The sequence below is a fragment of the Bubalus kerabau genome, chromosome 3 (assembly GCF_029407905.1).
Source record: "Bubalus kerabau isolate K-KA32 ecotype Philippines breed swamp buffalo chromosome 3, PCC_UOA_SB_1v2, whole genome shotgun sequence".
NCBI lineage: Eukaryota > Metazoa > Chordata > Mammalia > Artiodactyla > Bovidae > Bubalus > Bubalus kerabau.
Window position 1 is genome coordinate 23,881,702 of NC_073626.1, and position 108,993 is coordinate 23,990,694.

Sequence of the window (108,993 nt, forward strand, 5' to 3'; positions counted from 1 at the left end):
CTCTACCCTTTTACTTCTCACCCATTTACACTTTTAATGTCAAATTTTACCTCTTTTGATATTGTGTATTTATTAAGAAATTATAGTAACTGTGTAGCTATTTTTAATGTTCTTGTCATTTAATGTTTATACTATAGTTAAGAGGCCAACACACTATCATATTACAGTGTGAGAGTTTTCTGAATTTGACTATTTATTCACTCTTTACCTGTATGGTCTATGTATTTGTATGGTTTCATATTACTAACTAGCATCTTTTCATTTCAGCTTGAAGAACTTCTAGCATTTCTCGTAAGGAAGGTCTAGCGGTGATAAACTCCCTCAGTTTTTGTTTGTCTGGTGAAGTCTTTCTTTTTTAAACGGTGTTTTGTAAACATTTGTGTGATTATATTGTTTATTTGTTGGGCTGCACTGGGTCTTTGCCGCTGTGCGTGGGCTTTCTCTAGTTGCAGCCAGCAGGAGCTACTCTTTGTTGACGTGTGCAGGCTTCTCGTTGCAGTGGCTTCTCTTGCTGTGGCACTCGGGCTCAGCATTGTGGCACACGGGCTTAGTTGCTCCACAGCATGAGGGATCTTCCTGGACCAGGGATTGAACCCATGTTCCCTGCATTGGCAGGTGGATTCTTCACCTCTGGACCACCAGAGAAATCCCATCTGGTAAAGTCTTTTTTTTTTTTTCCCCCTTTTTGTTGTAAGTTATGTTTTTACTTGTTTTTTAATATATATTTTTTTTATTGACAGATAATTGCTTTACAGAATTTTGTTGTTTTCTGTCAAACCATCTGGTAAAGTTTTTGTTGTTGTTTAGTTGCTAAGTCACGTCCAACTCTTTGCGGCCCCATGGACTGTAGCCTGCCAGGCTCTTCTGTCGTGGGATTTTCTGGGCAAGAATATTGGAATGGAGTACCATTTTCTTCTCCAGAGGATCTTTCTGACCCAGGGATCAAACCCACATCTCCTGCATTGCAGACAGATTCTTTACTGCTACACTACCAGGGAAGCCCAAAGTCTTTGTTTCTCCTTAATAAAGGACAACTTTGTCAGATAGAGAATTCTCAATACGTAATTGACATCTAATTCTTGACTATATCATCCAACTCTTTCCTGGCTACCGGGGTCCAGCCCTGGTTGGATCCAGGGATTCCCTCAGGAGGACGGCGTTGGCAATTAGAATAGCAAAGGCTGAGAGATATTAGAGGCTCATTATAACTGGTTTACGCGGAAAATCAATATAACCTGTGACACCAGGTTAGCTCTGACTACGGAGGCCGCAGGCGCCCTCTCGAATAGGGGAAGGTGCCCCACCTTGGGTGCTTTCTCAAGTGGGTCTTAGAAGCCCAGGCAAATAAGTAGTCCCAGAGGACCCCCACGCTCCAATTAAGTGTCCTGAAGGAAGAACAGAAAAGAAAAGGAGGAAAAGGAAATAAGAAAGAACGACACGACATGGGGAGACCAAGCTTTGAGCAAGGCCCGTAGCTTTATTTTCAAAGGGAGCTTATATACCTTAAGTTGTGCATAGAGGATAATAGGGGGTGTGAAATCATGCAAAGTCAGCAGTCTTTGATCCTTATCAAGACCAGGCTTTCTTTTCTGCAAACTTATCATCATATACAGATGGTTTAGGTGATTTACATCATCTTCTGGCCAGAAGGCCTGTTAACATTTTATGACTCTGATAAAGGTTTGTCAACCATAAGACTTATTTTCTCTAAGAGTAATTATTTTAAAGTTTGGCGCCATCCTCCAAAGGTGTTAGATAAAGTTGCATTCCTATAGGGCAGAGGTGCAGTGGGTTTACAACAAGGAAAGAATTTATTACCTTAAGGGTCTAAAGTTGTTAACACCAAGGCCACTACTTATTTTTTCTATATACCAACTATATTAATTAATACACTTCCAAGGATACAATACAGGGGATGTGGAAACTTGGCAGCAAGCTTTGGCTCAACAATGAAATCTTCTACTAGTTCTAACAATTTCTAATTCTCCAAGAGGCTCTATACTATTTGAATATCTTAAGCTTCCCGTGCCTCTCGCGGTTGGGAGACTGTAAACAATTGTATGCGTAGCTGTAGGAGTCCGGGTAAACCTGTCAGGCAAGTTAGAGAGCCGTCTGAAGGGTTTGGATTGAAACACTCTTATTATGCCCAGGAGGCTAATTAGCTAGAACTCTAAGTTGATTTCCTTCAGAGAAAAGTGGTCGGGGATAGCCCCCACCCCCACCCCGCCCCCGTTAATGTCAGAGGAGTTGGTGAAAGTCATAAAATAGTAAAACAGACAGATTCTGATTTGGGGGTAGATGCTCAGGCAGAACCAGGGGGGCCCCTCGAGCCCTGACTCACCTTTGCATATCAGGCCTCTCGGCAAGACCTTTGTCATGGGTGGGAACTCCCGTGCTGGCTGCCGGCACCTGGCCTATAGGATTTCTGCTAAGAAATCCATTGCTAGCCTAATAGGAGCAGCTTTGTAGTTTACAGTCTTCTTTTTTCTTGCTGATTTTAGGATTCTGTCCTTGTCTTATATTTTTGGCAGTTTTATTACAATGTGTCTTGGAGAAGATCGTTTCAGACTGAAGTAATAGGGTGATCTAATAGCTTTGTGAACTTGAATGCATAAATTTTTTCCCCCAGGTTTAGGAAAGTTTTAGCCATTGTTTCTTCAAATAGTTTTCCTGTCTCTGTCTCCCTCTCTTCTCCTTCTGGAACTCCGATGATTCAGATTTTATTTCTTTTGATGGTGCTCTGTTGTTGCACACACATTTGTGATTAGCATATTTTCTTGGAAAAATAACCCCTTTATCATTATGTAATAGCCCTATTTATCCCTTGTAACACAGCTTGTTCTGAAGTCTACTTTATCTAATATTAACATAGCTGCTGCTGCTGCTGCTGCTAAGTCACTTCAGTCGTGTCCGACTCTGTGTGACCCCATGGACTGCAGCCTACCAGGCTTCTCCGTCCATGGGATTCTCCAGGCAAGAACACTGGAGTGGGTTGCCATTTCCTTCTCCAATGCATGAAAGTGGAAAGTGAAAGTGAAGTCGCTCAGTCGTGTCTGACTCTAAGCGACTCCATGGACTGCCTACCAGGCTCCTCCATCCATGAGATTTTCCGGGCAGCAGTACTGGAGTGGGGTGCCATAGCTACTCCAGCTTTATTTTGATTAGAGTTTGCTAGATGGTACACTTTTTTCAATTCTTTTACTTTTAGAGATCTATATTATTATATTTAATATCTATCTAACAATAATATAGATATTTAGAGATCTATATTATTACATTTAACATTCTATTTGGAGATAGAACATAGTTTTGTCTTTCTTATAAACCAATTTGACAAATCTTTTAGTAGGTGTGTCTAGACTATTCACATTTAATGTAACTATTAACATTATTGAACTTGGGTCCACTATTTTATTATTTCTATTTGTACCCTATTTTTTTTTTTACTCTTCTATTTCATTTTTCTTGCCTTCTCTTATTTCTAATATTTTTAAATATTCCAAGTTAATTACCTGTTAGCTTTTGACTATATCTCTTCATAGTATTTTGGGGTGTTGGTCTCTGGGTTACAGTATACAGACCTTAGAATTTAAAAGCTGCTGCTGCTGCTAAGTCACTTCAGTTGTGTCCGACTCTGTGTGACCCCATAGACGGCAGCCCACGAGGCTCCCCCGTCCCTGAGATTCTCCAGGCAAGAACACTGGAGGGGGTTGCCATTTCCTTCTCCAATGCAGGAAAGTGAAAAGTGAGAGTGAAGTCGCTCAGTCGTGTCCGACTCTTAGCGACCCCATGGACTGCAGCCTACCAGGCTCCTCCGTCCATGGGATTTTCCAGGCAAGAGTACTGGAGTGGGGTGCCATTGCCTTCTCCAAGCAGAGTTAAAAGTTTGCAACTTCAAGTAAAATGTAGAAGCCTTACAACCATATAGATCACTTTCCCTGTAATTGTCTTATGTATTACATCTATATAATCTCTCTAACGATGTTATAATTTTTGCCTCCAACTGTCCTACATATCTTAAAGAACTTGTGAGGTGTAAAATAAGCTACTGTATTTAACCAAATGTTTACCATTTCTGTTGCCCTTTCTTCTGTTCTCTTGTTATTTTTGAAGTTCCAAATGTCCCTGTGGAAGTTCACATTAGCCTGAAGAACTTCCATTACCAGTTCTTTTAGGGCAGGTTTACTGGTGATAACATTTTCTCAGTTTTCTTTCATCTGAAAATATTTATATTTTGCTTTCATTTCTGAAGGGTATTTTACTGCTGTAGAACCTTGGATTGACAGGACTTTTCACAGCACTTTCCAGATGTTTCTCCCACTGTCTGTTGACCTTTATGGCTTCTAACAAGAAATATGCCAACATCTGAATCATCCTTCCCCTCATTGTGATGTTATTTTTTTCTGATTGCACTCAAGATTTTTTTCTTCATCTTTGCTTTACAGCAGTTTGGTGATGGTGTATTTGGGGTGATTTTTCTTTAAGTTATTCTCTTTGGCATTTGCTGAGCTTTTTGAATCTATAAATCTGTGTCTTTTGCCATACATACTTGAGAAGTTTTCAGCTAATTTTTTCTCTGTTTTTTCCTTTACCAATTTCTTTTCCTTCTCTAGTACACTAATGACTTGAATATTAGACCTTTTGATATTTCATAAGTTACTGAGTTTCTGCTTTTTAGAAAAAAATTCTATTATTAAGATTCAGTAATTTTTATTGCACCTTCTTCAAGTTCATTGACTTTTTTTTTTCCTGTCATCTGCATGCTGCTGTTAAGGCCATGCAGTGAAATTTTTATTTCAGATATTCTATTATTTAATTCAGTGACCAGATATGGGAGGTGATAATGAGGTGTGATTTTTCACACCTAGGTTTTAGTTTGGGTAATGGAGTAGTTATTGGTAGCTCTTACCAAGGAATAAGAACAATGAGGAAAATAAAGCAATGGAGATGTGAATTTAAGCTGCAAGTGGTGACACAGTAGGCTTCTCTACCTCCCTGCTGCTGCTGCTGCTGCTGCTGCTAAGTCACTTCAGTTGTGTCCGACTCTGTGTGACCCCATAGACGGCAGCCCGCCAGGCTCCCCCATCCCTGGGATTCTCCAGGCAAGAACACTGGAGTGGGTTGCCATTTCCTTCTCCAATGCATGAAAGTGAAAAGTGAAAGTGAAGTTGCTCAGTCGTGTCCGACTCTTCGTGACCCCATGGACTGCAGCCTACCAGGCTCCCCCATCCATGGGATTTTCCAGGCGAAAGTACTGGAGTGGGGTGCCATCGCCTTCTCCAAGTGATAAAGCTAATGTGGTTTAAATCAGTGATTTTCAAATTATTGATTGCAATAGCTTATATCATGGCATCAATTTTGTGGGTTATAACCAGCATTTTAAAAACAGACTGCAGTTTTAAAAGTCAGTAAATGATATTGAACAAAACTTGTGTTTTAGTATGTGTGTGCATATGCATGTGCATGTGTTAATTTATTAGACATGAATGCATTTCTAACTGTGATGTTTCCAAAAATGTTTGAAAACCATTAGTTTAAACATAATGATGTTTACAAGGCAGCATATGAATAAAAGACCTATGATTGAACCTAATGGTTTCTAATAATCTAACTCTCATGTTCTCAGATGAGTTTTAAAATATAGACCTAAAGTTTTTATAATTATTTTTTTTTTGGCCACACCGTGTGGGATGTGGGATCGTAGTTCCCCAATCAGGGAACGAATCCATGCCCTCTGCAGTAGGAGTGCAAATTCTTAACCACTGGACCTAAGCCCTAAATTTTTGTAATTCCTTTTCTTTACTACTGAATCATTTACAGCAAATATTTTCACTAAAGCTAATCTACTTAGAGTGAGGGAAATTCCTTAGACTTTATTGGGTATTTACTTTCCCAATACTATTATCTTCTAGAATACTCACCACTTAATTACACATATTAGTACCCTTTAAAATGTTTACAGAAAAGCTGACTACCTGAAACTAACACCAGGTTAGCTTTGCAGGCTGGAATCTGTTCTGAATAGTGTCTGGAAGGAACTTTGGATTTGGAAGGAAAAGGTTGGGAACAGTTTGAACATAAAAACTATTTTCTCATGAGTTCCATTTTAATGTTGAATAAATTCACACTTTCTGTTTTTCCTTCGTGTCCTCTTAGAAAGTCATTCTTCATTTTGAGAAGGAACGCTCTGCAGGGTTTCAGCGTTGCTGTCATGGCCGCTGCCTCTCCTCTGAGGAAACTGGAGGACGAGGTGCTGTGCTCTATCTGTCTTGACTACTTGAAAGACCCCGTTACCATCGACTGGGGTCACGTCTTCTTCTATCACTGCATCATTTGGTCTGTGAATCTGCTCAACAGCCATTATATTGTTCTCTCTGCAAGACAGCCTTTAAGAAAGAGAATATCTGCCATGTGTGGCAGATGGCCAGCATAGTGGAGAACATCTGGAGGATGAAAGTAGATGAGGAGAGACAACCCAGAGACCACTCGAGCAGAGAGTGGAGCAGCTGTGTGGGCAGCATTTGGAGAAGCTGCATTACTACTGCAAGGATGACCAGCAGATACTGTGTGTCATGTGTCGGGAGTCCCGGGAGCACAGGCACCATGCTGCTGTTCTGCTGGAGAAGGCTGCGCAGCCTTATCGGGTAAGAAGCTTTCTGGACCCCAGCTCTGTTCTTGGAACCAAAAATGTTCTATTGTACCTTCAGGTTAAGGTCCAAAATCTTTTTAATAAACACTTTATTGAGGTATAATTGACACATAAAAAGCTGTCCATATATTTGCTGTATGCAGCTTAAGCTTGGGGATAAGTGTGTCACTACCATCAAGGCCAGAGACATATTCATCACCTCCCAAAGTTTCCTCCCACCCAATTTATTATTATTATTGTCTTACTGTGTGTGTGAGAGAGACAACACTTAGCGTAAGATCTATCCTGTTAGCAAATTTTAGCTATACAACACAGTATTGTTATCTGTAAGCACTGTGATATAGAGTAGATCTTCAGAACTTACTTATCTTGCATAACTGAAACTTTTACCCTTTGACCATCACCTCCCCTTTACCCTCCCCTCCAGCTGCTGGCCACCACCATTCTACTCTGCTTCTATGAGTTTCAGATTCCTCATACAAGTGAGATGGTATGGTGTTTGTCTTTTGTGCCTGTCTTATATTTCACTTTACATAATGTCCTCCAGGTCCATCTGTGTCGTTGCAAATGGCAGGATTTTATTCTTTTTTTAAGGTTGAGTAAGATTCCATTGTATGTATATACCACACTGTCTTTATCCATTCATCCATTGGACATTAGGTTGTTTCCATAGCTTGGCTGTTGAGGATAATGCTGCAATAAACATGGGAGTGCAGATGTCTCTTTGAGATCCTGATCTCAATTTCTTTAGATAAATACCTAGAAATAGGATTTCTGGGTCATATGGGAGTTCTATTTTTAATTTTTTGAGAAGCAGCTATTGTGTTTTCCATGACTGTGCCAGTTTCCATTCTCATTAGTAGTGTACCAGGGTTTCCTTCTCTTCACATCTTCACCAATACTTATTATCTTTCATTTTTTAAAATAATAGCCATTCTAACAATTGTAAAGGGAAGGTTCCAGTTCTGTAGCATGGTAAGTTCTTGGCAACATGTATTCTTTTAATTTGAATAATAAACTGGTTTGTTTTTATATCTTTCATAATAGCAAGTCTGTCCCATTGCCTTGATGTTTTAGTTTCTGAAGCATGTGATCAAGCCTCAACCAGCAGTATGGAATACCAGCGCTCTTGATAGCCATCTTGATACTTAGCTTCAAAGTGTGTGCTTCATCTGTATTATAAAAATATTTTTGAGAATATTGCATCTTGTATGAATTTCCTTTCAGAATTTAATCTCAGGGAAAATATTATTTTTTTTGACGTACCAGTATTTTTCCTCCTGTCACTAAAGGATTACATGAATCACTATTTCCCTTTTGTCCTTGGTTAACAGGACTCTTAAAATCAATTTAGTCATTCACTCAGTGATGTGGAGTTAGTATATATATTTTCCTTCATTATTTTGTGTTGATTTTCTTTTTTATTTCTATGTTATCAATTAATTTTAATATAAATTATCTATATTTTTGGTGGAAAGAAACAGTGTAAATATAAAAACTACACTATAAGTCTTAGTAGTTGTAATGATAATAAATTTAATCTCACTTATTTTTCTCCCAGTTTTATTGAGATGTAATTGACATACAGTACAGTATAAGTTTAACATGCATTTTATCTCACTTCTGAGAAGCTACTCTAAGCTAATATAGCACTCACTTTGTTTCTTCTTCATTAACTAGGATGAAAACTATTCCAACCTAGTTATCTTATAATACTACATAAGATCAAAGACTATCTAATTTCACTCTGAAATCATTTTTGCAGGTGTCTTTTCTTATTGAGGGCATTTTCATCTTCATCTTGAGATTATTCATGTCCCCCCTCCCCCCCATAGGGTAAAATTCTAAACCATCTGAAGATTCTGAAGGGAGACAGGGACAGGATTCAGAATTTTCAGTCTACAGGAGAAGATGAGATCCAGGCCCTGGTGGTACGAGAAGTTTCGAGTGAATGTTCTTTGTACCTGTGTTGGGTGGGAGAGAGAAAGAGAACTGTGTGTGTGTTTGTGTGTGTGTGTGTATATATGTTGAGGGGAGGGGGGATAATGAGGAATGAGGAGAAAGTGGGTGTGATAGAAGGGATTCTAGTTCTGAACTTATCCTCAGACAAACATTCTGGTGTTTTCCAGCCTCTCAGGAAAAATCCTCTTTGTCTTTCTGCCTTTACTGTAGGCAAAGTTCCAGAGCCATAAGCAAGACATAGCATCAGTGTTTGAGCAGGGCCATCAGTTCCTGAGAGAAAAGGAGCAGTACCTGTTGGAGTGGCTGGAGGGAACGGAGCAACAGCTCACTGAAGGGAGGAACAGCCATGTCACCAAGGGCTCTGAGGAGGTCATCCGGCTGGAGACCCTGATTTCTGAGTTAGAGAAGAAGGCTCAGCAGCCAGCACTTGAACTTTTGCAGGTGAGGGACCAGTTAAATTGTACCTCTTGCTCCAGGCTGCAGTCTGGCCCCTCCATGAGCATGAGATTTGGACCAGGAGTCAGGAGAGACAAGGTTTTGTTCTCATTTGTTGAGTTCTTGACAGGTTAATTAGCAAACCAATAGGTTGTAAGTCCCAAATCACAGTGGGTGGGAGACTACAATATGCACAGATGTTACACTGAGACAGTAAGATCTGTCAGTCAATTCAGTTCAGTCTCTTAGTCATGTCCGACTCTTTGCAACCCCATGGACTGCAACACACCAGGCTTCCCTGTCCATCACCAACTCCTGGAGCTTGTTCAAACTCATATCCATTGAGTTGGTCATGCCATCCAATCATCTCCTCCTCTGTCGTCCCCTTCTCCTCCTGCCCTCATTCTTTCCCAGCTTCAGGGTCTTTTCCAATGAGTTGGTTCTTTGCATCAGGTGCCCAGAGTATTAGAGCTTCAGCTTCAGCATCAGTTCTTCCAATGAAAATTCAGGACTGATTTCCTTTAGGATTAACTGGTTTGATCTCCTTGCAGTCCAAGGGACTCTCAAGAGTCTTCTCTAACATCACAGTTCAAAGCATCAATTCTTCGATGCTCTGCTTTCTTTATGGTCCAACTCTCACATTGATACATGTACATTTATAATTATAAGAAATAATTAAAAAAAAAAAAAAGAAAGAATTGAGTGTTAAATCTTATGATCAGACTGGAAGCCACAGGAATTCTGGAAAAGGCTAGTCAGGGAGGGCTTCATGGATGAAGCAGCTCTTAACGGTAGCCTTGAGGAAAATGTAAAGATTTGTGTTAGCAGGAAAGAGGAGTTGAACATTCCATTTGTGGAGGTGCATTGGTTAAAATGAAACACATGAATGTGATGATAAACTTAATGAGTGTGATAATAAAAAGGTGGGTGTAGGTGCAGCATGCATGACAGTCCTGTCCGACTCTTTGCGACCCCATGGACTGTAGCCCACAGGCTCCTCTGTCCATAGGATTTTCCAGGCAGGAATACTGGAATGGGTTAGCCATTTCCTCCTCCAGGGGATCTTCCTGACCCAGGGATTGAACCTGAGTCTCCTGTGGCTCTTGCACTGACAGGAAGATTCTCTACCATTGAGCCACCTGGGAAGCCCGCAGGTGCTGAGGAAGAGCGTTTGGAAGATAGGAAGGTACACAGAGTGAAAGGGGCTACCTTTCTGGAGGAGTCAGCTTAAGTGAGAAAGAAGTTAAAGGGAAGGTGGGCTAGTTAAGATGGGGCCAACTGAGTAGAGGCCTTCAAAGGCATTCTGAGATTTCAGTCTTAACCTGATAGACAGTTAGAGTCTTAACAGATTAAGGAGTTTTCCTGGAGAGGATATCCTAGACTCAAATGGAGGAAAGGAAGGGGAAACGTGTGCCCCCATAAACCACAGTGGAGAATAACACAGGTCCAAGCCCACCAGAAAATTCTCTGTACAGTCCTATTCTGTACCCATTCCCAGCGAGCTCATCGTAAGGAACGGTGGCAGCTCCTGGGAACCTTATTTCCATGACAGTCTGTCTTTTCTTCCTTTCTAGGACCCAAGTGACATAACAAGCAGGTAAGTGCTGCTTGCTTTATATTTTTAACCACTTAGGTGTTCCTTTGTTTTTTCTTTCTGTCACCATAACTTATCGAAATTTGGCAAGGGCTGAAAGGGGTTATTTGGAAGAAGAGAGGTTCTTCTAGAAAGTTTAATATGAAAAGTATTCCATAGAACGTCCTAGAAAAATTATTGTCTTGGAACTTAGGATTGTAAGAGGATAGGGAGAATTGAAATGGGAGGAGATTGTAGCAGAGTATTTGAAACAGTTTAAAATACACATTTGTTTCTAAGACCTGGTGTGCTTTTGTTCTTTTTATTCCTGTTTGGTTCCCAGCCGCCTCTCCTGGATGCACTGCCTCACATTTTGTAGAGCACATTTCTTCATCAGATTGCCCTCCACGCTTGTTAGTGATGGTTTCCTGCTCCTTGCTGGATCATAAGGAGACACTTATATGCGTCACAGGGATATGGTTTCTTTGGCAGTGGTTCTCAGCCAGTGTGTTAGGCATTAAACACTGACAGTTTTCAAAAACCATACCCATAATGATATGCAGAAGCTTTGAACAGAGATAAAAGCCAAGTATTGTGAGAATACACAGTTCATCCCAGAGACACCAGGACTGTTGGCATAATCTGAGCATTTACCATGGACCAGTTACCAGGTGGGGAAAGGAAATACAGTGCCAGATTCTGGCTGGGGAAACCAGAGACTGTCAGAGATGAGTGATTATATAAGAAATGAGAGTGATACAGAATGTGTAAGACTTCTTGCCCTAGAGTATTTTGTGTGATATCAGTAGTTATTCTAGTTTTCTTTTTATTAGTGTTTTCATACTATTAAACTTTTTATTCTTTAACTCTCAACCTATCTGGGCTGTTATTTTTATGTATCTCTTATAAGCAACATAAAATTTTGTTTTCTTTTAAAAGAAATTCATCTGACACATTTTAATTGGAATATTTAGTATTTATAGCTCCTGGAAAACCACCACTTTCATTTATAATTTTAAAAGTATTTGGAGTGTTTGACAAATAATATCCTTACATTTTATTTTTTATATCTGAATATGTTTTGTTTATATCTACTTTTGCCTTCTCTATTTGCCTTTCTCTTTTTTCTATTTTATATTTTTGTGTGTATATATTTATGAGCCTTGTTTTTGTCATATGCTATAATTTCTAGTCCATAGTATTTTTTATTGTTTTCTAGATATTTTAAAATTTTAAATTTCATTTGCTATTTAATATAAGATTTGTTTTAAAAACAGGACATCTGTCAATGGTGCTGTGTTTTTCTTTTTCTAACAGCTTTATGTTTCATAGTTTTTTTACATTTTGTGATCAGACAAGTGTGTTGCCATTTCTACTATTTTGGACTTTATTGAGGCTTTCTGTATTGTGTGTTTTAAATTTTTGGACAGTTCTATGCACTTGAAAATAAGGTACATTCTTTGTGTTCTTGGAATAGGACTGATATATTTCCATGAGGTTTTCCTTAGTAATTTTGTTATTTAAGTATTTTGTTTTGATACTTAAGAAGGCCCGGATAGCTCAGTCAATAGGTAGAACATCAGACTTTTAATTTTTTTAAGTCCCTGTTTGGGTGTAGCTCTACACTTTTGGGCTTCCCTGGTGGCTCAGTGGTAAAAATAATCTCCTGCAGGTTGATCCCTGGATCGGGAAGATGCCCTGGAAAAGGGAATGGCAACCCACTCCAGTATTCGTGCCTGGAGAATCCCATGGACAGAGGAGCCTGGCAGGTTGCAGTCCATGGGGTCTCAATAGTCAGACATGACTTAGCAACTAAACCACCATAAATGACATGTTGGTGGATAGAGAATCCTTGGATCATGGCCCTTTCTTCAGATCTCTATATTCTTCTCTCTGACTCTGATGTCGAAACTGGCCACTTGGAAAAGCAGCTTTTACTATCTGCCTTTTTGGTCCATTATTGGTATTTGTTCGCATGTGTATACTCTGACGGTGGGAAACCATGCCTTTCTCTCAGGAGTAATTACTGTGACTTCATTATCTCCAGATACTCCCGGAAGATGTTCTGGATTGAAAAGCCTATCAGTCCTGCAATCAGAAAACAGATGGAAGAATTTTCAGATAAACTTCTTTGTTTAGAGAAAGGACTCAGAGGATTCCATGGTAAAGGAGGGAGTTCTGAGCCTAGAAAACCTTCTTTGTTTCTTTGTAATGTTTCTTTAAGTTTTGATTGTGGCTGCACCTTCTCAGAGTTCCTGCATGTCATTCACACCAGGCAAGGACACTGGGGAGGAAATCTAAGTCCAAACCATGGAGGCTTCCATGTGACAGTCTAAGACTGTTCCATAATGTAGAATAATAGTTAATAGGTCTCAGAGTTGGTAGAAATATATTTCATATCTACTGCTGTTGCTGCTACTTCTAAGTCTCTTCAGTCGTGTCTGACTCTGTGCGACCCCATTGACGGCAGCCCACCAGGCTCCCCTGTCCCTGGGATTCTCCATGCAAGAACACTGGAGTGGGTTGCCATTTCCTTCTCCAATGCGTGAAAGTGAAAAGTGAAAGTGAAGTTGCTCAGTCATGTCCGACTCTTAGCGAGCCCATGGACTGCAGCCCACCAGGCTTCTCTGTCCATGGGATTTCCCAGGCAAGAGCACTGGAGTGGGGTGCCATTGCCTTCTCCAATTTCATATCTAACAGTGAGGTAAAAGAAGATTGGGAGGCTATGGAAAACAGTATGGCATTTCCACAAAAATTTAAACACATAATTACCATATGATCTAGCATTCCCACTTCCCAAAGAATTCAAAGCAGGCCCTCAAAGAGATATTTGCACTCTCATGTTCATAGCAACATTATTCACAATGGACAGGAAGTAGAAGTAACCCAAATGTTCATCACTGGATGAATGCAGAAATGGAATGTGGCATATGCAGACAATTGAATACTATCCAGCCTAAAAAAGGAAGGAAACTGTGACACATACTCTAACATGGATGAACCTCGAGGACAAAATGCTAAGTGAAATGAGCCAGTCACAAAGAGACAAGTACTGTGTGATTCCATGTATATGAGGTCTCTAAATTAATCAAATCCATAGGAACAGAAAGTAGATTAGTGGTTGCCAGATTAGAGAGGAGGGGGAAATGAGGAGCTGCTGTTTAACAAGTATAGAGTTTAAATTTTAAAAAATGCAAAAGTTCTGGAAACTGGTTGCACAACAATTTAGATGGAAAAGGCAATGGCACCCCACTCCAGTACTCTTGCCTGGAAATTCCCATGGACGGAGGAGCCTGGTAGGCTCCAGTCCATGGGGTCGCTAAGAGTCGGGCACGACTGAGTGACTTCACTTTCACTTTTCACTTTCATGCATTGGAGAAGGAAATGGCAACCCACTCCAGTGTTCTTGCATGGAGAATCCCAGGGACAGAGGAGCCTGGTGGGCTGCTGTCTATGGGGTCGCACAGAGTTGGACACGACTGAAGCAACTTAGCAGCAGCAGCAACATTAATGAACTATACACTTAAAACTGGTAAAGACAGTAAACGGTATGTGTTTTAACCACAATTGAAAATAAAATTAAAGAATAGTGAGAGAATGACTATAAAGAGGTATCTTTGAGAGTGGAGAGAAATAGTGTGATTTAGGACTAGAAGTTTAGGGCTTAGCTTAAAAACAGGTAGTATGCCCAAAGGTGCTCTTTAATGAAGCACCAGGTGGGTTCAGCACATGTTGCCATGGATATTCACACGAACCTGTTTAGACTGGACAGCTGTGGGTGTCTCCTGAATTAATTCCTCTGTTTCACTTGAACTTTCATGATCCCCTGTTAACTGTTGAAGTTATATGAGATACCATAAAAGAGTTTGACTGAGAAGCTGTGGTGCCAGAGCTGCTTCCTGTCAAGAATTCCCAGGTGGGCCAGTGGGTAGGACTCAGTGCTTTCACTGCGGTCGGCCTAGGTTCAATCCCTGGTCTTCCCAAAAGCCGAGCAGTGTGGCTAAAGAAAAAAGAACAAGAAAGAATTGCTCACTGTCCTTTTGTTCTTTTACTCTAGGAAAGTTGATGAGGGATCTGGACTATAAGACAAGTGAGTATCTGGAGAGGATAGTGGCTGAAGTTTGCAAATTACCATTTTCCTGTGAAACTCTTATTACTTACGGGTCAGCCCGTTTGTTTTAAAGAGGAAGGTCTTCATGTGACTAATGTATCCAAATTCTTTATCCTGAGTTCAGAACCATAAACCTTTCCCCAGATTTGTTCAGCTGTAGTGATCCTAGTCCTTATCTTTTTTTGCTCTCCAGTCTCATCGCATTGCCTGAGGCCTTGAATTTTCTGTGTTCTTTACACTCTCTAAATATGGTTGCTAATAGTCTGAACATAAGGTCAAAAGCAGTCTTTGTCCCGGCCCCCTGAGGAGCCTCCCACCATTGTCATGAAGGCCCCAGAACCTATGGGACAAATCTCATTTGTATCTTTTGTGAGGCCACACCTTTGTCTCCTTGTCCCCACAGTGAGGATCATCCTTAATTCCCATTCAAGGGCTACCTTTCAGTGTCTCCAGGTGGGAAGAGTATGATGTTCATGGCTTGTGGATGAACAAATGCCAGTGTGGTCAGTGATTTGATCCAGAGCCCAGGGTGCTGGGCAGTAAGGGCTTCATGTGGGGCAAAGTGTACTGGGAAGTGAAAGTGGACAGGATCTGGTGGGAAGCAGAGGAGGAAGAAGACGCAAAGAGATACAGGGCTGGAAGCAGAGGCATGTTTGGCAGCAGGTATCTTGGTGGGTTTACAGGCATCACTGATGGGTATCTTTCTCCTGGATATAGAGAGGAGAATGAGGAGTTGGAAGAAGAATGGTCTCGGGAAAATGGAATATGGCCAAAATTCTGCCTGGTGGGGGAGGCAAGAGAGTCAGTGGTGAGAAGGGGATTTCTCAACTTCACCTCTGAGGAGGGGTCTGGACTCTGCAGCTGTCCTCAGCTGGGGTGTCTATATGCACCAGCCCGGGGCCCTTCCAGATCCTGTCCTACTGCCCCCGGCAGATTGGAGTTGCTCTGGATCATGATGGTGGGAAGGTAACCTTTACCAATGCCAGAACTCAAGAGTTCATCTATGAATTCTCATCTGCCTTTGCTGAGAGAATTTTCCCTTTCCTGTGGCTTAACTGCATGAGATCCAGACTTGCGCTGAGACCCTGAGAGAAGATCTCCTGGCACGGCCCCAGGTTTTGTCATTTACCCTTTGTTCCTTTTCATCAGTCCCAGCTCTGCCTCAGCTGGATGGTCCTGCTGGGTTTCTGATTGCACTCAGATGACTGGAGCTTTATGGCAATCATGAGTCTCTTGTCCTCGCAGCTTTCTCTCTGAAATGGGGATCGTAATAGTTGATCTTCTTTCTCTAAGGGGAATGGTTGGAATGTCTTTAATGTGTTTATTAAAATGTGTCTTAACTAATTTATCTCTTCTGTTGCCTTTGATTTGGTTCTTCACCGGCCACTGAGACAAATGTATGAAAACGAGTGGCTGTATTACAGAATCTCGGCTCCTGCTACAAACAGTAATTGATGACAACATCCATATTGATTTCTGAAGCACCTTTTCTGTCCCATAATTTCTCCGGCCATCCTTCTAAGCAGTTGTTGTTGTTCCATCGCTCAGTCATGTCCGACACTTTGCAACTCCATGGACTGCAGCACGCCATGCCTCCCTGTCTTTCACCATGGCCCAGAGTTTGCTCAAACTCATATCCATTGAGTCAATGATGCCATCCAACCATCTCATCCTCTGTCACCCCTTTCTCCTTCTGCCCTCAATCTTTCACAGCATCAGGGTCTTTTCCAAATCTTCTAAGCAGCTGAGGAAACAGTAAATATTTGGCAGTTCATATCTGTTTAACCTTTGATACACTATGAGATTTGAGATATCTGGCATAAGAATTCCTTTATTTATCTGCCATGTTCTGATAATTTTTGCAATGGGAGGGAGAGAGGGGAAGCCATGTAAGGTTCAGGTGTATATGAGTTTTTGGAAGTGACTTGGTTCTGAAGTCATGTCTAATGTCAGCTGTGTTTTGAGATGGTAGAAATAGATATGTAGCTTAATGTTAAATCAGTAATCTTACCTATAAGCAGCAGAAAACAAATTGGCTAATTTTAGAAAAAGGAAAATTTACTTTTAAAAAAGGGAAATTAATTAAATATCACTGGAGCATGTGGAGTGCAAAGAGGGAGGGATATGTGTGCCTGCCTGCAAGCAAATTCTGGAGGCATGTCCACGTGACTCCCAGAGAGGTGGGAGCTGCAGTGAGAGAGGGAGGAGGAGGAGTCAGCAGGGCTTGAGAGGATTGTTGAATTGTCAGGATATAAATAGAATACATCATGCATGAGTCCAAGCTATTGGAGAGTGGATATAATCTGGTGGGGAATAGAAGAGGAAGAAGTAACAACGCTTACTTACGGAGCCAGAGGTGTGTTTGACAGTAGCAATCTTGGTGGATTCATACTCAACTGATGGGTAAAGTTTTCCTGGATACAGAGGTGAGAATGAAGAGTTGAGGAAGGAGTGGGCTCAGGAACTTAGTGGATAGAACAGCCCTAGTTCTTCATGTAATTAACCCCTAAATCAAAATCTGCCATAAGCACACCAGAATAGGATGCCTGCCTGTGCCCAGCAACAAAAAAGCAAAGTGTGTTTTTTGGCTTCTGTAATAAGACATGGTCTCATCAAGACTCGTGTAGTTCAGCATTCTCAAGACATGGGAGCACATGCTAGTTGCCAATTTGAGAGAATAGCATTGAAACATGTATATTATCATATGTGAAATAGATCACCAGTCCAGGTTTGATACATGAGGCACGGTGCTCAGGGCTGGTGCACTGGGATGACCCTGAGAGATGGGATGGGGAGGGAGGTGGGAGGGAGGGTCTGGATGGGGAACACATGTACACCCATGGCTGATTCATGTCAATGTATGGCAAAAACCACCACAATATTGTAAAGTAATGAGCCTCCAATTAAAAGAAAAAAAAAACAAATTTTTTCTGATTGTAAACTGAATATAAATTCACTATAAAAATGAAGAGTTTTTTTTTTTAATCCCATAGTCCTTTTGTCAACAAAACATTTTCTCTATTAACATTTTGGTATATTTTTAACCTTTTCTGCTGTAAAAATTTGCATATTTCTTATTTTATAAAACTGAAATTGCTATATATGTAATCTCATAGTGTATACTTTTAACGTCATATCTGATCATCTGCCCACGTCATTAAATATTTCTGAAGATAAAAAAAAGAAAATGTTTCGTTGCAGGACTTCTCCGGTGGTACAGTGGATAAGAATCCCCTTGTATTCAGGTTCAACCCAGGGACATAGATTCAACCCTGGTTGGGGAAGATTCCAAGTACCTCAGAGCAACTGATCCCATGTGCTGCAACTGCTGAAGCCCCTGGGCCCAGAGCCTGTGCTCTGCAACAAGAGAAGCCATGGCAGTGAGAGGGCTGTGTGTGCTGCAACTAGAAAGGAGCCACCCCCCCGCCCCCGCCCCCGCCCCCGCCCCTGCTCTCTGCAAGTAGAGAAAGCCCATGCGCTGCAGCGAAGACCCAGTGCAATCAAAGATAAAAATTAATAATGAAAAAACAATGACAAAATCATTCTCACTGAGGAGAGACAGCTTTCCCAGACTACAGCTCAGACAGAAGCAAGCCTCTGATATGCAAACTAACCAATCCAGACCCCACCCCGCCCTCCCTCCCTACCCCCCCAATCCTCCCCACACCTCCTACCCCAGCTTCCCCCCTCTCCTCCCCCGTCCCTGGTTTAGCCTTTGTACCCTAAGAGGCAATATTCCTCTGCCTTAATAATCCCAGGGCCAGGTACCAGACAACCAAAGACCATTACTATAACCCAAAGCCTGCTGATACTTGTTCATACCAGCCAATCCTAATTTGTTTTCCCTGCCCTACACCTTGACTTTCCCAAGGAGACCTATTAAAGGTCTAACCTTTATTTTCCTTTCATCTTTGCCAAGCTGACAGATTTTAATTTTTCTTTCCATTTTCCCTTTCACATTCCCATTTTTCCCATTTATTAATAATGAATTTATTTGGTATTTACATTTCTTCTTTTCCAAATTGTTTTCTAATAGTCTTTATTTTCCAATCTTGTTGTAAGAATTTTAAAATATTGAATTTAAGGAAGAAAAATCAGCCTCCTGACCCCAGGGAACAGGTGTGATACTCACAGCTAGACCTCAGAGTTACTTGAAGCTGGCCTGGTGCTCAGCAGCTAGGCCATGTTGTTCTCTTTGGAATAAATCATTTTATAAAATAGAAACATCAAATAAGGATACACTGAAATCATAATAAAGTGAAACAAAACAAGACAAGACTATACATAATTTCATTTAAGCACAGAGAAACAGGGAACTGTGCAATTCAGAAAGTACTGAACATCTCCCTATCCTGGGGAACAGGACTGATGGTTGCAAATGCTCCGTTATCTTTGCTCTAGTCTGACCTCCTTATAGATGTGATTGATTGGGACACCCAATCATGTAATTGACCATGCTTCCTGGCAATACTCAGTTTGGAGTAAACCCCTCTTTTCTCCAACCAAAGCCCAAATCCCACAATAACACATTCTTTCTTATACCCTCACTCTAAGATGCTCTGTGGTTCCCCACAGTATACATTCTCCCTTGCTGTATCAAGTAGTTGAGAGAGTCATTTCCTAGGCAGGTTGATAGGGAGTCTAGGGGTCCCCAAGGAGAGAGGGGTCTGGAATTCTCAAGGAGGAAGAAAGAACAAACTTTTTTCTTTCTTCACATTCCTTAGGATTATATAACAATAATGTATCCTGCCTAAGGACAGTCTTTGGATTAAACCTTCTGTTATCTTAAACTGTAAATTATGGGAGTAGACCTGGTCTTTACAAGGATGTATCTTGCCTGAGGACAGTGTTATCTTAAAATGTAAATTATGGGAGTAGGTCTGATGAGGTCTTTACAACCTCCAGACATTCTTTGGGTTATATAACTTCATTGTTAACATTAGCAAGCGGGTACTCTTTCTGCCCCCTTCTGAGGCCTATGTCAGAAGCTTTCTCTATCTCCTTTATACTTTAAAAAACTTTATTACACAAAAGCTCTGAGTGACCAAGCCTCGTCACTGGCCCCGGATTGAATTCTTCTCCTCTCAGGGCCAAGAATCCCGATGTCTTCACGTGATTCAACAACAACCTTTCATAGTAAACACACTGTGTTCAACTAGGTGTGTTCCTGGTGGTCTTTGGGTGAAAAATATTGACACATGCTAATATTTTGTCTATCAGATTTTTTCAGTTCAGTTCAGTTCAGTTCAGTTGCTCAGTCGTGTTCGACTCTTTGTGACCACATGAATCACAGCACGCCAGGCCTCCTTGTCCATCACCAACTCCCAGAGTTCACTCAGACTCGCGTCCATCAAGTCAGTGATGCCATCCAGCCATCTCATCCTCTGGCGTCCCCTTCTCCTCCTGCCGCCAATCCCTCCCAGCATCAGAGTCTTTTCCAATGAGTCAACTCTTCACATGAGGTGGCCAAAGTACTGGAGTTTCAGCTTTAGCATCAGTCCTTCCAGTGAATACCCAGGACTGATCTCTTTTAGGATGGACTGGTTAGATCTCCTTGGAGTCCAAGGGACTCTCAAGAGTCTTCTCCAACAGCACAGTTCAAAAGCATCAATTCTTCGGCGCTCAGCTTTCTTCACAGTCCAACTCTCACATCCATACATGATCACTGGAAAAACCATAGCCTTGACTAGACGGACCTTTGTTGACAAAGAAATGTCTCTGCTTTTGAATATGCTATCTAGGTTGGTCATAACTTTCCTTCCAAGGAGTAAGCATCTTTTAATTTGGCTACAATGGCTGCAATCACCATCTGCAGTGATTTTGGAGCCCCAAAAATAAAGTCTGACACTGTTTTCACTGTTTCCCCATCTATTTCCCATGAAGTGATGGGAACAGATGCCATGATCTTAGTTTTCTGAATGTTGAGCTTTAAGCCAACTTTTTCACTCTCCTCTTTCATTTCATCAAGAGGCTTTTTAGCTCCTCTTCACTTTCTGCCATAAGGGTGGTATCATCTGCATATCTGAGGTTATTGATATTTCTCCCAGCAATCTTGATTCCAGCTTGTGCTTCCTCCAGCCCAGCGTTTCTCATGATGTACCCAAATTTTTTAGGTGTCTTTAAATTTGATTATGGACATGTGTTTGCATGCTTGTGAGTTTGTGGTTGCCATAGAAAAGTTTTATTTCTTCTTTGTGTTTTTTTCTTAAATCTTTGGGTCATGCTTAGAAAATTCTTCATTCGACAATTGGGAAAATTTTATGTATATTTTCATTTAGGTAGAGATGATGAGGAGAGTGGGGTCCAAGGGTAAAAGGAAACAAAAAACTGAAATTGGGGGCAAGTATCACTTTACACACACTATGGGGAGGAATAATAGGTAAAGAATTCAAAGGGGGTGGGAATTCTAAGGTTTTTATTTTCTGTTTTGTATTTTTATAATTATATAGGACCAACAGCGTATTTTATAATGGGGTATTCAATAAATACTTTCTTGTGGCTAAGTGAAGATATAAGTGCTTGCTTATGTTTACCAGATTAACAGAAATGACATCAAGAGTCTCAATGTAATATAGATAAGAAATAGCTCCAAAGATGAGTGTTTTTGAAAACTAATTACCTTGAGGTGATAAATTATGTTTAGGTTAATGATGTTAAAGAAAGTGAAAGTGGGTCTGTCTCTGCGACCCCATGGGCTGTAGCCCACCAGACTCCTCTGTCCATGGAATTTTCCAGCCAAGATTACTGGAGTGGGTGGATAGCCATTCCCTTCTCCTGGGGATCTAGAGCTCAAACCCGGGTCTCCTGCACTGGAGCCAGATTAAATTTTCTTGGGCCTGCCGTATTTTACAGTAATGTCTAAGACCCACATAACCAAATGTATGAAGATAATTTCAATGTACTTCAATCTATGAGTCATACAGTATCTTGGGAGAATGAAAACTAAACCACTTAGATATGCTCTGTCAAATAGTAGCTACTAGCCACATACAGCTATTTAAATTTAATTGAATAAAAATTCAACTGATCAGTGATGTTAGCCACATTTCAAGTGCTCAATAGCCACATAGAGCTGGCACCTACCACATGAAAAGTGCAGACCTAGAACTCTGAGTAGCACTATTATTGATGAGATTAGTGGGCCTCAAGTAAGGTATATTAGACCCATTCAAAACCAAATGGCCAATATTATTTCTCACACAGATTACATCAGATTTATTTCTGGGATATGGATAAATATTAAGCTGGTACCAACAAATCCAAAATGGGTCAGGAATGAATTTCTCTCTCATGCCTTCAGGCACAAACTATTCCCAGTTCCAAAGGGGAAACACCTGTCTCCCAACTCCCTTCCTAGGTGGAGACACTCTGGCATCAAATTTCTAAGGGTAAGTCCTCTTAGAAGAACCAAGAGGCAGAGTCTTAATAAGTAAATGTTGGGAAGCACAGAGTCCAATTCAGGAAGAGGGAGTCTAGAAGTGAAGAGACAAAGAGGTGGGTGCTAACTTGTAGTCTCCCTGCTTTACTCAGAACAGTAGTTCTCAAACTGTGGTCTGTGGAACCCTTGAAGTCTCTGAGACCCTACTATGGGAGACATGAAGTCAAAACTATTTTCATAATATTACCAAAAATTTATTTACCTTTTTCTTTTAAATATGTATTACTTACTTTGGCTGCAGTGGGTCTTCACTGAGGCATGAGGGATTTCTCTAGTTGCAGAGCATGGGCTATAGGCTCAGCAGTTACAACTTGAAGGCTTAGTTGTCCTTTGACACATGGGCTCTCAGTTCCCCCGCAGGGATCAAACCCTTGTCCTCTGCATTGGAGGGCCATTTCATAACCACTCTTCCACCAAGGAAGCCCCTACCTTTTTCACTGTGTTGACATTTGCACTGAGGTAAAAGTTAGCAGAAATGAGCCTATTTCAACAAACAGCAATAGCAGTTATGAATTCTTCACCAAATTTAGCTGCAGAATAAAAAACCAAGTTTCACTGAAAAATATCCAGGTTGTAGTATTAAAAATTATTGTTTTTATTGTCATCATTCTTGAGTCCACATTTTAGACTCTCTGATAGCATGAAATGGGAAGTACACATAAAATACTTCTGCTCCATTTTAAAGTACTATGTCCCAAGGAAAATAATTTTTCTGAGCTGACTTAGCTTCTTTTTTTATGGAATACTATTTTCACTTTAAGAATGAATAACAGGAAAACTACGATTTTTTAGATTTAGTTATTTGGCATAATGAACATGAGTTTCTCGCTTCCAGGAAATCAACTTACAGTATTTATTGCCAATGATAAAATGCAAGCTCTCGTGAGAAAATTAATCTTGACAGCTTCCCAGTACTGACAAACTTCTCTAGTGTAAGCTGTGGTGACATTAACAAATGTGATTGTTTGCTAATCTTAAACGTCAGCACTCTAAAATCTATACAACTTGGTAAAACAATGCATTGCTTTTTAAAAAATCATGCATTGATACAATATTCATTCATCGTACAAAACAGGCCTACGGACTCCTATGCAACAGATTTGGAAATATTCAGTTATAGTTTCAAGTTCCACATAGCAAAATATTATTTATGAAACCTAACACTTGTGTAGTGTTAGTGTTGTATCAAAGATGAGTAGCCATAATTATCTGAAAATGTTATTCAAAATACTTCCCTTACCTATACTTATGTGAGGCTGGATTTTTTTCATTTACTTTAATTTAAAAAAATTAAATACAGAAGCAGATATCCAAATACTTCAGTTTTCTAATGAGGCATACAAGAAAAGAATGTAAACTTTTGAAAGAATGTAAAATCTAGAAGGCTCACTTCTCACTATACTATTTCATCTTGAAAATAGAGATTTTTCATAAAAATATTTCTTTTAATGTAATGGGTTATTAATATTACAATTGAATCAATCGATTTCTGTTGTTTCAATTTCTAATATGGCCAATGTTCACAGATATAACACACATAAGTGATACTATCTTTGAGGTCCCAAGTCGTATAGTCATAACACTGATTCTGAAACCGAAAGTCTGTAAACTTGTGACTTACAAGGTCCTCCAGGTAGTAAGAGAGGGGTCAGGGCAAAGTCCCAGGTCCCCGGGTAAGGCTCTCAGGGTCTTAGGCCAGAAGGTGATGTCTGGGCGGAGGAGTCAAACCTCGTGGGAATCCCCACCTCCCTGGGATTTCACTTTCTCGCCGCTCAAACTGTGTCGGGTCTTTCTGCCTGGATACTCATGACGAGGTACCAGTTCTCGCTCCCATTGCGTATCCGGTTTCTAGAAGCCAATCAACGTCACCATCGTTCCTGGTTTTAGGGTCTCTTATCTCCCCTCTAATGGCACCCCACTCCAGTACTCTTGCCTGGAAAATGCCAAGGACGGAGGGCCTGGTGGGCTGTAGTCCATGGGGTCGCTAAGAGTCGGACACCACTGAGCGATTTCATTTTCACTATCTCCCCTCGCAAACTGTGTCGGGCCTTTCTGCCTGGATAGTCATGACGAGGTCCCAGTTTTCACTTCCATTGCGTATTTGGTTTCTAGAAGCCAATCAGTGTCCATTCCTGGCTTCAGGGTCTCTACCGACCAGCCCGGACTGATTTTCTCAGGCTCGGATGGTAGTAGGCGCTTTAGGAACTCAAGCACTCTGCTGCTGTTAGGGTCCCGGGGTCTGACCAAGATCTGGGAGAGGGAGATTCTGCAGGGGGAGGAGCAGGGGGCTGCTTGCTGCAGCGCAGGACCTCCAAGCAAGGCAAATTCGCCTCACAAGGCCCAGACTCCACACTTATTTGGGCTAAGAAGAGCCTGCAGCGATTTGTTCTTTTTTTTTTTTCGGGTTTTGGACCAGAACCAGCTGAATCTGCGCAGCTGGAGGCCTGACTCAGCTGTAGACTGTGGGGCCCTGGGAAGCCTCTCCTCTGGGACCCGTGACCCCAAACCTTGGTTCATCCTCGGGGAAAGAATTTAGATTTGGGTACAGGAGCTCACAACTTTTTAATTTGAAGGTTTGGAGGTGGAGGGATCAGGCCTGAGGGATCCAGACAGCAGGTCTCTCTCTGTTAGGTCCATGAAGGGGATGAAGAGACAGGAGGCTAGGGTCCTGGGCTCTTAGGCCTGGGAGGAGAAGAAGGCACCCTGAAGGCTTCATAGGGTGGAGAGGGTGATGCTTGGACAGGAGGGTCCACCCTTGGTGTCCTTGGTATGGTGTTGTAGGTCTGGGGAGGAGGAATGTCTTTTTCATGTCTCAGGAAAATATTAGGGGGACCCACAGCCCAGACTCATGACTGATCTCCTTGTCACCCTTGTGGCCTCCAGGCTCCAGTTCACATCCTGTCCTTTGATCTCCAGGAAGCACCTTCATGGCCAGCAGCTAGACAGGTCCTTTTCCCAGGCTCTTGGGCCAGTGTATGTGGCACAGTGGTCCCTGCCGTCTCAGCTCATAAAGGGAGGATGTCTAAGTAGCCCCTGACTGTGAGCTGAGGATGGGCTCTGCCTTCTTCAGGTCTCCCTGTCCCTCCCCGTCCCCCAGCATCATGTGTGTGGGGTGTAGAGTGGGGACTGGGGTGGGGGTATTTCTCTGGAAGAGAGGACTTCTTTTAATCACCTCTGCTCTCTCTTTTTCTCTTTTCCCTTCTTCCATGTGTATTTGAGTCATGTCATATCTATAATTACAGAAAAATACCAAAAACATAAGTACAATTTCCCAGCAAAATATGGAGCTGACACTGTATGATTATCATCCAGGTGGAAAATAGAGCCTCTACCAGCACCCAGGCCAGAAGCCCCTGTGTCTCTCCCCACACACACCCACCTCCCTGCACACGTGTCCACTAAGGACCCTCCCTCACACCTCTCCTCTCTGGTTCCTCCCCTCCACTCCTATGGCCTCCATCCCATAATGTCACTGTTTCCTCCTTCTCCAGGAGCTTCCCCATATTTATAAGGGATCTCCTCTTCCTCCTTCTTCCCACTTCCTCCTCCTCGCCCCCCAACTCTTACACCCCATCCTAGGAGCAGAGGTTCCAGAGTTCATTCCCTGGAGGAAGAGTCTATAACCTTGTTAGTGGCCGGAAGAAGTGACAAGAACTTGGGGTTCAAAGTCTCATCCCTTGATAACTAGAACACTGTGTATGTTTGTGAGCTCCACCCTGGACCTGGAAACCAGGTTTTACAGCCTTGATATCTGATCCTCTCTGAGGCCAAAGTCTTTGGTTGTTTAGTGGAGAGAGAAACATCCATGTCAGTGTGTATTTTGGAAAACAGCTCACACTTTGAACTTGACACTGGATGGACACCAGCTTGTGTGCACAGCATTGACCCACTGCTGGGAGCCTAGGAAGAGCCTGGGCAGATCTCTGGTAAGGAGGTCAAAGAGGAGCTCAGGTATCCAGTCATCAGCCCTGTGGCCACACAGGGGAACGACCACTTTTCTCTCTCCATTTCTGCACAGGTAAGGCACAGGATGCATTGTGGTCTGAGTCAGACAGAGAGGATTGCCCTAGTCATGTAAGTGGGTGCAGGTACTTTCTGAGCAGCTCTGGGCTCACAGGCTCAGGGTTTAGGCAGGGATTGGAGGAGAGGAGAGCCCTGGAGCCCTGCCCTGTATCTCAGGTTTCCATCTTTTCTCTCCATGTCTCCTCTCTGCAGCTCATTGATGAAAGACCCTGGAAATCTCAAGGTCAGTAATTGATTCTTCACTCCCTGTTTGTTTCTGGTTGATATTAAAATGTATTTTCATTTTAGTATAGTTTGCAATTTATAAAAAAGTAGCAAAGTTAGTAGAGAGTTACTATATATCCCACACTCAGTGTCTGTAGGGGAATGTCTTATACCACCATCATACATTTGTCACAGCTAATGACCAGTATTGATACAGTGTTACTGAGCTCCAGAATTCATTTGAACTTCACTCAGTTCAGTTCAGTTCAGTTCAATTGCTCAGTCGTGTCCAACTCTTAGCGACCCCATGAATCGCAGCATGCCAGGCCTCCCTGTCCATCACCAACTCCCAGAGTTCACCCAAACTCATGTCCATCGAGTCGGTGATACCATCCAGCCATCTCATCCTCTGTCGTCCCCTTCTCCTCCTGCCCCCAATCCCTCCCAGAGTCAGGGTCTTTTCCAATGAGTCAACTCTTCGCATGAGGTGGCCAAAGTACTGGAGTTTCAGCTTCAACATCAGTCCTTCCAAAGAACACCCAGGACTGATCTCCTTTAGGATGGACTGGTTGGATCTCCTTGCAGTCCAAGGGACTCTCAAGAGTCTTCTCCAACACCACAGTTCAAAAGCATCAATTCTTCAGCGCCCAGCCTTCTTCACAGTCCAACTCTCACATCCATACATGACCACAGGAAAAACCATAGTCTTGACTAGACGGACCTTTTTTGGCAAAGTTTTGTCTCTGCTTTTCAATATGCTATCTAGGTTGGTCATAACTTTTCTTCCAAGGAGTAAGTGTCTTTTAATTTCATGGCTGCAATCACCATCCGCAGTGATTTTGGAGCCCCCCAAATAAAGTTTGACACTGTTTCCCCATCTATTTCCCATGAAGTGATGGGACCAGATGCCATGATCTTATTTTCCTGAATGTTGAGTTTTAAGCCAACTTTTCACTCTCCTCTTTCACTTTCATCAAGAGGCTCTTTAGTTCTTCTTCACTTTCTGCCATAAGGGTGGTGTCATCTGCATATCCGAGGTTATTGATATTTCTCCCAGCAATCTTGATTCCAGCTTGTGCTTCTTCCAGCCCAGCGTTTCTCATGATGTACTCTGCATAGAAGTTAAATAAGCAGGGTGACAAGGATACAGCCTTGACGTACACCTTTTCCTATTTGGAACCAGTCTGTTGTTCCATGTCCAGTTCTAAGTGTTGCTTCCTGATCTGCATATACGTTTCTCAAGAGGCAGGTCAGGTGGTCTGGTATTCCCATCTCTTTTTCCTTTAACCTGATCCAGGATCCTATCACAGACACATTTTAAGTCTGGGAATCGTGTCTCCTTCAGGCTCCTCTGGATGAGACAGTCACACAGACTTCACTTGTTCTTGATGACTTTATGTTTTGTGGAGTACTGCTCAGAGACATAATAGAACATCTTTTGATTTGACTGGGGCAAAGGGTTTTCGGGAAGAGGACCACAGAGATGAGTGACATTCTCCAGGCATCAAGGGTATACACTGTCCACTCGAATATCACTAATAAGTTCACCTCATCACCTAGTTAAGGTAGCATTTCCCAGATTTATTCTTGTGAACTTCTATTTTTACTTCCCCACTATACTCTTTAGAAGGAAGTCACCATGCACAGCCCACACTTAAGGGGTGCTCTTCTGTCAACAAGTGTTGCAAGGGTTTGTGCAAAAATAAGTTTTCAAATGAGTTGAACAAGTACTAGATTGATGAACAGAGTGGATGGAGAGTCTCTGAGTAGCTTCATAAGAAACTGCTGACTCGTTTCCAGCAGCTGCGCTGCTTCCTATTCCTGCCCCAGTGAGCGAGGGTCTCTGCAGCACAACGTCCTGGTCAGCACTTGGCATCACCTGTTCTTAGATTCTCGATATTCTATTAGGTGTGATTATACATTCCTGTCATTTTTTAATTTACATGTTGTAGAAACATAAGATGTTTAGCATCTTTTCATATGCATTTCCGTTGTTATGTCTTTCTGAAGAGGTGTCTGTTCAGACTTTAGTTTTAAAAGGTTACTAGTTATTGTTTCGGAGAAGGCAATGGCACCCCACTCCAGTAGTCTTGCCTGGAAAATGCTATGGACGGAGGAGCCTGGTAGGCTGCAGTGCATGGGGTCGCTAAGAGTTAGGCAAGACTGAGCGACTTCACTTCCACTTTTCACTTTCATGCATTGGAGAAGGAAATGGCAACCCCCTCCAGTGTTCTTGCCTGGAGAATCCCAGGGACGGGGTAGCCTGGCGGGCTTCCGTCTATGGGGTCGCACAGAGTCGGACATGACTGGAGCGACTTAGCAGCAGCAGCAGCAGCAGCTGGTAAATAATGCTTTCAAAAATTACAGGGGATTAAAAATCCCTTCAGAGAAGGCAATGGCAACCCACTCCAGTACTCTTGCCTGGAAAATCCCATGGACAGAGGAGCCTAGTAGGCTGCAGTCCATGGGGTCACGAAGAGTCGGACACAACTGAGCAACTTCACTTTCACTTTTCACTTTCATGCATTGGAGAAGGAAATGGCAACCCACTCCAGTGTTCTTGCCTGGAGAATCCCAGGGATGGGGAGCTTGGTGGGCTGCCATCTATGGGGTGGCACAGAATTGGACATGACTGAAGCGATTTAGCAGCAGCAGCAAAAATCTCTTACATTTGTAAACATTTGACAGATCACCTTCAACTCATACGTTAGGATGTACATTCTGATCCTCTAGCTGGGCTGGTGCTCACCACACGGCTGTGTTATTCTCTTGTTGGACATAGGTCATCTCACAGAAGACCAACATCAGACAAGGACATCTGAGTGTGTGACACAGTGAAACAAAATAAGACCAAGACAACATTCTAAGCACAGACCAAAGAAGTGGCACTGTGCCCCTCACCATGTACCAAACCTCTCTCTGTGCTAATACCAGTGATCGCTATTTCTTTCCAGTCATATCTGTATCCTTGCTCTAGTCTGCCCTCCCTACAGGGAAGACTCACTGAGATGCCCAGTCATAGAAATATTCCCACTTCCTAACAACACCCAATCAAAGTGAGCCAGTCTTGCATCTGAAAGTTAAAGTCACTCAATTGAGTCCGACTCTTTGCGACCCCATGGACCACATGGTCCATGGAATTCTCCAGGCCAGAATACTGGAGTGGGTAGCCTTTCCCTTCTCCAGGGGATCTTCCCAACCCAGGGATCAAACCCATGTCTCCCATATTGCAGGTGGATTCTTTACCAGCTGAGACACAAGGGAAGCCCAAGAATACCAGAATGGGTAGCCTATCCCTTCTCCAGTGGATTTTCCCAACCCAAGAATTGAACCGGGTTCTCCCACATCGCAGGAGGATTCTTTACCAACTGAGCTATCAGGGAAGCAATCTTGCACAGATGCCCCTCAAACTCACCCAGCCAAAGTCCATATCCTGTATGTTAGCAGTCCTCAGCATTTTTGGCACAGGAATTGATTTCATGGAAGACAATTTTTCCACAGACCAGGGGAGGGGGGAGTAGTTTCAGGATGATTCAAACACATTACATTTATTGTACACTTTATTTCTAATCTAATGTTGGCACTGATCTGACAGGAGATACCAGCCCAAGCCCAGAGCTTGGGGACCCCCTGCTGTATATGTTCTAACACATCACAAGAGACGCCATGGTCCCTGATGCTTTGTGACTCCCTTGCTGCATCCAGAATAAATCCAACTTGATGGCCCACAGCTTTGCTCCTGGTGGTCTTTGACTGAAGAACATTGAGACATGTTACCTGTTTGCCAAAATTTTTATGTGTCTTTCTATCAGAATAGGGGCATATGTTTGTATCTTGTGAGTATCTGCTTGACATAGGGAAGATTTATGTGTTTTGATGGCTTTTCATCTTTGGGTCATAAAATGCTTCATTCCACAAGAGTAAAAACTTCTTGTATATTTTTGTCTAGGAGAGAGGTGTCCAAGGGTAAAGGGAAACAGAACTGATTGAATTCGGAGAAAAAATATAGCAGGAGTAGTAAGTAAAAAGTAATAAGGTGGTGGATTCTAATGTTGCATCTTCCGCTTCATAACTTTACAAGTATGCACAAGCTCTACGAAGTATTGATATTTGTTGTGTTCAGTTGATAACTTCTGTGTGTCCTTATGTTTACCAGGTTAAGGAAAACAACAAGAGACCAAGGATGATACCCATTTATCATTATCGGACAACTAGCAGTGATGGGCAGTTTTGAACATTTAAGACCTTAAGGTAATAAACTATGGTTTGGCTAATGTCTGAACACTCTGTTAAAATACACATTAAAGAAACTTTCAGACCATGCTTTATTTTAAAGACATATCTAAGACCTGCACAGATAAATCCATGACTTCAATATTAATATTATTTTAGTATGCATCAACCTATGAGTCACACAGTATCTTTTAGGGGAAAGAGATGGGAAATTAATTAACAACATTCTAGATATGCATTGACCAATATGCTACCTAATAGCCACATATTACTATTTAAATTAAAATAAATAAAAGTGCTCAGCACAACAGACACTTTAAGGTGCTAAGGAGTCTCATGTAGCTACTGGCTACCTAACTGGACTGCACAGCCATAGAACAATTCTTTCACCACAGAATATCCTGTTGGAATGGACTGCTCTTCATGATTTGTGGGCCTCAAGTCAGGTGCATTAGACCACATAAGATGCTGCTGCTGCTGCTAAGTCGCTTCAGTCGTGTCCGACTCTGTGCAATTCCATTGACAGCAGCCCACCAGGCTCCCGAGTCCCTGGATTCTCCAGGCAAGAACACTGGAGTGGGTTACCATTTTCTTCTCCAATCCATGAAAGTGAAAAGTGAAAGTGAAGTTGCTCAGTCGTGTCCGACTCTTCGTGACCCCATGGACTGCAGCCCACCAGGCTCCTCTGTCCATGGGATTTTCCAGGCAAGAGTACTGGAGTGGGGTGCCATCGCTTCTCCGCCACGTGAGATGAAAGGGCCAGTATTATTTTTCATAGAGACTACGTTAGATTTCTGTCTGGGATATGAATACAGATTAAGCTGGTGTGTAACAAAATCAAAGTAGGTTATGAATATGTCTGGCGCCCTCAGGTACAAACTGTTCCCAGTTCCAAAGGGGAAACACCTGTCCCCCGACCTCCATTCCCAGACGGAGGACACTCTCTGGCATCACTTTCTATGGGGTGAGTTCTCTCCTAGAGGAGCCCAGGAGCACGGTCCTGAGTTAAGTTTTGGGAGGCAGGGAGTCCAGCTCAGGAAAAAGGATTTTCCAAAATGAAAAGGAGGCAAAGGCAGGGATCAGTTGAGGGACACCCTGATTTACTCAGAACAGTAGTTCTCAGAGTGTGGTCTGTGGAACCCTTGATGTCACTGAGACCCTCTCATGAAATCCCAGAGGTGAAAACTACTTTCACAGATATTATTTGACTTCTCACTATGTTGACATTTGCTTTGATGTATAACAGCAGTAATGGAGACTACGGTAGCAAGCTGCACTTGTAATTATTTTCACCAAAACTTTCTTGTAGAAAAAAAGAAAACTAATAATCAGGTTTGCTGTAAAACATCCAGAATGACACATTAAAAATTCTTATCTGTCCTTAATAAACCAAAACAGAAAAAAATATGAAAAAGAATATATATACACATGTATAAGTGAATCAGTTTGCTGTACAGCAGAAATTAACATTATAAATCAAATATCCTTCAAGAAAATAAATTATTTAAAAGAAAATAAATAAAAATGCTTATGTTTCCTAATCATCAGTCTTAAATATACATTTTAAAAGTATCTTCTGTGATGACATGGGAAGTACACATCGAGCACTTCTACTACATTTCAAAGTCCTACGGCCCAAGGGAAAACTCTGTGTGAGCTGAACTAACCTCTTTTTCATGGAAAAAGACTTATTGAAAGAATGAATGATACAGAAAGAGCTGTATAATTTAGTGAAACAACGTATTACTTTGTAAAAATCTTACATTACTACAACAGATGTTCAATCAGCAAAATAGGCTTATGGATTTTAAAGTAACAGAATATAAAATAGTCAATGATATTGTTTCAGGTCCACTGTGGAAGAAACCTTTGAGAAACTACAATTTGTATAGTTTTACTTTTGTATCCAAGATGAACATCCACAATTATCTGAAAAGATTATTTAAAAATACTACTCCTACTTGTGTGTGGGCTTTTTCACCACCCCACTCCAGTACTCTTGCCTGGAAAATCCCATACACAGAGCTGCAGTCCATGGGGTCACTAAGAGTCGGACACAACTGAGTGACATCCCTTTCACATTTCACTTTCATGCATTGGAGAAGGAAATGGCAACCCATTCCAGTGTTCTTGCCTGGAGAATCCCAGGGACGGGGGAGCCTGGTGGGCTTCTGTCTATGGGGTCACACAGAGTCAGACATGACTGAAGCGACTTAGCAGCAGCAGCAGCAGCCTTCAATCAAAATAACAGATTCAGTGCAGATGCAAACCTGAAAATCCAGTGGTCTTCTAGTAAAAAAGACAAGAAACATACTTGGAAAAAATGTAAAAAGCCCTATGCTTCTCACTACCCTGTTTATTTGGGGAAATAGTTCTTCATATTAAATGAATGTGCTATTAACATTATTCTAAATAAACTAAAAAAAATCTTTAAAGTGTATTATTCATAGTGTGGAAAATATGCATAGAAGTGGTCACAAAACACTATCCTTGGGGTCCTCACTAATTTGTAAGATTGTGTAGGTATTTTAATCAAGATTGCAAACAGCCCCAAAGCTAGGACTCGGGGAGACAGTGCGACAAAGAGTTCTCGGTGCAGGAGGGGAGTTCACGTCAGTTCAATCATGACTCGTGTCTGACTCTTTTTGACCCCATGGACTGCAGCACGCCAGGCTTCCCTGTCCATCACCATCTCCTGGAGCTTGCTCAGACTCATGTCCATCAAGTCGGTGATGCCATCCAATCATCTTATCCTTTGTCATCCTCTTCTCCTCCTGCTTTAAATCTTGCCCAGCATCAGGGTCTTTTCCAATGAGTCAGTTCTCCACACCAGGTGGCCAAAGTTTTGGAGTTTGAGCTTCAGCATCAGTCCTTCCAATGAGTATTCAGGACTAATTTCCTTTCAGATTGACTGGCTGGATCTCCTTGCAGTCCAAGGGACTCTCAAGAGTCTTCTCCAACACCACAGTTCAAAAGCATCAATCCTTTGTTGCTCAGCTTTCTTTATGGTCCAAATCTCACATCCATACATGACTACTGGAAAAACCATAGCTTTGACTAGGTGGCCCTTTGTTGGCAAAGTAATGTCTCTGCTTTTGAATATGCTGTCTGGGTTGCTCATAACTTTTCTTCCAAGGAGTAAGCATCTTTTAATTTCATGGCTGCAATCACCATCTGCAGTGATTGTGGAGCCAAAAAATTAATCTCTCACTGTTTCCATTGTTACCTCATCTATTTGACATGAAGAGATGGGACCAGATGCCATGATCTTAGTTTTCTGAATGTTCAGTTTTAAGCCAACTTTTTAACTCTCCTCTTTCACTTTCATCAAGAGGCTCTTTAGTTTGCTTTCTGCCATAAGGGTAGTTGTCATCTGCATATCTGAGGTTATTGATATTTCTCCCAGCAAACTTGATTCCAGCTTGTGCTTCATCCAGTCCAGCATTTCTCATGAGGTACTCTGCATATAAGTTAAATAATCAGGGTGACAATATACAGCCTTGACGTACTCCTTTCCTGATTTGGAACCAGTCTGTTTTTCCATGTCCAGTTCTAACTGTTGCTTCTTGACCTGCATACAGATTTCTCAGGAGGCAGGTCAGACGCTGTGGTATTCCCATCTCTTGAAGAATTTTTCAGTTTGTTGTGATCCACACAGACAAAGGCTTTGGCATAGTCAATAAAGCAGAAGTAGATGTTTTCTCTTTTGCTTTTTCGATGATCCAGGGAATGTTGGCACTTTGATCTCTGGCTCCTCTGGCTTTTCTAAATCCAGCTTGAACGTCTGAAAGTTCAGGGTTCACGTACTGTTGAAGCCTGGTGAATTTTGGAGAATTTTGAGCAGTACTTTGTTAGCCTGTGAGATGAGTGCAATAATTCGGTAGTTTGAACATTCTACCAAGCAGGAGGGGAGGGATCAGGGCAAAGTCCCAGGTCCCTGGTGGGCGAGCCGCTCAGGATCTCAGGGTCAAGGGCGGTGTCTGGGGCTGGGACGCTCCATGTTGGGGATTCCCCTTCTCCCCGAGTTTCACTTTCTCTCTCACAACTTGTGTCGAGCCCTCCTGCCTAGACACTCATGATGCGGCCCCAGTTCTCACTGCCACTGGGTGTTCAGTTTCTAGAAAAACCAATCAGCGTCTCCGCGGATCCCAGTTATAAAGTCTCCACCGACCCGCCAGGACTCGGCTTCTTCCCAGACCCAGAGGATGCGAGTTATGGGGCCGCGAACCCTCCTCCTGCTGCTCTCGGGGGTCCTGGCCCTGACCGAGACCCGGGCGGGTGAGTGCGGGGTCTGGAGGGAACGGCCTCTGCGGGGAGGGGAGAGGGGACCGCCCGGGAGTCTGGGGGGCAGGACCCCAGAGAACGAGAGACCCCGACGCCCCTGCCCAGACCCGCCCTCTCACCCCGGTCCCGTCCTGTCCCTCCCTTGCATCCCGACCCCTCTTTTCTTCCCCCTCCGGAGTTCGGGCCGGTCTTCGACCTCTTCCATCTCACTGGCCCTAAGCCCGCTCCGCCCTGCCGGTCCCCTCACCTCGGACCCGGGACCCGCGCCGGGAGGAGGTCCGGCCGGGTCTCACCCCTCCCCGCCCCCAGGCTCCCACTCCCTGAGGTATTTCTACACCGGCGTGTCCCGGCCCGGCCTCGGGGAGCCCCGCTTCATCGTCGTCGGCTATGTGGACGACACGCAGTTCGTGCGGTTCGACACCGACGCCCCGGATCCGAGAATGGAGCCGCTGGCGCGGTGGATGGAGCAGGAGGGGCCCGAGTATTGGGATCAGGAGACGAGAAACGTCAAGGGCAGCGCACAGAGTTTCCGAGTGGACCTGAACACCCTGCGCGGCTACTACAACCAGAGCGAGGCCGGTGAGCGACGCGGGCCCGGGTCCGGGTCACGACCCCCATCCCCAGGGACCGGCGGGGTCGCCCGAGTCTGCGGGTCCGAGGGTCACCCCAACATTGCGGAACACACCCGACCCCCGCCCGGGAGGAGCCGGCGGGGCTTGACCCGGTTTCATTTTCAGTTTGGGTTTAATCACCGCGAGTGGTCGGGGCGGGTCAGGGTCTCACACCCTCCAGTGGATGTACGGCTGCGACGTGGGGCCGGACGGGCGTCTCCGCCGCGGGTTCATGCAGTACGGCTACGACAGCAGAGATTACCTCGCCCTGAACGAGGACCTGCGCTCCTGGACCGCGGCGGACACGGCGGCTCAGATCTCCAAGCGCAAGACGGAGGCGGCCGGTGCTGCGGAGGCATACAGGAACTACGTGGAGGGCCGGTGCGTGGAGGGGCTCCGCAGATACCTGGAGAACGGGAAGGACACGCTGCTGCGCGCAGGTACCAGGGGCGCGGGGCCGCCCTGATCTCCCCTCGGGCTGGAGCTGGTTTCCCACGAGGAGAGGAAAATGGGGTCCCTGTGGGAACAGCGCCCCTGGTTCTTGTCAGGAGTGGGAGGAAATCCGCCCGGGTTTTCATATTCTGTACAAGACAGTCACCAGTGGCCCCACTTCTCTGAAGGACAATCAAGGAATCCAGTGTCTTAAGGAATGACGCAGGAAACCATCCCTGAAATAGCTGGTCAGCGGTGCCCTTTGACCCTGGCCACCATCTTGTGATCCATGACTTTCTCTCTCAAGGCCTGTTCTCACCCTGAGAGCATCTTAGGTGGCCTGACTCCAGCTTTTCTGAGTCATTCAACCTCCACCAGAGTCAGGACCTTTAGTCTATATTCTCCCCTTCACATTTTTAGAGTGCCTATCCTAGTCTCTCATTCTAGAAATTTCCAAGGACTAATACAGATCTCTAAGAAGAGACTGTTATCTAGCTCTTGTGCTGTTTTTTTCCAAAACCATGGTCTTGAATGTTCTGTAGCTCAGAGGGTAAAAAAGTTCATACTACATCTGGGGATCTGATGTACAGCCTGGTGACTATAGTTAATAATAATCCTGTATTGTATACTTTAAAATTGATCTTAATCATTCTCATCACCCCTGTCAAATAGAAGCACACATAAGGTAGGTTGATGAATACATTAATTACCTTCACAGTGTACATATAAATCAAAGCAACATGTAGTACACTCTAAGTGTGTACAGTTTTTGTTAAGTATACCTCAGTAAGCTAGGAGAAAAAATGACTGTTCTGTCCTTTCTCAAGATGGTCACATGATGCTGCTCAGTGACCTATGGAGGTAACACAAACTGTGAATTTTCCGATTCCTCCTCAGACCCTCCAAAGGCACATGTGACCCATCACCCCATCTCTGGTCGTGAGGTCACCCTGAGGTGCTGGGCCCTGGGCTTCTACCCTGAGGAGATCTCACTGACCTGGCAACGTGAGGGAGAGGACCAGACGCAGGACATGGAGCTTGTGGAGACCAGGCCTTCAGGGGATGGAACCTTCCAGAAGTGGGTGGCCCTGGTGGTGCCTTCTGGAGAGGAGCAGAGATACACCTGCCGTGTGCAGCACGAGGGGCTTCAGGAGCCCCTCACCCTGAGATGGGGTAAGGAGGGGGATGGGGCTGGAGCTTCCTCTCAGATAAAGCAGGAGCCCTTCAGGACTCAGTTTAGCAAGGTCAGGACTCAAGCCTGAGGTCAGGGCCCCTTCCCTTTCCTCCACAGAACCTCCTCAGACCTCCTTCCTCACCATGGGCATCATTGTTGGTCTGGTTCTCCTTGTGGTCACTGGAGCTGTGGTGGCTGGAGCTGTGATCTGGAGGAAGAAGCGCTCAGGTAGGGAAGGGAGGGAGGACCCTGAGTTTTCTTGTCTCACTGGGGGTTTCAAGCCCAGGTAGACGTTTACCTGCCTGGTTACTGGAAAGTACCCTCCACACACGTGTGGAGTCTGGATCTGATTTTCCTTTCTAAAGCACATGCGAAAATGAAAGTGAAATTTTCTCCTTCCTAATTCCAGTTGGGAACCAGGTTTCCAGCACTTGAAGGTCAGAGGGGAGGTCCTTGCTGAGGACAGACCTCCATGAGGGCAGTTGGTCCAGTCCTTACACGTTTCCCTTCTCTGTGTTCCTGATCCTAGCATGAGCTTTGACCATAGTTTCAGAAAGTTCTCTGGGGTCCAGGACTAGGGGTTCCTCTAGCATCACATGACTCAGTCTTCTCTCTGGCTTCTCACATTGTATTTTCTTCTAACAGGTGAAAAAGGAGGGAATTATATCCAGGCTTCAGGTAAGTGTGGAGGGGGTGATTCCTGAGACCCTTGTGTGGGTGCAGACAGGAGGCCATGGGGGGCTCACCCTCCTCTAAGTTCCTTCTCTAGTTTCTTCCTGTGGGTTCTGACCACGTCCTGGTCTTGTTCCCCCCCAGGCAGTGACAGTGACCAGGGCTCTGATGTGTCTCTCAGGGTTCCTAAAGGTGAGACCCTGGGGTGTGTAGACTGGAAGGGGGATGGGGCAGAGGGGACATATTGGGTGGCGGAGATCTTTGAGTGGGACATGTGAGCATGTGGGGGACTGTGGAGAATCTCAGTCCTTACATGATTGACCTGAACTGGTTCCTGATTCTTTTCTCTCACAGTGTGAGACACCTGCCTTATGGGGACTGAGTGATGCTTCATCCCGCTATGTGACATCAGATCCCCAGACCCCTCTTTCTGCAGCTGCATCTGAATGTGTCTGTGCTCCTATTCGCATAACGTAGGAGTTAGGGAGACTGGCCCACCCATGCCCACTGCTGCCCCTCCCCACTGCTGCCCCTCCCCACCCTGACCTGTGTTCTCTTCCCTGATCCACTGTCCTGTTCCCTCAGAGATGAGGCTAGACCATGTCTATCCCTGTCTTTGCTTTATATGCACTGAATAATGATATCTTATTTCCTTATTGAAAATAAAATCTGTATATATGAATTTGTTTTTTCTAATTGGTGCCATGAAGGGGGATTGGATAATAAAGGTGAGGATTCCTAAAGTTTGAAACAGGAAATAAATTGAAACACTGAGAACCTTCCAGATCCATCCATATTTGCTGTGCTGAGTCAGCTGCAGGAGGGACAGGCGGAGGCTGTGAGGAGCTGAGTGTGGACAGGGCCTGTGCCCAGCGATCAGTGCCTGGTGGGCATGCATGCACTGCCCATGGACCGCCCATGGTCACTCCTGGACTGGGTCCTCTTCCCCATTCCTTTGTCCTTGTCCCTTCAGTAAATCCTTGTCCCACCAAGGACCTGTGATCATGGACTCAGAAGTCGCCTGGGCCTGGTTGTATCTCCAGGACCATGGGCAGGGTACGTTTCTTAAACAGTTACCCTAGGATCAGGCCTTGGTCCAATACTTAGCTCCTATCTTTTTTTGAATGTTTTTATATTTTGCTTATTTAGTTATTGTTTATTTTTGTTGTTGGTGTAATGACTGTTGTATTTCATGTGTTGAGTCCTGGTCTCATTCTTCTCTGGGTGACCCCATCTCTGACAGCAGCAGGGGTCACTTTGCCTGTCATTGTCCCCACAAGCTCAAGGGGTCTGTGCACACAGGATTCTCAGTGTCAAGAGAGGATTTTCAGAGCCATCCAACTCTTACTCTCCTTCTAGAGATTTTGCTGGATTCTTCTTTCCAACTTTTCTTCATCTTCTTAAAGGAACCACGTGATGGAACTTGCAAAGAGGAGGGACCCAATAGTTTCATATCTTGACTTAATTCTTGCTGGGTTTCTCTCTTCTCTGCAGTCTGCCCTTATCTGCCCTTACATGTTCTAAGGCTACTGTTGGCTTCCATCTCAACTCATGGATTTAGAAAGCAGAGTCTAATAAAACCATAGCAGGTTGAGTATAGCTGGAAGCGAAGGATCTTCCTTTCTGAAGAGATAAAGAGACTTGTGTGTGGTGTGCAGGCTGATTGGTGGGGGAGGGAAGGGAGATCAGCCTTTGTGAGTAAAATACAGGCGGCACTGAGTCAATGCAAATGGATGTTGTGCTGTAACTGCCCTGAGACAGCATGTGGCCTCAGGTCACATCAATAAAGATACTATCTCTGGAATAGGGAAGCGCTTTACTGACCATTCAGTGAACTGATATTTGTTGTGTGACAGAGACACGACACACTCTTTTTACATCTAGGAGAACTCAGTGAACTAACAACAGACAAACCCTGTCTGCCATGTGCGGTGTGTTCCAGGGGGAAGGGGCAGAGCATGACTATGAGCCTAGTAAGTGAGGGAAGTGTTTCCCATACAGGCTGGTAAGTGCTCTGATGTAGGTGATCCAGGGTATAAGTGTGTGGGGACAGGGCAGGTGGCTGTGTTATTGGGTGGACAGTGGGCCTCATTGAAAATGTAACCTTTAAGTAAAGCTGTGAAGAACATGAAGGAATGTCCACAAGGAGGGCTAGGGGAGGTTCTCTCCAGGCAGAGGAGCCTCCAGGGCAAATGCACGCGGGCAGGAGAGTGTTTGTGTTCAAGGGAGAGCCAGGAGGCAGCTGGGGCTGAAGGAAAAGGAATTCCGCTGAGATCCCATGTCTGATCCTGTGGGCCATCCCAGATCCTGGGGGCCTCCAGCATATTAGAAGGGGTTGATTTTTTCTCAGTAAGCTTGGAGTTATAGGATGATAGGAACAGAGAAGGACCTGCTGTGACTGCTCTCTGGAAGCATCAGCCAGGCTGCTGCGCAGTCAGGAGGTGAAGGGCAAGGGAGGCGCAGAGGAGCCTGAGGGAAACAGCGCAGGGTCCAGGCTGGGGAGGCTGCTGCTTGTCTGGGGTGTGAGCAGGGAAGAGGGTGGTGAGTGGATTCTTGATCTGTTCTGAGAATGCATTTTACAGCATTTCCTAGTGGATTAAATCTGAGTTATGAGAAAGAGTGAAGAAGGACCGCAAAATTTGAGATTTGCAAGTAAGCATGTGGGGCACCTACTGTGGAAATGAGGGGACTCTGGAAGGAGCATATTTGAGGAGGCATCGCCATCAGCATTTGGTTTAGGAAAGTGGCAACTGAGTTGGGTTTACTAGTCTAGGGTTTAGGTGAGATAACCTACAGGAGAAATAGATGGAAGAGGTGACACCATATAAATGATGTTTAAAGCCTTGAGAACAGATGAGGTCACAGATGAGGGAGAATTGGCTACAGAAGCAGAGGGACAAGGACTGAATCCTGAATCCCTTGTGCTATGGGAACTGATCAGACCACACAACTGAACAGACGGAACCATTCTGACATCTAGATGGCACATGGAAAGGGGTCCTGAAGGACCTGAGGGAATGTCCTTCACCTGCACTCCTCTTAGAGACAGAAGGTCTGGAATAGACTTATAACATGGTTGGTGCTGATCTTCAGATCACACATTTCATAGCAGGAACACAGATCTGGATTCCCACCTGGCTGTGCAACAGCCTCCCTGTACGGCTCGTTCACAATAGATTCCCGGACTCTGTGGCCTACACTGTAGATGGTGGATCTGGGAAGACTCCTGAGTATTTTGTAACAAGCTCTACAAGCAGTCCTGAGCAGACTGGGATCCACTGACATTAAAGATCAGAGAATGATTAAGGTGGGGAGGGGTCTTAAACACACATTTAAATGTTTTTTTTCCTGAGAGGAAAAAGACAAAACATTTGGTGGGAGTTACATGTTGTTTCTGCCATGTGCTATCACCAGGCTGAAAATTTAGGAAATGATTCTCAGTTCACCATAAAGAGAATCTCTGAGTTGCTAAGAGAGTAGATCTAAATTTACTCCACACACACAGAAGAGGTAATTATGTGACATGATTTGGTTGTCAGATAAAGCTATGGTGGTGATTATTTTGCAGTACAGAAGTGTATCCAATCAACAATAGTACACCATAAACTGACTCAATATTGTATATCAATCATAATAAAGCAGAAGGAAAAGTCTCTGAATCCTTGCTCTCTGAGATTTCCCTACATGGAATTCTTAGGTAGTTTTGTATGGAGGAAAAAAAATTTCAAATTGTTCTAAATGTAACAGACAGAGGCACACTTGTGGTTTTGGGTTTATTTTAGGGCAAACCACTGAACCGCCCTGAGGCCACAGCTGGGAACAGAATCCTCAACCCCACCCAGGTGGGGTCCCACACAGGAACCTCTTCCCCTGCAGGTGAGCACAGACACCACTGTTCGCAACACTGACAGCCCTGATGCTGGACAATGGACCTTGGGCTAGACCTGTTCTCTGCCGCTTCTGACAGCTGGACAGCACACTGCCACCTCTGCCCCGTGTGCCATATGTGCCTAAGGCATTCAGTGCAGTTCCAGTCTCTCTGTGGCACCTCACCATGTCCTAAGGAAGAGTCCATCCAGCATGCGGTAACCTGCCTGGTGGAGCCTCAGCCTCTTTCTACCTGCAGAATATTTAGGAAGCAAGGTTTTCTGTCTAATGGAAGAAGCTGTCTGCCTTCCACCAAGATCATCAAGTGTGAAATTCCCTTCATCTGGGAAGAGAGTACAGATTTGGGGGCTGGAGAAGGAGAGTGAGGGAGGGGAAAAGAATGACAAATTTCAGTCTTTTTGAGCATGATCTGGATCAGAACTTGGTCTGCTACTTTGTAACTAGTCAGGTTGAATGAATGAATCAATGATGTCTTTTGACTTCTTCTGTGAGGTGGCGTTATGAGGGCCAGTTTCTGTCTACTCCAGTTTATACTCTCAGATAAGCGGAGTGCACTTCTGAATGATGAAATGATTATTCAAAATGTCCTCCAGCTGCTGTTGTCTCTTTCCAGGCTTAAAAAAGAAGATCTATAAATCTTCAAGGGATCCATACATATATACTGACATTTTATTGCATGTTAACTTTCGTAAGTTAGGCAATGCCAAAGAACGTTCAAACTACCGCACAATAGCACTCATCTCACATGCTAGCAAAATAACACTCAATATTCTCCAAGCTAGGTTTCAACAGTATGCGAACCCAGAACTTCCAGATGTACAAGCTGGATTTAGAAAAGGCAGAGGAACCAGAGATCAAAGTGCCAACATCTGTTGGATTATAGAAAAAGCAAGAGAGTTCCAGAAAAACATCTACTTTGGCTTTATTGACTACACCAAAGCCTTTGACTGTGTGGATCACATCGAACTGTGAAAAATTCTTCAAGAGATCAGAATACCAGAACACCTTACCTGCATTCTGAGAAACTGTATGCAGGTCAAGAGGCAACAGTTAGAACCGGACATGGAACGACAGACTGGTTCCAAATTGGGAAAGGAGAACATCAAGGCTATATATTGTCACCCTGCTCATTTAACTTATATACAGAGTGAAAAGTGAAAGTGAAAGTGGTTCAGTCGTGTCTGACTATTTGCGACCCCATGGACTGTCCATGGAATTCTCTAAGCCAGAATACTGGAGTGGGTAGCCTTTGCCTTCTCCAGGGGATCTTCCCAACCCAGGAATCAAATCCAGGTCTCCTGCATTGCAGGCAGGTTCTTTACCAGCTGAGCCATAAGGGAAGCCCAAGAATACTGAAATGGTAGCCTATCCCTTCTCCAGCGGATCTTCCTGACTCAGGAATTGAACTGGGGTCTCCTGCATTGCACGTGGATTCTCTACCAACTGTGCTATCAGGGAAGCCCTATATGCAGAGTACATCATGCAAAATGCTGGGCTGGATGAAGCACAAGCTGGAATCAAGATTGCTGGAAGAAATATCAATAACCACAAATATGTACCACCCTTATGGCAGAAAGGGAAGAGGAACTAAGGAACTTCTTGATGAGAGTGAAAGAGGAGAGTGAAAAAGTTAGATAAAACTCAACATTCACAAAACTAAGATCCCATCCAGTCCCATCATTTCATGGAAAATAATGAGGAAACAATGGAAACAGTGACAGACTTTATTTTTGGGGGGCTCCCAAATCACTGTAGATGGTGACAGCAGCCATGAAATTGAAAGATGCTTGCTGCTTGGAAGAAAGCTATGACCAACCTAGACAGTATATTCAAAAGCAGAGACATACTTTGCCAACAAAGGTTTGTCTAATCAGAGCTATGGTTTTTCCAGTAGTCATATAGGAATGTGAGAGTTGTACCATAAAAAAGCCTGGGCACCAGAGAATTGATGCTCTTGACCTGTGGTATTGGAGAAGACTCCTGAGAGTCCCTGGGAGTGCAAGGAGATCCAACCAGTCAATCCTAAAGGAAAACAGTCCTGAATATTCATTGGAAGGGCTGATGCTGAAGTTGAAACTCCAATACTCCGGCCACCTGATGCGAAGAACTGACTCATTGGAGAAGACCCTGATGCTGAGCAATATCGAAGGCAGGAGGAGAAGGGAATGACAGAGGATGAGACGGTTGGATGGCATCACTGACTCGATGGACATGAGTTTGAGCAAGCTCCGGGAGTTGATGATGGACAGGGAAGCCTGGCATGCTGCAGTCCATGGGGTTGCAAAGAGTCAGATACGACTGAGTGACTGAACTGAACTTTTGTATTTCTTTGTATATATGCATTTTGCTGGGGAAAGTATCTATACAATTGATCAATTTACATGTGACCCACACAAAAGTCTTTTAAAAGTACTAGTTTAGACACCGGAGAAGGCAATGGCACCCCACTCCAGTACTCTTGCCTGGAAAATCCCATGGACAGAGGAGCCTGGTAGGCTGCAGACCACGGGGTCGCAAAGAGTTGAAGACGACTGAGCGACTTGCCTTTCACTTTTCCCTTTCATGCATTGGAGAAGGAAATGGCAACCCACTCCAGTGTTTTTGCCTGGAGAATCCCAGGGACGGGGGAGCCTGGTGGGCCACCATCTATGGGGTTGCAGAGAGTCGGACACGACTGAAGTGATTTAGCAGCAGTAGCAGTTTAGACACCAAGCTATAATCTCTAGTCCATGAGGACTAATAATTGAACAATCTTAGCAGATCCAATGACATGATAAAAATGCTCATCTTTTTCTTGGCAATTTCCAGTCTGGGTCAAGATAAGGTAGTTTACTTGCTTATGCTCACTTTCAATGTTTGTATGTTTCTTATTGTGAGCTGATAACAAGCATGTCACAAACCAGGACTGGCTCACAGAAAAAGTATAATTTAGGTGGACTTGCATTCTAACAACTACGCAGGTGCCAGAAAAATAGCAGGATAGAAAAAGTAGGCCTTGGAGATTCCATTTTTAGTAACATGGTTGGCCGTGTTTTAAGGCTTACTTGTCCAATGAAAGCAAATAAAAATAAAAGGTAAAGTATAAAAAGCTTCCATAAGTAGAGTACCAAGAGAATAAATGTTTAGGCCAAAATATAAATGTGGGCAATATTTCAGAGGGAGAAGTTGTTTTTACCCTTAGGGCATTAGCCAAATGTGGAAAAATCTTCACTAACGGTTAGCTCAAGCTTATGAGCTGTGATAGGAAACGTAACCCAGAGCTTGTTCATGTGGAGAGCATAGATGACATCCCCTCCTTGAAAATCCAGAAACCAAGATTCATATTCTCAGAGAGGATGTGGAGAGTTTGGAAGCATGAAACCTGCTACTGGGAATATAAAATGGTGTTGGAAAACAGTCTGGAAGTTCCTCCAAGTTTGAACCTAGTGTTGCTCTAGGACTCGAATTCCATTGCTAGGTATTTACCTTGGAACAATGAAAACAGTAGTCCACAGTATCATGTTTATAGCTGACATTCACAGCAGCATTAATCATGATAGCCAAACAGCAGAAAAAACTCAAATCGCCAGCCTTTCATGAATGAATTAGTAAAAGCAGTACAAACATGCATTGGAAAATTATTTGGAAATGAAAAGAAGGAAGTACAGATGTCTAGTACATGGATGCCTAGCGTGGGTGAACTTCGAATACATTATGCTCTGCAAAAGAAAACAAGAATAAAAGATCATATTAATTGTTGGATTTTATTTATAGGGTTTATAAGCAAATCCATTTAGACAGAAAGTAGCTTGGTGTTTGTCTAGAGATGAGGGAAATGTTGAAGGGAAATAGGGGCTGACTGTCCAGGAATACAGAGAAGGCAATGGCACCCCACTCCAGTACTCTTGCCTGGAAAATCCCATGAGTGGAGGAGCCTGGTAGGCTGCAGTCCTTGAGGTCGCTAAGAGTCCGACATGACTGAGCGACTTCACTTTCACTTTTCACTTTCATACACTGGAGAAGGAAATGGCAACCCACTCCACTGTTCTTGCCTGAAGAATCCTAGGGACGGGGGAGCCTGGTAGGTGGCCGTCTATGGGGTCGCACAGAGTCGGACACAGCTGAAGCAACTTAGCAGCAGCAGCAGTCCAGGAATATATTGGTACCTCAGTGTGTACAGGCATGCTCAGTTGCTCATTCATGTCCAACTCTTTGGAACCCCGTAGACTGTAGCCTGCCAGGCTCCTCTGTCCATGGAATTTTCCAGGCAAGCATACTGGAGTGAGTTGCCATTTCCTTCTCCAAGGGATCTTCCCAACCCAGGGATTGAGTCCGTGTCTCCTGACTCTCCTGCATTGCAGGCAGATTCTTTACTACTGAGCCACCTGGGAAGTTGGTACCTGGATAACAATATTCTAAAAATGCTTCTGGGTGATGAAAACCTTTCAAAATTGTGGCATTGGTAACACCTCTGTGAATACACTATAATTGATTCTTTTCAATGGGTAAATTATATTTCAATATTGTTGGGAAGATCCCCTAGAGAAAGGAATGGCTACCCACTCCAGTATTCTGGCCTGGAGAATTCCATGGGCTGTATAATCCATAGGGTCACAAAGAGTCGGACACGACTGAGGGACTTTCACTTAAAGTTGTTCTAACAAATGCTATGTTGTTTTTGCTCAGTCACCTAGTCGTATCTGACTCTTTGTCACCCTGTGGATTGCAGCATTCCAGGCCTCTTTGTCCCTCACCATTTCCTGGAATTTGCCCAAGTTCAAGTCCATTGCATCAGTGATGCCATTCAGCCATCTCATCCTCTGAGGCCCTCTTCTCCTTCTGCCCTCAATCTTTCCCAACATCAGGGACTTTTCCAATGAGTTGGTTGTTCACATAAGGTGACCAAAATACTGGACTTCAGCTTCAGCATCAGTCCTTCCAATGAGTATTCAGAGTTGACTTCCTTTAAGATTGACTGTTGGATCTCTTTGCTGTCCAAGGGACTCTCAACAGTCTTCTGCAGTACCACAGTTTGAAAGCATCAGTCCACTGGAACTTTGCCTTCTTTATGGTCCAGCTCTCACAACCACACCTGACCACTGAGAAGACCATAGCCTTGACTATACAGACCTTTGTTGGCAGAGTGATGTCTCTGCTTTTCAGCCCACTGTCTTGGATTGTCATAGCTTTCCAGCCAAGAAGTAACTGTCTTCTGTTTTTATGGATGCAGTCACTATCTTCAGTGATTTTTGAGCCCAAGAAGAGGAAATCTTTCTGTGGAAAGCTCTTAAAAGGATGGGAGTACCAGACCACCTTATCTGTCTCCTTAGAAACCTGTCTGCGGGTCAAGAAGCAACAATTAGAACGCTGTGTAGAACAACAGAGTGGCTCAGGATTGAGAGAGTATGATAAGGTGACAACAGAGCTTTCCACATTTTGTCATGATCCACACAGTCAAAGGCTTTAGTGTAGTCGATGAAACAGAGGTAGATGTTTTTCTGAAATTCCCTTGTTTTCTCTGTGATCTAGCACATGTTGGCAATTTGATGTCTGGTTCCTCTACCTTTTCTAAACCCAGCTTGGACATCTGGAAGTTCTTGGTTCACATTATTCTGAGGCCTAGCATGCAAGATTTTAAACATGACCTTACTAGCTTGTGTTGTTGTTCAGTTGCTCAGTCATGTCTGACTCTTTGTGACCCCATGGACTAAAACACACTAGGCTTCCCTGTCCTTCACCATCTCCCAGAGCTTGTGCAAACTCATATCCATCGAACTGGTGATGCCAACCAACCATCTTATCCTCTGTCATCCCCTTCTCCTGCCTTCAATGTTGCCCAGCATCAGGGGCTTTTCTAATGAGTTGGCTCTTTGCATCAGGTGGCCAAAGTATTGAGCTTCAGCTTCAGCATCAGTCTTTCCAATGTATATTCAGGGTTGATTTCCTTTAGGATTGACTGATTTAATCTCCTTACAGTCTGAAAGACTCTCGAGTCTTTTCCAACACCACAGTTCAAAATCATCAATTCTTTGGCACTCAGCCTTCTTTATGGTCCAACTTTCCCATCCCCACATGATTACTGGAAAAACCATAGCTTTGACTAGACAGACCTTTGTTGGCAAAGTAACGTCTTTGCTTTTGAATACACTGTCTAGGTTGGTCATAGCTTTTCTTCCAAGCAGCAAATATATTATAATTTCATGGTTGCAGTCACCATCTGCAGTGATTTTGGAGCCCCAAAAAATAAAGTCTTTCACTGTGTCTATTGTTTCCCCATCTGTTTGCCATGAAGTGATGGGACCACATGCCATAATCTTAGTTTTTTGAATGTTGAGTCCTAAATCAGCTTTTTAACTCTTCTTTCACCTTCATCATGAGGCTCTTTAGTTCCTCTTCGCTTTCTGCAATAAGGGTGGTGTCATCTGCATATCCGAGGTTACTGATATTTCTCCCTGCAATCTTGATTCCAGCTTGTGCTTCATCCAGCCTGGAATTTCACATGATATACTCTGCATTTAAGTTAAATAAGCAGGGTGATAATATACAGCCTTGATGTACTCCTTTCCTGATTTGGAATCAGTCTGTTGTCCCATGTCCTGTTCTAACTGTTGCTTTTTGGCCTCCATACAGGTTTCGCAGGAAGCAAGTAAGGTGGTCTGATATTCCCATCTCTTTGAGAATTTTCCACAGTTTCTTGAGGTCCACACAGTCACAGGCTTTAGCATTTCAATGAAGCAGAAGTACATGTTTATCTGAAATTCTCTTGCTTTTTCTATGATCCAATGGATGTTGGCACTTTGACCTCTGGTTCCTCTGCCTTTTCTAAATCCAGCCTGAGCATCTGCATGGGAGATGAGTGCAACTGTCCGATGGTGTGAACATTCTTTAGTACTGCCCTTCTTGGGAACTGGGTTGAGAACTGACCTCTTCCAGTCCTGGGGCCACGGCTGGGCCTTGCAGATTTGCTGACATATTGAGTGCAACACTTGAGAGCATCATCCCTTAGTGTTATGAATAGCTCTACTGGAATTCCACTGCATCCACTAGCTTTGCTGACAGCAGTGCTTCCTCAGGCCTGCTTGACTTCACACTCCAGCATGTCTGGCTCTGGGTGACTGACCACATCATCATGGATAGCCAGTTCTCTTTTGTACAGTTCTTCCCTGTATTCTTTCCATCTCTTTTTGGTCTCTTCTGCTTCCACTAGATCTCAACCATTTCTCTCTTTTATTGTGCCCATCTTTGGGAAAAATGTTCCCTTGATATTTCCAATTTTTCTGAAGAGATCTCTAGTCTTTCCCCTTCTGTTGTTTTCCTCTATTTTTAAGCATTGATCATCGAAGAAGGCCTTCTTGTGTCTCCTTGCTATTCTTTGGAACTCTGCATTTAGTTGGGTGCATCTTTCCCTTTCACCCTTGCTTTTCACTTCTTTCTTCAACTATTTGTAAAGAATCCTCAGATAACTATTTGCCTTCTTGCTTTTCTTTTTCCTTGGGATGGGTTTGTTCACTGCTCCTGAACAGTATCACAGACCTCTGTCCACAGTTCTTCAGGCACACTGTTTACTAGATCTAATCCCTTGAATCTATTCATCACCTCCACTGCATATTTATAGGGGATTTGATTTAACTTATATCTGACTGGCCTAGTGGTTTTCCCCACTTTCTTTGATTTAAGCCTGAATTTTGCTATAAGAAGCTGATTATCTGAGCCACAGTCAGCTCCAGGTCTGGTTTTTGCTGACTCTATACAGCTTCTTTATATTCAACTACAAAGAATGTTATCAATTTTATTTCAGTATTGACCATTTGGTGATGTCCATGTGTAAAGTCATTTCTTGTGATGAAAAGAAAGGTGTTTGCTATGACCAGTGCATTCTCTTGGTAGAATTCAGTTAGCCTTTGCCCTGGTTCATTTTCTACTCGAAGGCCAAACCTGCCTGTTACTCCAGGTGACCCTTGACTTCCCACTTTTGAATTCCAATCCCCAATGATGAATACATTTTTTTTTTTTGGTGTTAGTTCTAGGAGGTCTTCTAAGTCTTTATAGAAATGATCAATGTCAGTTTCTTCAGCATCAACAGGAGGGGCATAGACTTGGATTACCATGATGTTGAATGGCTTGCCTTGGAAATGAACCAAAATCATTCTGTCATTTTTGAGGCTGCTCCTAATTACTGCATTTCAGACTCTTCTGTTGATAATGAGAGCTACTCCATTACTTCTATGGGATTCTTGCCCACAGTAGTAGATATAATGGTCATTTGAATTAAAATTGCCTGTTCCTGTCCATTTAAGTTCTCTGATTCTTAAGGTGTTGATGTTTATTCTTACCATCTCCTGCTTGACCATGTCCAATTTACCTTGATTCATACCTGATATTCCAGGTTCCTATGCAATACTGTTCTTTGCAGCATCAGATTTTATTTTCATCCCCTGACACATCCACAATTGAGCATCACTTCCGCTTCGGCCCAGCCGCTTCATTCCTTCTGGGGTGATTAGTAGATCTCCGCTCTTCCCCTGTAGTATATTGGACACCTTCCAACCTGGGGGACTCATCTTTCCTTGTCATACATTTTGGCTTTTAATACAGTTCATGAGGTTCTCATGGCAGTATACTGGGGTGGCTTGCCGTTTCCTTCTCCAGTGGATCACATTTTGTCAGAACTCTCCACAGTGACCCATCCATCTTGGGTGGCCCTACACAGCATGGCTCATAGCTTCACTTCAAGCCCCTCTGCCAGAACAAGTGCTATGGCTCACATGAAACGAAGCGCTGATGCCTGAATCATGTGGCAGTTGTACAGAAAGTCATGAAAAAACTCAGAGAAGTAGGCATGCTGGTATAAAAACAAAACTGGGAAAAAAAAAAAACTCAGGCAAATATTTCCAAAAGGAAAGTGTTTATCAGGCAATAGGGAATAAACAAGTGAGCAGTGTTAACCTCGCTGTCCTGTGTAGGCAGAGCTGATCTAGGAGCTAGGACTGCAGCAGCAGCAGGGATAATAGGATCCCAGAGGGCAGGCGAAGAGGTGACAGCAAGGCAGGAACAAGGACCAAATTTATGAACTAACCAACAATGTCAGGATAGAAGCAGGATATTCTAACCGTAAGGGGTTTATGGAAATGGTTAATAGATTGTGATGTTTCTAGATGCAAGGAAGATGGACAGGCAACAAGAGTGTTTCTTAGTATTATATTAATAGATCAAAATGAATGAGTTAAAGGCTGAGGTCAGCTGCCTAGTAGAAAGTTACCATCCTTTATCTAATTTCCAGACCCGAGCCAATTCTCACACCCAGAACTCACTTCCTGAACCTAAGCGCACCTAAGTACCCTGAGGACATACTCTGCAATACGGAGCAGTTGTGTTCAACAGTAATTCCCCGCATCATTCCATATGGGAACCAATGGCCATTGTTCTTATTTCACTCACTGATGAAAGGGAACATCTAGATCCTTCTAGGTCTATGGTCTAGGTCTATGGAAGTCAGATTTGACCCTGATACCTACCTGCAATCATGAATCCCCAGTATAAGTGAGGCATATGGGGAGCAGAAAATAATGTGCATCCTGTCTTCGGGCTACATATATCTCACGGCTTCTCTGTATCTACACATTCTCTTGGTGGCAATTTCTCCACCTAGAGCCACGGCTATAGACATATTTAGAGTTGGCAAGAACCCACATGTTGATTTTTGTGTGGGTGTGTGTGTGGAGTAAAAGTAAGAAAGGTTTAGTGGAAGACCCTGAAAAAGCCTTCAAAGCTCAGCCAAGACAGAGTATTAAAAGCAATATTGTGTCCTGGGGACAATGAAAGAGGTTAATGTCATCCTCAAAGACTTACAGGATGAAAGCGTGGTGATCACGTCATATAGCAGTTCACTCACCACTGTGGTTCTTGCAGAACCATAGTCGCCAGTGATAATGAGACAACTGTAACTCTCAGCCTGGCTACTTTCTTTTCATTTCCTACCTGTATGTTTCTACCTACAAAGTTCTCTCATTTAATTCCAAAAACCTAGAAGATTGCACTAGTATTTTTGGAACATAATTTTGATCTGGATACCTGCGGAGGGAGTTCCAAATCCTTGGACTTGAACTCTCTACTTATTTAAGGCTCTGCATTCCTACCCTCAGTTCTGTGAGAAGCCAGATGATCCCAAAGTCATCCTGTGGTTGGCAGATCTAAGGTGCTCCCAGTGTTCCCTCCTCTGGTAGGCATGCCCCTGAATAACACTCACTTTTGGAACATCAGCTGGACTAGTGACTCTCTGGTAACAATTAAGAGATTAATAAATGTACATTTTGGGATTTTGGGGAAAAAGGTATCAGGGACCCATGGATGCACATTATTTTATTTTCCCCATATGCCTCACTTATACTGGGGATTCAGCTGTCTCAAGACTGGCTGTGCAGGCCAGGCTGGGGAAGCAGAGATTCCAGAAGGAGGATGAGTGACCTGCATTCCTGTCCTACCTGAGAAGTTCCTCCTCTAGGTCTCAGCCTCTGCAGGCCCTGCCCTCAGACAGGAGGACAAGGAGGAAGAGACCACCAGCAGAGATTCTCATCCTGTCTGGAATATGAAGGAAACTGTCTGTAAAGAGGACAGGAAGAAAAGTGAAGAGATAAACGCCTCCAAACGGATACCTGGTGATCAAACCCTCCCCTGTCAGACCCCACGGCTGGGAAGATAAGGAGGGTAACATCTCCAGGCTCCCTGTGCTGCCCCCCACCCCCAGCCCAGCTCTCCCTTCCTCCAGCTCACAGTAATGTCCCGGGAGCCAGGGGTGACACTGTAAATACATCTCTGCTCATCTCACAACAGACCATCATGAACACACACTCCTGGGAATCCTGTTCTCCTGATATGTATTAATTCACTCTGTGTAGCTGAACCCAAGTAACACTGGTCTCACAGGAAGGAAGCTGGTGTGGGTCTCCCAGGACAGTGAGGCAGGGAGTTCTAGGGCTGCTAGGGCAGCCCTGCAGGGCTGCTTGGGCTTCCCTGGTGGCTCAGATGGTAGAGAGAACACCGCTCAAGGCAGGAGACTGGGGTTTGATCCCTAGGTTAGGAAGATCCTCTGGAGCAGGCCATGGCAACCCACTCGAGTATTCTTGCCTGAAGAATCCCATGGACAGAGGAGACTGGAAGGGTACAGTCCATGGGGTCGCAAAGAGTCAGACACGACTGAGCGACAAACACCTTAACCTTAGGGCAGCCCTGCAGCACGAGGTTGTCCAGGCACCCAGGTCCCCGGGACCGTTCCTCTCTGCTCTCCCTGGGACCTTGCCTTTGTTGGCATGGACCAAGGAACCTAAGACCACGTTCATGGTTTGGGAGCAACCAGGGAAAGCAGGGAAGGAGGAAAAGTTTCTTCCCCTGAAGATCAAAATTCAAAAATTTTCATCTGCTTCATCATACTGGCCAGAAATTAACCGTGAGGACAAGCAGCTTCAGAGAGATTGGAGAATGAGTATATTTTAAATCTGGATGACTTTGTCTAGAAAAAAATTCTATTATTGTGGAAGATGGAGGATTTTTCCTATACTTAAATGTTTAAAATAAGCAGTGGAGAATCATTATTATCAATATCTTAAAATGAGCCACTTTTTTATTTTAAAATAGAATAGTCTCAGAATATATTGCTAATTGATAACAAAGTTGTAGATAGAATGTATGCAAAATACCGTACAAAATGGGCTCTCTCTCTAGAATACTGTCTAAACTGTAACACTTAGCTTGTCCAGGGAGGGAATGTGGAAAGATTTTCAATGGGATGAAGGAGGAAATTTACTTTTCACTGCAACCCTTTATGTCATATGAACTTTTTAGACTTTATGCATGTATTAGTCAGTTGAAGAAAATCCCACACTGATTGCTAATCATTTGTTATGTGGTTAATAGATGTCAGGCTCTGTACTGGGTCTCAGTGAGTGACACATCAAGGGAATCACAGCAGGGTGGAATGACATGTAAATGCAACATAGTCTATAATTAGTTGTTGGGAAACAGCTTCCAGGAGGCAGGGAACTGATGGAGAACCTCCTGTGTGTCAGGAGTGGCGCCCCCTGCTGGGGACAGGAAGAAAACTGAGGTCTATTCTCTGGTGACCTAAACCTCTCACCCTGATGAGGGTCAGTGCCAGTCATGACTTCCCCAGAACCCTGATAATCTCTGTTGTCCTTGTGTGGGAAGTGAGCTGAGGGGTGAAGACAGGACTTTGGCCCACGTGGTCCAAAACTTACTATGACACCCCCCACCCCCGCCGCCTCAGGGCTGGTGTGTGGGGGTCGGGTGGGCTCTGGAGGGTCAGTGGTGACAAAGCAGGGACGGCTGAGGCAAGACCTTGCTGAGCAGCATCGACTCCAAAGACCAAGATGCCAGAACTGACGGTTTGTCTGTAACCAGCCCGATGCCAGGACAGTCCTGTAGGCAGCAGGTGACGGGATCCAGCACAGGTAAGCAGGACCAGGACAAGGAGGTAAGACTCTGTGTAATCTTCTCTACGTAAGAGCCTCTTCAGAGACTCTCCTCACCTTTATCTTTCTGTCAGTGCTGCTGGTGGGGGGAAGGGTGCAGTTTCTAACACTTTTATGTTTCACAGTTTTTAAATCTTGTGATTAGATGAGTTTGCTGCCAATTCACTATTTTGGACTTTATTGAGGCTTTCTGTGTTATATGTTGTGAATTTTTTGACAGTTCCAAACATTCAAAAAGAAGCTACATTCTCTCTGTCTTTGGAATAGAATTTGATATATGTCCATGAGGTTTTCCTTAGTAATTACATCATTTAGGTATTTTGTGTTGATGCTGATTTTTTGACTTTTTGATATGTCATAGACTAGAAAAAAGTCACCCAAAGTTTCCTTTTAGTGATGAGCTTTTGCCCATAGTGTATTCTCACTATGAGAACACAAGAAAAATGGGCAAAACCTCATTGCTAAAAGGAAGCTATATGAACCTTATATATATATATATATATATATATATATATATATATTAGATCTTTCCAGGTGGCACTAGTGGAAAAGAACTCACCCGGCAATGTAGAAGACACAGAGACGCAGAGTCGATCCCTGGCTCAGGAAGAGTCCCTGGAGGAGGGCATGTGAACCCACTCCAGTATTCTTGCTTGGAGAATCCCATGGACAGAAAAGCCTGGCAGGCTACTGCCAATAGGGTGACAAAGAGTAACACGACTGAAGCGACTTTGAATGCACGCACAAATATTGCTTTTTATATTTTGATGTTTTTTCCCTGTATGATCTTTAAGGTGAGTTACATCATAATTGATGATTATAATCTTTAGTACCATAAAATAGCCTCTGTTTCATTAACTACTTTTTTGCCTTGACTCTAATGTTGTTTGATAATAAGATCAAAATCTCAGACTTTTTTCATTTTAGATTTAGTTTATATATCTGCCCAGCTATACTTTAATTTTAAATTTAATGCTTTTAAAAATGCATATTTAAAACTTTGTCTAGTTCATATCCTCAGGTGACTTCTTTAGAGCTTGTAGTATCAGTAGCATGTTTCAAAGACTTTCAAAGGAGAAAATGCCTGTCTTTCTTTTTGAATACTGTCTATAAGTGACATATTGGTGGGGAGAGAATCCTTGGATCATGACCCTTTCTTCAGAACTCTATATTCTACTCTTTGACTCTGACCTTGAAACTGACCACTTGGAAACCATCTTGTCCTCTCTGCGTCTTTAGGCTACTGTTAGTGCTTGTGCTCATGTGCAGGCGGTGATGGTGGGAAATCACACCTTTCTCTCAGGAGTTCTCACTGTGACGTCAATAGTCTAGATATCCTGGAAGAAGTTCCAGGTTGAAAAGCCAATCAGTCCTGCAATCAAAAATTGGGCAGAAGAAATTTCAGATATACTTCTTTCTTCAGAGAAAGGACTCAGAGAATTCAGTCATAAAGGAGGGGGTTCTGAACCTAGAAACCTTCTTTCTTTCTCTATGATGTGTCCTTAGGTTGTGAGCGTGGCTGTGACTTCTCAGAGTTCCTTGCTCTTTGTGTGTCATTCACACCAGGCAGGGACGCTGGGAAGGGAATCTAAGTCCAATCCACATGATAGTCTAAGAATGGAACCTAGACTAAAATAGAGTCACACTCAGAGGTCTCCAGATGGTAAAAGGATATTTCATATCTAACAGTGAGGTAAAAAGAACATTGGGAGAGAATCTCAAAACATTGAGAGTATGAGTGGCATTTCCTCAAAAAATTAAAAATATAATTACCATATGGTCCAGCATTCCCACTTCCTAAAGAATTAAAAGGGAATTTTAATCTCAAAGAGATCTTTGCACTCTCATGTTCATAGCAGCATTATTCACCACAGATGGCATGCAGGAACAGCCCACACGCCCACTGATGGATGAATGGAGAAACAGAATGCAGCACATGCAGACACTGGACTACTATCCAACCTGAGAAAGGAAGGAAATTGTGCCGCGTACTATATCATGGATGAACCTCGAGGACATTAGGGTAAGTGAAAGGAGCCAGTCACAAAGAGACAAGTAATACATGATTCCCTGTATACGAGGTCTCTCAAGCAGTCAAATCCATAGGAATAGAAAGTGGATTAGCGGTTGCCAGGTTTGAGAGGAGGGGGAAATGAGGAGCTGCTGTTTAATGGGTATACAGTTTCAGTTTTTAAAAATGGAAAAATTCTGGAAATCAACTGCATAGTTATTTAAATATACTTAACATTAATGACTGACTCATTGGAAAAGACCCTGATGCCTGGAAAGACTGAAGGCAGAAGGAGAAGGGAACGAGAGAGGATGAGATGGCTGGACAGCATCAACGACTCGATGGCCATGAGTTTGAGCAAGCTCCGGGAGTTGGTGATGGACAGGGAGGCCTGGTGTGCTGCAGTCCATGGGGTTGCAAGGAGTGGGACACGACTGAGTGACTGAACTGAACTGAACATTAATGAACTATACATTTAAAACTAGTAAAGATGGTAAATGTCATGTTTTTACCACAATAAAATTTTTTTTAACAATTTAAAGAATACTGGGAGAATGTATCTCAAAGAGGTATCTGTGAGAGTGGAGAGAAACAGTGTGGGTTTGGACTAGAAGTTTCAGACTTAGTTTAACAACAGGTGGTGTGCCCAAAGGTACTCTTTAATGAAGCAGCAGGTGGGTTCAGCACTTGTTGGTATATATGCTTACAAGAACCAGTTTAGACTGCACAGGTCTGGGTGTCTCCTGAATTGCTTTCTCTAATTCACTTGAACTTTCATGGTGCCCTGTCATCATCTTAAGTCATATGAGCCCATGTAAGAGAACTTGACCTAGAAGCTGTGGTGTTAAAATTGCTTCTTGTTGGGAATGTCTGGTGGTCCAGTGGGTAGGACTCCATGCTTTCACTGCCGTCAGCCCAGGTTCAATCCCTGGTCTTCCCACAAGCCAAGCAGTGTGGCTAAAAAAAAAAAAAAAAAAAAAAAAAACAAGAATTGCTCACTGTCCTTTTGTTCTTTTACTCTAGGAAAATTGATGAGGAATCTGGAATATAAGACAAGTGAGTATTTGCAGGGGATAGTGGCTGAAGTTAGCAGCTTTCCTGTGAAGGTCCGTTACTCACAGGTCAGCATTTCTGTTTTAAAGAGGGAGGTCTTCGTGTGGCTAATGTATCCAAATTCTTTATCCTGATTTCAAAACCATAAACCTTTCCCCAGATTTGCCCAGCTGTAGTGATCCCAGTTCTTATCTTTTTTTTCCTCTTCAGTCTCATCGCACTGCCTGAGGCCTTGAATTTTCTGTGTTCTTTACACTCTCTAAATATGGTTGCTAATAGTCTGAACACAAGGTCAAAAGCAGTCTTTGTCCTGGCCCCCTGAGGAGTCTCCCACCATTGTCATGAAGGCCCCAGAACCTATGGGACAAATCTCATTTGCTATCATTTGTGAGGCTACACCTTTGTCTCCTTGTCCCCACAGTGAGGATCATCCTGAATTCCCAGACAGCCAATGGCTACCTCTTAGTGGCTCCAAATGGGAAGAGTATGATGTTCACTGGCTTGTGGATGAACAAATGCCAGCGTGGTCAGAGATTTGATCCGGAGCCTGGGGTGCCAGGCAGTAAGGGCTTCACGTGGGGCAAAGTGTACTGGGAAGTGAAAGTGGACAGGATCTGGAGGGAAGCAGAGGAGGAAGAAGACGCAAGGTGATACAGGGCTGGAAGCAGAGGCGTGTTTGACAGTAGAGATCTTGGATTTACAGGCATCACTGATGGGTATCATTCTCCTTGATACAGAGAGGAGAATGAGGAGTTGGAGGAGGAATGGTCTCAGGAAAATGGAATATGGCCAAATTTCTGCCTGGTGGGGGTGGCAAGAGAGTCAGTGGTAAGAAGGGGATTTCTCAACTTCACCCCCAAGGCAGGGTTCTGGACTCTGTAGCTGTCCTCAGCTGCGAAGATTGAGGGCAGAGTAACTCTGGGCTCTTATTATATATTATGTTATATATTAATACATATTATTTATTAATATATAAATTATATTAATTATTATAATTAAATTTATTTATTTAATTAAATAAATTAATAAATTTATTTACTAAATAAAGTAAATAAATTTATTTACTCTGCCTCTTATAATTATATATATTAATATTTGTATTAATGATATTATATTAATTAATACCACTATTTTAATATATGCTTTAAATATTAATGATTAATATATTTATTATATTAATAATTAATATATTTATTATATTAAAGTATCATATTATAATAACATAATAATCTGGGCCCTTCCAGATCCTGTCCTACTGCCCCCGGCAGATTGGAGTTGCTCTGGATCATGATGGTGGGAAGGTAACCTTTACCAGTGCCAGAACTCAAGAGTTCATCTGTGAATTCTCATCTGCCTTCACTGGGAGAATTTTCCCTTTCCTGTGGCTTAACTGCATGAGATCCAGACTTACGCTGAGACCCTGAGAGAAGACCTCCTGGCACAGCCTCAGGTTTTGTCATTTACCCTTTGTTCCTTTTCATCAGTCCCAGCTCTGCCTCAGCTGGATGGTCCTGCTGGGCTTCTGAATGCACTCAGATGACCGGAGCTTTATGGCAGTCATGAGTCTCTTGTCCTCACAGCTTTGTCTCTAAAATGGGGATTGTAATAGTTGATCTTTCTCTAAGGGGAATGGTTGGAATGTCTTTAATGTGTTTATTAAAATGTGTCTTAATTAATTTATCTCTTCTGTTGCCTTTGATTTGGTTCTTCACCTGCCACTGAGATAAATGTATGAGAACGAGTGACTGTATTACAGAATCTCGGCTCCTGCTACAATTAGTAACTGATGACAACATCCACATTGATTTCTAAAGCACCTTTTCTGTCCCATAATTTCTCTTGCCATCCTTCTAAGCAATTGTTGTTGTTCTGTTGTTCAGTCGTGTCTGACTCTTTGGAACTCCATGGACATGCCTCCCTGTGTTCACCATGTCCCGGAGTTTGCTCAAACTCATATCCATTGAGTCAGTGATGCCATCCAACCATCTCATCCGCTGTCACCCCTTTCTCCTTCTGCCCTCAATCTTCGCAGCATCACTGTCTTTTCCAAATCATCTAAGCAGCTGAGAAAACAGTAAATATTTGGCAGTTCATAACTGTTTAATCTTTGATACACTATGAGATTTGAGATATCTGGTGTAAGAATTCCTTTATCGGCCATGTTCTGATAATTTTTGCAGTGGGAAGGCGAGAGGGAAAGCCATGTAAGGTTCAGGTGTATATGAGTTTTTGGAAGTCACTTGGTTCTGAAGTCTATGTCAGCTGTGTTTTGAGGTGGTAGAAATAGATACTAAGGTTAATGTTAATTTAGGAGTCTTACATATGAGCAGCAGAAAACAAATTGGCTGATGTTAGAAAAAGGGAAAATAATTTTTTTTTTAAAGGAAATTAATTAAACATCACTGGGGCATCTGGAGTGCAAAAAGGAAGGGATACGTGTGCCTGCCTGCATGCAAATTCTGGAGGCATGTCCACATGACCTCCAGAGAGGTGGGAGCTGCAGTCAGAGAGGGAGGAGGTGGAGTCAGCAGGACTTGAGAGGATTGTTGAATTGTCAGGATATAAACAGAATACATCATGCATGAGTCCAAGCTATTGGAGAGTGGATATAATCTGATGGGGAACAGAAAAGGAAGAAGTAACAACGCTTACACAAGGAGCCAGAGGTGTGTTTGGCAGTAGCAATCTTGGTGGATTCACAGACTCAACTGATGGGTAAAGCTTTCCTGGATACAGAGATGAGAATGAAGAGTTGAGGAAGGAATGGGTTCAGGAAATTAGTGGTTAGAACAGGCCCTAGTTCTTCATGTAATTAACCCCTAAATCAAAATCTGCCATAAGCACACCAGAGTATAGGATGCCTGCCTGTGCCCAGCAACAAAAAAGCAAAGTGTGTTTTCGGCTTCTGTAATAAGACATGGTCCCATCAAGACGCATGTAGTTCAGCATTCTCAAGACATGGGAGCACATGCTAGTTGCCAAAGAACTTCCCATACTTAAACTCCTGGGTTCAAAATGTGGGGAAATTTGCTCTGATAGCTCAGTTGTTTAAAAATGTTTTGCTGAAGAAATTCTTTGGTGGTTTAGTGAATAAGAATCCCCTTGTATTCAGGTTCAACCCAGGGACATAGATTCAACCCTGGTTGGGGAAGATTCCAAGTACCTCAGAGCAACTGATCCCATGTGCTGCAACTACTGAAGCCCCTGGGCCCAGAGCCTATGCTCTGCAACAAGAGAAGCCATGGCGGTGAGAGGCCTGTGCGCTGCAGCTAGAAAGGAGCCACCCCCGCCCTGCCCCCACTCTCTGCAAGTAGAGAAAGCCCATCCGCTGCAGCGAAGACCCAGTGCAATCAAAGATAAAAATTAATACTTAAAAAACAATGACAAAATCTTTCTCACTGAGGAGAGACAGCTTTCCCAGACTACAGCCCAACCAGGTGCAAGCCTCTGATATGCAAACTAACCAATCCAGACCCCAACCCTGCCCACCCCACTCCCACCCGCCCCCCGCTCCCTGGTCTGGCCTTTGTACCCTAAGAGACAATATTCCTCTGCCTTAATAATCCTAGGGCCAGGTACCAGACAACCAAAGACCATTACTATAACACAAAGCCTGGTGATACTTGTTCATACCAGCCAATCCTAATCTGTTTTCCCTGCCCTACACCTTGACTTTCCCAAGGAGACCTATTAAGGGTCTAGCCTTTATTTTCCTTTCATCTTTGCCAAGCTGACAGATTTTAATTTTTCTTTCCATTTTCCCTTTCACATTCCCATTTTTCCCATTTATTAATAATGAATTAATTGTAAATAAAAAATTTACATTTCTTCTTTTCCAAATTGTTTTCTAATAGTCTTTATTTTCCAGTCTTAATGTAGGAATTTTAAAATATTGAATTTAAGGAAGGAAAATCAGCCTCCTGACCCCAGGGAACAGGTGTGATACTCACAGCTAGACCTCAGAGTTACTTGAAGCTGGCCTGGTGCTCAGCAGCTAGGCCATGTTGTTCTCTTTGGAATAAATCATTTTATAAAATAGCAACATCAAATAAGGATACACTGAAATCATAACAAAGTGAAACAAAAGACAAGACTATACATAATTTCATTTAAGCACAGAGAAACAGGGCACTGTGCAATTCAGAAAGTACTAAACATCTCCCTATCCTGGGGAACAGGACTGATGGTTGCAAATGCTCCTTTATCTTTGCTCTAGTCTGCCCTCCTTATGGATGTGATTGACTGGGACACCCAATTATGTAATTGACCATGCTTCCTGGCAATACTCAGTTTGGAGTAAACCCCTCTTTTCTCCAACCAAAGCCCAAATCCCACAATAACACATTCTTTCTAATACCCTCACTCTAAGATGCCCTGTGGTTCCCCACAGTGTGCATTCTCCCTTGCTGTGTCAAGTAGTAAACACAGTGAGTTCAACTAGGTGTGTTCCTGGTGGTCTTTGGGCGAAGAATATCGACACATGCTAATATTTTGTCTATCAGATTTTTTAGGTGTCTTTAAATTTGATTATGGACACATGTTTGCATGCTTGTGAGTTTGTGGTTGCCATAGAAAAACTTTATTTCTTCTTTGCGTTTTTTTCTTAAATCTTTGGATCATGCTTAGAAAATTCTTCATTCGACAATTGGGAAAATTTTATGTATATTTTCATTTAGGTAGAGATTATGAGAATGGGGTCCAAGGGTAAAAGGGAACAAAAAAACTGAAACTGGGGGCAAGTATCACTTTACACACACTAGGGGGAGGAATAATAGGTAAAGAATTCAAAGGGGGTGGGAATTCTAAGGTTTTCATCTTCTGTTTTATGTTTTTATAATTTTGTAGGACCAACAGGCTATTTTATAATGGGGTATTCAATAAATACTTTCTCGTGGCTAAGTGAAGACCTAAGTGCTTGCTTATGTTTACCAGGTTAACAGAAATGACATCAAGAGCCTCAATGTAATATAGATAAGAAATAGCTCCAATAATGAGTGTTGTTGAAAATGATAACCTTGAAGTGATAAATTATGTTTAGGTTAATGATGTTAAAGAAAGTGAAAGTGTTAGTCGCTCAATGGGTTTGACTCTTTGCAACCCCATGGACTATAGTCCGCCAGACTCCTCTGTCCATGGAATTTTCCAGGCAAGATTACTGGAGTGGGTAGCCATTCCCTTCTCCTGGGGATCTAGGGATCAAACTCGGGTCTCCTGCACAGGAGGCAGATTAAATTTTCTTGGGCCTGCCGTATTTTACAGCAATGTCTAAGACCCACTTAACTAAATGTGTGAAGACAATTTCAATGTACTTCAATCTATGAGTCATACAGTATCTTGGGAGAATGAAAACTAAACCATTTAGATATGCTCTGTCAAATACAGTAGCTACTAGCCACATATGGCTATTTAAATTTAAATTTAGTTAAATAAAAATTCAACTGCTCAGTGATGTTAGCCACATTTCAAGTGCTCAATAGCCACACAGAGCTAGCACCTACCGCATGAAAAGTGCAGACCTAGAACTGTGAGTAGCACTATTATTGATGAGATTAGTGGGCCTCAAGTAAGGTACATTAGACCCATTCAAAACCAAAGGGCCAATATTATTTCTCACACAGATTACGTCAGATTTATTTCTGGGATATGGATAAATATTAAGCTGGTACCAACAAATCCAAAATGGGTGAGGAATGAATTTCTCTCTCGTGCCTTCAGACACAAACTATTCCCAGTTCCAAAGGGGAAACACCTGTCTCCCAACACCCTTCCTAGGTGGAGACACTCTGGCATCAAATTTCTGGGGGTAAGTTCTGTTAGAAGAACCGAGAGGCAGAGCCCTAATAAGTAAAGGTTGGGAAGCACAGAGTCCAGTTCAGGAAGAGGGAGTCTAGAAGTGAAGAGACAAAGAGATGGGTGCTAACTTGTAGTCTCCCTCCTTTACTCAGAACAGTAGTTCTCAAACTGTGGTCTGTGGAACCCTTGAAGTCTCTGAGACCCTACTATGGGAGACATGAGGTCAAAACTATTTTCATAACATTACTAAAATTTTATTTACCTTTTTGTTTTAAATATGTATTTCTTATTTTGGCTGCACTGGGTCTTCTTTGAGGCATAAGGGATTTCTCTAGTTGCAGAGCATGGGCTTCATTTAGGCTCAGCAGTTGCAACTTGAAGGCTTAATTGTCCTTTGGGACATGGGATCTCAGTTCCCCCACGGGGATCAAACCCTTGTCCTCTGCATTGGAGGGCCATTTCATAAGCACTGTTCCACCAGGGAAGCCCCTACCTTTTTCACTGTGTTGACATTTGCACTGAGGTAAAACTTAGCAGAAATGAGCCTATTTCAACAAACAGCAATAGCAGTTATTGAATTCTTCACCACCATTTAATTGCAGAATAAAAAAGCAAGTTTCACTGAAAAATACCCAGGTTGTAGTATTTAAAATTATTGTTTCTACAGTCATCATTCTTGAGTCCACATTTTAGACTCTCTGATAGGATGAAATGGGAAGTACACATAAAATACTTCTGCTCCATTTTAAAGTACTATGTCCCAAGGAAAATAATATTTCTGAGCTTACTTAGCTTCTTTTTTTATGGAATACCATTTTCACTTTAAGAATGAATAACAGGAAAACTATGACTTTTTAGATTTAGTTATTCGGCATAATGAACATGAGCTTCTCCCTTCCAGAAAATCAACTTACAGTATTTATTGCCAATGATAAAATGCCAGCTCTCATAAGAAAATTAATCTCGACATCTTCCCAGTACTGACAAACTTTCCTAGTGTAAACTGTGGTGACATTAACAAATGTGATCGTTTGATAATCTTAAACATCAACACTCTAAAATCTATACAGCTTAGTAAAGCAATGAATTACTTTAAAAAAAATCATGCATTGATACAATATTCATCCAACATACAAAACAGACCTATGGACTCTTATGCAACAGATTTGGAAATATTCAGTTATAGTTTCAAGTTCCACATAGCAAAATATTATTTATGAAACCTAACACTGTGTAGTTTTAGTGTTGTATCAAAGATGAGTAGCCATAATTATCTGAGAATGTTATTCAAAATACTTCCCTTACCTATATTTGTGTGAGGCTGGATTTTTTTCATTTACTTCAATCAAAAAACAATTAAATACAGAAGCAGATATCCAAATACTTCAGTCTTCTAATGAGGCATACAAGAAAAGAATGTAAACTTTTGAAAGAATGTAAAATCTAGAAGGTTCACTTCTCACTATACTATTTCATTTTTGAAAATAGAGACTTTCCATAAAAATATTTCTTTTAATGTAATGGGTTATTAATATTACAATCGAATCAACTGATTTCTGTTCTTTCAATTTCTAATATGGCCAATGTTCACAGATATAACACACATAAGTGATACTATCTTTGAGGTCCCAAGTCGTAGAGTCATACACTGATTCTGAAACCCAAAGTTTGTAAACTTCTGACTTACAGGGTCCTCTAGGCAGTAGGAGAGGGGTTAGGGCAAAGTCCCAGGTCCTCGGGCAAGGCTCTCAGGGTCTTAGGCCAAAAGGTGATGTCTGGGCGGGGGAGTCAAACCTCGAGGGATTCCCCACCTCTCTGGGGTTTCACTTTCTCTCGCTCAAACTGTGTCGGGTCTTTCTGCCTGGATACTCATGACGAGATACCAGTTCTGACTCCCATTGCGTATCCGGTTTCTAGAAGCCAATCAACGTCACCATCGTTCCTGGTTTTAGGGGCGCTTTTCAATTGCACTCATCTCACAGGCTAGTAACGGAGAAGGCGATGGCACCCCACTCCAATACTCTTGCTTGGAAAATCCCATGGACGGAGGAGACTGATGGGCTGCAGTCCATGGGGTCGGGAAGAGTCAGACACGACTGGGCGACTTCACTTTCACTTTTCACTTTCATGCATTGAAGAAGGAAATGGCAACCCGCTCCAGTGTTCTTGCCTGGAGAATCCCAGGGACGGGGGAGCCTGGCGGGCTGCCCTCTATGGGGTCGCACAGAGTCGGACACGACTGAATCGACTCAGCAGCAGCAGCAACAGCACACGCTAGTAAAGTAACGCTCAAAATTCTCCAAGCCAGGCTTCAGCAATATGTGAACCGTGAACTTCCAGATGTTCAAGCTGGTTTTAGAAAAGGCAGAGGAACCAGAGATCAAATTGCCAACACACACTTGATCATCGAAAAAGCAAGAGAGTTCCAGAAAAACATCTATTTCTGCTTTATTGACTATGCCAAAGCCTTTGACTGTGTGGATCACAATAAACTGTGGGAAATTCTGAAAGAAATGGGAATACCAGACCACCTGACCTGCCTCTTGAGAAACCTGTATGCAGGTCAGGAAACAACAGTTAGGACTGGACATGGAACAACAGACTGGTTCCAAATAGGAAAAGGAGTACGTCAAGGCTGTATATTGTCACCCTGTTTATTTAACTTATATGCAGAGTACATCATGAGAAACACCGGGCTGGAAGAAGCACAAGCTGGAATCAAGATTGCTGGGAGAAATATCAATAACCTCAGATATGCAGAACACCACCCTTATGGCAGAAAGTGAAGACGAACTAAAAAGCCTCCTGATGAAAGTGAAAGAGGAGACTGAAAAAGTTGACTCAAAGCTCAACATTCAGAAAACGAAGATCATGGCATCTGGTCCCATCACTTCATGGGAAATAGATGGGGAAACAGTGGAAACAGTGTCAGACTTTATTTTGGGGGGTTCCAAAATCACTGCAGATGGTGATTGCAGCCATCAAATTAAAAGAAGCTTACTCCTTGGAAGGAAAGTTATGACCAACCTACGTAGCATATTGAAAAGCAGAGACATTACTTTGCCAACAAAGGTCTGTCTAGTCATGGCTATGGTTTTTCCAGTGGTCATGTATGGATGTGAGAGTTTGACTATGAAGAAAGCTGAGCACTGAAGAATTGATGCTTTTGAACTGTGGTGTTGGCGAAGACTCTTGAGAGTCCCTTGGACTGCAAGGAGATCCAACCAGTCCATCCTAAAGGAGATCAGTCCTGGGTGTTCTTTGAAAGGACTGATGCTAAAGCTGAAACTCCAGTACTTTGGCCACCTCATGCAAAGAGTTGACTCATTGGAAAAGACTCTGATGCTGGGAGGGATTGGGGGCAGGAGGAGAAGGGGACTACAGAGGATGAGATAGCTGGATGGCATTGCCAACTCAATGGACATGAGTTTGGGTGAACTCTGGGAGTTGGTGATGAACAGAGAGGCCTGGCGTGCTGCAGTTCATAGGGTTGCAAAGAGTTGGACACGACTGAGCGACTGAACTGAACTGAACTGATCTCCTCTCTCAAATTGTGTTGGGCCTTTGTGCCTGGATACCTATAATGAGGTCCCACTTCTTACTCCCATTGTGTATCCAGTTTCTAGAAGCCAATCAGTGTCCATTCCTTGCTTCAGAGTCTCTACCGACCAGCCTAGACTGATTTTCTCAGGCTCGGATGGTAGGGGCTTTAGGAACTCAAGCACTCCGCTGCTGTTAGGGTTCTGGGGTCTGACCAAGATCTGGGAGAGGGAGATTCTGCAGGGGGAGGAGCAGGGGGCTGCTTGCTGCATCACAGGACCTCCAAGCAAGACAAATCCGCCTCACGTGGCCCAGACTCCACACTTATTTGGGCTAAGAAGAGCCTGGAGCAATTCGTTCTATGTATTTTCTTCAGGTTTTGGTCCAAAAACAGCTGAATCTGCGTAGCTGGGGGCCTGGCTCAGCTGTAGCCTGTGGGGCCCTGGGAAGCCTCCCCTCTGGGACCTGTGACCCCAATTCTTGGGTCATCCTCAGGGCCAGAATTTAGATTTGGGTGCAGGAGCTCAGAACTTTTTAATTTGAAGGTTTGGAAGTGGAGGAATCAGGCCTGAGGGATCCAGACCGCAGATCTCTATTAGGTCCATGAATGGGTTGAAGAGGCAGGCGGCTTGGGTCCTGGGCTGTTAGGACTAGGAGGAGAAGAAGGCACCCTGAAGGCTTCAAAGGGTGGGGAGGTTGATGCTTGGACAGGAGGGTCCACCCTTGGTGTTCTTGGTATGGTGTTGTAGGTCTGGGGAAGAGGAATGTCTTTTTCATGTCTCAGGAAAATGTTAAGGGGACCCATGGCCTAGACTCATGACTGATCTCCTTGTCACCCTTGTGGCCTCCAGGCTCCAGTTCACATCCTGTCCTTTGATCTCCAGGAAGCACCTTCATGGCCAGCAGCTAGACAGATCCTTTTCCCAGGCTCTTGGGCCAGTGTATTTGGCACAGTGGTCCCTGCCATCTCAGTTCTTAAAGAGAGGATGTCTAAGTAGCCCCTGACTGTGAGCTGAGGATTGGCTCTGCCTGCCTTAAGTCTCCCTGTCCCTCCCCTTCCCCCAGCATCATGTGTGTGGGGTGTAGAGTGGGGACTGGGATGGGGGTATTTCTCTGGAAGAGAGGACTTCCTTTAATCACCTCTGCTCTCTCTTTTTCTCTTTTCCATTCTTCCACGTGTATTTGAGTCATATCTGTAATTACAGAAAAATACCAAAAGCATAAGTACAATTTCTCGGCAAAATATGGAGCTGACACTGTGTGATTATCATCCATGTGGAAAATAGAGCCTCTACCAGCACCCAGGCCAGAGGCCCCTGTGTCTCTCCCCACACACACCCCACCTACCTGCACACGTGTCCACTAAGTGACCCTCCCCAGCTCCTCTCCTCTCTGGCTCCTCCCTCTCCACTCCTGTGTCTTCCATCCCATAATGTCACTGTTTCCTCCTTCTCCAGGAGCCTCCCCATATTTATAGGGGATGTCCTCTTCTTCCTTCTCCCCACTTCCTCCTCCTCCTCACCCCCCAACTCTTACACCCCATCCTAGGGATAGAGGTTCCAGAGTTCATTCCCTGGAGGAAGAGTCTATAACCTTTTCAGTGGCCGGAAGAAGTGAGAAGAACTTGGGGTTCAAGGTCCCATCCCTTGATAACTAGAACACCCTGTATGTTTGTGAGCTCCACCCTGGACCTGGAAACCAGGTTTTACAGCCTTGATATCTGATCCTCTCTGAGGCCAAAGTCTTTGGTTGTTTAGTGGAGGGAGAAACATCCATGTCAGTGTGTATTTTGGAAAACAACTCACACTTTGAACTTGACACTGGATGGACAGCAGCTTGTGTGCACAGCACTCACCCACTGTTGGGAGCCTAGGAAGAGCCTGGGCAGATCTCTGGTAAGGAGGTCAAAGGGGAGCTCAGGTATCCAGTCATCAGCCCTGTGGTCACACAGGGGCACCACCACTCTTCCCTCTCCATTTCTGCACAGGGAAGGCAGAGGATGCATTGTGGTCCGAGTCAGACAGAGATCGCTGCCCTAGTCCAATGAGTGGGTGAAGGTACTTTCTGAGCAGTTCTGGGGTCAGGCTCAGGGTTTAGGCAGGGATTGGAGGAGAGGAGAGCCCTGGAACCCTCCCTGTATCTCAGGTTTCCATCTTTTCTCTCCATGTCTCCTGTCTGCAGCTCATTGATGAAAGCTCATTGTCTCCTGTCTGCAGCTCATTGATGAAAGGAAATCTCAGAGTCAATAATTGATTCTTCACTCCCTGTTTGTTTCTGGTTGATATTAAAATGTGTTTTAATTTTAGTATAGTTTGCAATTTACAAAAAAGTAGCAAAGCTAGTAAAGAGTTATTATATATCCCACACTCAGTGTCTCTATGGGAACATCTTATACCACCATCATACATTGGTCACAGCTAGTGACCAATATTGATACAGGGTTACTGAGCTCCAGAATTTATTTGAACTTCATTAGTTTTCCTTTAACCTGATCCAGGATCCCATCAAAGACACATTTTAAGTTTGGGAATCATGTCTCCTTCAGGCTCCTCTGGCTGTGACAGTCACACAGACTTCTCTTGTTTTTGATGACTTTGATGTCTTGGGGAGTACTCCTCGGAGACACAGTAGAACATCTTTCGATTTGACTGAGGCAAAGGGTTTTGGGGAAGAGGACCACAGAGATGAGTGACATTCTCCAGTCACCAAGGGTATGGTATGCACTGTCCACGCGAATATTACTAATAAGTTCACCTCACCACCTAGTTAAGGTAGCATTTCCCAGGTTTCTTCTTGTGAACTTCTATTTTTACTTCCCCACTTTCCACACTATACTCTTTAGAAGGAAGTCACCATGCACAGCCCACACTTAAGGGGTACTCTTCTATTGACAAGTTTTTCAGGGGGTTGTGCAAAAATAAGTTTTCAAATGAGTTGAACAATTACTAGATTGATGAACAGAGTGGATGGAGAGTCTCTGAGTAGCTTCATAAGAAACTGCTGACTCGTTTCTAGTGGCTGCCCTGCTTCCTATTCCTGCCCCAGTGAGCGAGGGTTTCTGCAGCACAACGTCCTGGTCAGCACTTGGCATCGCCTGTTCTTAGATTCTAGATATTCTATTAGGTGTGATGATACATTACTGTCATTTTTAAATTTACATTTCCTAAAAACATAAGATGTTTAGCATCTTTTCATATGCATTTCCATTGTTAGGTCTTTCGAAGAGGTGTCTGTTCAGACTTTATTTTTAAAAGGTTACTGGTTATTGTTTGTTGATATTAAGAGTTCTGTGTACATTTTAAAACAAGTCCTTTATCAGATACATGAATTTGCAATAATTTCTCCCAGGCTGTGGCCTGAACTCTTTTACTGATATAATAATATTCATTAATGAACAGATAGATTTTTCTGGGAAGAAAAAGTGAGAAATTTCTAATCATTTTTGAGTAGAGGACGTGAGTGAATGGGGAATGAGGGGAAGAACATGAACTATTTATTTTTGTACATTCTTAAGTATATTTTCAATTCTCTTGTGTGCTGGTAAATAATGTTTTCAAAAATTACAGGGGATTAAAAATCCCTTACATTTGTAAACACTTGACAGATCACCTTCAACTATACATTAGAATGTACATTCTGATCCTCTAGCTGGGCTGGTGCTCGCCATATGGCTGTGTTATTCTCTTGTTGGACATAAGTCATCTCACAGAAGACCAACATCAGACAAGGACATCTGAGTGCATGACACAGAGACAAAACAAGACCATGACATCATTCTAAGCACAGACCAAAGAAGTGGCACTGTGCCCCTCACAATGTACCAAACCTCTCCCTGTGCTAATACTAGTCACTTCTGCTTTTTTCCAATCACATCTGTATCCTTGTTCTAGTCTGCCCTCCCTACAGGCAAGACTCACTGAGATGCTCAGTCATAGAAATGCCCCCACTTCCTAACAACACACAATCAAAGTGAGCCAGTCTTGGGTGTGAAAGTGAAAGTCACTCAGTCGAGTCCAGCTCTTTGCGACCCCATGGACTACACGGTCCATGGAATTCTCCAGGCTAGAATACTGGAGTAGGTAGCCTTTGTCTTCTCCAGGGGATCTTCCTAATCCAGGGATCAAACCCAGGTCTCCCATATTGCAGGTGGATTCTTTACCATCTGAGCTATCAGGGAAGCAGTCTTGCATAGATGCCCCTCAAAATCACCCAGCCAAAGTCCATATCCTGTATGTCAGTGGTCCTCAGCATTTTTGGCACCAGGAATTGATTACATGAAGACAATTTTATCATGGACTGGGGAGGGCGGAATAGTTTCAGGATGATTCAAGCACATTACATTTACTGTACATGTTATTTCTAATCTAATGTTGGCACTGATCTCACAGGAGATACCCATCCAAGCCCAGAGGTTGGGGACCCCCTGCTCTATATGTTCTAACACATCACAAGAGACGCCATGGCCCCTGATGCTGTGTGATCTCCCTTGCTGCATCCAGTATAAATCCAACTTGATTGCCCACAGATTTGCTCCTGGTGGTCTTTGACTGAAGAACATTGAGACATGTTACCTGTTTGCCAAAAAATTTTGTGTGTCTTTCCATCGGAATAGGTGCATGTATTTGTATCTTATGAGTGTCTGCTTGACATAGGCAAGATTTATATGTTTTGATGGCTTTTCATCTTTGGGTCATAAAATGCTTCATTCCACAAGAGTAAAAACTTCATGTATATTTTTGTCTCAGAGAGAGGGGTCCAAGGGTGAAGGGAAACAGAACTGATGGAATTTGGAGAGAAAGTATAGCAGGAGTAATAAGTAAAAAGTAATAAGGTGGTGGATTCTAATGTTACATCTTCTGCTTCATAACTTTACAAGTATGCACAAGCTCTACGAAGTATTGATATCTGTTGTGTTCAGTTGATAACTTCTGTGTGTCCTTATGTTTACCAGGTTAAGGAAAACACCAAGAGATCAAGGATTATACCCATTTATCATTATCGGACAACTAGCAGTGATGGGCAGTTTTGAACACTTACGACCTTAAGGTGATAAACCATGGTTTGGCTAATGTCTGAACACTCTATCTGTTAAAATACACGTTAAAGAAACCTTCAGAGCATGCTGTATTTTAAAGCTACGTCTAAAACCTGCACAGACAAATCCATGACTTCAGTATTAAGATCATTTTAGTATGCATCAACCTATGAGTCACACGGGATCTTTGAGGGGAAAGAAATGGGAGAGTAATTAACAACATTCTAGATATGCATTGACCAATATGCTAGCTAGTAGCGACATATTGCTATTCAAATTAAAATAAATAAAAGTCCTCAGCACAACAGTCACTTTAAGGTGTTAAATAGCCTCATGTAGCTACTGGCTACCTGACTGGACAGCACAGACATAGAACAATTCTTTCACCACAGGATGTTCTGTTGGAATGGACTGCTCTTTATGATTTGTGGGCCTCGAATCAGGTACATTAGACCACGTGAGGTGAAAGGGCCAATATTATTTTTCTTAGACACTATGTCAGATTTCTGTCTGGGATATGAATACGTATTAAGCTAGTGTGTAACAAAATCAAACTAGGTTATGAGTGGGTCTGGCTCCTTCAGGCACAAACTGTTTCCAGTTCCAAGGGGGAAACACCTCCCTTCCCAGATTGAGGACACTCTCTGGCATCACTTTTAAGGGGGTGAGTTCTCTCCTAGAGGAGCCCAGGGGCAGGGCCCTCAGTTAAGTTTGGGGAGGCAGGAGTCCAGCTCAGGAAAAATGATTTTCCAAAATGAAGAGGAGGCAAAGGCAGGGATCAGTTGAGAGATGCCCTGGTTCATTCAGAACAGCAGTTCTCAGAGTGTGGTCTGTGGAACCCTTGATGTCACTGAGACCCTTTCATGAAATCCCTGAGGTGAAAGCTACTTTCATATCATCACTCAGATATTATTTGACTTCTCACTATGTTGACATTTGCTTTGATGTAAACAGCAGTAATGAAGACTATGGTAGCAAGCTGCACTTGTAATTATTTTCACCAAAACTTTCTTGTAGAAAAAAAGAAAACTAATGATCAAGTTTGCTTTAAAATATCTAGAATGACACATTAAAAATGTTTATCTGTTCTTAATAAACCAAAATGGAAAAAAATATGAAAAAGAATATACACACATGCACACACACGTATAAGTGAATCACTTTGCTGTACCACAGAAATTAACATTATAAATCAAATATCCTTCAATAAAATAAATTTTAAAAAATAAATAAAAATGCTTATGTTTCCTAATCATCATTCTTAAATACACATTTTTAAAGTATCTTCTGTGATGACATGGAAAGTACACATTGAGCACTTCTACTACATTTCAAATTCCTATGACCCAAGGAAAAACTCTGTGAGCTGAACTAACCTCTTTTTCATGGAATAGGACTGCTACTTGAAAGAATGAATGACTCAGAAAGACCTGTATAATTTAGTGAAACAATGTATTACTTTGTAAAAATCTTATATTAGTACAAGAGATATTCAATGTGCAAAATAGGCTTATGGATTTTAATGTAACAGAATAGAAAATAATCAATGATATTGTTTCAGGTTCACTGTGGGAAAACCTTTGAGAAACTACAATTTGTATAGTTTTATTTTTGTATCCAAGATGAACATCCACAATTATCTGAAAAGATTATTAAAAAATACTACTCCTATGGATGTGCAGGCTTTTTCACTTTCACAGATACAATCAAAATAACGGATTCAATGCAGACGCAAATCTGAAAATCCAGTGGCCTTCTAGTGAAAGAGACAAGAAAGATACTTGGAAAAAATGTAAAAAGCTCTATGCTTCTCACTACCCTGTTTTTTTGGGAAATAGTTATTCATATTAAACACATGGGTTATTAATATTATTCTAAATAAACCAACAAAAATCTTTAAAGTGTAGTAAGGAAAATATGCATAGAAGTGGTCACATAATATTATCCTTGGGATCCTCACTAATTTGTAAGATTGTGTAGATATTTTAATCAAAATTGAAAACAGCCCCAGAGCTATGACTCGGGGAGACAGTGGGACAGAGTTCTCGGTGAAGGAGGGGAGTTCAGTTCAGTCACTCAGTGGTGTCCGACTCTTTGTGACCCCATGGACTGCAGCACACCAGGCCTCCCTATCCATCACCATCTCCTGGAGCTTGCTCAGACTCATGTCCATCAAGTCAGTGATGCCATCCAACCATATTATTCACTGGCATTCCCTTCTCCTCCTGCATTCAATCTTGCCTAGCATCAGGGTCTTTTCCAGTGAGTCAATTTGTCCCATGTGGTAGCCAAAGTATTGGAGCTTCGGCATCAGTCCTTCCAATGAATATTCAGGGTTGATTTCCTTTAAGATTGACTGGTTTGATCTCCTTGGAGTCCAAGGGACTCTCAAGAGTCCTCTCCAACACCACAGTTCAAAAGCATCAATTCTTCAGCACTCAGTTTTCTTTATAGTCTAACTCTCACATCCATACATGACCAGTGGAAAAACCATAGCCTTGACTAGATGGACCTTTGTTGGCAAAGTTATGTCTCTGCTTTTTAATGTGCTGTCTAGGCTGGTCATAACTTTTCTTCCAAGGGGCAAGCGTCTTTTAATTTCATGGCGGCAGTTACCATCTGCAGTGATCTTGGAGCCCCCAAAAATAAATTCTCTCACTGTTCCCATTGTTTCCCCATTTATTTGCCATGATGTGATGGGACCAGATGCCATGATCTTAGTTTTCTGAATGCTGAGCTTTAAGCCAATTTTTTCACTCTTCTCTTTCACTTTCATCAAGAGGCTCTTTAGTTCCTCTTTGCTTTCTGCTATAAGGGTGGTTGTTATCTGCATATCTGAGGTTATTGATATTTCTCCCCACAATCTTGATTCTAGTTTGTGCTTCATCCAGCCCAGCATTTCATATGATGTACTATGCATATAAGTTAAATAAGCAGAGTGACAATATACAGCCTTGAAGCACTCCTTTCCCAATTTGGAACCAGTCTGTTTTTCCATGTCCAGTTCTAACTGTTGCTTCTTGACCTGCATACAGATTTCTCAGAAGGCAGGTCAGATGGTCTGGTATTCCCATCTCTTGAATAATTTTCCACAGTTTGTTGTGATCCACATGGTCAAAGGCATTGGCACAGTCCATAAAGCAGAAGTATATGTTTTCTCTCTTGCTTTTTCGATGATCCAGGTGATGTGGGCACTTTGATCTCTGGCTCCTCTGGCTTTTCTAAATCCACCTTGAACATCTGAAAGTTCAAGGTTCACATACCGCTTAAGTCTGGTTTGGAGAATTTTGAGCATTACTTTGCTAGCATGTGAGATGAGTGCAATTATTCGGTAGTTTGAACATGCTACCAAGCAGGAAGGGAGGGATCAGGGCAAAGTCCCAGGTCCCCAGAGGGCGAGCCGCTCAGGATCTCAGGGTCAAGGGCGGTGTCTGGGGCTGGGACGCTCCATATTGGGCATTCCCCGTCTCCCCAAGTTTCACTTTTTCTCTCACAACCTGTGTAGAGCCCTCCTGCCTGGACACTTGTGATGCGGCCCCAGTTCTCACTGCTACTGGGTGTCCGATTTCTAGAAAAACCAATCAGTCTCCGCGGTTCCCGGTTACAAAGTCTCCCCCGACCCGCCCAACTCTGCTTCTTCCCAGACCCAGAGGACGCGAGTCATGGGGCCGCGAGCCCTCCTCCTGTTGCTCTCGGGGGTCCTGGTCCTGGCTGAGACCCGGGCTGGTGAGTGCGGAGTCGGGAGGGAACGGCCTCTGCGGGGAGGGACGAGGGGATCTCCTGGGGGCCGGGGTGCGGGGGCAGTACCCCATGAAGGAGCGACCCCCACGCCCCTGCCCAGACCTGCTCCTCTCCCCGGTCCGGGCCTGTCCCTCCCTTGCTTCCCGACCCCTCTTCTCTTCCCCCTCCGGAGTTCGGGCCCGTCTTCGACTGCTTCCATCTCGCTGGCCCTACGCCCCCTCCTCCCTCCCGGGTCCATCACCTCGGACCCGGGACCCGCGCCGGGAGGAGATCGGGCCGGGTCTCACCCCTCCCCGCCCCCAGGCTCCCACTCCCTGAGGTATTTCAGCACCGCCGTGTCCCGGCCCGGCCTCGGGGAGCCCCGGTACCTGGAAGTCGGCTACGTGGACGACACGCAGTTCGTGCGGTTCGACAGCGACGCCCCGAATCCGAAGATGGAGCCGCGGGCGCGGTGGGTGGAGCAGGAGGGGCCGGAGTATTGGGATCGGAACACGCGAAACGCCAAGGGCAACGCACAGAGTTTCCGAGTGAACCTGAACACCCTGCGCGGCTACTACAACCAGAGCGAGGCCGGTGAGCGACGCGGGCCCGGGTCCAGGTAACGACCCCCATCCCCAGGGACCGGCGGGGTCGCCCGAGTCTGCGGGTCCCAGGGTCACCCCAACATTGCGGAACACACCCGACCCCCGCCCGGGAGGAGCCGGCGGGGCTTGACGCGGTTTCATTTTCAGTTTGGGTTTAATCACCGCGTGTGGTCGGGGCGGGTCAGGGTCTCACACCCTCCAGTGGATGTCCGGCTGCTACGTGGGGCCGGACGGGCGTCTCCGCCGCGGGTTCATGCAGTACGGCTACGACGGCAGAGATTACCTCGCCCTGAACGAGGACCTGCGCTCCTGGACCGCAGGGGAGACGGAGGCTCAGATCACCAAGCACAAGTGGGAGGCGGAAGGTTATGCTGAGGTACAGAGGAACTACCTGGAGGGCGAGTGCGTGGAGTGGCTCCGCAGATACCTGGAGAACGGGAAGGACACGCTGCTGCGCGCAGGTGCGAGGGGTGCGGCGCCTCCCTGATCTCCCCTCGGGCTGGAGCTGGCTTCCCACGAGGAGAGGAAAATAGGGTCCCTGTGGGAACAGCGCCCCAGGTTCTTGTCAGGAAAGGGAGGAAATCCGCCCAGGTTTTCATATTTTGTGCAAGACAGTCACCAGTGGCCCCACTTCTCTGAAGGACAATCAAGGAATCCAGTGTCTTTGAGGAAGACGCAGGAAACAAACCATCCCTGAAATAGCTGGTCAGCGGTGCCCTTTGACCCCGGCCACCATCTTGTGATCCATGACTTTGTCTCTCAAGGCCTGTTCTCACCCTGAGAGCATCTTAGGAGGCCTGACTCCAGCTTTTCTGAGTCATTCAGCCTCCACCAGAGTCAGGACCTTTAGCCTATATTCTCCCCCTCACATTTTTAGAGAGCCTATCGTAGTCTCTCATTCTAGAAAGTTCCAAGGACTAATATAGATCTCTAAGATGAGGCTGTTATCTAGCTCTTGTGCTGTTTTTTTCAAAACCATGGTCCTGAATGTTGTGTAGCTCAGAGGGTAAAAAAGTTCATACTTCATCTGGGGATCTGATGTACAGCCTGGTGACTATAGTTAATAATAATCCTGTATTATATACTTTAAAATTGATCTTAATCATTCTCATCCCTGTCAAACAGACGCACACATAAGGTAAGTTGATCAATACATTAATTACCTTCACAGTATACATATATATCTAAGCAACATGTAGTACACTCTGAATGTGTACAATTTTTGTTAAGTATACCTCAGTAAAGCTGGGGGGAAAAAATCACTGTCTGTCCTTTCTCAGGATGGTCACATGACGCTGCTTCAGTGACCCATGGAGGTAACACAAACTGAATTTTCCGATTCCTCCTCAGACCCTCCAAAGGCACATGTGACCCATCACCCCATCTCTGACCGTGAGGTCACCCTGAGGTGCTGGGCCCTGGGCTTCTACCCTGAGGAGATCTCACTGACCTGGCAACGTGAGGGAGAGGACCAGACGCAGGACATGGAGCTTGTGGAGACCAGGCCTTCAGGGGATGGAACCTTCCAGAAGTGGGTGGCCCTGGTGGTGCCTTCTGGAGAGGAGCAGAGATACACCTGCCGTGTGCAGCACGAGGGGCTTCAGGAGCCCCTCACCCTGAGATGGGGTAAGGAGGGGGATGGGGCTGGAGCTTCCTCTCAGATAAAGCAGGAGCCCTTCAGGACTCAGTTTAGCAAGGTCAGGACTCAAGCCTGAGGTCAGGGCCCCTTCCCTTTCCTCCACAGAACCTCCTCAGACCTCCTTCCTCACCATGGGCATCATTGTTGGTCTGGTTCTCCTTGTGGTCACTGGAGCTGTGGTGGCTGGAGCTGTGATCTGGAGGAAGAAGCGCTCAGGTAGGGAAGGGAGGGAGGACCCTGAGTTTTCTTGTCTCACTGGGGGTTTCAAGCCCAGGTAGACGTTTACCTGCCTGGTTACTGGAAAGTACCCTCCACACACGTGTGGAGTCTGGATCTGATTTTCCTTTCTAAAGCACATGCGAAAATGAAAGTGAAATTTTCTCCTTCCTAATTCCAGCTGGGAACCAGGTTTCCAGCACTTGAAGGTCAGAGGGGAGGTCCTTGCTGAGGACAGACCTCCATGAGGGCAGTTGGTCCAGTCCTTACACGTTTCCCTTCTCTGTGTTCCTGATCCTAGCATGAGCTTTGACCATAGTTTCAGAAAGTTCTCTGGGGTCCAGGACTAGGGGTTCCTCTAGCATCACATGACTCAGTCTTCTCTCTGGCTTCTCACATTGTATTTTCTTCTAACAGGTGAAAAAGGAGGGAATTATATCCAGGCTTCAGGTAAGTGTGGAGGGGGTGATTCCTGAGACCCTTGTGTGGGTGCAGACAGGAGGCCATGGGGGGCTCACCCTCCTCTAAGTTCCTTCTCTAGTTTCTTCCTGTGGGTTCTGACCACGTCCTGGTCTTGTTCCCCCCCCAGGCAGTGACAGTGACCAGGGCTCTGATGTGTCTCTCAGGGTTCCTAAAGGTGAGACCCTGGGGTGTGTAGACTGGAAGGGGGATGGGGCAGAGGGGACATATTGGGTGGCAGAGATCTTTGAGTGGGACATGTGAGCATGTGGGGGACTGTGGAGAATCTCAGTCCTTACATGATTGACCTGAACTGGTTCCTGATTCTTTTCTCTCACAGTGTGAGACACCTGCCTTATGAGGACTGAGTGATGCTTCATCCCGCTATGTGACATCAGATCCCCAGACCCCTCTTTCTGCAGCTGCATCTGAATGTGTCTGTGCTCCTATTCGCATAACGTAGGAGTTAGGGAGACTGGCCCACCCATGCCCACTGCTGCCCCTCCCCACTGCTGCCCCTCCCCACCCTGACCTGTGTTCTCTTCCCTGATCCACTGTCCTGTTCCCTCAGAGATGAGGCTAGACCATGTCTATCCCTGTCTTTGCTTTATATGCACTGAATAATGATATCTTATTTCCTTATTGAAAATAAAATCTGTATATATGAATTTGTTTTTTCTAATTGGTGCCATGAAGGGGGATTGGATAATAAAGGTGAGGATTCCTAAAGTTTGAAACAGGAAATAAATCGAAACACTGAGAACCTTCCAGATCCATCCATATTTGCTGTGCTGAGTCAGCTGCAGGAGGGACAGGCGGAGGCTGTGAGGAGCTGAGTGTGGACAGGGCCTGTGCCCAGCGATCAGTGCCTGGTGGGCATGCATGCACTGCCCATGGACCGCCCATGGTCACTCCTGGACTGGGTCCTCTTCCCCATTCCTTTGTCCTTGTCCCTTCAGTAAATCCTTGTCCCACCAAGGACCTGTGATCATGGACTCAGAAGTCGCCTGGGCCTGGTTGTATCTCCAGGACCATGGGCAGGGTACGTTTCTTAAACAGTTACCCTAGGATCAGGCCTTGGTCCAATACTTAGCTCCTATCTTTTTTTGAATGTTTTTATATTTTGCTTATTTAGTTATTGTTTATTTTTGTTGGTGGTGTAATGACTGTTGTATTTCATGTGTTGAGTCCTGGTCTCATTCTTCTCTGGGTGACCCCATCTCTGACAGCAGCAGGGGTCACTTTGCCTGTCATTGTCCCCACAAGCTCAAGGGGTCTGTGCACACAGGATTCTCAGTGTCAAGAGAGGATTTTCAGAGCCATCCAGCTCTTACTCTCCTTCTAGAGATTTTGCTGGATTCTTCTTTCCAACTTTTCTTCATCTTCTTAAAGGAACCACGTGATGGAACTTGCAAAGAGGAGGGACCCAGAGTTTCATATCTTGACTTAATTCTTGCTGGGTTTCTCTCTTCTCTGCAGTCTGCCCTTATCTGCCCTTACATGTTCTAAGGCTACTGTTGGCTCCCATCTCAGCTCATGGATTTAGAAAGCAGAGTCTAATAAAACCATAGCAGGTTGAATATAGCTGGAAGCGAAGGATCTTCCTTTCTGAAGAGATAAAGAGACTTGTGTGTGGTGTGCAGGCTGATTGGTGGGGGAGGGAAGGGAGATCAGCCTTTGTGAGTAAAATACAGGCGGCACTGAGTCAATGCAAATGGATGTTGTGCTGTAACTGCCTTGAGACAGCATGTGGCCTGAGGTCACATCAATAAAGACACTATCTCTGGAATAGGGAAGCGCTTTACTGACCATTCAGTGAACTGATATTTGTTGTGTGACAGAGACATGACACACTCTTTTTACAACTAGGAGAACTCAGTGAACTAACAACAGACAAAGCCTGTCAGCCATGTGTGGTGTGTTCTAGGGGGAAGGGGCAGAGCCATGACTATGAGCCTAGTAAGTGAGGGAAGTGTTTCACATACAGGTTGGTAAGTGCTCTGAGGTAGGTGATCCAGGGTATAAGTGTGTGGGGACAGGGAAGGTGGCTGTGCTACTAGGGTGGACAGGGGCCTCACTGAAAATGTAACCTTTAAGTAAAGCTGTGAAGAACATGAAGGAATGTCTACAAGGAGGGCTAGGGGAGGTTCTCTCCAGGCAGAGGAGCCTCCAGGGCAAATGCACGAGGGCAGGAGAGTGTCTGTGTTCAAGGGAGAACCAAGAGCAGCTGGGGCTGAGGAAAAGGAATTGCAATGAGATCCCATGTCTGATCCTGTGGGCCATCCCAGATCCTGTGGGCCTCCAGCATATTAGAAGGGGTTGATTTTATCTCAGTAAGCTTGGAGTTATAGGATGATAGGAACAGAGAAGGACCTGCTGTGACTGCTCTCTGGAAGCATCAGCCAGACTGCTGTGCAGAGTCAGGAGGTGAAGGGCGAGGGAGGCGCAGAGGAGCCTGAGGGAAACAGTGCAGGGTCCAGGCTGGGGAGGCTGCTGCTTGTCTGGGGTGTGAGCAGGGACGAGGGTGGTGAGTGGATTCTTGATCTATTCTGAAAATGCATTTTACAGCATTTCCTAGTCAATTTAATCTGAATTATGAGAAAGAGTGAAGAAGGACTGCAAAATTTGAGATTTGCAAGTAAGCATGTGGGGCACCTACTGTGGAAATGAGGGGACTCTGGAAGGAGCATGTTTCAGGAGGCATCGCCATCAGCATTTGGTTTAGGAAAGTGGCAACTGAGTTGGGTTTACTCGTCTAGGGTTTAGGTGAGATGACCTTACAGGAGAAATAGATGGAAGAGGTGACACCATATAAATGATGTTTAAAGCCTTGAGAACAGATGAGGTCACAGATGAGGGGAGAATTGGCTATAGAAGCAGAGGGACAAGGACTGAATCTTGAATCCCTTGTGCTATGGGAACTGTTCAGACTACACACCTGAGCAGATGGCACCATTCTGACGTCTAGATGGCACATGGAAAGGGGTCCTGAAGGACATGAAGGAATGTCCTTCACCTGCACTCCTCTTAGAGACAGAAGGTCTGGAATAGACTTATAACATGGTTGGTACTGATCTTCAGATCACATATTTCATAGCAGGAACACAGATCTGGATTCCTACCCAGCTGTGTACCAGCCTCCCTGTATGGCTCATTCATAATAGATTCCCGGACTCTGTGCCCTGCACTGTAGATTGTGGATCTGGGAAGAGTCCTGAGTATTTTGTAACAGGCTCTACAAGCAGTCCTGGCAGACTGGGATCCACTGATGTTAAAGATCAGAGAATGATTAAGGTGGGGAGGGGTCTTAAACACACATTTAAATGTTTTTTTTCCTGGGGGGGAAAACAAAACATTTGGTGCGAGTTACATGTTGTTTCTGCCATGTGATATCACCAGGCTGAATATTTAGGAAGTGATTATCAGCTCACCATAAAGAGAGTCTCTGAGTTGCTAAGAGAGTAGATCTAAATTTACTCCACACACACAGAAGAGGTAATTATGTGACATGATTCAGTTGTCAGATAAAGCTATGGTGGTGATTATTTTGCAGTACAGAAGTGTATCAAATCAACAATAGTACACCATAAACTGACTCAATATTGTATATCAATCATAATAAAGCAGAAGGAAAAGTCTCTGAATCCTTGCTCTCTGAGATTTCCCTACATGGAATCCTTAGATAGTTCTGTATGGAGGAAAAAAAATTTCAAATTGTTCTAAATGGAACAGAGAGAGGCACACTTGTGTTTTGGGGTTTATTTCAGGGAAAACCACTGAACAGCCCTGAGGCCACAGCCGGGAACAGAATCCTCAACCCCTCCCTGGTCAGGTCCCACCCAGGAACCGCTTCCCCTGCAGGTGAGCACAGACACCACTGTCACAGCACTTCAGCCCTGATGCTGGACAATGGACTCTGTGGTAGACCTGCTCTCTGCTGCTCCTGACACCTGGACAGCACACCGCCACCCCTGCCTGTGTGCCACATGCACCTAACGCATTCAGTGCAGTTCCAGTCTCTCTGTGGCACCATGTCCTAAGGAAGAGTCCAGCATGTGGTAACCCGCCTGGTGGAGCCTCAGCCTCTTTCTACCTGCAGGAATATTTAGGAAGCAAGGTTTTCTGTCTAATGGAGGAAGCTGTCTGCCTTCCACCAAGATCATCAAGTGTGAAATTCCCTTCATTTGGGAAGAGAGTACAGATTTTGGGGTTGGAGAAGGAGAGAGAGGGAGGGGAAAAGAATGACAAATTTCAATCTTTTTGAGCAGTGATCTGGATCAGAACTTGGTCTGCTACTTTGTAACCAGTCAGGTTGGATGAATGAATCAATGATGACTTTCGACTTCTTCTGTGACGTTGCGTTATGAGGGCCAGTTTCTGTCTACTCTAGTTTATACTCTCAGATAAGCAGAGTGCACTTCTGAATGATGAAATGATTATTCAAAATGTCCTCCAGCTGCTGTTGTTTCTTTCCAGGCTTAAAAAAGATCTATAAATCTTCATGGGATCCATACATATATAACTGACATTTTATTGCATGTTAACTTTCGTAAGTTAGGCAATGCCAAAGAACATTCAAACTACCGCACAATGGCACTCATCTCACATGCTAGCAAAATAACGCTCAATATTCTCCAAGCTAGGTTTCAACAGTATGCGAACCGAGAACTTCCAGATGTACAAGCTGGATTTAGAAAAGGCAGAGGAACCAGAGATCAAAGTGCCAACATCCGTTGGATCATAGAAAAAGCAAGAGAGTTCCAGAAAAACATCTACTTCAGCTTTATTGACTACACCAAAGCCTTTGACTGTGTGGATCACATCGAACTGTGAAAAATTCTTCAGGAGATCGGAATAACAGAACACCTTACCTGCCTTCTGAGAAACTGTATGCAGGTCAAGAGGCAACAGTTAGAACCGGACATGGAACTACAGACTGGTTCCAAATTGGGAAAGGAGAACATCAAGGCTATAAATTGTCATCCTGCTCATTTAACTTATATACAGAGTGAAAAGTGAAAGTGAAAGTGGTTCAGTCGTGTCTGACTATTTGCGACCCCATGGACTGTCCATGGAATTCTCTAGGTCATAATACTGGAGTGGGTAGCCTTTGCCTTCTCCAGGGGATCTTCCCAACCCAGGAATCAAACCGGGATCTCCTGCATTGCAGGCAGGTTCTTTACCAGCTGAGCCATAAGGGAAGCCCAAGAATACTGGAAGGGTAGCCTATCCCTTCTCCAGCAGATCTTCCTGACTCAGGAATTGAACTGGGGTCTCCTGCATTGCAGGTGGATTCTCTACCAACTGTGCTATCAGGGAAGCCCTATATGCAGAGTACATCATGCAAAATGCTGGGCTGGATGAAGCACAAGCTGGAATCAAGATTGCTGGAAGAAATATCAATAACCACAAATATGTACCACCCTTATGGCAGAAAGGGAAGAGGAACTGAGGAACTTCTTGATGAGAGTGAAAGAAGAGAGTGAAAAAGTTAGATAAAACTCAACATTCACAAAACTAAGATCCCATCCAGTCCCATCATTTCATGGAAAATAATGAGGAAACAATGGAAACAGTGACAGACTTTATTTTGGGGGGCTCCCAAATCACTGCAGATGGTGACTGCAGCCATGAAATTGAAAGATGCTTGCTGCTTGGAAGAAAGCTATGACCAACCTAGACAGTATATTCAAAAGCAGAGACATACTTTGCCAACAAAGGTTTGTCTAATCAAAGCTATGGTTTTTCCAGTAGTTATATAGGGATGTGAGAGTTGCACCATAAAAAAGGCTGGGCACCGGAGAATTGATGCTCTTGACCTGTGGTTTTGGAAAAGACTCTTGAGAGTCCCTGGGAGTGCAAGGAGATCCAACCAGTCAATCCTAAAGAAAATCAGTCCTGAATATTCATTGGAAGGACTGATGCTGAAGTTGAAACTCCAATACTCTGGCCACCCGATGTGAAGAACTGACTCATTGGAGAAGACCCTGATGCTGGGCAATATCGAAGGCAGGAGGAGAAGGGAATGACAGAGGATGAGACGGTTGGATGGCATCACTGACTCGATGGACACGAGTTTGAGCAAGCTCCCTGAGTTGATGATGAATAGGGAAGCCTGGCGTGCTGCAGTCCATGGGGTTGTAAAGAGTCAGATACGACTGAGCGACTGAACTGAACTTTTGCATTTCTTTGTATATATGCATTTTGCTGGGGAAAGTATCTATACAATTGATCAATTTACATGTGACCCACACAAAAGTCTTTTAAAAGTACTAGTTTAGACACCAAGCTATAATCTCTAGTCCATGAGGACTAATAATCCAACAGTCTTAGCAGATCCAATGACATGATAAAAATGCTCATCTTTTTCATGGCAGTTTCCAGTCTGGGTCAAGATAAGGTAGCTTACTTGCTTATGCTCACTTTCAGTGTCTGTATGTTTCTTACTGTGAGCCGATAACAAGCATGTCACAAACCAACACTGGCTCACAGAAAAAGTATCACTGGTTTAGGTGGACTTGCATTCTGACAACTACGCTGGTGCCAGAAAAATAGCAGGATAGAAAAAGTAGGCCTTGGAGATTCCATTTTTAGTAACATGGTTGGCCTGGTTTTAAGGCTTACTTGTCCAGTGAAAGCAAATAAAAATAACAGGTTAAGTATAAAAAGCTTCCATAAGTAGAGTACCAAGAGAATAAATGTTTAGGCCAAAATATAAATGTGGGCAGTATTTCAGAGGATGAAGTTGTTTTTACCCTTAGGGCATTAGCCAAATCTGGAAAAATCTTACCTTTGGTTTGCTCAAGCTTATGAGCTGTGATAGGAAACGTAACCCAGAGCTTGTTCATGTGGGGAGCATAGGTGACATCCCCTCCTTGAAAATCCAGAAACCAAGATTCATATCCTTGGAGGGATGTGGAGAGTTTGGAAGCATGGAACCTGCTAGTGGGAATAAAAATAGTGTTGGAAAACAGTCTGCAAGTTCTTCCAAGCCTGAACCCAGTGTTGCTCTAGGACTCAAATTCCATTGCTAGGTATTTACCTTGGAACAATGAAAACGGTAGTCCACAGTATCATGTTTATAGCTGACATTCATAGCAGTATTAATCATGATAGCCAAACAGTAGAAATAACTCAAATCACCATCCTTTCACGAATGAATTAGTAAAAGCGGTACAGACATGCATTGGAAAATTATTTGAGAATGAAAAGAAGGAAGTACAGATGTCTAGTACATGGATGCCTAGTGTGAGTGAACTTTGAATACATTATGCTCTGCAAAAGAAAACAAGAATAAAAGATCATATTAATTGTTGGATTTTATTTATAGGGTTTATAAGCAAATCCCTTTAGACAGAAAGTAGCTTAGTGTTTGTCTAGAGATGAGGGAAAAGTTGAAGGAAATAGGGGCTGACTGCCCAGGAATAAATTGGTGCCTCAATGCTTACATGCATGCTCAGTTGCTCATTCATGTCCAACTCTGGGACCCCTTGGACTGTAGCCTGCCAGGCTCCTTCCATGGAATTTTCCAGGCAAGCATACTGGAGCGAGTTGCCATTTCCTTCTTTAGGGGATCTTCCCAACCCAGGGCTCGAACCCATGTCTCCTGATTCTCCTGCATTGCAGGCAGATTTTTTTACCACTGAGCTACCTGGGAAGTTGGTACCTGGATAACAGTATTCTAAAAACGCTTCTGGGTGATGAAAACCTTTCAAAATTGAATGTGGCAATGGTCACACCTCTCTGTGAATATGCTATAACTGATTCTTTTCAATTGGTGAATTATATTCCAATATTGTTGGGAAGATTCGCTGGAGAAAAGAATGGCTACCCACTCCAGTATTCTGGCCTGGAGAATTCCATGGGCTGTATAGTTCATAAGGTCACAAAGAGTCGGACACAACTGAGGGACTTTCACTTAAAGTTGTTCCAACAAATGCTATGTTGTTGCTCAGTCAACTTAGTCATGTCTTGCCAGAGTCCAGCTCCTTCAGCCAGGGATTCAACCTAAAGAGATGAACAGTGTCGGCAAGAGAAATGAGCAGCCTCTCATTTTTCTTGGACTGCCTATTTATTTCAAGTTTAAGATTCTCTTTTATACTTTTACAAAAACATTAGGCCAGAGGTTTGACATTTTCAGTTCCCTCTCTCCCAGATTTATTATCTCCATAAATCATTGTTGCTCTTCAAACAGAGTTCCTGCTTCAGTGATTCTCTCGGAATCAGCCTTATCATCTATTATCTACCTCCTCTAATGTGTCCTATAGTTTACTTGTGATGCTACGTTCCTCAGTTTACTACTTATCTTCCTAAATCCTGTTTGCCTATAACATCCTGAGCTCACTATCTCTTAAAAAGGCTTCTAGCTATAGTGTCTCTAAAATTCCTAACTTCTATAAGCTATAGTAAAATATGCTAACTTTACAACATTCCTTAAATTTTTAACTTATGACTATTTTAATTATTTTTAAGCCCTAAATTCAGTAAACTCCTTTGCCATAAACATTTTCCTCACAAATAGGCTTCAGATAGCAATCCCTCCCATGGCCTCAAGCTGTGGCCTCTGTACTCATCATGGAACACTCTTTTGTAAAAGTCCTTAAATAAATGTCAATGATTAACTTTATGAATTATTTTCTGAGCAATGCTGCAGAAGGCTTTGTGCCTTCTCATGCTCCTCTCAAGAACAATAAGCGTCTTAATATTCCTTTTCAGTCAGCTCAGCCGAGGAGAGGAAAAGACAAGTCAGAATTACAAGGCCTAACTCCTTCATCCTGGGACTGTGCCTGTGGAATGAGGAGAGGGGTCTGGGGCTTTGCCTCCATTTTGTCAGTAATGCCTAACGTGGTTCCCAAAAATGTCTGATTCTTTTGACCCCTTGGGTTGCAGCATGCCATGCCTCCTTGTCCCTCACCATCTCCTGGAGTTTGCCCAAGTTCAAGTCCATTGCATCAGTGATGCCATTCAGTCATCTCATCCTCTGAAGCCCTCTTCTCCTTCTGCCCTCAATCTTTCCCAACATCAGGGACTTTTCCAATGAGTTGGTTGTTCACATAAGGTGACCAAAATACTGGAGCTTCAGCTTCAACATCAGTCCTTCCAATAAATATTCAGAGTTGACTTCCTTTAAGATTGACTGTTTGATCTCTTTGCTGTCCAAGGGACGCTCAGGAGTCTTCTGCAGCACCACAGTTCAAAAGCATCAATGCTCTGGCACTCTACCTTCTTTATGGTCCAGCTCTCACAACCATACCGGACAACTGAGAAGACCATAATCTTGACTATACAGACCTTTGTGGCAGAGTGATGTCTCTGCTTTTCAACACACTGTCTTGGATTGTCATAGCTTTCTGGCCAAAAAGTAATCATATTCTGATTTTATGGATGTAGTCACAGGAGGGCCTGGAGGAGCTATCCCACGTTCAAGGTCAGGAAGGGCAGTGGTGAGGAGATACCCCTCGTCTAAGGTAAGGAGCATTGGCTGCGCTTTGCTGGAGCAGCAATGAAGAGATACCCCACGCCCAAGGTAAGAGAAACCCAAGTAGGATGGTAGGTGTTGCAAGAGGGCATCAGAGGGCAGACACACTGAAACCATACTCACAGAAAACTAGTCAATCTAATCACACTAGGACCACAGCCTTGTCTAACTCAATGACACTAAGCCATGCCCGTGGGGCAACCCAAGATGGGCGGGTCATGGTGGACAGATCTGACAGTATGTGGTCCACTGGAGAAGGGAATAGCAAACCACTTCAGTATTCTTGCCTTGAGAACCCCATGAACAGTACGAAAAGGCAAAATGACAGGATACTGAAAGAGAAACTCCCCAGGTCAGTAGGTGCCCAAAATGCTACTAGAGATCAGTGGAGAAATAACTCCAGAAAGAATGAAGGGATGGAGCCAAAGCAAAAAGAATACCTAGCTGTGGATGTGACTGGTGATAGAAGCAAGGTCCGATGCTGTAAAGAGCAATATTGCATAGGAACCTGGAATGTCAGGTCCATGAATCAAGGCAAATTGGAAGTGGTCAAACAAGAGATGGCAAGAGTGAATGTCGACATTCTAGGAATCAGCAAACTGAAATGGACTGGAATGGGTGAATTTAACTCAGATGACCATTATATCTACTACTGCGGGCAGGAATCCCTCAGAAGAAATGGAGTGGCCATCATGGTCAACAAAAGAGTCCAAAATGCAGTGCTTGGATGCAATCTCAAAAATGACAGAATGATCTCTGTTCGTTTCCAAGGCAAACCATTCAATATCACAGTAATCCAAGTCTATGCCCCAACCAGTAATGCTGAAGAAGCTGAAGTTGAACAGTTCTATGAAGACCTACAAGACCTTTTAGAACTAACACCCAAAAAAGATGTCCTTTTCATTATAGGGGACTGGAATGCAAAAGTAGGAAGTCAATAAACACCTGGAGTAACTTTGGCCTTGGAATACAGAATGAAGCAGGGCAAAGACTAATAACAGTTTTGCCAAGAAAATGCACTGGTCATAGCAAACACCCTCTTCCAACAACACAAGAGAAGACTCGACACATGGACATCACCAGATGGTCAACACCGAAATCAGATTGATTATATTCTTTGCAGCCAAAGATGGAGAAGCTCTATAAAGGCAGCAAAAACAAGACGAGGAGCTGACTGTGGCTCAGATCATGAACTCCTTATTGCCAAATTCAGACTTAAATTGAAGAAAGTAGGGAAAACCACAAGACCATTCAGGTATGACCTAAATCAAATCCCTTATGATTATACAGTGGAAGTGAGAAATAGATTTAAGGGCCTAGATCTGATAGATAGAGTGCATGATGAACTATGGAATGAGGTTCGTGACAGTGTACAGGAGACAGGGATCAAGACCATCCCCATGGAAAAGAAATGCAAAAAAGCAAAATGGCTGTCTGGGGAGGCCTTACAAATAGCTGGGAAAAGAAGAGAAGTGAAAAGCAAAGGAGAAAAGGAAAGATATAAACATCTGAATGCAGAGTTCCAAAGAATAGCAAGAAGAGATAAGAAAGCCTTCCTCAGCGATCAATACAAAGAAATAGAGGAAAAACAACAGAATGGAAAAGACTAGAGATCTCTTCAAGAAAATCAGAGATACCAAAGGAACATTTCATGCAAAGATGGGCTCGATAAAGGGCAGAAATGGTATGGACCTAACAGAAGCAGAAGATATTAAGAAGAGATGGCAAGAATACATAGAAGAACTGTACAAAAAAGATCTTCACGACCCAGATAATCACAATGTTGTGATCACTGACCTAGAGCCAGACATCTTGGAATGTGAAGTCAAGTGGGCCTTAGAAAGCATCACTATGAACAAAGCTAGTGGAGGTGATGGAATTCCAGTTGAGCTATTCCAAATCCTGAAAGATGATGCTGTGAAAGTGCTGCACTCAATATGCCAGCAAATTTGGAAAACTCAGCAGTGGCCACAGGACTGGAAAAGGTCAGTTTTCATTCCAATCCCAAAGAAAGGCAATGCCAAAGAATGCTCAAACTACCACACAATTGCACTCATCTCACACGCTAGTAAAGTAATGCTCAAAATTCTCCAAGCCAGGCTTCAGCAATATGTGAACCATGAACTTCCTGATGTTCAAGCTGGTTTTTGAAAAGGCAGAGGAACCAGAGATCAAATTGCCAACATCCGCTGGATCATGGAAAAAGCAAGAGAGTTCCAGAAAAACATCTATTTCTGCTTTATTGACTATGCCAAAGCCTTTGACTGTGTGGATCACAATAAACTGTGGGAAATTCTGCAAGAGATGGGAATACCAGACCACCTGATCTGCCTCTTGAGAAATTTGTATGCAGGACAGGAAGCAAGAGTTAGAACTGGACATGGAACAACAGACTGGTTCCAAATAGGAAAAGGAGTTCGTCAAGGCTGTATATTGTCACCCTGTTTATTTAACTTATATGCAGAGTACATCATGAGAAACCCTGGGCTGGAAGAAACACAAGCTGGAATCAAGATTACCAGGAGAAATATCAATAACCTCAGATATGAAGATGACACCACCCTTATGGCAGAAAGTGAAGAGGAACTTAAAAGCCTCTTGATGAAAGTGAAAGTGGAGAGTGGAAAAAGTTGGCTTAAAGCTCAACATTCAGAAAACGAAGATCATGGCATCTGGTCCCATCACTTCATGGGAAATAGATGGGGAAACAGTGGAAACAGTGTCAGACTTTATTTTTCTGGGCTCCAAAATCACTGTAGATGGTGACTGCAGCCATGAAATTAAAAGACGCTTACTCCTTGGAAGGAAAGTTATGACCAACCTAAACAGCATATTGAAAAGCAGAGACATTACTTTCCCAACAGAGGTTCGTCTAGTCAAGGCTATGGTTTTTCCTGTGGTCAGGTATGGATGTGAGAGTTGGACTGTGAAGAAGGCTGAGTGCCGAAGAATTGATGCTTTTGAACTGTGGTGTTGGAGAAGACTCTTGAGAGTCCCTTGGACTGCAAGGAGATCCAACCAGTCCATTCTGAAGGAGATCAGCCCTGGGATTTCTTTGGAGGGAATGATGCTAAAGCTGAAACTCCAGTACTTTGGCCACCTCATGTGAAGAGTTGACTCATTGGAAAAGACTCTGATGCTGGGAGGGATTGGGGGCAAGAGAAGAAGGGGACGACAGAGGATGAGATGGCTGGATGGCATGACTGACTGGATGGACATGAGTCTGAGTGAACTCTGGGAGTTGGTGATGGACAGAGAGGCCTGGCATGCTGCGAATGATGGGGTCGCAAAGAGTTGGACACGACTGAGCGACTGATCTGATCTGATCTGATCTAAGTCACTATCTGCTGTGATTTTTTGAGCCCAAGAAGAAGAGGAAATCTTTCTGTGGAAAGCTCTTAAAGAGATGGGAGTACCAGACCACCTCATCTGTCCCCTGAGTAACCTGTCTGCGGGTCAAGAGGCAACAATTAGAGTGCTGTGTAGAACAACAGAGTGGCTCAGGATTGAGAGAGTATGAAAAGGTGACAACAGAGCTTTCCACAGTTTGTTATGATCCACACAGTCAAAGGCTTTAGTGTAGTTGATGAAACAGAGGTAGATGTTTTTCTGAAATTCCTTTGTTTTCTCTGTGATCCAGTGAACACTGGCAATTTGATGTCTGGTTCCTCTACCTTTTCTAAACCCAGTTTGGACATCTGGAAGTTCTTGGTTTGCATTATTCTGAGGCCTAGCATTCAAGATTTTAAACATGATCTTACTAGCCTGGGTCGCTATTCAGTTGATCAGTCGTGTCTGACTCTTTGCGACCCCATGGACAGCAACATGCTAGGCTTCCCTGTCCTTCACCATCTCCCAGAGCTTGTGCAAACTCATATCCATTGAGTTGGTGATCCATCTAACCATCTCATCCTCTGTCATCCCCTTCTCCTCCTGCCTTCAATCTTGCCCAGCATCAGGGTCTTTTCTAATGAGTCAGCTCTTTGCATCAGGTGGCCAAAGTATTGGAGTTTCAGCTTCAGCATCAGTCCTTCCAATGAATATTCAGGGTTGATTTCCTTTAGGACTGACTGGTTTGATCTCCTTACAGTCCAAGAGACTTTCAAGAGTCTTCTCCAACACCACAGTCCAAGACCATCAATACTCTGGTGCTCAGCCTTCTTTATGGTCCAACTTTCACATCCCTACATGACCACTGGAAAGACCATAGCTTTGACTAGACAGACCTTTGTTGGCAAAGTAATGTCTCTGCTTTTGATTTCCTGGCTAGGTTGGTCATAGCTTTACTTCCAAGAAGCAAATATCTTTTAATTTCATGGCTGCAGTCACCATCTGCAGTGATTTTGGAGCCCAAGAAAATAATATCTGTCACTGTTTCCATTGTTTCCCCATCTATTTGCCATGAAGTGGTGAGACCACATGCCATGATCTTAGTTTTTTTAATGTTGAGTTTTAAACCAGCTTTTTAACTCTTCTTTCACCTTCATCATGAGGCTCTTTAGTTCCTCTTCGCTTTCTGCCATAAGGGTGGTGTCATCTGCATATCTGAGGTTGTTGATATTTCTCCCTGCAATCTTCATTCCAGCTTGTGCTTCATCCAGCTTGGAATTTCACATGATGTACACTGCATATAAGTTACATAAGCAGGGTGACAATATACAGCCTTGATGTAGTCCTTTCCTGATTTGGAATCAGTGTGTTGTTCCATGTCTAGTTCTAACTGTTGCTTTTTGGCCTGCATACAGGTTTTGCAGGAGGCAAGTTAGGTGATCTGGTGTTCCCGTATCTTTGATAATTTTCCACAGTTTCTTGTTGTCCACACAGTCACAGGCTTTAGCATTGTCGATGAAGCAGAAGTAGATGTTTATCTGAAATTCTCTTGCTTTTTCTATGATCCAATGGATGTCGGTACTTTAACCTCTGGTTCCTCTGCCTTTTTTAAATCCAGCCTGAACATCTGCATGGGAGATGAGTGCAACTGTCTGATGTTTGAACATTCTTTAGAACTGCCCTTCTTGGGAACTGGGATGAGAGAATTGACCTCTTCCAGTCCTGTGGCCACGGCTGGGTCTTCCAGATTTGCTGACATATTGAGTGCAACACTTTGAGAGCATCATCTTTTAGGGCTATGAATAGCTCTGGAATTCCATTGCATCCACTAGCTTTGTTGACAGCAGTGCTTCCTCAGGCCTGCTTGACTTCACACTCCAGAATGTCTGGCTCTGGGTGACTGACCACATCATCATGGATAGCCAGTTCTTTTTTCTACAGTTTTTCCCTGTATTCTTTCCATCTCTTTTTGGTCTCTTTTGCTTCCACTAGGTCTCAACCGTTTCTCTCTTTTATTGTGCCCATCTTTGGGAAAAACGTTCCCTTGATATTTCCAATTTTTCTGAAGAGATCTCTAGTCTTTCCCCTTCTGTTGTTTTCCTCTATTTGTAAGCATTGTTCATTGAAGAAGGCCTACTTGTCTCTCCTTGTTATTCTTTGGAAATCTTCATTTGGTTGGGTGCATCTTTCCCTTTCTCCCTTCCTTTTCACTTCTTTCTTCAACTATTTGTAAAGAATCCTCAGATAATCATTTGCCTTCTTGCTTTTCTTTTTCCTTGGGATGGTTTTGTTCACTGCTCCTGAACAGTATTACAGACCTCTGTCCATAGTTCTTCAGGCACACTGTTTACTAGATCTAATCCCTTGAATCTATTTGTCACCTCCACTGCATGTTTATAGGGGATTTGATTTAAGTCATATCTGACTGGCCTAGTGGTTTTCCCCGCTTTCTGTGGCTTAAGCCTGAATTTTGCTATAAGAAGCTAATTATCTGAGCCATAGTCAGGTCCAGGTCTTGTTTTTGCTGAGTGTATACAGCTTCTCCATCTTCAACTACAAGGAATATAATCTGATTTCAGTTTGACCATTTGGTGATGTCCATGTGTAAAGACATCTCTTGCGTTGTTGAAGGAAAGGTGTTTGCTATGACCAGTGCATTCTCTTGGTAGAATTCAGTTAGCCTTTGTCCTGGTTCATTTTGTACTCCAAGGCCAAACCTGCCTGTTACTCCAGGTGACCCTTGACTTCCCACTTTTGCATTCCAATGCCCAATAATGAATACATTTTTTTTGGTGTTAGTTCTAGGATGTCTTCTAAGTCTTTATAGAACTGATCAACGTCAGGTTCTTCAGCATCAACAGTAGGGGCATAGACTTGGATTACCATGATGTTGAATGGCTTGCCTTGGAAATGAACCGAGATCATTCTGTCATTTTTGAGGTTGCCCCCAATTACTGCATTTCAGACTCTTTTGTTGATAATGAGAACTACTCCATTACTTATATGGGATTCTTGCCAACAGTAGTAGATATAATGGTCATTTGAATTAAATTTGCCCATTCCCCTCCATTTAAGTTCACTGATTCCTAAGATGTTGATGTTTATTCTTACCATCTCCTGCTTGACCGTGTCCAATTTACCTTGATTCACAGACCTGATATTCCAGGTTCCTATGCAATACTGTTCTTTGCAGCATCAGATTTTATTTTCATCCCCTGACACATCCACAACTGAGCATCACTTCCGCTTTGGCCCAGCCGCTTCACTCTTTCCCGGGCTCTTAGTAGGTCTCCGCTCTTCCCCTGTAGTACATTGGACACCTTCCAACCTGGGGGACTCATCTTTCATTGTCATACATTTTGGCTTTTAATGCAGTTCATGAGGTTCTCATGGCAGTACACTGGGGTGGCTTGCCATTCCCTTCTCCAGTGGATCACGTTTAGTCAGAACTTTCCACAGTGACCCATCCATCTTGGGTGGCCCTACACAGCATGGCTCATAGCTTCACTTCAACCCCTCTGCCACAACAAGTGCTGTGGCTCATGTTAAATGAAGCACTGATGCCTGAACCACCATGGCAATTGTACAGAAAGTCATGAAAAAACTCAGAGCAGTGGGCATGCTGGTATAAAAACAAAACTGGAAAAAAAAAAAAAACCCAGGTAAATATTTCCAAAAGGAAAGTGTTTATCAGGCAATAGAGAACGAACAAGTGAGCAGTGTTAACCTCGATGTCCTGTGTAGTCAGAGCTGATCTAGGAGATAGGACTACAGCAGCAGCGGGGATAACAGGATCCCAGAGGGCAGGGGAGGAGGTGACAGCAAGGCAGGAACAAGGACCAAATTTATGAACTAACCAACAATGTCAGGATAGAAGCAGGATATTCTAACTGTAAGAGGTTTATGGAAATGATTAATAGATCATGATGTTTCTAGAGGCAAGGTAGATGGACAGGCAGCAAGAATGTTGCTTAGTATTATATTAACAGACCAAAATTAATGAGTTGAAGGCTGAGGTCACCTGCCTAATAGAAAGTTACCATCCCTTTTCTAGTTTCCAGACCTGAGCCAATTCTCACACCCAGAACTCACTTGCTGAAGAGAACCTAAGCACCCTGAGGACATACCCCTGCAATACGGAGCAGTTGTGTTCAACAGTAATTCCCCACATCATTCCATGTGGGTGCCAATGGCCATTGTTCTTATTTCACTCACTGATGAAAGGGAACATCTAGATCCTTCTAGGTCTATGGATACAAGTCAGATTTTACCCTGATACCTGCCTGCAATCACGAATCCCCAGTATAAGTGAGACATATGGGGAACAGAAAATAATGTGCATCCTGTCTTAGGGCTACATATATCTCACGGCTTCTATGAATCTATACATCCTCTTGGTGCCAATTTCTCCACCTAGAGTCACTGGTATAGAGGTATTCAGAGTTGGCAAGGACCCGCGTATTGATTTGTGTGTGTGTGCGCGTGTGTGTGGAGTAAAAAAATTTTATTAAGAAAGGTTTAGTGGAAGACCCTGAAAAAAAAAAGCCTTTGAAGCTCAGCCAAGACAAAGTATTAAAAGCAATATTGTGTCCTGGGGATAATGAAAGAAGTGAATGTCATCCTCAAAGACTTACAGGATATAAGTGTGGTGGTCACATCATATCCAGTTAATTCTCCACTGTGGTTCTTGCAGAAACTGGCATGATAATTGCCAGTGATAATGAGACAACTGTAACTCTCAGCCTGGCTACTTTCTTTTCATTTCCTACCTTTATGTTTCTACCTACAAAGTTCTCCCTTTTAATTAAAAATAACCTGGAAGATTGCACTAGTATTTTTGGAACATTATTTTGATCTGGATACCTGCAGAGTGAGACCCACAACCTTGGACTTGAACTCTCTATTATTTTGGTCTCTGCATTCCTAGCCTTAGTTCTGTGAGAAACCATGTGGTCAGATGATCCCAGAGTCATCCTGTGCTTGGCAGATCTAAGGTGCTCCCAGTGTTCCCTCCTCTGGGAGCAATACCTCTGTATAATACTCACTTTTGCAACATAAGCTGAACTAGTGACTCTCTGGTAACAATTAGGAGATTAATAAATGTGCATTTTGGGATCAAAGGGAAAAAAGATATGAGGGACCCATGGTCAGCTGTCTCAGGACTGGCTGTCCAGGCCAGGCTGGGGATGTAGAGACTCCAGAAGGAGGATAATTGACCTGCATTCCTTTTCTACCTGAGAAGTTCCTCCTCTAGGTCTCAGCCTCCACAGGCTCTGCCCTCAGACAAGAGGACGAGGAGGAAGAAATCACGAGCAGAGATTCTCATCCTGTCTGGAATGTGAAGGAAACTGTCTGTAAAGAGGACAGGAAGGAAAGTGAAGAGACAAATGCTCCCAAATGGATACCTGGTGACCCAAACCCTCCCTTGTCAGACCCCACGGCTGGGAAGATGAGGAGGGTAACATCTCCAGTCTACCTGTGCCCCCCACCCCCAGCCCAGCTCTCCCTTCCTCCAGCTCACAGTAATGTCCCAGGAGCCAAGGGTGACACTGTAAATACATCTCTGCTCATTTCAGAGCACACCATCATGAACACACACTCCTGGGAATCCTGTTCTCCCGATATGTATTAATTCACTGTGTGCAGTCGAACCCAAGTAACACTGGTCTCACAGGAAGGAAGCTGGTGTGGGTCTCCCAGGACAGTGAGGCAGGGAGTTCCAGGGCTGCTAGGGTGGCTGCAGGGCTGCTTGGGCTTTCCTGGTGGCTCAGATGATAGAGAGACGACCCCTCAAGGCAGGAGACTCGGGTTCGATCCCTGGGTTGGGAAGATCCCCTGGAGAAGGACATGGCAACCCACTCCAGTACTCTTGCCTGGAGAATCCCATGGACAGAGGAGACTGGAAGGCTACTGTCTGTGGGGTCGCAAAGAGTCAGACACGACTGAGCGGCTGACACCTTAATCTTAGGGTGACCCTGCAGCACGAGGTTGTCCAGGCATCCAGGTCCCCATGACCTTTCCTCTCTGCTCTCCCTGGGACATCGCTCTTGCTGACATTGACCGAGGAACCTAAGACCACGTTCATGGTTTGGGAACAACCAGGGAAAGCAGGGAAGGAGGAAAAGTTTCTTCCCTTGAAGATCAAAATTCAAAAATTTACATCTGCTTCATCATATTAGCCAGAAATTAACCACGAAGACAAGTAGTCTCAGAAAGATTGGAGAATGAGTACACTTTAAATCTAGATGACTATCTAGAAAAAAATTCTATTATTATGGAAGATGGAGGATTTTTCCTATACTTAAATGTTTAAAATCAGCAGTGGAGAATCATTATTACAAATATCCTAAACTGAACCACTTTTGTATTTTAAAAATAGAATAGTCTCAGAATATATTGCTGCTGCTGCTGCTGCTGTCGCTTCAGTCGTGCCCAACTCTGTGTGACCCCATAGACGGCAGCCCACCAGACTCCCCCGGCCCTGGGATTCTCCAGGCAAGAACGCTGGAGTGGGTTGCCATTTCCTTCTCCAATGCATGAAAGTGAAAAGTGAAAGTGAAGTCGCTCAGTCATGTCTGACTCTTAGCAACCCCATGGACCGAAGCCCACCAGGTTCCTCCGTCTGTGGGATTCTCCAGGCAAGAGTCCTGGAGTGGGATGCCATTGCCTTCTCCGAATATATTGCTAATTGATAACAAAGTTGTAGATAGAATATATGAAAAATACCATCTTACAAAATGGACTCTCTTTAGAATACTGTCTAAACTGTAACACTTACCTTGTCCAGGGAGGGAATGTGGAAAAAATTTGGATGGGATGGAGGAGGAAATATACTTTTCACTGTAACCCTTTATGTCATATGAACTTTTTAGACTTTATGTTTGTATTAGTTGAAGAAAATCCCACATTGATTTGCTCATCATTTGATATGTGGTTACTAGATGTCAGGCTCTGTACTGGGTCTCAGTGAGTGACACACCAAGGGATTCACAGCAGCGTGGAATGAGATGCAAATGCAACACAGTCTATAATGAGTTGCTGGGAAACAGCTTCCAGGAGGCAGGGAACTGATGGAGAACCTCCTGTGTGCCCCGAGTGGCGCCCCCTGCTGGGGACATGAAGAAAACTGAGGTCTATGCTCTGGTGACCTAAACCTCTCACCCTGATGACTTCCATGACTTCCCTGGACCCCTGCTAATCTCTGTTTCCCTTGTGTGGGAAGTGAGCTGAGGGTTGGAGAGAGGACCTTGGCCCACGTGGTCCAAAACTTACTGTGACCCCCCCCCCCCCCCGCCTCAGGGCTGGTGTGTGGGGGTCGGGTGGGCTCTGGAGGGTCAGTGGTGACAAAGCAGGGACGGCTGAGGCAAGACCTTGTTGAGCAGCTTTGACTCCAAAGACCAAGACACCAGAACTGACGGTTTGTGTGTAACCAGCCCGATGCCAGGACGGTCCTGTAGGCAGCAGGTGACGGGATCCAGCACAGGTAAGCAGGACAAGGATAAGGAGGTGAGACTGTGTAACCTCCCCCTCCAGGTAAGAGCCTCTTCAGAGACTCTCCTCACCTTTTTCTTTCTGTCAGTGGTGCTGGTGGGGGGAAGGGGGCAGTTTCTAACATTTTTATGTTTCACAGTTTTTAAATCTTGTGATAGATGAGTTTGCTGCCAATTCACTATTTTGGACTTTACTGAGGCTTTCTGTATTGTACGTTGTGAATTTTTGGACAGTTCCAAATATCCAAAAGAAGCTACATTCTCTCTGTCTTTGTAATAGAATTTGATATATGTCCACGAGGTTTTCCTTAGTAATTACATTATTTAGGTATTTTGTATTCATGGTGATTTTTTTACTTTTTGATATGTCATAGACTAGAAAAAAGTCACCCAAAGTTTCCTTTTAGCAATGAGTTTTTGCCCATTTTTCTTGTATTCTGATAGTGAGAGTACACTATGGGCAAAAACTCATCTCTAAAAAGACACTATATAGATCTAATATATATATATTAGGTCTTTCCAGGTGGCACTAGTGGTAAAGAACCCACCTGGCAATGTAGAAGACATAGAGATGCAGGTCGATCCCTGGGTCAGGAAGAGTCCTTCTCCCTGGAGGAGGGCATGTGAATCCACTCCAGTATTCTTGCTTGGAGAATCTCATGGACAGAAGAGCCTGGCAGGCTTCTGTTGATAGGGTGGCAAAGAGTAAGACAACTGAAGCGACTTTTCTGCACACATATTGCTTTTTATATTTTGATGTTTTGTCCCTGTATGATCCTTAAGGTGAGTTATATCCTAATTGATGATTATAACCTTTAGTACCGTAAAATAGCCGCTGTTTCATTAATAAATTTTTTTTGCCTTGAATCTAATACTTTTTGATAATAAGATCAAAACCACAGACTTCTTTCATTTTGGGTTTAGTTTATACATCTGCCTAGCTATACCTTAATTTTAAATTTAATGCTTTTAAAATGTATATTTAAAACTTAATTTTGTGTAGTTCATATCCTCAAGTAATTTCTTTAGAGCTTGTAGTATCAGTAGCATGTTTCAAAGACTTTCAAAGGAGGAAAATGCTTTTCTTTCTTTTTGAATACTGTCTGTGACATATTGGTGGGGAGAGAATCATTGAATCATGACCCTTTCTTCAGAACTCTATATTCTACTCTCTGACTCTGACCTTGAAAACGACCACTTGGAAGCCATCTTGTCCTCTCTGCGTCTTTGGGCTACGGTTAGTGCTCGTGTACATGTGCAGGCGGTGATGGTGGGAAATCACACCTTTCTCTCAGGAGTTCTCACTTTGATGTCATTACTCTAGCTACCCTGGAAGAAGTTCGGGGTTGAAAAGCTGATCAATCCTGCAATCAAAAATTGGGCAGAAGAATTTTCAGATATACTTCTTTCTTCAGAGAAAGGACTCAGAGAAGTCAATCATAAAGGAGAGGCTTCTGAACCTAGAAACCTTCTTTCTTTCTCTATGATGTGTCCTTAGGTTGTGAGCATGGCTGTGACTTCTCAGAGTCCCTTGCTCTTTGTGTGTCATTCACACCAGGCAGGGACGCTGGAGAGGGAATCTAAGTCCAAGATCAGATCAGATCAGATCAATCGCTCAGTCGTGTCTGACTCTTTGCGACCCCATGAATCGCAGCACGCCAGGCCTCCCTGTCCATCACCAACTCCCGGAGTTCACTGAGACTCACGTCCATCGAGTCAGTGATGCCATCCAGCCATCTCATCCTTACCACATGATAATCTAAGAATGGAACCTAGACTAAAATATAGTCACAGCCAGAGGTCTCCAGATGGTAAAAAGATATTTCATATCTAACAGTGAGGTAAAAAGAATACTGGGAGAGTGTCTCAGAACACGGAGAGTACAAGTGAGGCATTTCCTCAAAAAATTAAAAATCTGGTTACCATATGGTCCAGCATTCCCACTTCCTAAAGAATTAAAAGAGAATTTTAATCTCAAAGAGATCTTCGCACTCTCAGGTTCATAGCAGCATTATTCACCCGTGATAGGATGCAGGAACAATCCACATGCCCATCGATGGATGAATGGAGAAACAGAATGCGGCACATGCAGACACTGGAATACTATCCAACCTGAAAAAGGAAGGAAATCATGCCGCGTACTATATCATGGATGAACCTCAAGGACATTAGGGTAAGTGAAAGGAGCCAGTCACAAAGAGACAAGTAATATATGATTCTCTGTATATGAGGTCTCTCAAGCAGTCAAATCCATAGGAACAGAAAGTGATTAGCGGTTGCCAGGTGAAAGAGGAGGGGGAAATGAGGAGCTGCTGTTTAATGGGTACAGAGTTTCAATTTTTCAAAATGGAAAAGTTCTGGAAATCAATTGCATAGTTATTTAACCTAGGAAATCCCATGGACAGAGGAGCCTCTTAGGCTGCAGTCTATGAGGTTGCTAAGAGTCGGACATGACTGAGCGACTTCACTTGCACTTTTCACTTTCATGCATTGGAGAAGGAAATGGCAACCCACTCCAGTGTTCTTGCCTGGAGAATCCCAGGGACGGCAGAGCCTGGTGGGCTGCTGTCTATGGGGTCGCACAGAGTTGGACACAACTGAAGTGACTTAGCAGCAGCAGCAGCAATATTAATGATTAATGATTAACTGACTCACTGGAAAAGACCCTGATGCTGGGAAAGACTGAAGGCAGGAGGAGAAGGGGACAAGAGAGAATGAGATGGCTGGACGGCATCACCAACTTGATGGCCATGAGTTTGAGCAAGCTCCGGGAGTTGGTGATGGACAGGGAGGCCTGGCGTGCTGCAGTCCATAGGACTACAAGGAGGCAGACATGACTGAGTGACTGAACTGAACTAAACATTAATGAACTATACATTTAAAAATAGTAAAGATGGTAAGTGTCATGTGCTTTTACCGCAATAAAATTTTTTTTAACAATTTAAAGAATACTGGGAGAATGAATCTCAAAGAGGTATCTGTGAGAGTGGAGAGAAACAGTGTGGTTAAGGACTAGAAGTTTCAGACTTAGTTTAACAACAGGTGGTATGCCCAAAGGTACTTTTTAATGAAGCACCAGGTGGGTTCAGCACTTGTTGGTATATATGCTTACAAGAACCAGTTTAGACTGCACAGGTCTGGGTGTCTCCTGAATTGCTTTCTCTAATTCACTTGAACTTTCATGGTGCCCTGTCATCATCTAAAGTTATATGAGCCCATGTAAGAGAACTTGACCTAGAAGCTATGGTGTTAAAATTGCTTCTTGTTGGGAATGTCTGGTGGTCCAGTGGGTGGGACTCCGTGCTTTCACTGCCATCGGCCTAGGTTCAACACTGGACTTCCCGTAAGCCAAGCAGTGTGGCTAAAAAAAAAAAAAAAAAAAAAAAAATGAAAGAATTGCTCACTGTCCTTTTGTTCTTTTATTCTAGGAAAATTGATGAGAGATCTAGAATATAAGACAAGTGAGTATCTGGAGGGGATAGTGGCTGAAGTTTGCAGCTTTCCTGTGAAGGTCCATTACTCAAGGTCAGCAATTCTGTTTTAAAAAGGAAGGTCTTCGTGTAACTAATGTATCCAAATTCTTTATCCTGACTTCAAAATCAGATTTGCCCAGCTATAGTGATCCCAGATATGCAGATGACACCACCCTTATGGCAGAAACTGAAGAGGAACTAAAAAGCCTCTTGATGAAAGTGAAAGTGGAGAGTGAAAAAGTTGGCTTAAAGCTCAACATTCAGAAAATGAAGATCATGGCATCTGGTCCCATCACTTCATGGGAAATAGATGGGGAAACAGTGGAAACAGTGTCAGACTTTATTTTTAGGGCTCCAAAATCACTGCAGATGGTGACTGCAGCCATGAAATTAAAAGACGCTTACTCCTTGGAAGAAAAGTTATGACCAACCTAGATAGCATATTCAAAAGCAGAGACATTACTTTCCCAACAAAGGTTCGTCTAGTCAAGGCTATGGTTTTTCCAGTGGTCACGTATGGATGTGAGAGTTAGACTGTGAAGAAATCTGAGTGCTGAAGAATTGATGCTTTTGAACTGTGGTGTTGGAGAAGACTCTTGAGAGTTCTTTGGACTGCAAGGAGATCCAACCAGTCCATTCTGAAGGAGATCAGCCCTGGGTGTTCTTTGGAAGGAATGATGCTAAAGCTGAAACTCCAGTACTTTGGCCACCTCATGCGAAGAGTTGACTCAATGGAAAAGACTCTGATGCTGGGAGGGATTGGGGGCAGGAGGAGAAGGGGATGCCAGAGGCTGAGATGGCTGGATGGCATCACTGACTTGATGGACGTGAGTCTGAGTGAACTCCGGGAGTTGGTGATGGACAGGGAGGCCTGGCGTGCTGTGGTTCATGGGGTCGCAAAGAGTTGGACACGACTGAGCGACTAAACTGAACTGAAGTGATCCCAGGCCTTATCATTTTCCCTCTCAAGTCTCATCGCACTGCCTGAGGCCTTGAATTTTTTGTGTTTACACTCTCTAGATACGGTTGCTAATAGTCTGAACACAAGGTCAAAAGCAGTCTTTGTCCTGGTCCCCTGAGGACCCTCCTGCCATTGTCATAAAGGCCCAGAACCTATGGGACAAATCTCATTTGTATCTTTTGTGAGGCCACACCTTTGTCTTTTTGTCCCCACAGTGAGGATCATCCTGAATTCCCAGACAGCCAATGGCTACCTCTCAGTGTCTCCAAATGGGAAGAGTATGGTGTTGACTGGCTTGTGGATGAACAAATGCCAGCGTGGTCAGCTATTTGATCCGGAGCCCGGGGTGCTGGGCAGTCAGGGCTTCACGTGGGGCAAAGTGTACTGGGAAGTGAAAGTGGACAGGATCTGGTGGGAAGCAGAGGAGGAAGAAGAAACAATGAGATACAGGGCTGGAAGCAGAGGCATGTTTGGCAGTAGAGATCTTGGATTTACAGGCATCACTGATGGGTATCATTCTCCTGGATATAGAGAGGAGAATGAGGAGTTGGAGGAGGAATGGTCTCAGGAAAATGGAATATGGCCAAAATTCTGCCTGGTGGGGGTGGCAAGAGAGTCAGTGGTGAGAAGGGGATTTCTCAGCTTCACCCCCGAGGAGGGGTCTGGACTCTGCAGCTGTCCTCAGCTGGGGTGTCTATATGTACCAGCCCGGGGCCCTTTCAGATCCTGTCCTACTGCCTGTGGCAGATTGGAGTTGCTCTGGATCATGATGGTGGGAAGGTAACCTTTACCAATGCCAGAGCTCAAGAGTTCATCCATGAATTCTCATCTGCCTTCACTGGGAGAATTTTCCCTTTCCTGTGGCTTAACTGCATGAGATTCAGACTTACGCTGAGACCCTGAAAGAAGACCTCCTGGCACAGCCCCAGGTTTTTTCATTTATCCTTTGCCCCTTTTCATCGTTCCCAGCTCTCTGCCTCAGCTGGATCATCCCACTAGGTTTCCGAAAGCTCTCAGATGACTAGAGCCTTAAGGCAGAGTTAGGAGTCTCCTGTCCTCGCTGCTTTGTCTCTATAATGAAGATGGTAATAGTTGATCTTCTTTCTCTAAAGGAATGGTTGTGTGGGGCAAAGTGTACTGGGAAGTGTCTTTAAAGTACTTATTAAAATGTGTTAACTATTAATCAATCACTTTTGTTGCCTTTGATTTGGTTCTTCATCTGCTGCCGAGACAAATGTATGAGAATGAATGACTGTACATAGAATTTCAGCCCCTGCCACAAATAGTAACTGATGACAACATCCATACCGATATTTCCAAAGCACCTTTTCTGCCCCATAATTTCTCCTGTTATCCTTCTAAGCAGCCGAGGAAACAGTAAATATTTGGCAATTCATACCTGTTTCACATTTGATATGCTATGAGATTTGAGATATCTGGTGTGAGAATTCCTTTATCTGCCATGTTCTGATAATTTTTGCAATAGAAAGGGGCCAGGGGAAGCCACGTGAGGTTCAGGTGTATGTGAGCTTTTGGAAATCATTTGGTTCTGAAGTAAATTTTGTGTCAGCTGTGTTTTGAGATGGTACAGATACATACTTAGCTTAATATTAAATTAGCAGTCTTACCTATAAGCAGCAGAAAACAAATTTGGCTAATTTTAGAACACAGGAAATTTGTCAAACATCACTGGGGCATGTGGAGTGCAAAGAGAGAGGGATACCTGTGCCTGCCTGCTTGCAAATTCTGGAGGCGGGTCCACATGACCCTCAGAGAGCTGGGAGCTGCAGTGAGAGGGGGAGGAGGTGGAAGAATCAGCAGGACTTGAGAGGATCATAGGGATTGACAGCATATAAACAGAACACATGCATGAGTCCAAGCCAATAGAGGGTGGATATGATCTGGTAGGGAGCAGAAGATGAAGAAGTGATTATTATAGATGGGAGCGGAGCCAGAGGTGTGTTTGGCAGTAGCTATCCCAGTGGATTCAGACCCAACTGATGAGTATAGTTCTCCTGGATAGAGAAATGAGAATGAAGAGTTGAGGAGGGAATGGGCTCAGGAAATTAGTGGATGGAATAGGCCCCAGTTCTTCATGGAACTAACTCCTAAATCAAAATCTGGCATAAGTGCACCAGATTGCCAGAGTATAGGATGCCTGCCTGTGCCCCAGCAACAACAACAAAAGGTTAGGGAAGTATGTTTTCAGCTTCTGTAATAAGACATGGTCTCTCAAGACTCATGTAAGCCAGCATTCTCAAGGCATGGGAGCAGAGGCTAGGTGCCAAAGAACTTCCCATACTTAAACTCCTGGGCTCAAGATGTGGGGAAATTTGCTCTGATAGCTCAGTTGTTTAAGAATGTTTTGTTGAGGGACTTTCTTGGTGGTACAGTGGGTAAGCATCCCCCTGCCAATGCAGGGGACACGGGTTATGATCCCTGATCCAGAAAGATTCCACATGCCACAGAGCAACTGACCCCATGTGCTGCACCTACTGAAGCCCCGGGCCCAGAGCCTGTGCTCTGCAACACGAGAAGCCGTGGCAGTGAGAGGCCAGTGCACTGCAGCTAGAGAGTAGCCTCCAGCTCTCTGAAAGCAGAGAAAGCCCACGTGCAGCAATGAAGACCCAGGTGAAAGGTAAAAATTAATTAATTTTTTAAAAAAACTTTTCTCACTGAGGAGAGATTGCTTTCCCCTGGCAGGAGCAAGCCTTTGATATGCAAACTAACCAATCCAGAGCCCTCCATCCCTGTCTGGCCTTGGACCCCAAGAGGCAGTATTCCTCTGCCTCTGTGACCTCGGGGCTACCCTGGTGGCTCAGTCAGTAAAGAATCCACCTGCAATGTAGGAGGCCACCTCCAATGCAAGAGACAACCTGCAATGCAGGAGCCCCAGGTTTGATCCCTGGAAATGGCAATCCACCCCAGGATTCTTGCCTGGGAAATCCTATGGACAGAGGAGCCTGGCAGGCTACAGACGCCAGGGTTGCAAGAGTCAGACATGACTCAGCAACTAAACCACCACCACCACCAATGATCCCAGGGCCAGGTACCAGACACCTAAAGAGCACCTCTAACCCAAAGCCTGCTGAAATTATTCATACCAGCCAATCCTAATCTGTTTACCCTGCCCTGCCTTGACTTTCCCAAGGAGACCCACTAAAGGTCCTAGCCTTTATCTTCCTTTCATCTTTGCCAAGCTGACAGATTTTAATTTTTCTTTCCACTTTTCCTTTCATAGTCTCGTTTTTCCCATTTATTAATAATAAATTATTTGGTATTTGCATTTCTTCTTTTCCAAATTGTTTGCTTATAATTTTATTTTTCACTTGCAATGTAAGAATTTTAAAATATTGAATTTAAGGAAGAAGAAAAATCAGCCTCCTGAGCTAGACCTCAGTGTTATTTGAAGCTAGCCTGGTGCTCACAGCTAGGCCATGTAATTCTCTTTGGAATAAACTATTTTATAAAATACCAATATCAAAAAAAGATACACTGAAACCATAATAAAGTGACACAAAACAAGACAAGACTATACATAATTTTGTTTAAGGGCAGAGAACAGGGGGTACAGTGCAACTCACAAAGTACTGAACATCCCGTCCTGGGTAACATGAGTGACGCCTGCTTTTTTACCAACTGCTGCTTTACCCTTGCTCTAGTCTGCCCTTATAGATATGACTGATTAGGACACCCAGTCATGTAAATGACCATGCTTCCTGGCAATACTCAATTTAGAGTAAACCTTTCTTTTATCCAACCAAAGCCCAAATTCCGCAATAACACATTCTTTCTTATACTTTCATTCTAAAATGCCCTATGATTTCCCACGATGTGTGCCCTCCTTTGCTGTATCAGCAGTAAACACAGTGTGTTCAACTAGGCGTGTACCTGGCGGTCTCTGGCTGAAAAATATCTGGCTGACATATGCTAACCTTTTGTCTGTCAGATTTGTTATGTGTCTTTGAATTTGATTATGGACATGTGTTTGCATGGTTGTAAGTTTGTAGTTGCCATAGAAAGTTTAGTTTTTCTTGGTGGTTTTTTTTTATCTTTGGGTCAGGCTTAGAAAATTCTTCATTCTACAACTGTGAAAATTCTATGTATATTTTCATTTAAGTAGAGACGATGAGGAGGATGGTGTCCAAGGGTGAAAGGAAACAAAAAGCTGAAACTGGGGGCAGGTACCACTTTACACACACTACAGGGAGGAATAACAAGTAAAGAATTCTAAGGTGGTGGAATTCTAGGGTTTACATCTTCTGTTTTGTATTTCATAATTATGTAGGACCTACACGGTATTTTATAATGGGGTATTCAATAAGTACTTTCTTGTGGCTAAGTGAAGACGTAAGTGTTTGTTTATGTTTACCAGGTTAGCAAAAACAACATCAAGAGTCTCAATGTAATATAGACCAAAATTGGCTCCAATGATGGGTGTTTTTGAAAACTGATGAACTTGAAGTTATAGATTATATTTTGGTTAATGTCTGTGCACTCTAGATGTTAAAGAACATGAAAGCATTAGTCGCTCTACCATATCCGACTCTTTGAAACCCTCTGGGCTGTAGCCTGCCAGGCTCCTCTGTCCTTGGAATTCTCCAGTCAAGATTACTGGAGTGAGTAGCCATTCCCTTCTCCAGGGGATCTTTCCAACCTAGAAATGGAACCCAGGTCTCCTGTATTGCAGGCAGATTAAATTTTCTGGACTTCTGTACTTTAAGGTGATTCTAAGACCCACAAAAATAAATGTATAAAGATAATTTCAGTGTACTTCAATCTGTGAGTCATACAGTACCTCGGGAGAATGAAAACTAAAACACTTAGATATGTTCTGTCAAATATGGCAGCTACTAGGCACGTCTGTGTGTGTGTAAGTCACTCAGGCATGTCCAACTCTTTGTGACCCCATGTACTGTAGCCCATCAGGCTCCTCTGTCTTTGGAATTTTCCAGGCAAAATTACTGAAGTGAGTAGCTATTCCCTTCTCCAGGGTATCTTCCCAACCCAGGGGTGGAACCCTGGTCTCCTGCACTGCAGGAGGATTATTTACCATCTGAGCCACCAGGGAAGCCCACTAGGCACATATGGCTATTTAAATTTAAATGAAATTAAATAAAAATTCAACTGCTCAATGACATTAGCCACATTTAAAGTGCTCAATAGCTCATTAGCTAGCACCTACCACATGGAAAGTGCAGACCTAGAACTTTGAGTAGCACTATTATTTTTGCTATTATTGGGCTTCAAATAAGGTGCATTAGACCCATTTAAAACCAAAGGGCCAATATTATTTCTCACATAGATCACATTTCTGTCTGGGATATGGATCAATATTAAGCTGGCATCAACAAATTCATTATTTAACTTATATGCTGAGTACATCATGAGAAACACTGGGCTGGGAGAAGCACAAGCTGGAATCAAGATTGTGAGGAGAAATATCAATAATCTCAGGTATACAGATGACACCACGCTTATGGCAGAAAGTGAAGAAGAACTAAAGAGCCTCTTGATGAAAGTGAAAGAGGACAGTGAAAAAGTTAGCTTAAAGCTCAACATTCAGAAAACTAAGATCATGGCATCTGGTCCCATCACTTCATGGGAAATAGATGGGGAAACAGTGGAAACAGTGTCAGACTTTATTTTTTGGGCTCCAAAATCACTGCAGATGGTGATTGAAGCCATGAAATTAAAAGACGCTTGCTCCTTGGAAGAAAATTTATGACCAACCAAGATAGTATATTAAAGAGCAGAGACATTACTTTGCCAAGAAAGGTCCATCTAGTCAAGACTATTGTTTTTCCAGTAGTCATGTATGGATGTAAGAGTTGGACTATAAAAAAAGCTGAGCCCCAAAGAATTGATGCTTTTGAACTGTGGTGTTGGAGAAGACTCTTGAGAGTCCCTTGAACTGCAAGGAGATCCAACCAGTCCATCCTAAAGGAAATCAGTCCTGAATATTCATTAGAAGGACTGATTCTGAAGCTGAAACTCCAATACTTTGGCCACCTGATGCGAACTGACTCATTTGAAA

The 108,993-nt window shown here is 43.7% G+C and overlaps 2 protein-coding genes, 2 long non-coding RNA genes and 1 pseudogene across 4 annotated transcripts; 3 read left to right on the top strand and 2 right to left on the bottom strand.

The window, feature by feature from the left end:
• Window positions 1-5,966: 5,966 nt before the first annotated feature.
• LOC129645677 (tripartite motif-containing protein 26-like) lies at window positions 5,967-103,859 on the top strand (annotated as a pseudogene).
• Window positions 8,210-24,136, bottom strand: LOC129645682 (uncharacterized). Its single transcript, XR_008711471.1, has 6 exons — window positions 23,790-24,136; window positions 22,598-22,698; window positions 17,073-17,144; window positions 15,860-16,474; window positions 14,375-14,619; window positions 8,210-9,842 (listed from the first exon to the last, which is right to left on the bottom strand). It is a non-coding gene; the product is annotated as an uncharacterized LOC129645682 (long non-coding RNA).
• Window positions 34,760-38,483, top strand: LOC129645678 (BOLA class I histocompatibility antigen, alpha chain BL3-6-like). The gene is made up of 8 exons (XM_055570999.1): window positions 34,760-34,906; window positions 35,222-35,491; window positions 35,688-35,963; window positions 36,853-37,128; window positions 37,247-37,357; window positions 37,775-37,807; window positions 37,946-37,993; window positions 38,156-38,483. Exons 1-8 carry the CDS (start codon window positions 34,834-34,836, stop codon window positions 38,158-38,160), a joined length of 1,092 nt encoding a protein of 363 aa, XP_055426974.1. The 5' UTR covers window positions 34,760-34,833; the 3' UTR covers window positions 38,161-38,483.
• LOC129645683 (uncharacterized) lies at window positions 55,244-64,835 on the bottom strand. Its single transcript, XR_008711472.1, has 3 exons — window positions 64,698-64,835; window positions 59,870-59,943; window positions 55,244-55,525 (listed from the first exon to the last, which is right to left on the bottom strand). It is a non-coding gene; the product is annotated as an uncharacterized LOC129645683 (long non-coding RNA).
• On the top strand, window positions 75,168-78,892 carry LOC129645681 (BOLA class I histocompatibility antigen, alpha chain BL3-6). Its single transcript, XM_055571000.1, has 8 exons — window positions 75,168-75,311; window positions 75,630-75,899; window positions 76,096-76,371; window positions 77,261-77,536; window positions 77,655-77,765; window positions 78,183-78,215; window positions 78,355-78,402; window positions 78,565-78,892. Exons 1-8 carry the CDS (start codon window positions 75,248-75,250, stop codon window positions 78,567-78,569), a joined length of 1,083 nt encoding a protein of 360 aa, XP_055426975.1. The 5' UTR covers window positions 75,168-75,247; the 3' UTR covers window positions 78,570-78,892.
• Window positions 103,860-108,993: the final 5,134 nt, after the last annotated feature.

Excerpts from the sequence above, each read along its gene's own strand:
- LOC129645681 (XM_055571000.1), top strand. The coding sequence starts at position 75,248 with ATGGGGCCGCGAGCCCTCCTCCTGTTGCTCTCGGGGGTCCTGGTCCTG. Across the intron at positions 76,372-77,260 it reads GGACACGCTGCTGCGCGCAG|ACCCTCCAAAGGCACATGTG; the intron begins GTGCGAGGGGTG and ends ATTCCTCCTCAG. Across the intron at positions 78,216-78,354 it reads GAATTATATCCAGGCTTCAG|GCAGTGACAGTGACCAGGGC; the intron begins GTAAGTGTGGAG and ends TTCCCCCCCCAG.
- LOC129645678 (XM_055570999.1), top strand. The coding sequence starts at position 34,834 with ATGCGAGTTATGGGGCCGCGAACCCTCCTCCTGCTGCTCTCGGGGGTC. Across the intron at positions 35,492-35,687 it reads CTACAACCAGAGCGAGGCCG|GGTCTCACACCCTCCAGTGG; the intron begins GTGAGCGACGCG and ends GGGGCGGGTCAG. Across the intron at positions 37,808-37,945 it reads GAATTATATCCAGGCTTCAG|GCAGTGACAGTGACCAGGGC; the intron begins GTAAGTGTGGAG and ends GTTCCCCCCCAG.